We start from the raw sequence: 106644 nt of genomic DNA on the forward strand, positions 1-106644 counted from the left end.
CTCCCACCCCCAACGAGGAAGAGCTGTTTTCCGTTTAGCCCTAGAAGGTTGGCCGAAAAGGCCAAACCACATTTTTGTATAGCTTATTGTTTGAAATACGGTCAGTCAGCCGGGTAACCAGAATAATCCTTAAGCAATTTCTCTGGAAGACATCTAGCAAATCTTCATCTGCTTTTCTGAGCGCCCTTGCTTCAGAGCCATGTTTGACAACTGTCATCACTGTAGCTTGTAATATTCTAATCTTGGTTTGCAGACTTATCTTCCTATTCTTCCAAACGTTTTTTAACTGTGATAAAACACCCTGAGCCTTGGCTATTCTACTTTTGAAATCTTCACTGCTCCCACCATCTTTACTGATAATACTACCAAGGTAAGGGAAGCTACCCACCAGATCAATCTTTTCGTTACCCAACGTAACCTTTTCATCTTCACTTATTCCTAGCCTTAGCGACTTAGTCTTCTTAACATTAATTTTTAAACCTATTTTAGCACCCTGAACTCGCAAAACCTCTAAAAGTTCATTCATTTTGCTCAAACTTTCGTCCAGGATGCTTAAATCATCCGCATAATTTAGGTCCAGGAGACTTTTCCTCCCCATTTGATTCCGTGGTCTCCCATTGCCTTTCCTGTGCTCCTTAAGACAAAGTCCATCAAAATAATCCATATAAAGGGAGATATAACACAAAACTGCTTAATTCGTGATTTAATACAAAACCAGCTATTAACCTGACAGAGGATAATATAAAAACGACGGGACTAGTTTTGTTTTTTGAAATCGGATGATAGTGTATATGCTTGTATTGACAGAAGTGAATAGTTTGATTTGTGTATATTTCCATGTTAAAGTTGTTTTGAGAGTACATTTTATCAAGTTTTTAACGTTTCTGTGTGTATAATTTCTGCCGCTATTTAGGACTAGTAAATGATTACGATAAGTTTTTGGCCAAATTATAGTAGAAATGACGGTTAATTAAAGAACATTAATTTCTGCTTTTTATGAAACTAATGTATAGTAGTAAACGGTGCTCTGTACTTCCAATAGTTTGTCTTCATTTCAGTTCATCCTTCTCACTTCGAATTTGAGATCAAAACTTATGGATGGCTATTTAGATGCTATCAGCGTTTGCGGTCCTTTTTTTCTTTATTTTATGTCTCCTTTACTTATCGAACTTGTTAGCTTAAAAAAACTGTAGCACTAGATTTAATATTTTTCAAAGATTCAAAGTAGGTCTTGGGAATCCGTTTCCAAGATCACGAGATGACACATTAATCAGAGGAGCTAACGATGATAAATGTAGCCGGCGGGGTAATCCTGCCACCAGGAGCCTCATCAAAGGAACCAGAGAAATAAGATTTATTAGTGTTTGTCTGACATTTCTGATTAGGCTTGGCCCACGATAATAATCCAGAGGTACAAAAAATTCATAAGAAATTGAACCCATTTCAGTGGTTATTTTCAAAGCTAAAGTTCACCATCAAGGATGCCAACTATGGCACGGGTAGTAAAAATGCTCAAAAGTAAACGAAGTTTAATTTCAGGACGAAAGGTGAGTATCGTGGCTATTCGGTTCGGTAGAAAACCAGAAAAAAAGCAAAAAAAAAAAGGATCAGGCAAAATAAAATCTAAAATAGCAAGTAAAAAAGTGAAAAGGCGCTTTTTTTATGTAAAAAAAAAAGGATTTTAGATCACAATTTCAGTTTTTCGTTGAAATTCCGTTTTTCGGTATAAATTCTCTTTCTTGTTGAAGCGTTTGACAGCCTGTGAAAAACATAATGTCTTACCTTAAGGTGTCAAACACGTCTTTTTGGTGTATAGTCTATCATTATTGACCACTAACTTTTTTGGTAAATTTTCTGTGAAATGCTGGTGATTTTTGTAATATTTTGAATAGATGTTGGCAATTATTTCGCTTACTGTTAGCAGTTAGCAATGCTGACTTCACGCAATAGATTGAAATTCAAAACATGTGAGATACCGCTGTTACTTTTTTAGACCTAGATCTATATCATTCCTAAATGTGCTTTTGCACACTGAATTTGTTGTTGAATTACTTGTTTTCCATAAAATAAATTTGCATAGGCCTACATATATAATTTCATTGTGTGTATAATTTGGGCTGTATATTTAACCATCAGGTGGCTCAGCCAAAGTTGACCCAGCTCTAAATGGGTAGGAGAGAAATCTGGAGAAGGTAAGTAGGAAAGGTGTACAAAAGCATTGGATGCCCCCCCCCCCCTGGTAAATTTTTTGCAGTTCATATTATTGACTTATGAATAAAGAAAACATGCCACTTGATGGCTTTTTTATGCTCTTTCCAAATATAATAATCATTTCTGTCTGAAATGAATATTACAGTCAATATATACCAAATCATCTGAGTTAGAACTAAAGTGAATACACCATTTGATGTCTTTTTTATGCTGATTAAAAATATAATAATCAGTTCTATTGGAAATGCTACTGGGGGGGGGGGAATTTCAGCCCCCCCCTATATTTGCCAATTACGGGGTCGGGTCGGTATCTCCTATAGAGATGGGGGGGGGGCTGAAATTAATTTCCAATAGAAATGCTTATTATATTCATAATCAGCATAAAAAAAGGCATCAAATGGTGTATTCACTTTATTTGAAACCCAATAATATGATTTGGTATATATTGACTAATATTACCCCAACCCCTATACATACCAATTCAGGGTATATAATTGTACACTAGGGGGTAGGTGTAAAGTGACTTTCCCATTATGTGGACACCTCTAAAAAGTCAATTTTGGTTAATGCTGATTAAATAAAACAGAATAGGATGAATATATAATAGTTTATAAACAAATTTGGGCTATATATTTGCACATTAGGGGTGGGGGATGGGGGGTAAAGCATTGCATATATCAAATACAATTAATATGTATATTAAACCAGAGACAGATACCTGGTTATAATTTTTTTTTTTTAAAAACCTATTTACAACACCTCCAAAATTGTCCAATATGCTTTCCATACAAGCTTAAAGTCATGGTGTGTCCATTTTCACACTCTTTTGTCTTGGGCAATAACCCCTTATCCTTTGAAAATTCAACTACATTTTTTTCTGTCTTTGGAAAAATCCCAAATTGTAATTTTAACACTCATATTAGATCACCTGTTATACTCAATTCCACTGTAACAACTGTTTTAGTACCAGGTCAATATCTGTCTCACCCATTTCATTGTTAGCCTTAACCAAACTTGACTTTTAGAGGTGTCCACATAACAAGAAAGTACTGGGGTAAATTTTATTTCTGATGTAAATGAGAGGTAAGTTTAAACTTAACCCCTCCCCCTATTGTGCATATATGACCTAAATTGGAATATATAGGGGTGGAGGTAAAATTCATTTCTGACAAAAATGATGATTACATTTTGAAAGAGCATAAAAAAAGGCATTGAGTGGTATGTTTACTTTATTTGTAAGTCAATAATATGAACTGCAAAAAGTCAATAATATAGTCAATAATATGTACATGAATAGAGAATAAACAGTCTACACTAAAGGTGATGCCCAAGATAGTTGCAGACAAAGTAGAAGGGGACAAGGTCACAGGGCAGGTAAAATTGTATTTAAGTAGGTTAAACCTAAAACCTTTGATTTATTCTTGTCAATTTGAAGACTGTTAGCAGTACACTGTAATTTAAACTGATCAACAAAATTTGGGCCAAACTGGGCTACAGCTTGCAAATCCTTTACATGGTATTTAAGAAGCACTGACAAATCATGGAGAAATTTAAAGCAATTGTCAAAGCCAGAAAGGATGTAGTTGATAACAGCCAGGAAATGAAGAGCTGCTAATTTGGTACCTTGTGAGGCAACACATGTAATTTCCTTTGGCTTGGCTAAAAACAAGGCATATTTGAAAATAAGTTTGACCTGCAACTTACCAGGGTAGAAGAACAGTTTGGTTTTGGTTTTTTAAGTTCTTTATAAACAGCAAATTTGGTAAACTGTTTTATTTTGTCAGTTTCACATTTGACTAAGAGATTAACCAGTTTGGACTCCATAATTGAGGGGTTGGTGGTACAAATGCCAGCAAACAACTTATTCATGTGGGAAGCACTCATAAGAGACCTGTCAGGCTTGGGTATTTTTAGCTCACTGTTAACTGGCTTGCCAGTCATCTGTTTCACTGTGGAATGCCACTTCCAACTGCTACTTTGGAGAAGAGGTACTACCTTTTTCCAAACATAATTTTTTCACTTGAAACAATTGATGGCCATAATTTGGTTTCTAAGTTTTGCTGCTGAAGAATATTGACATGCTATGCTTGATGCCCGTGCTTGTAATTTCTTGCTTGCTTATATGATTATTGCCCTGCTTACAATTGCTTGATGGTTTATATATGGTTTTTGTTGTAGGTGCTTGCTTGGGTTTCCATTAAACCATTAATCTGAACCAAAGATATTGCATGGTGTCAGAAGTAAAACAGTAATCATGGATAGTACACCACATTTGTCTTTGGACAGGTTATCAGTAAACCTTAAATCAGCCTGGAAAAGGTTCAGACAACACTGTGTTCTCTGGACCACTGGAAGGCAAATCCCAGGCTGTCCAGTGCTCGTATTTATTGATATGGGCAGGTGATAAAGGAAGAGACATTTTCAGCACATGGACTCTAACCAATGCTGAGACAAACAGGGTTCAAACTTACCTTAATAAATTTGGAGCCCATGTTGAACCCATATCAAACCCCATAGTGACAAGATTTACTTTCCACAAGGAAGACCAGGGTAATGAAAATATCAAACAATATGTAACCGATCTCAAGTTAATTGCTAATGACTGTGGCTTTGGTACTAGTTGAGATGACCTAATAAGAGATTGCCTTGTCTTTGGAGTTAAGAGTGACAGGATTAGAGAGAAATTGCTAAGTGAAGGCAGGACATTAACTCTTGCCAGAACAATAGAGACTTGCCGCGCCATTGAATCTGTACTGGAAACCCAAGCGCAAATGACAGCTGCTAATAACGCTGCAGTGCCTGTGATGAAACAAGAGATAGATGCCCTGAAGAAACAGTACAGCAACAAGGAATGCTGTTTCTATGGTGCACCTTATACCAAGAACCACAACTGCCCAGCCAGGGGCAAAACATGTTCAAAATGCAACAAACTGAATCACTTCGCCAAAGTATGTAAAAGTAAAGTTGTGAAAGAAATAAGCCAACAAGAGGCAGACACAAATGCAAGTGAGTTCATGATCAACACTGTCAACTGCAGGTTACTGAAACATGCAGATGGGTCAGATGCTGTAATAAGAATTGTTGATCAGAAACTAGACATAGTCTCCAAGATAGACACAGGCACAGAAGCAAACATTCTTCCAGTCAGTGAATATAATAGCATGGTACCTAAACAAAAGACATTCTACAACCAACAAAAGACATTCTCACAAGCTACTCTGGAGAAAGATTACAGGTTTTTGGGCTTGTAGAGCTATGCATCTGCTACAAAGAATGCGAGAAACAGGTTCACCAGTTTCATGTGGTCAAAACTGATTGCAAGCCAATCCTTAGCAGAAAGACAAGTCAGAATATGAACTTGATCTTATTCATTCTGAATGTACATAATGAACCTGCACCCAGAGGGAAACCCAAAATGGCCAGAATATTTGATGAATATGGAAATGTTTTTGAAGGTGTAGGAAAACTCCCAGGAAAGTGTAAAATCCACTTGAAAGAAGGAGCTGTACTGACAGTATAACCACCAAAAAGAGTCCCATTTGCCCTGCAAGAAAAACTCAAGGAAGAACTTGATCACCTTGAAGTCAAGGGCATTGTTGAGAAGACGCCTACACCAACTCAATGGGTTAACTCAATCATAGTCATCCAAAAACCAAATGGATCTCTCAGGATTTGTTTAGATCCTGTTGATCTAAACAAATGGGTGCATCGTGCTTACTAACGAATACCATCATTTGATGATGTTGCAGCAAAATGTTCAGGAACTAATACATTTTTCAAATTGGATGTAAGACATGAATACTGGTCCATGGAGCTAGATGAGGAGTCATCTCTACTAACCCCCTTTAGCACTACATTTGGAAGATATTGCTGGAAGCGATATCCATTTGGAGCCAGGTCAGCACAGGACAAGTTCCAACAGAAGATGGAGGAAGTCTTTGAAGGACTCATAATAGATGATATTGTTGGAACTGCAGCAAATACAGAAGATCATGACACCAAGTTGAGGCTGGTATTACAACGAGCCAGAGAAAAGGGAGTAAGGTTCAACCGAGATAAATGTATTTTTAATGCTGTAAGCATTCCATACTTTGGTCACTTGCTGACCACTGAATGGATCAAAGCAGATCCAGGAAGACAAATACAATTGCAAACATGCCAGCACCAGAATCACACGAACAGCTACAGGTGCTCCTTGGTATGTACAACTATTTAGTAAGATACATCCCAAATCTCTCGAATTTAAACCACCCTCTGCATGAACTGTGTAAATCCAAGACTTACAACTGGATAACACAGCATGAGAATGCAAGGAAGCAAATCCAAGCCTCAATCTGCAAGAACCTCTCATACTTTGACTATAAGAGCAGAAATGTGGAAGTCATAGTAGATGCCTTTCAACATGGATTAGAAGCCCAACTAGTTGTTGACAGCAAAACAGTTGCCTTTGGATCCCTCTCCCTCAGCAGAGCAGAAAAACGGTATTCACAGATTGAGAAAGAAATGCTAGCTGTAACATATGCTTGCAAACACTTTTGCCAATATATATATCGTAGGACAGCCACCATAACCACTGACCACAAGCCTCTCAAGTCCATACTTAAGAAGCCAATATCCAAGGCTCCACCACGACTTCAAAGAATGATGATTGAGGTTCAGAACTACAACATACAAGTCATATATCGCCCTGGCTCTGAGATTCTGGTTGCAGATGCCCTTTCCAGATTACACTTGCCTGAAACAGATCCAGACACACAGCATGACCCTGAATTTGCAGTACTGAGTTTTCTCAAATCTGTCCCAATTCGGGACAACAAGATTAAAGGAGATATGAGATATACATTTATTAAAAAAGAAAACAAACACTATTCGCCTTTTGCCTGCCAAGAAAGGCAATAAGCTTGAAAGGGCAAGCGAGGTTATCACTCTCAGCTAATTAAAACAACATTCATACCTTGCTGCTCAACACACAAGAAACTTATCTGATGAAGGAATAAAGGAAAAAAGAGAGAAAGAGGAAAAGACAAGAAGTAGATAGAAAAAAAAGCAAAAAAAAAGCAAAGTAAATCAGGGAAATACCTTAAATAGAATGACAACCTGGAGTGGGCTTAACACTAAATTCACTCACGAGATAAAAGAAACTTCTTTGCCCGTGACTTGAATGCTGGAAGACTAGGTGCATTTTTCACACTCGGGCAATATATTCCAAACATGGGGACCATAATAGCGAATCACAAAAGATGTCCGAGTGGTGCTCCTAAACTAATGAGTTAAGTTATCAGCTTTTCTTGTATTATGATCATGACGGTCTCTATTAAAAGTAAAAAGATTTTCAAAAGCACGGGTGAGCAGCTGATTCAAATATTTATACGAGAGAATTGCGACTTGGTAGTCTCGAATTTGGGATACATCCATTAACTTATTCTTTTTAAAATGCTCATGAGCAGGAACCTCATCAGAATCATCAAATTCAGATAATAATTTTACAGCTCTATTCTGAAGTTTTTTGTACTCTTTTGAAACATGTTACAAAATTACTTGCCCATATAGAGCATCCGTAGCTAATATATGGGTAAAATATAGAAAAATAAATCATTTTCAGAATATTTTTTGGGACTAGATTTTTAATTCTTTGCATCACCCCAAGGCCTCTGCTTAATTTTTCAGCTATTGCGCTTGAATGGTTTTTCCACGACAAGTTTTCATCAATTAAAAACCCCAAATACTTTGTTGTTTAAAAATACTTTATCACATTTTCTTGAACCGTGATATGGTCATTTCCAGCACTAGACGAAAGTCTAGAAAATATCATGAAAAAGGTTTTAGAAAAGTTTAGGGTTAACATACTTTGCTGAGAAAAATTTAGAAATTCAGAAATTGCATTATGAATTTTATTATATAAAACATCAAGTGAAGGCGCTGCCAGAAAGAGCAAAGTATCATCTGCAAACAGGATGACACCAGCCTCTGACAGGTAGTGTTTCACTTGATCAATGAAAATAATGAAAAGTAGAGGTCCCAAGATTGACCCATTCTGAACTATCTGATACCGATTGTGTAGATACGATGAAAAACACTCCAGACTTGAACCCTTCACCCCAATCGAGTCAAGAGCTTGAATAAGCTCTGAGTGGTCCACCGTATTGAACGCTTTTTTCATATCCAAAAACACAGCTGCGGGTATGAGACCAGCTTCAAATGCATCACTAATCCAATCAAACCAATTTCAGAACTGCTATATCCGTAGATAGCCCTTTTCTGAACCCAAATTGATTTTCCATTACAATTTTATTCTTTTCAATATAATAGTTTAACTGGGCATATACCACTTTCTCATATAACTTAGAGAAAAATGGGAGAATAGATATAGGTCTTCGATTCAATGGGTCATCTTTTTTCCCTCCTTTATGAAGAGGAACCACTCTTGCAATCTTTAGTGCTTCCGGGAAGACTCCAAGATCTAGAGAAAGGTTGATGAGGTGCGTCAACACACGTAAGATAATCGTTTTTGCGGTCTTTATGAGTTTCAGGGAAAACTCGTCCATCCCACTAGAGCTTGACTTCATCGTAGCCAAGAATCGTGCCACTTCCCGTTCCGAATATCTTGCAAACTCAAAGGAATTCTGACTTGCAGGCTGTCTTTCAACAACAGATCCAAAACTCGCAGTTTTGCGTAGTTTAGCCCGCGCTTGATCGCAAAGTCTTTTTCCTTCATTTGCAAAATAACCACACAGAAATTCAGATGTCTTGAGAATCAGTAAGACGACCTCCTGTTGTCTCCATGACTCTCATCTCCTCTTTACTATGATATTTACCCAAAAGTTTATTTATTGTTTTCCATGTATTTTTCATATTCCCTTGATTTTCATGAAATTCATTTTGAAAATAAAGTTTCTGAGCATTCCGTTTTACTGAATTTAAAATCTTCCGAAACCTCTTGAATTTTATAAAACTATCATCTGAATGATCCTTTAAATAATTCACATAAAGTTTGTTTTTCTTCTTTATTGAAACTAGAATAGCTTTTGATATTCATGGTTTCCTAGGAAAATTTCTATTAGGGTTTATTCTTCGCAAGGGACATGTATCATTCATTATTTTCGTCACTATCTCACTGAATAGGTCATATGCAGTTTTTGGACACTTTTCCTTTATTACACGCGAGAAATTTGTTTCATCCATCATATTTGCAAAACTCTTTAGGTTTTTATTATTCATTTCACGGTAAAACGAAGCCCTTTCATTTCGTTTATTTTCCTTTGACTGATTCAGCTTTATTTTACTTATTAAAAGAAGGTGATCCGAGCCGTCGGACACAACCACATCTGCTTGGGATCTTTCAAGCAATCCACCATTAACGAAAAATTATCAATTAAAGATGCCGAGAGATGCGAAATCCGAGTTGGAATAGTCACAAGAGGAAAACTATCATGTGACACCATCATATTAACAAAATCTGAGCTTTTCGCTCTTTTTAGTAAATCTATATTAAAATCTCCCATCATAAATCTGTTTTTATTTTCATTATTAATTTTATCTAACAATGGTTCAAATTCATCAAGAAAAAAACTAATATCACATGACGGATTTTTGTAAATTAATCCCAAAATCAAGTTCCTTTCCCCTTCATGTTTTATTTCAGTAAGAAGTGTTTTTATCCTACCTTCAAGCCACAGAGAAAGGTTATCCCAACCCAATATTGGGTACCTTCATTAATCAAAATGCCTAGACCGCCCCGCTCCATGGATATCCGTTCTCTTCGCTCTTAAACATATCGCGGAAAAGAAAAATCCCAGGGCAGTGACTTGCTAGAAACAACTTCTTCACGAAGGCCTACAATACACGGTTTCTTATCTAGCGAACTTAAAATCTCACATAAAGAAGAATATGCCGTTCTTAGACCTTGACAATTCCAGAAAACGGTCGCTCTTTCTGCACTCGCAGGATTTGAATACTCACAAAGATTATTCGGATTCACATAATTACTTGGGCGACAATTCAACGAAAAATTATCTAGGCATTCATCATCCCCCGCAAGTCTGTCACGAGCTTGGCTTCCAAGAATAAACCGTTTTTTTTTCAAATTCATTCAAAGGGTCATAATATATATTCGCACTCATTGAAGAGGGTGACTACCTTTACGAACAAAAAAAAAAACACATACTGTCAGGCAGAAAGAAGAAGGAAAATGAAAGAGAGAAGAAAAGAAAAAAAATGCGAAAGGAACTGAAAATTCGGCTATAAAATACAAAAGGGAAAACAAGCATACAAGTAATTCAACAGCACAATTTACGCAACACAAAATTATATGGTCAGATTCGGCAAACGAACCACTTCAGCCATAGCTCGAATTTTACGGATCTCTCCCACTGAGTTTTTTTTCCAAAAATCGTCCCGTTATTCGACTAAGCATTTCTGTTTCCAAGCTTACTCTTAGCCAAGTCAAGAATCTGCTTCTTTTTTGATGTTAGGTACTCGGTGACAAAAATTCCCGACCGAGCAAGCTTTGACTTACATGCAAACACTTTTCTTGCAATTTCAGCAGACTTGAACGCAACCAACACAGGCAAAGGACGTTTTTTTGCATTTACAATGGTACCCGAATCAGTATAATTTGCTCGAAATATAAATACAGAAACTATTGCGGTCGAAGAAAAATCAGAAATTTGCATTCTATCTGTAATCACATTCAATACACACTCAGAGATGGGAAGACCCCCACTGTGGTCAACACCGTGAAATACGAGCTGATTCAGTCGTTTTTCCTGCTCGATATCATCAATACGGGTTTCAAGCTGTTCAACCCTATTTTCCAGGGCTAGGGTAGTGTGTTGGAGAGCCCGTAGTTTGTTTTAAATCTCATCAAACTTAGCCGAATACTGACCGAGTATAGAGTCGTGAATCTGAAAAACGATAGAGTCAATCATATCCGCACTATTTGACATTACAACTTTTTTACAAACTTCTTTTTAAATATCATTACAGATATTTGATTTAAGTGTGTCCAAGTCCGATAAAACAGAGTTTACTGAATTCACCGATGTATCTGGTAAACTCGAACCACTAATCTAAAGATGCTTATGAGGAAAATCAGCTAATTCCGCAACAGCGTTCGCAACTCCTAATTCATTTTTCCTCTTAGCCTCCTTTGAAATGCTAACAAAGTTCGAAAGCTGTGAGGCTGTTGTTGTCACGATTTCATGGCTTCCGTAACAAAATACAACGTAAGATATTTTATTGTTCTTGGCCTTAATTATGTCCAACATTTGGCAGGGCCATGGTGGATAACTTCAGAATTTTGCTAGAACAGCATCCTCTGTGAACTGAACCATTGAAATGTATTATCAAAAAGGCAAAGAACTACACTTAACTTTGAATAGGTAGGTCAACGTGAGCTTATGAATCACCTTATGATCGGTTCATCAGTCCAAATATCCAAAACATTCTATCCAATTTCATTCAATATCAAGTTCATTAATTATGTCCAACAAATCATATCCAATTTCATTCAATAGGTCACTGTGCTTTTGTAGGTAACAGGTTTTAGATAATGTAATACAAATCACACACAGGTCCTTTTGCTTTGAACAACGAATGATAACTGAGATTACGAAGTAAACAAATCATAGAGCAAACAAGGATAGACCCAAACCTACAAGTGTTGGTCAAGACCATCACTGAGGGATGGCCTGATCATTGCCATGAATGCAACACTGCAATACTCAAGTTTTGGAATCACAGAGATGAACTAACATACATGGATGGTGTGATTCCCGAAGGGCAACAGAATCATAATCCCAGAAATACTTCAGAATGACATTTTAAACTAACTACACACTTCCCATCTAGGAATGGTCAAAACCAAAGAACGAGCCAGGATGGTAGTGTTCTGGCCAAACATTACAAAAAATATTGAGAACATGATTGGCAGAGCAAATACTTGTGGTACTATGGCACAAAACTAAGCCAAAGAGAGTATGATAACATCCGAAATCCCCACCCATCCGTACAAACATGTCGGAATTGATATTTTCGAATTCATGGAATCTCAGTATTTAGTCACTGCTGACTATTACAGCAGGTTCATTGAAGTCGCTAAGTTAACAACTAGCACATCACAGCAAGTGATCACCAAACTGAAGGCCCACTTTGCCAGGCATGGAATCCCAAAAATACTGACGTCAAACAACGGGACTCAGTTTTTGTCAAAGGAATTCAGAGAATTTGTAGACAAATGGAGCATTGACCACAAAACGTCAGGCCCAAACTATCCACAGTCAAATGAATTTAGCGAAAAAGCAGTACAGACGGCAAAACGGATCATGTCCAAAGCTGTAGAACACCAGTCTGATCCATACTTGGCCATGCTGGAGTACCATAACATGCCAGTCAATGGGCTAGCCTCACCAGCACAGTTACTGATGAGCTGACAACTCAGTTCCATCTTACCAGTTCTTCCCAAACACTTAGATTCCAAGGTCATTCCACCTTCATCTTTCCAACAAGCCAGAGAAAGACAACAGAAACTACAAAGTGAATCATATAATAGACACTCAAAGGACCTAAAACCACTGCTCAAGGATCAGACTGTCTGGGTAAAGCTCGACCCCAATGCTAGGTGGCAGAAAGCACTGATACTGGAAAAGTATGAATACGCGCCACAATCCTACATTCTCCAAACAGAGAATGGAAAGATCTACAGACGAAACAGGCAACAGATCAGAGAGAGAAACCAAGGTATGCCCACTGAGCCGCATTTTGAAGCAACATCCCCGGAAGACAGCATGCCTGGAGACCAACCCCACGCATCTCCTCAAGCCCAAATAGGAATCGAACATCCACATAACGCCCCGTCGAGTCCCACAGAGTTCCCAACACCACCTCGTGCTGAAACAACACCCGCCGAAAGATTTAATACCCCAATAGCAGATGCTGCCATGGCAGAGTCTCCTCCACGATCCCCTCCGCACCTAACCCCACAACCAAGACAGCCGCTACGCGACACCACATGTTCTGGCCGAATCACAAAGCCACCCACCAGGCTCAACCTTTGAAGTTATCAAAAGAAGAAGGATGAAGAATATTGACATGCTATGCTTGACGCCCTGCTTATTAAGTGCACTGCCTGTGCTTGTAATTTCTTGCTTGCTTATATATGATTAGTGCAGTGCTTACAATTGCTTGAGTGTTTATATATGCTTTTTGTTGTAGGTGCTTGCTTGGGTTTCCATTAAACCATTAATCTGAACCAAAGATATTGCAGCTGCCATTGCTATTTGTCCAGAACTGTGCTGCTTGCATCTCATCTTGATCATTTGTTTGAGATGGCTTGTGATCTATGGCTTATCAATCTCACTTACCACTGCAACTTTAGTGGGAAAAAACTTGTGAAAATCTCTAACAGAAAAGAGTTAAACTGCTGAACTCTACTATTCAGGTTTACTACAAAACACAGGTTGTCAAAGCAGTAAGTCCCAATCCACTGACCAAATAGCAGGATTAAGTGCACAAATAGTCACTTTGGTTTTTTTTTGGGGGCTTCTTTTGGTTATTTTTGGCTTGCCAGATGATGTGATAATTATCTGAGCTCTGGAGAGGACCTAACAACCAAAAGGAGTAATAATTGTCACTCACGTTTGTAAAAATTAGGTCTAGAGTACTGCCACTCTGGTGTGTAGCAATGGTAACTACCTGCTTCAGATCAAGGACACTAGATACCCATTGTCTGTTTGTCTGGTTAAAATTGCCAGCTATTATGAAGGCATGGGCACAACAAAGTTTGTCAATGGTGGTCTGTAAGTAGTTGATAATCTCTTTCCCATTCTTTGCACTCTCTGGGTAATACACAGATGCAATTATCAAACAGGAGAACTTTTTTGATAGTTTGGATGGCTTGTACTCTACCCAGACAACTTTCTAATACAAATTGGCTGGTATATTTAACAGCTTAGAGGAAATGTCATTACGAATTTAAATACTAACACCACCACCTTTTCTACTCAAGCCTCTATCACAGCAAGTGTTGAAGTAGCTAGTGTAGCCTTTTATTCTACCCATTTTGTCAGTGATCTCCCAGCATTCAGTAACTGCAGCAATAGGAACACTCACTAGTCTCAGTAGTATCTTCAACTCGTCAACTTTGTTTGTTAACAATTGGGTATTACACAGAATAAAATTTGGAAGCTTTGCCTGAGCTGATAACTGTTCAGGACGTAATAGCAGGGGAAGCTCATATGAGGAACATGGTAAGATAGGCTACAGCTGTGATGGAGAAAGAGCAGGAGGAATTTCATACCTTTGCAAACATCTTATTTTCACAAGAGTCCTTGGTTCACACACAGCCATCCTCTGGTCAGAATGTCGTTCTTTAGAAATATGAATAGGTATCATCATCTGTCTGTTTTGCCACCTGCCTCTCTTTCAACACCGTCTACGCTTTTTTCAAAGCACCATAAACAATTGAGTCTTCTGGTGGCCAATAAGCTAAGTACTGACTCAATGTATGCTTAGGCTATGTCCTTGCTGGGAGTCTGACTCAGCACAAAAAAGAATCAAGTCCTTAATTGTTAAAAAAAAATCAGCTTAGTCCAAGTTGTGGTAAATGGTGACTTGGTGTGAAAGTGATCTAAGTCCTGCTTCAATGCAAAAGCAAGTAGGTCCTGGCTTGGTTTATGTACAATCAATCTAAGTAGAAACTGCAAAATTTCTACTATGAAGTGCAAAATGATAAGTCCTGACTCAGTGCAAAAACAAGCTATCTACAAGCTACAGACTGGCCCAATAGGCATCAGAAAAATATACATTTTGCACCATGTTTGATCTATAATAATACAAATATTTTATTTTTATGATAGAGAAGCAAGCTGGGCTAGTGACCCCTCAAACAACCCCCGTGATTTACTGCTAACCAGGGATACAGTTAAGGGGGAGGAGGGAGGACGCCCCCCCCCCCAAGTCCCAAGGTGTCTACACTTCTTGCAGACACCTTGGAATTTAGCTTATATTTTTATTAATTTAGCTCATGTCTGCATTTCTTGGCACACTGGATAATTTTGTTGGTAAATTCTTTATATTCACCCCCCCCCCCCAAATTTTGTTTTTTTTTTATCAAGACTCAAACTGCACCCCTGCTACTAACAGTGGCCATTTTGTACCTTGTTGGAACTGGAATAATGTAAGGAAATCTAATCTATATGTTTTGTGTACCAAATGAGCTAATTGGTGCCTTTGGCTAGGCACCATAAAGGCTACCAATTTGAGGCTTTCAATTCAGGCAAACCAATCAAAACTACTACACTTACCAACTTTAGTTTATCACCTCTACACTTGTCAGCTCTACTGCCTTCTAACACAGCCCTAAACTATACTTTAATAGCCTCTGTCCATCCTTTGGATTGTATCCTGAGTTTTACTGCATGGTTAGAGGCAAAAAGTTGGCCCCTGTCTCCTTCAACATCTCCCCCTCCAAAAATCAATAAAAATGTTTCTTGATTGTCTTTGCAATTATTGTACTTTTTATCCAAACACAGCAACATGCAGAGTTTTCAGTAAAGTGCAAATAACATGAGGTTTTAGAGAGTTTGAAGGGACATGATTTCCACTCTTGTTTGTGGCAATTACTGTTTGTTTATGTTTGGATTGATTGTCTATTTTAGTTCATGCTTGTGTCAGGGATAATTTACTCATTTTATAGTGAATCTATGTTTTTTTTTACATCATTTTAAGTTTGGCTTGATTATTCATTTCAATTTCTATTCATATTAAGTTTAAATTATTTATTCTTTATCAAATCTCTTTGTTTTAAGATTGTCTTATTATGTGACTTTATTTCTGTTTGTTTAGGTTTTATATTGCTCTCTACTTTTCTTTGAAAACTTTTTTTTTAAGTTTTTAATTAGTTATACAAATTACAGTATATAAAATAATCATTTGAAAAATTAAATATGTTCTTATTCAACTAAAGTTTTAGCTATAAAGTAAACATTCTTTAGCTATAGCTTCTTGTAATTATTGAGTATGAGGTGATTAAGAACTGATAAATTTGTGGCTTTTCAGTCAAACTGCCTTGACTGCTTTACTGGACTGTTATTTTTAAAGATTAAAAAGGAGGAGTAAGGAGTATCACAAGATGATGCTATGTAACATCATGTGACATATGTAACATCATGTGACTATGTAACATCATGTGACATGTGACATGTAACATCATAACATCATCATGTAACATAGCTGTGTAACATCATCATGTTGCTACAATGTCTTTTAATTTTCTAATTCAGTTGGATAACCAAAGAAGACACCAACAATTTCCATCTTTTTGATTAGAGACAGATATTTTATAAGCTATCTAAATTGTACAGTATAAAAAATGTAATATTACCATTTTTGAGTTTAACAAAAAAGAACAAAGTACAAAAAAAAAAAAAAAATCAGAAGCCACAATAGACAATTAACCAAATAGAAATAAATTCATGAGGAGGCATATTAAATTGATATAGTAAAAAGTATGGAAAAATAAGCTGATAGGATATTCAGTCAAAGGCAAGTTAAAAAGAACTACAAAAACAATAGTGTAAAATTGAAACTGGGACAAGACAAAATGAGCATAAAAGCAGGAACAAGGGATTAGAAATAGAGAAACATGACGTGATCATTGTTTAGATAGAATGAAATAGAGGAATAGAATTGAAGCACTGCCAGCTAGCCAATCTTTACTCTGCCCTGCTCAACACAAACTTTTTATGAGCCTGTCCTTGCAGTTTAACCATTCATTTTTAGGTAGTCTGCTGAGTCATGAAGGTAAGTAACAAGATACATAGATTTGTTTTTGTTGGGCAGAAATTGAGCAGAACATTGTAGATAAATTGTAAATAAACAAAGCTCAACTAAAAGTTTGAAGTTTGATAATATTCAACCAGATGCTGAAGTTTCCTTCATAAAAAAAACAACTAAGTTTTTTACAAAAATGGTATGATAGAGGCGTTGTGTTGGGTGGGTCTTGATCATTCTTATTGCTTGGTATTGTGTATACATTTTGTTACTATAGGCATTCCCTTACAAATTCAAAACAAGAAACATTGCTGGTTGTGATGCTAATGTTTTCTTATGTGCTCCCAAGTAAGTTTTTTTTAAGGGGAGCTGATCCTGCAGATATTTTTTTTCATGGTTGTGAGATTGGGTTAGTATTTGAAAATAATGGTCTTTACCAAAAGGCATGATATGAAAAGCCACCAAAGGGATCCTACAGACAAATTCTTGGGAGGGGGATCAATTATTTTATAATGAATACTGAACACCCAATGAAAAAAGTAACGGTGGCATGTGGATGCCCTAAGTCTTCAGTACGGTAGCACATTTTTTTTTTCAATTAGTAGTGAAGAAAAGTAACTAACAAATATGCTACTTGGTTAAATTAAAAACATTATACAATACATAATAAACAATAGACACACATCAAACAAACATAAAATTAAGTACTGGGGCTTGACTTCCTCTAAAACTGTCAGCAATGAGCAGCTGCAGACAACAGTAGGGCAAAGGTTGGCATTTTTTGTAAAAAAAAACCGCTTTTTCTACTCTGGAAGGCTTAATTTAAAGACTTGGTTTGAAAAGGGTTTCAGTATATAGGAAAAACATCTACGAATTTAATTGCTTGATTAGAAGTTTGAAGTTTTATCAGAAAAGAAACTCCGATCCGATACAAAACTCCGATTTTCTTAAATTGGAGTGTTTTCACCTACAAGATTGGCCAAACAAAAAGGTTACCTGTTTTCAACGTCAGTCAGAACCAAATTCAATGCATGTCGAAATACTTGTTGGCGGATCCTGGTACATTCGACATGTCAATTCTTTTTACTTTATTTCTTTGTTTCTCTTCAACTTTTTTTAATGTGTAAATGTCCACTATTCAGATAGTGGAAGCAAAAAACTGAAAAAAAAATGCCTCATGTATAGGGACAAAATTGGATAATCATACTGTAATTGTGTGACCTAGGTCTCTATAATATAATGTTTGATATAGTAATGTGATATAGGTCCCTCTATAAACGCTATCTGGAATGGCCCCCTCCCTCTCCGCTTTAATGGTCCAGCAAAGATTTCTCTGTTGTTCACAGTGAAAGTGTTGTCAACATTTGGCCATTTACTTTAAACAATTTTAGTTTTGACTATCCTTTGTCTTGAAAGTCCAGAATTCTTGAAATATGCATGTCCTGCTTAAGATTATTAGAAGTTTGTGACACCTAGGAGTTTAACATGTTTCATAAGCATTTTGGGTGGGATAGGGTCTAAGAAAACAGGAGTGGGATTTTAAGAATTTTAAGAAGTTTATTGTCATTATATTTGACTTAGTGGAATTTACTTTCATATGTAAATTCTTAGCCTTGCCCAAAAAATGGGTAGGATTTTGATAAGGTCATTTTTGATATTTCTATGACATACCTCAAGGATCAGCAGTTCATCTACATACTAACACCTTTGAGGGAATGTTACCAATTTCATTAATCAATACTACACATAAGAGTGGTCCTTAAAAGGCTCCTTGAGGAATTCCACACTAATTAGGGAGGGGTTCAGAGGGAATATTTAGTGTTTTACAGCTTGGGATCTATTTGAAAGAAAACATATATAAAATTTATTAAGAGAGGGCCTACTTCAAAGCTATTCAGTGATAAATGAATTAAGGGTTTGTGATCAACCAAGCCAAATGCTTAAAAATATGAACATAGTATGAGGCCAAGCGACAGTTCTTCAGATGATGGAAAAATCTAGCATCTAGCATCAAGTCAGTAAAACTAAAATTAAAGAAAAATACTTTTTTTTTTTTTTTTCATTTAAAATATTATTACAAATAATAATAATCAAAATCTCTCGTTGTTGAGAAAGTACCCGTAAATTCGGCAACTATGTTTTCGTCAGAGGACCCTTGAATTTCGACACCAATTGTTTCTCATTTCTTTTACATGTTCAGTCAAGTCTCGACAGAATCACCTATATTTTGATAGGGTCTGTTGCTGTCTGTCAAAAATTTCAACAAGGTCACTGCAAGATATTCTCAAAAGAAATGAATCTCATGATAGAAACCAATATATACATTTGAATTCGGCTGAAGGAACATTTATTCAGTCTGGTATTCATTTATTCACTACATTAGACAAGAATTTTGACACTTGGAATATGTTTTTGTCAATATGATATTAGCTGCCATTTAACTTAATTTTATCAAGAAAAAGCCAATGTGGCTACATTTTAGGGAAGATCAGATGTATCTTGATGCATTAGTGCTGATCCCACTTTCTTTTTTTTTTACAAAAAAATAACCAAGTAATGACAGTTCGAACATTACATAGCTAAAATATTGTCAGGAGCTCATTTTGTGTCGCCAACAGGAAACTGATTGATTTTAATATTCTTTTCTTAACGGGGTGTATCCGATATAGTGTTTACGTTTTGCATTGTCAAGATATAACAATGGCTTCAAGAGATGGTGTTCCAAGTCATGACTAAGCAGAATTATCCTGTTTTGAAGGAAAATTTTGTCAGTGGTTCCGAAATTGCACTGTCGAATCATCGCTGCCTTTACCCTAGTATAGCATAAACAAGCTTTCGGGTGGGCAAAATGGATTTGGTAGTGGGCTCACCAATTTATATTAATAAATAGCATTGATATCAGCAGGCCACATAAAGCAAAAGTGAAAATTATAGACAGGACAATAATTTAAATAGCACCCGTGCTTTTAAGTTGAAAGTATTTGAAAAATAAAGTTAGAATCATTAACTTACCCTTTTGGGAATTGTTTGACAAAGAATATCCGGAAAATCTGGACAATTCATGGCGTCATTGCGGTAGAAGCTTTAAATCAATTAAAAATTGTCAGGGATTCCAATTGGAAGGGAAAAATTGACACCCAGAATTTGAAATTATATTCCCCTTTGTATCTGTGTTTAAAAAAACAAAATCTATAAAAATTACGCAAAATTGTTCCTTGTGTAACATTTCTGGAGGAGGGCTACACTGAATGTCGTTTTTATGTCTAAAATTCTCTTCACAAGCAAAGCTCGGTCTCCTAGTGCTGCATGATAAAACTGATAACAATAGAAAAGAGTATGGGTTGGTACCACTTGTGTGTGCACACAAAATTTATAAATTGTGAGAAAAAAAATACACATTCGTTTAAATTCACGTTACTCTGTTCTCAGCAGACATTTTGTAAAGCACGCTGATGTAGAAATGAATGTCCCACAATTAGCGCTTGCGTTGCGTAAAATGCAACTAATTTTGGTTTTATTTCTTAGTACATTTATGTCAATTCTTTTTTTGAAGCTGGTTAAAAGAAATATTTAGAAAAGCGAAAATAGCAAGAAGTCAGCTTGGTAGTATACATATAGGTAGTTCTACACATTGGGATTAGTATGTGAATCAGAAACGTAGGGAATAGGACGTTACCATTGCTTATTAGGCATTTCAGTTACAAATAAGAGAATTTGGAACTATATTGGAGAATCAATTAAATACTGGAAATAAAATTTAAACAGTTACATCATTCCTGGAGTGGATCTCACTCTAACAAATTCCATGACCAAACCACAACCGATTTGACCTGTCTAGTATGAGTATTATTATAAAAAGCACTAAGTCGTATTTTCTCTTTCGTTCAGAAAATTATATTCACTGCATAATCTACCTTCTTATTCTTCAATAATTCCATTTCTATCCTATTTGCAGATGTAGAGGGTATATTTGTTTCCACAATTAAAAGTTTTAAAACAAGAAAATATAATCTTGAACTGATAAATTTGGGAAGTAAAAGTACCTTAAATATCAGGGAAACAAATTTGACCTGAGAAAATGACGCGAAACAGGAAGTATAGTACATTTTTGCAATTTTTCCATTAACTAAGCTCACCTATTTTCTTAATGATAAGGTTGAAAGTATATTTGAAAAAATGTTAATGTCGACTATATTGTGAAGTGTAATGGATCTCTTTTTTCTCGTGTTTTCCTTATATTAAAAACGAAAACAGATTGACAGAAAAAACAAACTATCTTCTCAAAGTAAAGAGCAAAGTTGACACTTAAAACAAGTGACAGTTTCAAAGGTACTTAATAAATTATAGTTTTATTTTCCAAATTATTGGGTGGGGCAACTGCCCCCTTGCCCCTCCTAAATGACGCCACCGATCTGTGTATTGACATTTTCTTCCTGAAATTAACAATTATATTTGTCGTTTCACTTTCATTTAGGCAATTACATGGACCTATAAAAGAATATCTTGCTTTGAATTTTCTTACAATTATTGGTTTATTTAACAAAATTTACATCCACTAAATGTGGATATAAATTCTATCATGTCTAGTTTTTATGTAATAATTACTTTGTTTTCCATAGATTAAAATTCTTGACTTCAAAGAAAAGGTTCATTGTTCAATTGTAGTTCAAGCTTTCCTGATGCAGTTTTTTTTTTTTTTGAATTGCAATATGTAATTACATATTCAAAATCTCATATTTTTTGTAGTAATTATACCAAGTCAATTATTTGTGAAGCTCTACCAATTCCACCAAGAAGACATTAACACAGTTTTTATGAAAAGTATAAGCAAAAATCTAATCCATTTTTTTTTTCAACTTGTATTTAATGAGCCAATGATAAATACATGTCTCAAGAAAGATCTTTTTCTGAAAACACTCAACAGCTCAGTCGGATTTTTACTAAATTTTAATAACTTTTCTGATTTTTGAATGAATGCTTTAGTACTTTATTGTTAAAATAAGTTCAAACTTTTTTAGCATTGAATTTAATAATATCAAAAGTTCTATGAAAATTTTCCCCTATTCTCATCCTCACTCCTTGTAATATTTTTGTAAGAACAGTTTTGTTGTTCCTCATAATGCATTATAATTTCAGACTTTCCTTTTCCCCCTCTTTCACTTTTCACTTTACCTGCACAAAGAGGAAAGGGCATGGGATTCCACTCCTTAAATTAGTCTGAAGGATTCCTTCCCTAAAAAAAAAAACAAACTAAAATTAGTGCTAGCAACAACTGATTATTGCACAAGCCGTCCGAAATCAATACAGTTCCGAACGGTAGAAATAGTGGCCTAAAAAAGGACATCTTTGTGATTTGACCCTCTCCGCCCCCCTCGAATCTGTCGGGGAACGTATTTCTTGCTAAGCGTGGAACTTGTTTGCTACCATTTTGATTGCTGTCACTCAGAATTCCCACAATTAACTAGACTGAATTTTAGGTTCCAAATGCAAGTGGAAATTTGAGAAAATAAATTCGAAATTCAAAATATGGCATCTCCTTTGCAAAGAGGCATAGCCTACAGTTCTATGGCAAAGAATGTGAAATCCAATCCATTTTCTAAGCTGGAGATTAAAGATGACAGTTTTTTGAACACTATTTCTGGAAGAGATATTTGTGCTAAGTGCTACAAGTCAAGAAAGTTCTACTGTTACTCTTGTTACATACCTACTGACTCAGTGAAAAACTTAATCCCATTTGTTGAGGTAAGTAGTAACAGTAAATCAAAGGCCGTATTGTGCTATAGACAACTAGTAATGCTATTTTAAGCAGTCTCCACACTACCAATGCAAAGTGTATGCACTGGAAACTTTCACGATATAACGATTTTAATGACACAGAAATGCATTTTTTTGAGTGAGTCATCAACCAGTATCCCCCCCCCCCTCAAAAAAAAAAACGCAAAATCATATGTGGTTTGCTTAAAAAATTGTATGTTCAGGGGTTTAATGGGATATTGGTGTAAGTGACAATGAAAAAATATCATGCATGGAACTGATGAAGTTATCTTACATCAGTTACCTCTCCTGAGAAAGAGGGAGCCTATAAAAAGCTTTGATTTAGAGCCTGGGTTACTGTGCATTTACCCCCTTTGTACTCGAATCTAGCTAAAATTAAGCCATTTTTATTTTTCGAAGTTATTGTATATATTGCTGCACTTGAAGTGCTTAAGTTTATTACCATCTTACCTGTTCGTTGCATGACGAATTGCATTGATAGGAGCCGTAAATCATCATTTACATGTAACCCTAATACTATTATCTTCTTGATTACCAGTCTGAATAAAGTAACTTAACTTTGTACTACGCTCTGTAGAAGAAAGTTATTTTTTATAAACCATCTCAAGGCAAGAATTTTCTGTTCAACCCTTCAGTGAAAATACTCCTTGAGGGGAATTCTATATATAATTTTTTATACAGTTGGAGTTATGTAGCTCAGTGTCTTTAGACACTACTTTTCTGTATCGTTTAACTTTCATACTGAATACTGAACAGTATGGAACAGTACTGAACAGTATGGTTTAGAAAACAAGGCCTTTTTTCACGAGCTGGAATGCAAAGATCATTAAATTTTCCTTATTCATTTCCATTATTCGCGACTAGCGGAAAGCAGCCAGAACGTTATTTTCAAAAAGACAAGAGCTGGGTAGACTTCAGAAGTGAATCCAAGGCTAGTGGCTTTTGATGCTTAATCCAAATTATTTATGACTTTAATAAAACTTCAAATTTTGATATTTTTTCTCCATCATGTTATTATCAATTATTTCAAGAAATTAGTTGTATTTTTAAAAACCTTACATGATAATGACCGAGACCCAGTATTAACACTGGCTTATACATAAAAAATGATTACGACAATGGAAGCCTGGTCAATTTTTATACAAATTGCTATTTCAGTTGCTATTTGCTACTAGCCACTTTAATCTTCACTAGCCTGTCTGGTAAGCCAGATTTTTTTTCCAATGGTTTTTCGCGACTGGCACTTTTTCGCCGCTTAGACATGGCTTGTCACGAGAAACCACTATACAAAGCCATTACCGTTACAGTCTATTCTAATCTGCTGTGAAAAACCTTTTTTGTACTAAGGAAAAAAGGTTGCCAGATATATGTTTACGGTGCGTTATCGGTTACTTGTGGCTCTCCGTACTATGCAAAGGACATTCCTTTCGGAAAAATACAAAACACCTTAGTAGGGTTTAGACATCAAATAGTGATATTTTAAGCAATCTACATATGTCTGTTCTTTGTGGGAAGAATACATCTTAAATATTGACCTCAAATGAGAGAAGAGTTAAAGATTGAGTATATTGCCAATCATACATTTTCTGCCTATTGGAGATCAGAATCGTCTCACGTTTCTAAATGTAATTTTTCGCACAGCTGGAGTCTAGCAATATAAAGTCTTTGTAATTAAAATTGGCTGATTATACCAGGAGCTTAGCAATAGCTAGAACATCCAATTTCTGTTGTGAATTTAGTCATAAAGACCCCAGGGTAGTCCCTGAAAAATAACTGAATTCAGAAAGAATAAAAAAGAAAATTCAAAAAACATTTTAAGTTTAACTTCAGTGAAGAAAAATATTTCTAACGCCATAAACTTTTCAAAAGTATGAGTAATGTATACATAAGGATTGACATTATTACTATATAAAACTAGTTCACAATTGATACTCAATATGAAACAGGAGGAATCAGGAGTGGAAATCTGACCCCTAGCCATCACAAATACAGGGTGTAAGGGGGAATTCAAAAAGTATCAATCTAGAATATAACCGTTGGTTGCATTAAACATTTCATTGACTTTGGCAATGTTAGATTTTTGTATTTGAATAACACATGTTCAATAATCCAACAATGAGAGCCTGTAAAAGATCCAAAGTTTGAAGTTGAGAAGTCCAAAACTCAAGCATTTACCTTTTTACAATAAAAATTTTCGAGTTTCCATCCTCATTCCTGATTCTGACAAAATAAATTGAAAAATTACTTTTTATCATTTTGCATCAAATTATATGTTCCCCTTTGCATCAAATTATATGTTGCATCAAATTATATGTTGCATCAATTATATGTTCAGTGTGTTTCAATCCCAATGAAAATCCTCAAACAGATTTTTCTTCTTTTGTTTTTATGCTCTTATTAGTTATATTTTCTTATACATCGTGATGGGTAAGCAAGCTATAAATGAACACAGTAGTGTGAATGTATTATATACCGCATATGAGATGCGGGTTCTATGTTTTATTAATCTGAATGAAAATTTCCTACTAACTATAATGTAATGTATTAAATATATATAAATGTTCTCAATTAAGCAATAATCATAGGGCTGGTACTGGTGATGACCTGTTAAAGAGCATTACTAGTCCTATCTTAAGCAAAATATTATTTGGAAAGAATGTTGCGGGAAAAGCATTGTAATTTTTACATTGCTTGCAAATTGTTTAGAGTTAGGCTCTAGACCTGCAAAAATTAATTTGTGCTAGGGAATTTAATTGTCTATAAGAAAGAGGAATCATTCAGATCACATTGTAATTGTGGTACCAACAGATTGGCACCAGTGGCACCATTGTATTGTAATTGTGGCATCAACAGATTGATTAAGTGATTGAATATGTAAATAATGATGGGTGAATTTGGCCGGATATACTTTTATCCCAGGCAGAAAGGGTAGAATAGCGATATCCCCAAGACTGGAAGGCTGAAATTCTTGGATTAAAATCACCGTTTTCAGTATTTCAAATCCCTTTCCCCTATAAAGAATGCCCCCCCCCCAAGAAAAAAACAAACAAACAAACTCCTTTACTTTCTTTGGTCCTAATTTTTCGGTCTTATTTTCAATTATAGATGGTGCTCTGCTAGAATCTAATTACTTAATTTGAAGACACAAAATCCAAAAGCGAATCAAGACAGAAAACTCTGGTACTTAAAACAGTCCGCTTGTCGTCTAGCGTCTTGTCAGAAAAAAAGCTGACATTGTCGTGGTTTTGCCTGAAGTTTTAGCTGGATGTTCATTTGGTAATAAGTAAAGCGCGTCTTTAAAAAATAATAATTTCCTGTTTACGACCAAGTCCTTTCTTTTGCCGTACTGTATATTCATTGTGTTTCCTTTACTGAATTTCTTACGTTTTTCGTCCTTTGTAACCCAACGTTTTCGTTTCATCCTTTACGTTTTCGTCCAAACGTTACGTTTTACGTTTACGTTTTCGTCCTTTCAAATGTGTTGAAAAATCAATTGACGAAATAAAATTTTCAATTTAAGCAGTATATATTTATTTTTAGTAAAGTGCAAATGACACCCTAGACTTTTGGGTTTTTTGTGGCAACATTACGCTTATTGGTGGTAAAGTCTGTTCTTTTTAGCTTTGATTTCTTCATTAAGCGTTATTTCTGCTCCTTCTTCACTTGATGTTTCATATGAGCTAATTTTAATTGTTTTTAGTTTTATATCTCTTATAATATAATTTATGCTAGTTTTTTAGTTTTAAATTTGCTTCGTATTTTATGTCTCATTTTTGCCTTGTAATTAACATAGTATTATTTTAATAATAGTAATATTTTTGCCAAAAAGCTCTATTTATATAGCATTTATTGCAAATCTGAAAACAGTTCTTTTCTGTACTATTCTAGTTTTCGAGAAAATCTCAATATAATTTTTTTTTTTCATCTTTTGGAAGTGAAGAATTCGGTGAGTATACAGAATTCCGTCAATATGCTTATTGAAGTCTATTTTCTTCAGGTCTTCGCTATTCCGTTTTCTGCTGCACATAGATAGTAGAATTAGTAATTTTTGTATTTGTGTACTATGGTTATGGTTGTGGATAACCGTTGTAATCTGTTCCCTGTAGCTACTAGGTTTTATCGCAGATAATACAACAGATGACAAAAAATCTGATGGTGTCATTGGACTAGTCGTGTTGAGACTAGGATAGGTTTATCCTTAACTCAAAATTAAATTTTATGTAGATATTAGGTTCTGAAAAAGGACAGCCGAAAAGGAATGGGATTAAAATGAAGGTAACATATTTTTTGTGCAACATGCTTGCCTATTTCTATACCCAATCAGTGGCGTCGTTTGGGGGGGGGGGGGGGGCAGTTGCCCCCCCCCAAAAATTTTTGAAAAAAATATTATATAGCGCATGCCCCCTTGACTCTTCGGATGTGGACCCCTCTTGCCCCTCCCTCCAATAAAAATGCTGGAGCTACGCCCCTGTGTGCAACAAGTAGCAATGAGCTTTATTTTACTTAAGAACTTGTAATTTTTTAAATCTAAAAATTAAATATATTAGAGCGTACTTAATATCTAATTGGCTAAATACTTAAGGTTTGGGCTATTGGAAATGTTCTGCTAATCGGTTTGGAGGTAAACACCCGTGTTACAATATTATAAGCATCTTGACTTGACACGTCCGTCTTTGAAGCTCGTCTTGGGGCCTCTTTCTTCCCAATGACGTGTGTGTGCCTTCTGTATGCCTCTCGGTCTTCTTCTAGGCGAAGAAGGCTGGAAAGGCGATTAGGCGAAATATTTTCCTTCCACCTCTTTGAAGGACGAGAACCGTGAATTTGGCTTTCGAATAAGAATTTGGCAACTTGAGCAAGAAATAAATGCAATGGTTCCAGGTTTCTTTAAAGAGAACTATAGAAAAAAGTTTGAATTATAAGACCCCAACTCAAACTTATTTTTATTTAATGAATAAAGGCTGTTTCGGAAGCGTGGTTTGTGTGAAGCAATGTATAAGGTAATTAGCAGTAAGTTCACTGCAAATGATTTCTGTCTCTTCATTCTCGGTGCGAACAAACAGCTCCCACATACTATTTCATTAGCGCGCACAAACAGCTCCTCTCATTTGATCTGCCATCAGCGGTTCAATTACCCTGGAACGCGTATTGTGGCAGAAACTTTCTCAAAATGCCTTTGAAACCAACTCGAGACTTCGAAACCTACTTGTAATTCCTAAAAACATCTAATTATAACATTGCACTACTAATTACCGATTTTCATATATGTATCGGAATAAATCAATTTAAAATTAGTTTCTTTAAAATTGAGTGTTCCAACGTTGAAGCCAAGTTTAGCGTTCAAGAGAAGTCTGGCTTGTCTACCCGTGAAAAGATCTAATGTCGCTTATGTTTTTACGTTCTCCGGAGCACTCGCACCTCGGTCCGGGTTTTTATAATGGGTGAGATAGGGGACGATCATACTATCTAATATTTATATACTGTGGTGTGAAGTGAGGAAAGGAAGAGAAACAGGATCATGTCGTTTCTCAGGTACCAAAAAGTAGTGGTTCAGATTTCCAGGTAAAAATTGGCTGTTGGTCGCTAGAAACGATCATGAAAAAACAGTGTGGCATTCCCAATGTATTGAAAGGCTACCCGAAATTAGGTCATAAAGTATATCATATTCAACATATGTTATATATAAATTTCGATATGTCTGTATGAACATACCGAAACATATGTCATTAATACAGGTGTATTTTGCACTTCAGTTATGATTTTAGTACTCTTTGAGGGTATAATTTTTTAAGTGTAACAGGCAGTCGGTCTTTTATTCAATTTGACAAAAAGATAAATGTTTTTTTTCGGTCAAGCGAACTGTTTTTACCCAGATTTTTCTTTTGACTCGTTTAATTCTTGGGATTTTCGAAAACATTCTTTCTAAAATGTGCGGCCCCTTCACTTGGAATTCACACGTCATTATTATGTTTTGCCAACTAATGCGTATGGTTTGAAGCTGAAAGTTTAAAATAAACTGAAGCTGAAAAAGTTTTCCCCGTGTATCTGAATTTACTTTAATTCTGATAAAAGGTGGAAAAACATTCAAAGCAAAAACGATTGATTGAGGTCGCTACATGAAATCAGGCTGGCATGTTGACTTGTAATTCATGGCGTCTTTGTAGAAAGAACGACGTAAAAAAAATTATTAATATTTATTGTGAGCACTTGAAGACTTTTGATAAGTCGACCTTAACCTTAAACCTTAAGCTTAAACTGGAAAATTACATTTATTCATTCGTAAGTAGAATCTATCAACTTTTTTTTACATTTATACAAAATTTTGATAGCCACCTAAGTTGAATCCTAAGTTGGATACAAAAAAGAAACAAACCAAAAATTAGCTTGCATGGAGACGTTTCTTTGTTTTGAGCGATTTGTAATTCGGCTGGTAGAGGGAAAGCGAATTCTGTCACAAACAGAAGTCTAAGATATGATCAACCACTATAGTCAAATTATTATATAAACACCTTTATATTTTTAGTTACCCTTTGATGTGGATGTGATAAAGCATCCGTGCGAAACAGATGGTAAAAGTACAGCTGTACATGCTGCTGTCATTGCTCCAAAGAACGTACGAATCCTCACTTACCCTGACGTTCCTGATTACCAAAAAGATGGATCTGTAAGATATTAGAAATTTTTTGTAAAGATGTAGTCTAGCGTACCGCCCATAAAACGTACGCGTTTTACCCTCAAGGGATAGGAGATTAACCAATAACCCTATCCTCATTCCATCCTTTGGGAGAATATTAGTGTACAAAAAGTGCGAAACATATCATATGCAGAATATATGTAACACTACTTAGAGAAAACGGGCGTTTCAAACCTTTCCTCTCTCCTCCGTCCTAATAATACTTTTTCAGGCTTTCCTCTCCTATATAGAAAAATACGTGCAGTCTTCCATCATAAGATCGTAAGCCCTGGAGATAACCTTAATTCCAGGCATATTAAGAAGGCTTGTATTTGAGCAAACAGCTGCACTGAATAAGAAAAACAGTTCAGTAACGTTTCAGTGACCGTATTGTCAATACGGTCAAAAACCAGATTTTTTTTGTCAAGGGCCTGTTTGCTTGTTTAAATAAAGCTCCTTAACTCGAAAGCCACTATATGACATTTATGATACATCGTCATATAGATATAACAGTTTTTGATAACCAAATCCATGGAGTAACGAACCTATCTGGTTTCTATCACTTTATCTACAGCATACTTCTATTTCTAATAAATTGAATGTTCTCAATATAATTTGTTGTACTATTCTGAATTTTGTTTGATTTAATAATCATGACATCACCTGCCCTTGGGTATTCCATGGATATTTTGTTGATTTTGGCTATTTTTCAACATTGACTAATAATGTAAATGCACGCCCTCATTCAAGCACGTGTTTGTTGTAGCATCAATAAAGCAAGTATTTCTTTCACTTTTCGTGTTCTTCTTCTTCTAATGAAATTATCCTACTCGTCTTATCAAATTCCTCATTTTCCTATTCTATTGTATACTGATTTGTTTAGCAAGACATTCATCCTGTATTATAGATTCTTTCACTTTTCGTGTTCTTCTTCTTCTAATGAAATTATCCTACTCGTCTTATCAAATTCCTCATTTTCCTATTCTATTGTATACTGATTTGTTTAGCAAGACATTCATCCTGTATTATACAACACATACCGTAGGCAATTCGTCGATCAGTATGTCAAACCGCGGTCAGGAACCGCCGTCTAGGTTAAACGATTCTCAATTCTGTACAATGGTTCTGTGCTCTGTGCTTTTTTTAATAAAATAACATACTACAGGAGCTCAATTCTTCAGTCTTCTTAACATTAATTTTTTACACCTATTCTAGCACCCTGAACTTGCAAAACCTCTAAAAGTTCATTCATTTTGATCACTTTTTCATCTAGGATGCTTAAATCATCAGCATAATCTAAATCCAGGAGAGTTTTTCCTCCCCTTTTGATTCCGTGGTCTCCCATTGCCTTTCCTGTGCTCCGTAAGACAAATTCCATGAAAATGATCCTTATAAAGGGGGATAGAACACAACCCTGCTTAATTTCTGATTTAATACGAAACCAGCAGCTAACCTCATTTCCCACCTTGACTGCAGCAGTCTATTCTCGTACATAACACTAATCACTTTGATATATTTGTCTGGTATACCGTGCAAGAATAAGACCTTCGCCAAAGCTCTTCTATTAACCGAATCAAACGCTTGTTCATAACCTATAAAACTGAAGATTATTTACCAATTATACACCAATTTTTTATAAGTTTGTTAAAGTTTCCACTTAGCTAATTCGAACATTAAGATATCATTTCAATTGTCCTTGGCGTTTCAATAAGCGACTGTTCGAGATTTGGAATGGTATCTACGTGAGAATTTAACGCATTTATAATTTTTTTTTTTAGCCTCACATTAACACCACTTTGAATAATATTATCTAAGTTCGTGGCAGAATACATTGTTCTAAAGTCACCACAATTTGGGGTACTATAAGAAATGCACATTGCGAGTTCATGCCTTAAGGCCGTATCCAGGGGGGGGGGTGGTTACCCGGTTTGAACCCCCCCCCCCCCCGAAATTTTTGACCGAGTCGAAAATTAGTCTAAAAAATACCTGTAAAGGCAAAACCTTACCAGAAAAAAAATATTCTCCCACACTAAATCCTATTGCATTTTGTGGGTTAACGGTTCTGACCAGCTTACGCAATTAGGTAACCGTAGGTAACTCCATGTTCACCTGACCTTGCATTGTAAATTAGGGTTAATAATATGCGCTCTGATCAGCTTACGCAATTAGGTAACCCCATGTTCACCTGACCTTGCATAGTAAATTAGGGTTAATAATATGCGCTCTGATCAGCTTACGCAATTAGGTAACCCCATGTTCACCTGATCTTGCATAGTAAATTAGGATTAATGGGCGCTCGAGGCATGGTATAAGAGAGTGCAAGATTGTCAGTTCAGTTCAATTTCGGACTTGGCTAAGAGAAGAGCGATTTTCAACATGAAGAGGAAGTGTGACATTACGTCGTTTTTCGCATGCAGTATGCACGCAGACGATCCAGACCTTCTCAACCACTATAGAACCTCGCTCTTTATTCCTTTCCTGGACCACTTCACTTCCGAGCTGAAACAACGATTTGTGCTTCACCAGACTCTGCTGTCAAATCTCAGCGTCCTTTCTCCTGCCAAAATTGTTTCTGTCAATCTGAAGGCATTAAACCTGGAGTCATTGGTTGAATTGTATGGCGATATTCTTCCCGAGTCAGACTGTCTGAAGCAAGAAATTGAGCTATGGCGCATCAAGTGGGAGAATGTTCCGGTATCAGAGAGGCCTACTTGTGCTGTGTCTTCGCTTCAGACATGTGACGAAATTTTTGCGATCAAAAAGGTCAGCTACCTTCAGGCAGGGTTGCCACCCCTAATGATTTATCAATATTTCTAGTGATTTTTTATGTTGACTAGTGATTTTTTTCTAGCCAGTTTTTTATAGTGATTTCTGTTCTAAAAATATCGATTCTTTGCTAAATCTAGTGATTTTTCAATATATAGCGCATATATTCATGATTCAATTTAATAAATCATACAAGAATCTAACTAAAAAAAGAAAAAAACACAAAATAGTGATTCAATATAATTCCTTATATGTTTCAGATTAGCATTTATGCAAATATACCGCCACTGAGAGTTCTGATTCACCACGTCCATATAAGATATAACCCAAGATCGGTATCATCAAGAGAACGGGCGACCTAGTTAAGATAGATTAAATTTATTTTAGTTTGATGATTGAAGTCGGTTGGGTGTAAGGGGGAGTATCTACTCTGGGAATGGTCTAATGATTGTAATTTCTATTTCTAATACCTAATCAAAACTCCAATAATTCTTCAAATTCTCTTTTTTGTTATTGAAACACCTAATAAACGCAGATAACGTCCTATCCTTTAAGTTTTTGGATATTTATGTGCTAATATATAAAACAGTTTATGGTAACGAACTGTAAGAATTAAGCTACAAGGCTCAATAGCAAACGAAATTCTAGAAACGGAATTTTGATATCGATCAATATATCATCGGCTTATTAAGTTGATTCCAAATATATAAGATTCATTCAGCTTAGTTTTACCCATGAAAGGCTAAGAAACTGTGAAAATTTGCCTGATTTTTGAAAGAGGGAGGAAACACCCAATAAATGCGAAAGAATTTTAATTAAAATCAAACCATTAGATTCGGCGTATCAGAGAACCGTACTGTAGAGGTTTCAAGCCCCTATCTGCAGAAGGGCCGAATTTTGTATTATTTGCCAGAAGAAAAATCGCGGATGCGTGTTAATTCCTCTTTTTTCCCCCAGGGATGATCGTATCGAACCAACGGTTTTAGAACATTGGGAGAGGGCTCATTTGAACAGAAATGAATATTTCCCGTGTCCCTTTTATTTGACCAAAAAGATCGAACGGCTACTAGCCCCTCTCTCATGTCCCTTTTTCCCAAAAAAAAATCGTTCGATCAAAAGTTTGAGATAGTCATTTTGTTTAGCATAGTTGAAAGTTTCCAAAACTATACCTTTAGATTTAACATGACCCACTTAGCCCCCGATGATAGGTCTTGGGACGAAAGTATGCTAAGGATAATTTACTAAGGGTAATAAGGATAGTGTACGATCAATTAAAACCAGTTTCATAGCCACAAAGAAAAATAATGCGTGACAGAATAAATTGGACTTGTATAACTTGGGCTATATATTTGAACATTAAGGGGGTGGGGGTATGGTTAGATTAGGTTTCTTTACCCCCAAACCTCCCTGATGTGCAACTATATAGTCCAAATTATATAATTATATAAACTAAATAATTTCTTAGACCACACTGCTTTTCCATTTAAAAAAAATAAAAAAAATTTTAAACAAGAAAAACGGGTTTTAATTTTCTATAAAGCAGTGAAATATAAAACAAATAATTATACACAAATACTCCGAATATTTCGGCCCCACGTCCGGGAGCCTTTCTCAACGGAAAAAAAAAATGAAAAAAAAAAAAAAAAAAAAAACGAAACAAAAAAAATTTTTTTTTTTTTTTTTTTTTTTGTTTCATTTTTTTTTTTTTTTTTTCGTTGAGAAAGGCTCCCGGACGTGGGGCCGAAATATTCGGAGTATTTGTGTATAATTATTTGTTTTATATTTCACTGCTTTATAGAAAATTAAAACCCGTTTTTCTTGTTTAAAATTTTTTTTTTTTTTTTTTTATATAAACTAAAGCATTATATTTTCATCATATTGTGACATATTTCATTACGATTAGCATTACTTTACTTCATGGATGTGTTCCGTATAATTAACAAATGCCTCTTTATTTTTAAGAAGCAAAAAGACTGATGCTTATCGAAATTTGTGAAGAGTGGGACACATTTTTTCCTTGGAATTACAAAAAGGCCATTTTCAAAATTGTCGCTGGAGTCCCAGTAATTATACTAGCTCAACTAGAGTAAAATGAAAAACAGTTTCTATATTTCTTGGGAAAAAACTGGGGTTTTGGATCGACAAGGAAAAAATTAAAAAGAAAAAGCAAATATTTCGATTAGATCACCAATAACCAATTGTCAGTGATCAGAGTGTAAGCCAAGGGTACCAATTTGGGAACAGGGAGGAAGCAATGATTTTGTTCCATTTTCTGCATAAAGATACATAAAGGTATTTCTCAAAATTTCAAGGGTATTTTTTGCTTGAGGAAAAGCAAAAAATCCAACTAAAGGTATTTTTCCACATCTAGGGGGTAATTTTACCCTCTTCCTGTAGGTGTTCCTGTATAGAACATAGTAAAGAGACAAAACAATTATTAATTACAGTTATAAAGAGTATTATAATTCTAATAACTTCTAATGATTTCTGGTCAATAATCTAGTGATTTATGTGCTGATTTAGTGATTTTATTCAAAAATCTAGTGATTTTTTCTCACCGGGTGGCAGCCCTGCCTTCAGGCAGCTGAAGCAGTGTTATATCTAGATTGATCAAAGAATAAAAAAACTTTTTTTTTTTACTTTTTTGTGAAAAAAACGGACAAGCGTTCGATCTTTAGCGCTTCAGCACGGCTCTTGCAAGAATTAAATAAAATAAAAACTAATTGTTTCAACTGAAGGTAAGGAGCAACAGTAAAACTCAAAAACCAACAGGAATTATTTTGTATTTGAGGGGGGTTGCCCCCCTCCTCGATACCTTGTTCTTCACGCTAAAGTTTTTAAGACTTTTAAGAAACCTTCTTATTCTAATCAAAGGGTTCCTGTGTTTCAGAAGTCTTGTATTAGTGTAAAGAGCAAGGTATCGAAGAGATACCTATCATATACGGAATAATTTCTGTTTGCTTTGAGTTTTAAAGTTGGTCATTACTTTCAGTTGAAAAACTTGTTTTTTTAATTTAATTTCCGATCGTTTTGAAATAATGCCGGTATATCTGGCTCACCCTCCATGAAAAATTTACTACCCTCACAGGAAACGTGTCCGTGGAAAGTTCCTCCCAAGTAAACCCCCTCTCTCCTGTGAATTTCCCTCCGGACAATTTCACCCTCGCTGAAAATTTTCTCCCCCCCTGTAAAATTTCTTGCGAACGATTCCGGCTGAAAAATTCTCCTTAGCATGCTTTCATTTGAAAAAGATTTCAATTTCTAATCGTTTTTCCAATCACTCCAGAAATCCGCACTTCAGTGGAAAATTTCCCCCGGAAATCCCCCCACCCCAGTGGGAAGTTGCTTCCTCGAAAAATTCCCCCGTGGGTAATTTCTCCTGCAGGAAATTTTCCCATGGACAATTCATCCCTTGAAAAATCCCCCCACTCAAAAATTCCACTAGAACTAAAAAGGGCACCAGAACTTTTAATTCCTCTTCGAATGCACCCCCTCCCGATCTTATAGGACCACTGGTATGATACAATCAGCTTGAAACCTCTATAGTCGCTTTCTCTGATACGCTGAATTTAATGGTGCGATTTTCATAAGATTCTTTGGGGGTGTTTCTCCCCTTTTTCAAAAATATGGCAATTTTTTGAGGCTCTTAGCTTTTGACGGGTAACGCTAGATTTAATGAATCGTATATATTTTGAATTAGTATAAAACCAATTCTTTTGATGTATCTATTAATATCAAAATACTGCTTTTAGAGTTTCGGTTACTATTGAGCTGAGTCGCTCCTTACATACAGTTCGTTACCAAGAACTGTTTGATTGCGAGCTCATGTTACTATAGACGGTTTACGGTGAAACATTTCTGCCGAAAAATAGGTTTACCTTTTTTTTTCTTAACTGACAAATAAGCAGAAAAAACATTCTTAAGCTATTAAAGAGTTTAATTTAGAAGTTGATGAAAATAAATAATCACAATGTAATCTCATATATAGCCTACATTTTAAGAAAAATCAACTAGAAGTCTCTTTCGTATTGTATTTTCTCTCCAGTAGGCTATATTAAAAAAAAAAGAAAAAAGAGCTTATTATAATTTAATGAGGTTTTGTAAAAATAATATATGTAGGATATAATTTGAACTCTGTAAATCAGTCGATTAGCAATGTCCTCCTTGTAAAATTAAATAACTGTATATTTAATTCTATAAAAATTCATTAAAGCAGATAAACGTTCTTAAGTTATTAAAGAATTTTTTCTAGAAGTTGATGGAAATAAATAATCAAAATCTAATCTTTTATATACGCTATAAAAAAAAGTCAACCAGAAGTTTAATTCGCATGGTATATTCTCTCCAGTATAATAAAAAAGTAAAAAAGAGCTTATTATAATTTAGTGGGATTTTCTTAAAAATAATGATCCTGGAATATAATTTTAACTCTATAAAGCAGTCGATTAACAATATCCTCCTTGTAAAATTATGTAATTGTAGATTTAACTCGGCAAAATTTTGTAACTCAGAAAAACATTCTTAAGCTATTAACGATTTTTATCTATAAGTTGATGAAAATAAATAACCAGAATCGAATCTTTATCTACATTATAAAAGAAGCTGACTAGATGTCTAATTCGCATGGTATTTTTCTCCAGTATAATAAAAAAGTAAAAAAGAGCTTATTATAATTTAGTGGGATTTTCTTAAAAATAATGATCCTGGAATATAATTTTAACTCTATAAAGCAGTCGATTAACAATATCCTCCTTGTAAAATTATGTAATTGTAGATTTAACTCGGCAAAATTTTGTAACTCAGAAAAACATTCTTAAGCTATTAACGATTTTTATCTATAAGTTGATGAAAATAAATAACCAGAATCGAATCTTTATCTACATTATAAAAGAAGCTGACTAGATGTCTAATTCGCATGGTATTTTTCTCCAGTATAATAAAAAAGTAAAAAAGAGCTTATTATAATTTAGTGAGATTTTCTTAAAAGTAATGATCCTGGAATATAATTTTAACTCTATAAAGCAGTCGATTAACAATATCCTCCTTGTAAAATTATGTAATTGTAGATTTAACTAGGCAAAAATTCTGTAAAGCAGAATAACATTCTTAAGCTATTAAAGATTTTTATATAGAAGTTGATGAAAATCAAACAGTTCGTGGCAACGAAGTGTAAGTAAGGAGCGACCCGGCTCAATGGTAACCGAAACTGTAGAAAACGGAATTTTGATACCAATAGATACATCAAAAGAATCAGATTTTAATGCTGATTTCAAATATATAAGTTTCATCAAGTTTAGTTTTACCTATCAAAAGTTACGTGCCTGAGAAAATTTGGCTGATTTTCGAAAAAAGGGGAAAAGGCCCCCTAAAAGTTATAGAACCTTAATGAAAATCATACCATCATATTCAGCGTGTCAGAGAACCCTACTGCGGAGGTTTCAAGCTCTTATCTACAAAAATGTGGAATTTTGCATTTTTGCCAGAAGAAAGATCACTGATTCGTGTTTATTTTTATTTTTTATTATTTTTTTTTTACCCCAGGGGTGATTGTATCGACCCAGGGGTCCGATAACATAGCGAAAGAGCATATTGAAATGGAAATCTAAGGTTCTAGCGTCCTTTTTGAGTGACCAAAAAAAAGGGAAAGCAGCTAAGCTCCCTCAAAGAATAATTTTTTTCCCAAAGTCACCCAATCAAAATTTTGAGATATCCATTTTATTCAGCATGGTCGAAAATATGATAACTATGTCTTTTAGGATGATTTAATCCCCCAAAGTCCCCGGAGGGAGGGCTGAAAGTTATTAACTTTACCCAATGTTCACATATAGTATTGGTTATTGGGAAGTATACAGACGTTTTCAAAGAGGATTTTTTCTGGTAGTGGGGGGGGGGGGGGGTCGAGGGTTATGTGAGAGGATCTTACCATGAAGGAAGTTTTCATGGGAGAAGGAACATTGCAATGAAGGGGGCGCCGGATTTCCCAGCATTATATTGGATTTCCGGATTCCCCAGCATTGTATTGGTTATTGGGAAGTATACAGACATTTTCAGGAAGGATTTTTTCTGGTGGGGGGGGCTGGAGGAGGGGGTTAATCGGGAGAATCTTTCCGTGGAGGATGTTTCTTTGGGGTAAGGGACAGTTCTATGAAGGGGGCGCCGGATTCCCAAGCATTATTTAAAAAATGATCAGAAATTAAATTAAAAAAAACAAGTTCTTTCAACTGAAAGTAAGAAGTAACATTAAAAATTAAAACGAAATAAAATTATTACGTATTTGAGGGGGTTCGCCCCCAATTCAATACCTTGCTCTTTACGCTACAGTTTTTTTTAGTGCTTTCACAAGAGCTATCAATTATAATTAAACAGCCTGTGTGATTCTGAGTTTTTTGAATTATAGAGTGTTTTAAATTTTAAATTTAAGAGTGTGGTATTGAGTAAGGGGAGAACCCCCCTCATATACGTAATAATATATACGTAATAAAAAAAACAATAAAGAAAAAACAAGCGATACGGCTCAATAGTAATCGAAACTTCTAAAAACGGAATTTTGATGTCAATAAATGTATCAAAAGAATGGGTTTATAATGCTGATTCTAAATATGTAAATTTTATTAAGTGTAGTATTACTCATCAAAGGCTACGAGAAAATTAACCTGATTTTTTAAAGAGGGAGGAAACATCCCCTACAAGTGAAAGAATTTTAATGAAAATCACACCGTCAGATTCAGCGTATCAAAAAACCCTATTACATAGGTTTCAAGCTAATATCTGCAAATATCTGCAACTTTGTATTTTTTGCCAGAAGAAAAATATACGAATATAGAAGTTCGTTACGTAAGTTAATTTGTAAATTACGTCAGAACCAAATTTAGAGACAGCCATTTTGCAAAAGAAAAGTAAAATTTTTATGCAAATTTTGTTTACTTATTTAATGACGGTGAGTCAAAATAAAAGCTGCATTAACTAAAAAACGATCAGAAATTAAATAAAAAAAACAAGTTTTTTAAACTGAAAGTAAGAAGCGACATTAAAACTTAAAACGAACAGAAATTATTCTGTATATGAAAGGGGCTGTCCCCTCCTCAACGCCTCGCTCTTTACGCTAAAGTTTTTTTTATTTTTTAACAAAAATAGAGTTGTGAGAAAGTAAAACTTTAGCGTAAAGAGTGAGGCGTTGAGGAGGGGACAGGCCCTTTCATATACGGAATAATTTCTGTTCGTTTTAAGTTTTAATATCGCTCCTTACTTTCAGTTTAAAAAACTTGTTTTTTTTATTTAATAAATAACCAGAATCGAATCTTTGTATACATTACAAAAAAATCAACTAGAAGTCTAATTCGCTTTGTATCTCCTCTCAAGTATAAAAAAAAAGTAAAAAAGAGCTTATTACAATTTAATGAGGTTCTTTAAAAAATAATAAACCTAGGATATAATTTAATCTTTATAAAGCAGTCGATTAGCAATGTCCTCCTTGTAAAATTAAACAACTGTGTATTTAATTCCACAAAATTTCGTTAGAGCAGATAAACATTCGTAAGGTATTAAAGAATTTAATCAGAAGTTGATGAAAATAAATAATTAGAATCTAATCTTTTATATACATTATAAAAAAATAAACTAGAAGTCCAATTCGCATTCTATTTTCTAAAAATAACGATTCTGGAATGTAATTTTAACTCTATAAAAATTCTTAAAAGCCGAAATACATTGTTAAGTTATTAAAGAATTTAATTTCTCTCCAGTATAATGACAAAAGTAGAAAAGAGCCTATAATAATTTAGTGATGGTTCGTAAAAATAATGAACCTGGAATATAATTTTGTCTCAATAAAGCTGGAAAACTTTTTGAAGCTATTAAAGAATTTAATCTAGAAGGTGATGCAAATAAGTAATCAAAATCTAATCTTTTATATACGTTATAAAAAAGTCAACTTGAAGTCTTCTACGTATTGTATTTTCTCTCCAGTATAATAAAAAAAAGAAAAAAGAGCTTATTATTATTTAATAAGGTTTTGTAAAAAATAATGAGCCTAAAATATAATTTTAACTCCAAGAGCCCTTCAAATTAATCGAAAAACGCTTCCTCTATAAATACTTTGACCTTTTTATATAAAGTCTGTCCAAGAAAACTAAGAAATGAGTTTATATTGTTTCCGAAAAGACTTCATTGTCCACAGAGTAAATGTGGATTTTCAGTTGGGTAAGCCATTGAAATATGCTTTATTTACAAGTACTTTCCTCATAAGTTGAAAGCAGTTCAGAATGGACAGGCGATTATTCGATTTAAAGAGGAAGACAATGAGTTATATTTCCTTTCAAAACGATATATTTCCAATTAATTTCCTTATCCACTGCCAGATACAGCAGTTACATAATTTTACAAGAAGGATATTGCTAATTGACTCCCTGTCATCTTTCTCACACTTAAACATAAGATATTTTTACCTAGTTAAGAAATAAATTTATAAATGGTAAAATTTACATACGGCAATAAGACGGTAAACTATAAAAACATTTTACAAGGGAGGATATTGCTAATTGACTCCCTGTCGTCTTTCTCACACTTAAAAATAAGATATTTTTGCGCAGTCAAGAACTAAATTTATAAATGGTAAAGTTTACATACGGCAGTAATACGGTAAACTATAAAAAATTATTTACAAGAGAGGATATTGCTAATGACTCCCTGTCGTTTTTCTCACATTTAAACATGGGCGGATCCAGGATTTGTTTAGGGAGGGGGCGCAAAATATGTTGACCCAAAAAAAATGTATGGGGGGGGGCGGCAAAATAGGGTGATCCAAGAAAATTGCGTTAGGAGCAAGTTTAATTAATTCACTAGTGCGCTAATTAAACAACTCATACTAATTCATACTACGCTAGGTGGGCGCGCCCCCCCGCCCCCCCTCTGGATCCGCCACTGCACTTAAACATAGGATATTTTTACGCAGTCAAGAAATAAATTTATAAATGGTAAAGTTTACATACGGCAGTAATACGGTAAACTATAAAAACATTATACAAGGAAGGATATTGCTAATTGACTCCCTGTCGTCTATTCTTGCAATTAAACATAGGATATTTTTACGCAGCAAAGAAATGAATTTATAAACGGTAAAGTTTACATACGGTAGCAATACGGTGAAGTATAAAAGTATTTAATTGTAAGAAAGAAGACACAGGGTGGATTTGTATGCAGCTGTATAGTTTACAATAGAGATGCTATGTAAACATCGTCAAATATGTATGTTGTTCCAGGGTTCGAAGCCTGGTTAGTCATTATAGAGTTTTGATTTCAACTCCCACCCGACAGTGATTTTTTCAACCAATCATAATTAGAAAAACATGGTTATCTGTAGTCAACGGAGTAGTACTGACTTTGGGAAGAGCGATGTCTCTCTCATGTCTAGTGGCACCATCGCTATAGAATATGGTCGCAGAAACTTGTGGGATTACCCTTAAATCAAAATTTTATGTTGCTCTTTTAAGGATCAGGCAACCAGGCACCTTTCCAAATCCCAATGTGCTTCTGCATCCCCATTTGACACAGGATGGAAATTTCATGGTAGCCATCTTACGCAGAATGGCCAGAAGGTAAAAAACATAGATGGTTCATTTTCGTGGAAAGGTGGACAACTTACACGTCTATGATGTCAGGGTTATGGAAGAATTTTTTTTGTCTGTTTGATTGAACGGCCCAAAATGAGGGCATTTGACCAGTGCCGCTTTTTCAATTTTACCCCAACTTGTATTTAGAGTTGCGTGAGCAGGGTTGCCATCCCTAGTGATTTATAATTATTTCTAGTAATATTTTATGGGTCCTAAACAAAAAAAACTGAATTTTCACATAGATCACTAGATTATTGAAGAAAATCACTTTTTGTCACTGGGTGGCAACCCTGTGTCTGAGCTTCCTGATAGCAAGTATGAAATTAACTATGCGCCATAAGCGTCGAAAATCAACACGCCAAGTGTATTTTTCATGAATAGTTGACGGCACCACGTTAAAGGTATCGTTATACCAGGACTGTTAATCCGTATGACTGGAAAGCCCTAAACAGGATCCCTGTGTCCTTGCCCCCTTCAACCCCCTGATCCCAACCCAAACCTTACATACAATACGATGGACATAGTACACACCTTCGACATGATAATTTGTAAATTATTTAGGGTATGGGCCTTAATCATAAATGCAAGTAAAATAATAAAATCACAGTACGACTGTTTTAAATAAAAAAAAAAAAAACTAATCATATTTTTCGCAACTGGTGTTTACATTAAAATATAGTTCAAGTGTATCTGAACTTGGCTATTGCAGTTCTGTAGCTAATAATAAAGTATAGACGTTCAAAATACTAATTATTTATAAAAATTACTATGCTGCTTTAAAGCAGTTGCTGAAGACGAGCTTTAGCCACTGTATTTTATAATGCTCAAGCTTCTAGTAAAATGGATAGTAGACATTGTCTTTTAAATAAGAATAATGCCTGGGCCACATTGTAGTCATACTTGTGGCACTAACAAGCTAAGCTTCTTGGGCAAAACAGCATGCTAATAGTGCTTGTAAAATAATTTTCTAGTATGAATAAAATGATTGATGATTGACAATTTTTGGTTAACCACAATACAACACATGACGACATTGACCAATCAAAGTGAAGATTCAAGGCATAAGTTTTTGAAATTAGAAAATATGGAAGCTGGGAAATTCAGTTTTTCTATCTGAGTATGATGAATCTGGCTAGAGATACAAAGATATATTAGTAGACTTGGTAACAAATTACTGTTGAGACAGGCTTTTACGACAAATTTCTTGCCATTTTAAATTTCCACTTCTGTTGAAAAAGTGTGACGTTAAAATCAAGGAAAAACACGTTAAATTCATAAATCTGGATTTTTCTACCAACAGGTGTGACCATATTGTGGCTCAGGCATTAGCAAAAGCTATCTAACCGATATAGAGACGTCAGGAATTGACACAGTTAAGCTGATGGTCGCCTAGGGATGCACTTGACCTAAAATGCGTGTATTTTTGCATGGACTATGCAGTGAATTTGGAGAGGTGATGTGTATTTTATTGGAAAATTATCATCGTCATATTGATGTAACGTTACAAGAAACTAGACAATGAATACAAGACAAAAGTCAGCAATCATAACTAAACACAAAAGAGGGCATGAAACATGGCTGCTATGTTTAAGCAACCTAAAGAACCTGCTATATTTTGTTGTTTCACCTCCTCCCCTAGTGAAATCCTCTAGTCCCTCTCCGAGGACTGTCCCTTTATGCACCTTTGATTAGTAATATAACACAATTTGACAGATTATACTTTTTTATTGTCCTTTTCATTCAGGACGTCTCTAGTGAAATAAAATACATAACATGTTCGTTTCATTATTTAGGAAGATGTTTTTTTTTTACTTCTGATAGATAACCTCGTATTATTTGCAATACGATTTCTTCAATTTTCTTCTCTACCACTAGTACCGGATTTCCGACCGCTGCTGTATCTACTTTTTTTCTTTTTATGATAAATTGAACTCTATTTCACTTCATTTTCTGTTTCCTGCAAACACGAGGGAACAATTCATTTATTTACCCCATTATATCGTTCACATTCAGCATGCCATCCTCATTATTAATTAGTTTTCATTTGTTTGCCTAGCTTTTAAATAAGGGATTAATTAATCTTCTTGACAATACGAGTCTACTCTCTAAATTTGATTGTCTTTCTCTTTATCTGTAGCTGATGATGTGGCTTATATATTATGCTTACTGATTTCTTTGTCTTGAATGATAAAGTCTATATTGAAAAGCCATGACAAAATTTCAAGTTTTAAGGCCATTCGATACCTTAAAAGTTATTTTGTGAATCTCAGCATTGGCTGACCGTCTCAAAGATAAAGGACTCATTGGCGAATTTTCCCAGCACTACAGGGAACTCACAAAGCAATTTTGATAAAAATTGATAGAATAGCTATTGATGAATAATTTTATCAACCTTTCGAAGAGCTAACGAGAGGCTAGTTTAAAAATATAAGATATAATCTATTACTAATTTTTCAGTAAAGCGCTGACAAGCTATGGCAAGACCGCTCAATCAATTATAAACAGTTTGTCCACACAAAATAAAAAAGCTCATAATGGACAACACAGAGCGACTCCTTAAGCTCTTCATCTTTTTGATGCAAGTTTTTTTGCAACAAGACTTTTCTTGTGCCGTGATTTAGCTATTGCTAATTTGAGCCAATCAAAATTTTTCCCAGAATTTTTCGTCCAATCAGAAAATCCTATGAAAAATCTGATTGGTTCAAATTAACACTAGCTAAATCTCTAACAAAATCTCATTGTGAATCGGACGTTACTGGTATTTTTCTGGCATGTTCCTTTTACATTTTGCAAAAAGTAAACTTCTAATAATTTGGGAACTTTAAAAGAAATTTGTGCCCGGATTTGAATAGCGACTCACAGTGGCCCTAAATGAGGGGTTTGAAGGGATGTTCATACATGGAAACTGGAGCGCCTGGGGCAACTTTTTGATAATCAGAAAGACCCAATGAAACTAAAATGTTAAACCTAGTAACTTTAATTATTCTCAATGGCCTTCTCTTTTTATCCGATATTTTATTTTTAACTTTTTCCTGGTTTATCATATATTCTATTATAACTTAGGAATAAAGATGGGTGGGTTACACTAAATGGCATTTTATTACTGGAAGATGGAAATTGTGCTCCTATTCTAATGTCTTATTTTAATGTCATCTATTTGCTTATTACATTTAACTTTCTCGTTTGGAAGCGATCCTAATAAATAGAAGACTTAATCAAATCTATTATACCATCCTGACTATTGATTTATTTTCATTTGTTTGTTTAACCTTTAAATAAGTGACTAATTAGTCTTGTTGTCAATATGGACCGCTCTTCAAACTCGATTATCTGCCTGTCATTGGCGCAGATATTTGAAATCAAGTTTACATAGTGAACTATCTTCCTCCTTTTCAAAGGCGAGGTTGGCGTTGCCATAGAGCTTCCAGATAAAAAGCCCTATCTCTGAATAGATAAGTTTATAAAACTAAGAATTGTTTAACTTCATATTTAACATTTTTTAAGAAAATGGGTTTGTATACCCATAGGTGGAAAAAATCAAATATTTGTATTTATCACAATATTTCTGTGACGGGAGGGGGGGGGGCGGGAGTTGATGACCGGGCACGTATGCGATATTTTTCTTCGGAGTGTGGAGTTGATAAATTTGTAGGAATATATAAAAGATGTAGGAAACAGACGTGAAATGTAGAAAACGGATAATCAGACAGTGACTAAGAGTATGCTATGAATTCCATAAGGTGGTGTAATGGAGTAGAAAATTTTGTAATGAGACTTACTGATGCAATGTACTGATGCAATCGTACTGATGCAATGTTAAAAAGAAACTAGACAATGTTAAGAAGATCAAATTTGATAGTGTTTTAACCATCCCTAAAGTAGAGATAGGGAAGGGAGAGTGAGTGAGGAAATTAATGCTTGCCCTAAAACATATTTTTTTGTAGTTCCCTCTCCACTGGTGAAATCTTCCCTCTGAGTTCGGGTATGTATAAACCTTTGATTGTAATGAAATCAAACAAGTCGTGTTTGTTCGTGTCCCGATAATTCTGGACATCATTATTAAAATTAACTATGTAACTTATTCGTTTAAATTATTTAGGAATATTATTGTTTTGCTTTGAATAGTGTTGTACCATTTATAAAATATACCAAACATATAAAACAGACGGGAATGTAGAAAACAGACTAATGACAGCAGATCCCTAATCACTGTCTGGTCATAATCAGACAGTGATTAGGAAATATCCTATGATTTAGACAGGTGATATAATGGAGTGGCACTGCTAATCTAACGGATACGAGAATTATAGGAAATGAACTAATAGTCAGATAGTTTTGGGGAATTTTTGGTAGAATTCTTTCCAAGAATTTTCTTAAAACCCGCCAGAATGTATTTTTCTCACCCCCAACGCCCTTCGGTTTTGTAAATTTTTATATAGGGAACTTTTTCGTCATTATCGGGTAAAAATTGGGTAACTTCTTCTGCTCTAGGTCTATAAATCTGGGTCATGATGTCTATTCTTATAAAACTAGTAGTATTTCAGTTTGGCCTCAGTGCTGCTCTGATGCCCAACGCCTGTATCATTTTTTGATCGTTGTACCCAACGCCAGTTAACAGTTCATGTTCCATTTTAGAAGTAATTATGGAAATTTTAGTTTCTGTGATGACTTAAACTTTTTAAATTATTTTTTGTCACATCTTAAACTATATGTTTAAATAGGGGAAATGTCTTTTCGTGACAGTCTTTTGACGAAAAAAAGATGTTTGGGACTAGGGTGTTTCTAAAATCGAGTTGAATTAGAAATAATTATGGATTTTTCGTTAAAAACAAAAAAAATATATCTAATTTTAGAGAGATTTCTGAAAAAGCGTAAATACAATTTAAAACCAGTATGACTAATTATTAGATGAATTTCTATCTTAAAACCAACTTCGTTAATTCGTTTAAAACCGCCGAAAAAATTGGAAGATACAAGAAGAATCGATTGTTTCATTAAATCAGATTTTCTGAATAATATATACATAAGCAAGCAAGCGCTGGTAACTCAAATATTTTTGGATAAGAGATAAAATATATTTTCTGAAAAAAATATTAGTCATTTCTGTCGAATCTTACGTCTGAACGCAAGCTTCAAAATTGGAAAAATGTAAATAGATAAACTAGAAAACATAAAAGCATACGTAAAGTTTTAAAGAAATTTAGATATGAAGGAAACACAACCTTTTCCTCGAAACTTTTCTTGTCAAGGGGCAGAAAGCTTTACTTTTCTGGGAGGGTATGTCATCTTGGGACTATTTGGCCAATGAAATACTAATTCAACTCTCAATTGCCGAGGCATGCGTCGGGTCTTCTTCCGTTTTCTTTTCAATTTTTTTGATAAATAACGGTAGAGTAGTTTACCTTTTCTGGCTACAGTTGTCAATACCCTTGAGCAGCCTCAAAGGAAAAACATCAGTTTTTTTTAAATGTAACAATGAAACACGGCAAGCTAATGAAAACAGGGCAAGCTAAAACAAGAGGAATAAAAGATTTATAATATTTAAGCAAACATAGCTTAAGATTTCAGTGCTTAATTGATAGTTTTAAAAAAATTGAAGTACCAAGGCCATTAAAATCAAAAGTTTTTCCCCCTTGACCTATCTATGGTCTATTCGTATCTGAGCACTGCGATATTCTAAGATTTGTTTTTTTGTTGTTTCGGAATTATAGATTTTAGGGCAGGGCCATTTTTTCATAAGTGCTGCCTCGTTAAACGTAGGAAATAAATAATCAAAACTAATTAATTAAATGTGACAATTCTTTTCGTCCGTAAAAGTACAAACATTGACTATCTATGGATCCCTAAAGACAGCCACACCTTCAAAGGAAAAATACACCTTCTTAAGATGTTTGGTGCTAAGTGTTTTTAGCTTATTTTTTACGATTTTTCACCAACGTTTCCGTTTTTTACGTTTGGCACCTGTTGCTATCAGAAACTGTACAACTGCATACTGAAGTCTTTTCCATTAAAAATCGACTTTCCGATTTTTCCTAATTTTCTAAGCTAGATATGGTTGTGTGAGCTTCCACCGAACCAGTTCAAATAATGAGATTTCAATTTACAGCCCGTGGTACTTTACGTGTAATATAATATTATTAAATATTATAAATGTTTTATTCCTAATATAATTAAATATTTGGAACGTAAGCTTCCCAATTTAAATCACTGGTGATTCTTAAACCACTGGTGATTCCTACAATCCTGCGCGTCCAAAGATCCTTCTTATTGGTTGACTGTGTTTGGGTTTACTGTTTATCCTTGGTGTTTGGATTGGTAGGTAACTTCAAAACCTCATTTATGTGCTGATATATTCAAGTTACCAACCTAATAACGCCGTTCTTTTTCACTCGCTTTTACTACATTATATCATTTTTGTATGCTTCCTCAGAATTATGCTCAGGATCTCAGATCTGTTACTTTTCATATTTCTTTTACAAAGCTAATGGATTGTCAAGATCAAAAGATTTCTATCTGTGGTAAACGCTATTTGCCGAATCATCAACCGTTATGTAGGTTGATGTAGGTTATGTAGGCTCACCCCAACCCTCCCAACATGTTTCCATATCCCTTAAATCTTGCCTTACGACGTCCTCCCACCCCATTTGGGGACAACCTACTTTTTGTTTGGCCCTAGTTCGTTGGCCGACAAGGACTATATCTTTCGCAATTTTTCATCCGTCATCTGTGGAACGTATCCTTGTCATCCCAAACTTTCACTCATTATAGCTTTAGAAAGTGGAATTGAACTAGGTTTTTTGCACAGTTTAGCCCACTGTTTGAGATATGGTCAGTCAGACGCTAGACATTGAAAACGAAATCTTTTTTTTTTGCATTGGTGAATTAGAAACTTACATAACTACAGGATTCTAAGAAACTTGGAAAACTATCTGAAATTCGATTTGTGATGAACAATGCCTCTGCATACAATTGTTTAGTTTTTGTAGTAAAGGATGCCATATTAAGTGGCTGAAAAATCAGCGAAAAATACAGCTAAATAGATATTACACTAAACAGCATAAGGTGTTGTCTTTGAAGATGTTGTTGTCTTTGACAATCAACAGATTGATTATGTTGGAATTTTTATAAATGAAAACCGTTGTCAGATTCAACTAATTACTTTTGCTTATATATCTTTTTCGGAATGGCAACACTGACAAAAATATGGTACTATCCTAAAGATGTGATAAAATCGTGTTTGTAAGGTATGAATTGACCTAAAATGCGTCTAGAGGGCAAAAAGTTTTATTTTGATGTTGTTGGTACATTAGTAAATCTAGTAATAACTCTAACTGGTCTTGGCCTAATTTCAAGTTCACAAATAATTTTATTTATGAAAACAGTCTGGTTAATTAGTTTGAAAGCTCTTCAAGGTCAATTGGTGTTAAATTTGCCCACCTGTCCAGTGTTCCGAACTTATTGAAGAATCTTCGAGAAAATATTTTTGGTGGTTGCTTAAATACCTTAAGGAATGTCTTTTTCACAATATTTAGAAGTAGTTTTCTTCTATTTTCCAGTAGAATTCAAAACTTAAACTCAAAACTTTTGAATCCTATTTGAAGATGGAAAGCACATGTCCCTTGGAAATATTGTGTGAAAGAAATTGTCGAAAATAAGGGTAAAAGAAGCTATGGATATTATGAAAAAGAAATTGCTTATGTTACAGTGCTCTAACAATCAGTTGAAATAGTGAATACTTTAAAGAATACATTATTAGCGTCAGTTTAATCGAAAGAGCGTGTAGTAAACGTCTAAACCGAAGTCTAAACTATTTCAAATAGTTTGTGACAATGACCTGTAAGTAAGGAGCGACCCGTACTGTCAGTAACCGAGGTGCTATCAAAACGTTTTGCTATCAAAAATTTTTGATAGCATTATATTCATAAAAAAAATTCACCTATTTAGGTGATCTGAAATACTGAGAATTATATTTAAACTTCATATTAACGGCTCTTAGCCTCTAAAAGTCAGTTGAGTTGTAGATAAAGGGAGGTAAATACTGCCAGGAATGAAAGTGACCTTAATAATAATTACTCTATCCAATTCAAAATAGGGTCAGGAAAGGGCTAATAAACGTTTTTATCGGAACACCTTGAAACTTGAACTGGTATTTCCCTGGGAAAAGAAAACCATAATGTACAAAAACAATTTTTTTCAAGGACATCCCCCCCTCTCTATAAAAATGATCAGATGTTTTTTAACATTAACCGTAAGTCCTTGGGTAATGGTCCTATCCATTACCATGTCCCTATCCCTAATGGGATAGAGAACCGTTCAAATTCTCTAGAACGGTTGTAATAACGTCCAATAAATGCTCTATTAAGAAGAAGCAGATTAGTTCAATAAGAAATAGGTGAAGGGGGGAAGGGCAAATACAGAAACAGATATAAAACAAATGGTTCATTCGAAAACGGGCTCAGGAAAGGGCTAATAAACGTTTTTTTCGGAACAGCTTGAAACTTGAACCAGTATATCCCTGGGAAAAGGAAACCATAATGTACAAAAACAATTTTTGTTTAGGGACATCCCACCCCTCTATAAAAAGGATTAAATGTTTTTTCAGTTGGTTTGAAACTTGTATCCTTAAGTCCATGGGTAATGGCGACCCCACTGAACAAAATAATAATCCAAAGAATGTTTTCTTATTACTGAACCCCCCCCCCCCCCCGAATAAAGGTATGTATATACGTATCTGATTGTGGAAAAATGTATTTTTTTAACTTTGATCAGCGGCGTCCTCGATTCACCTTTGCCGTTTTACTTAATTATCAAAGTTCATTGGTTAATTGAGCTATTTGGAGACAAGTTTACACATCGAAAAGCCCATCTTTCTGCAAAGGACAAACTAGGCGTTGTCATAGAAATACTAAAAGCTTTTAATAAGGGGGACGAAGTATATACGATCAGTATGGCTGATACTATTAATACTATCTGCTGTTAGAGTAATTTAAAAAAATAACAATAAAGTGACTTATGAAGTAGGTAATATATAACCAGGATTGTTTTCGTTTTTTGTTTCAGAAACCTTAATTTTCTTTAAAAATATGATGAAAGGTGTATTCAAAATGTATATATTGATTTTCTTCTCTATTTTTTCGTTCTTTGTTTTTTGTATCCGTCTGTTGGGAGCAAGGGTGTTCATTTAATCATGCCAGCAAAGGAGGAAATAAAAGAGTTATCCATGGGTCTTAGGCCTAAGGCCCTCCCCTTGCCCGAAAAATTGTAGCCTGAAAATAAACTGAATTGAAAAAGCCTGAAAAGGCTATGTTTTATTTTAGGGCTTTTTTTTCGTTGAGAGGTTAAGTTTCTCTTAACGGGAAAAAGAGATCGACATAACCCTATGAAACGATATATGAAAACCATGAAGAAAATTTCGATTTTTTCACTGAATATGTCTCGGAAAATGCCGCAGGATTTTTTTAGGATTTGCTCTCATTGAACAAATAGGGCTCTGATGTCAATTTATTGTCTTCGTGTGTTTTTGACTTTTTTTAACTGTTAGAATTCAATTTTGTTGCTGATTCTGTACTATATTTAAATGGTTTATAGCCTGAAGTACTAAGCAATGCAAATGCCCCCTCAAATTAGCCTTATCAGAGATGATACCCCATATTCCTGATCTCACTGATGAAACAAGTTCTTTACCAAAAACTAAAACCCAAAAAACGAGCCTTGTTTTCTTAAATGTTTTCGTATTAAATGGTATATTTTGTACAAAAATTGATCGTATCTTTTGAAATTTTAATTCACCTTCATTGAGCTGCTGTTTTTACTTGTCGGCACCATTTTGTCTATATTCGCTATATATATATATATATTTTTTTTTAATTATACTCGCATAAGCGTATCATATAATAATTTTAATTTGCATACACGGGTTGAAATGGTTTATAGCTTAGATAGTTTAAACTATATATAGCAGTTTCTTAGGCTGTGCTCCGAATTTTACCGTATGTTTTAGAGCAAGTTTTGTTTGGCCCATCTCCGAATAAATAAATAAGCCCAGACAGATAGTCTGAGTAAGAGGCAAAGCTGGCACAAGCTTTTTCAGAATTGCATAAAAATTGTGTCAATTCAAATGTTGATAGATAGTCTATCACCTTTCCATCCTAGGGCAGAACTAAGGTAGATAGTCATGGAATAAGGATAATTCAAATAGTCTATGAATTTCTAAGAGCCATTTGAAGGCAATGTCCACAGGACTTTGAAGACAATTGGGCAACTGAGATTGATCTTATTATATGAGCTTTGCCTACTGGAATTTGGAATGGTGACGATCGTTTAGCCTATCATGTTCAATTTATATTTGAAAAAAGGGGGGTTCGGGGTCCTCCTTTACCTCGCGTATTGCTTGTATATTTTCTATACAACAAGAAAATTCGGTACTCTTCCATTAGCTCACAGTATATATAATAGTAACTAATTATATAAACTGTGCATTAGCTGGACTCTTTTTGTATCTCAAACTCAAGCGCGTTTAAAAACCCGTTTTTCAACGGGATGATACATGCCCCATCTGTAGAGAAATACAATGTATACAGTATAGCGTGGTTTTAATTGCGTATACGATATTTAAAGTGTTGGTTTTTGGTTTTTTTGGGGGGGAAAGAGGTGCCTAGGTTAGGTTAGGTTACGTATTTAATGTATGCTATGCTTTGCCCCCACCTCCCCTAATGTGCAAATATATGGCCCAAATTTTGTTTCTAAACTATTATATAGTCATCCTATTTTATTTCATTAGCATTAACCAAACTAGCACTATATAAAAGAGTCCAGCTAATGGAAGAGTACCAAAAATTCTTCGAAATTTGCTCCCACTCGTTAAACCACCCATAAAATAAATGTATGTGTATGGGTATGCTTTCTATATCATGTAAGTTAGAAAAGAAGGTTAATTCGAACAATCAATTTTGATGCAAACAAAAACAGAACTTTCACCATATCGTTGTTCCTCATCCTATAAGGTCACACTCCCAGGGGGTGGATGCTTTTCCATGGTAACAGGGTTGTAATCCGTGAGAAAAACGCTTATTTATGAAAGAACATTTTATTTAATCATTAATGCTTAGAAATACTAAACAGTACTTAAAAACAAGGAATAAGGCTATATCAATCAATAACTAATGAAGTCATTAGACTTTTGTGGTAAAGCATATAGCAAGTATTACTATTTATGATAAGAGTGATGATAACGCGATTGACCTTATTTTTACCTAGTTTATGGTTTACTGGACCAAAAAAGCTGAAAAACTTCTCCCTATAAAAAGATAATTGAGTTTGAGTCACAAAAGACTCAGAATGGAATCGAATTCAGTATAGAGAAGGCAAAATAAAATAATGCTAAAATCTCCCATTTCTCCAATTATTTTTTGCAAGAATAATACAGACACGAAGAAGAAGTATGAAAGACCTTGTTAACCTTTTATAACATACCAACTGTAAAATATAAACCAGTTTAAATAAACACTCCAGCTCCAACAGCATGTTATTATTGCGCCCGAAAGTTTTCTACTTCGGAATGATTTAAATCGTTCCAAATCAGGCCAACTGTAAAACTTAAGGATCTTCTAATAATAAGTCATTGCAGCTTTTATACGAACTTATTTATATATTGTAGTTGCTGGGCTACCCATAGTTCATAAGGAACATCTCCTTCAACTTGAACTAAGTTTGCCTTTTCATAGAAGTTTCAGTCTGTAGAAACAGGGTCAACATATGTTTATTGAAATAGTTCAGTTTGATTGCTTAGGGACAGTATGAACTTGATTTTCAGCAAAACTTTTGTTTTACCTTAGTTATTTAGTATGTGGGATGTTATTTAGTGTGTTATTTTGTTATTTAGTATGTTTAGTATGTTATTTAGTATGTAGTATGTTATTTAGTATGTAGTATGTTATTTAGTATATTTAGATAGTTATTTAGTATGCGAAGATTGAAGCAGTACTATTGAATATTTGTTATTTTGTTGATTCTTTTTCAGGTTATGTGGAGAATAATGTGGAGAAAAAATATTGTATATCCCATGCCCCTTGACTATTCGGATATGGACCCCCCTTGCTTTTTTTCCCTTTTCTTTTTTGGACCTAAGTAGTGGTTATTATGTATTCAGAGGAAGAGAGGATAATAAATATATATTAAAAACAAAGAAAAAGAGAAATCTCATGACGAAGAAACAAACTAGACTACGGCCAGTAGACAGGGAAACACGCATGGACTCTAAAACCAAAGACTTCACTTTATACTTTATTTTGTTATTTAGTATTTTTAGTATGTTATTTAGTATGTAGTATGTTATAAATACTACATACTATAGATATACATATAGATAGATACTAACGTTCGCCGTTCACGTAACGTTTAACGTTCGCAAGTCTTTTTATTTTCCGATTCTATTTTTTCCAGAAGAACAAAACTTTTGTTTTCCCTTAGTTATTTAGTATGTGGGATGTTATTTAGTACATTTAATTTGTTATTTAGTATGTTTAGTATGTTATTTAATATGTAGTATGTTATTTAGTATGTAGTATGTTATTTAGTATATTTAGATAGTTATTTAGTATGTGAAGATTGAAGCAGTACAATTTGAATATTTGTTATTTTGTTGATTCTTTTTCAGGTTGCACTGATTTTTCCGGGGAAAAATGCAGTTCCTATTAAAGAATATGTAAAAACTCGGTAAGTCTGATCTATAATATACAATAAGGCCTCGGCAAATGCACACAGAATTTTTGAACTGAGTAAAAAAGCCAGGTGTAAGGGGAATGTATGGATAGTTTCAGGGACGGGTCCAGGATTTTTTTTCAGGGGGGGGGGGGGCAAAATACGTTGGTCCGATAAAAAATATTTCAGGGGGGGGCGCAAAATAGATTTATCCGATAAACTTGCGTTAGGAGCAAGTTTAGTTAACGCAAACTTGAGTTAATTAAGTAAATTATACTACTTTAGACTACGATAGGGGGTGACGCCCCCTCGACCCCCTGGATCCGCCACTGGATAGTTTTGTTGTTTAATAAAGCAACTGTTTTTCAGTGCAAGTACATTTGTTTATAAGCATTTGTGCTATTAATCTCCGTTTGGTCTGTATCTTTGACATATTGACAACAGCAATTAATCTTCTTATTAAATAATTTGAAAACAAATTAATGTTGTGTCCTTAAAACAAAATGTTCTCAATGTTTCTAGCACCCTGAATGTAAATTAAAAAAAAAGTAGGAAAATCCATGTTTGCATCGATGCCATAAACTTCCCATGTAGCCTACACAGGGAGGGGGGGGCAATAAAATTTTCTTGAATTTTTGGGCGCTTCTTATTCAAATTATTGAACCAAATGTATTTTTTATTACTTTCCCCCCGATTTTTTTTTATTACGGCCCACTCCCGCCTCGGGAAAAACAATCGTGCGTACGCACCTGTTCCCAAGCTCAATCTAGACTATTATTTCAAGCACGGAATTTTCAAACTGTTCATGGTTACGAACTGTAAGTAAGGAACGACTCGGTCCAATAGTATCCGAAATCCTAACTTTGATAACAATTGATACATCAATGGAATTGGCTTTTTGTGCCGATTCCAGATACATAAAATTCATTAAGTTTAATGTTACCTATTAAAAGATACAAGTCTGAGAAAATTTGTCTGATTTTCGAAAAAGGGGGACTCCGAAAAAGTCAAGTGATCTTAATGAAAATCACAAGGTCAGATTCAGCATATCTGAGAACCCACTGCAGAGGTTTCAAACACATATCTACAAAAATGTGGAATTTTTTGTATTTTGCCAGAAGAAAAATCACGGATGCGTGCTTTTTTTCAGGGTTGATCGCATCAAAGCAATGGTCCTAGGTGATCGGGAGAGGGCTCATTCGAACGGAAATCAAAATTTCCAGTACCCTTTGTAAGTGACGAAAAAGATTGGAGGGCCTCTAGCCCCTTTCCTACACCCTTTTGCTCCAAAGATATCAGATCAAAGTCAGGAAGGTTTTCAGATAACCATTTGATTCAGCGGTTCTAGGCGTTTAACCCCCAGCGATCCCCCCCGGAAATACCCCCCGCGGAAAATACCCCTCCCCCCGGGAAATATCCCCTTGGAAAATATCCCCCGCGCAGAAAAAAATCCCCGTAAAATACCCCCCTCCTCCCACGAAAAATACCCCCCCCCCCTGTAGTAAATGAGGCTTTCCAAATTTGAAAATTTTATTTGAGTTTTACTTTTTTATTTTCCTTAGGGAGAAATAATTTTAGTATTTATGTACTATACGCCACTCACTCAAGTTTACGCTGTGTAAAACTCGAGAACAAACCAGTTTCTTTGTTAGTTTCTTTCTGCTTAGCATGAGACAAGACAAAGACAAAGTGCCAGAATAGATGGCAAATATATAATTAAATATATAAATTTGGGCTATATATATATATGCACGTAAGGGGGGGGGGGTAAAGCATTTAGACAGTTTGAAGTCAGAAAACAATTCTTACTCAATTGTACCTAACACATTTTGAATGTAGGCCAGCTATACTTTACCCTCCCCCCCCCCCTAATGTGTAAATATATAGTCCAAATTTGTGTCTAAAGTAACGAAGTAACTAACGAAGAAACCGGTTTGTTCTCGAGTTTTACGCATCGTAAACTTAAGTGAGTGGTGTATAATGCACAAGTACCGGAATTTTTCATGGAGAGAGAGCCGGATTTCCCGGTATTATTTCAAAACGATCAGAAATTAAATTTTTAAAAACAAGTTTTTTTCAACTGAAAGTAAGGAGCAACATCAAAATTTAAAGCGAACTAATATTGCGTACATGAAAGGCGTTGCCCCTTCCACAATAATTTCAAATCGTTTTTCAATACAAAATAGAAATCTCCTTCTGTGGAATTTTTTCCTGAGACCCCCCCCCCCCCCCTACGTGGGAAGTTGATCCTATTAAAAGTTCTTCCATTTATAATTTATGCCTGGAAAACTACCCTATGAAAAATTTCTCTCGTGCAATTACCCTCCGCCATGAAAAATCCCCTAGAAAATGCCAGGAAAAACTCCACATGCAAAATTGAGACAGCAAAGAGAGGGTATGACAAATATAATAAGTTTCGCATAGAAATTGTGTCAAATTCCCCTAGCGCAGGATTTTCCAAGGAAACTTCATCCCCGGAAACTTCCCTCCCAACGGAAAATTCTCCCTAAATAACCGTGTATTGTCAGTTTGATATGCATATTCTGATATCTATTCCTTATAGTCTTAATACTTCTTTAATTGTTAAAGTCAAAAAAGTTAAAACGTTTAAAATGTATTTTGTTTTCAATAAAATGCAAATTGTGTTCAAGTCTTGAGAAGGTGTGGGGGTTGTCAGCCCTACTCATGTTAATTGTTGCTATTTTGAGCTTGAATAGGTTATTTATTGTAATTTCTGTTCTTTTTCGGTTTAATTCATTTACTTATGGTGATTTGCGGTAGTTTTACGCTTGGAAAATTATTTGAATTTATTTTTAATCATTTTCGGCTTAACGAGGTTGTTTACTATTGTTTGACAAACTTGTTTTGTGGAAAAAAAAATTTATATTGATTTCCATTCATTTTTTATTGACGTAGTCTTTTTCATATAAAAAATATTTTATATCTTTGTTTTTTTTTCTATTATACTCAATAGTTTTTACTTTGAAGATTATTTGACTTTACTTCTGCTCATTTTTGGTTTAGTGATGCTCTCTACTTTTCTTAAAAAAAATCCTGTTTCCCATTAACAAATACTATCTGCAAGTAATTAAATAAATAAAACCACACTTTTTTCAACTGAAAGTGAGGGGTTGCCTCCTTCTCAAGACCTCGTTCTTTACTTTAAAGGTTTTATCTTATAGAATTTAAAAACAAAGCTTATTCTTCTAATTAAACGGCCATCGTATTTTAGGAACAGTTCTTAAAGAATTTGGACAAAAATTCAAAATTTTAGCATAAAGAGCAAGGTCTTGTAGAAGGGACAACTCTTTTCATATTTCTTATGAAATAAGAAATTTCTTATAATATTCTTATAATTTCTGTTCGTTTTAAGTTTTGATATTGCTCCTTACTTTCAGTTGAAAAAACTTGTTTTTGTTTATTTAATTTCTGGTCGTTTTTAAATGCAGCTCTCTCTCGATGAAAAATTCCGATACTTGTGTGTTATACGCCACTCGCTCAAGATTACGATGTGTAAAACTCGAGAACAAACTGGTTTCTTCGTTACTTTAGAAACACATTTGGGCTATATATTTGCACATTAGGGTGGGGGGTAAAGTATGTACAATTATTCAGCATATTATGAAATAAAAATTGTTTTCGGACTTGAAACTGTCCAAATAATTTACACCCCCCCCCCTTATGTGCAAATATATATCCCAAATTATATATTTCCCATCTATTATTTCACTTGTCTTTGTGTTGTCTCGTGCTAACATGAAAAAAACTAACGAATAAATCGGTTTGTTCTCGAGTTTTACACACCGTAAACTTCAGTGAGTGGCGTGTAATACACAAGTACCAAAACTCCTTCCCCATACGGAAAAAAACTCAAATAAAATTTTCAAATTTGGAAAGCCTCATTTTCCACGGGGGGGGGGTATTTTCCGCGGGGGCTATTTTCTGGGAGGGGTTATTTTTCCGGGGGGGGGGGTAAACGCCGGTCACCGGATTCAGCATAGTTGAAACGTCCAATAACTCTACCTTTGGGGTTGACAAGACCCCACATTGCCCCCGGGAAAAAGGCCGTAAGTCACGCGATTTGCCCATTGTTCACACATAGTAGGCTATTTATTATTGAGAAATGCGCAAAAATAATTTCGAGGGGAATTTTCTCTGGGGGGGGATTTTCCATGGGGAGTAAAGTTTTTGGGTGAAATTTTACGCGGTAGGGGAAGCTAGGAGATTTCCTGGCATGATTTGAACAATGGTCAGAAATTAAATTAAGAAAACAAGTTTTTCCGGCTGAAAGTAATAAGCAACATTAAAACTTTGAAACAAACAGAAACTTTTCCCTATATGGGGAGGACTGCCCCTTCCTCAATCCTCGCTCTATACGCTAAAGTTTGACTTTTTGCCACATTTTTTAAAGAAAGACAGCTCAAACACCAGGGCTGTTGAAATTGAGTGAGAAATGTTTTTAATGAGATTTAAGACTTTAGCGTAAAGCGCGCGGGTTGAGGAAGGGGTAGCCCCCCCCCCCCTCATGTACGGAACAATTTCTGTTTGTTTTAAGTTTTAATGTTGCTCCTTACTTTCGGTCGAAAAAGTTTTTTTTTAATTTATTAATATAGATTGTGCATCTTAATATTGTTATAATTGCTAATGTAAAGTAAAATATCGAATGAAATACCTTAATGGACAAAAAAAAAGAGTTTTTCTTTGTTGCAGTTATCCTGTGCTGAAGAAGTGAAAATGCAGATTTTAGTAACGCAGATTTGTCTTGAATTCAAATGTGCCATCTATCCATGTGTAACCAAGTGAAACCATCCAGTTGTGCTTATTAAGTTTCTTCAATTTCATCAAGGAAATTCTTACCTCTTGAGCTTTTCGAAAAAATGACTGATCCATGAAAATACTCTCATATAGAATTTGAAATTCTGCTGAATGCATGCTGAATTCAAAATAAAGCCTAATTTTTTCTACTGCCCATGGTTTGTGCAGAAAATATTTTGAAGTAAAATTGTTTTGTGCAAGATCTTATGAAAGAACATGGCGCAAAACTATTGTATTTTTTAAATGTTTACACCAATTTGCATTAGGAAACAACAAGTAATTTTTGTTATAGTGCTTAAAACACGAATTAGTTGACATATACAAAGGGCAACCTGACTTACCAGTAACCTTAATTATGACACAACATCAGTCGGGATGGAAAGATTCCAACTTTGTTTTCTAATTTTGAAGAGAAGCTGCATTGGAAGCACAAAAAATTGTTATCAAGGGTCGTGTTGAATAATTGATCATATAGGGAGCGGATTGGTCTAGACACAGTATAAAGATATGGCAGTAAGTTTACCGTAGGTAATTTCTGGCTCTTCATTCTCGGTGCGAACATACAGCTCCTCCCACTTATTCTTGCATTAGCGCGTACAAACAGCTCCTCTCATTTGATCTGCCATCATGCGGTCCAATTACCCTGGAACACGTATTTTGTCAGAAACTTTCTCAAAATGCCTTTGAAACCAACTCGAGACTTCGAAACCTACTTTTAAATCCTAAAAACATAACATAATAACATCGCAATACTAGTTTAAAATTTTTTTATATTTATTTGCATACATTAATCTAAAATTAGTGTCTTAAAAATTTAGGGTTCCAACGTTGAAAACAAGTTTTGAGTTCAAGAGATATCTTACTTGTCTACCCGAAAGATCTAATGTCGCTTATGTTTCTACGTTCTCTGTAGCACTCGCACCTCGGTCCGGGTTTTTATAATAGGTGAGATAGGGAAAGATCATACTGCCTATAATTTATATACTGTGGGTCTAGATAATGGCATTATTTCAAGTCAAGTTTTTTGAGGGGGTTCCTTCGCGATTTTTTTTTGTATACCGCTTTGCTGTCGCTGGATGTGACCTTTGTGTAATTTTTATTCAGTCAGTTGACGTGAAATGGATTGAAATTCAGTGGTGCAGTACATACTTATAATAGCTTAAAAGTAATATGACTTTGGTAATTAGCTTTAGCCCTCAGTTACAGCTCGTTTTTCTGCTCCACAGTTAAATCATTAACACTTTTTGTCTGACTAATGAAATCCGGAACTAAACAATATTTTTAGTTGCGAATGATACTGTTAGTGGATCGATCTTTACGTTGTTAGAAGGGAAAGTACGTTTTTTTTAGAGAAGTACGTTTTTTAGAGTTGTTAGAAGGGCAAGTACGTTTTTTTAGAGAAATACATTTTTTTTAGAGTTGTTAGAAGGGCAGGTACGCTTATTTTTTTTAGAGAAGCACGTCTTTTAGAGTTGTTAGAAGGCCAAGTACGTTTTAAACGAAACTCAGAGAGGAGAGAAAGTAACAAAATGAAAAATAAAATCAATAAAGGGTGAAAAAACGAGGATTTTGTCAGCCAGCGAACCATGAAGATTACAAAATATAAGCAGATATTTCGACAAGGACCTCCGCCAAGTCGTCCTCAGTGCTAAACAAAAAAGAAAAAAAAACGAAAATCTAACCTTTCGAAGTTCACCGTACAAAGACAGAACAGACACTCAACAGAACTTGGGTGTCTGTTCTGTCTTTGTACGGTGAACTTCGAAAGGTTAGATTTTCGTTTTTTTTTCTTTTTTGTTTAGCACTGAGGACGACTTGGCGGAGGTCCTTGTCGAAATATTTGCTTATATTTTTTCATCTTCTTGGTTCGCTGGCTGACAAAATCCTAGTTTTTTCACCCTTCTTTGATTTTATTTTCCATTTTGTTACTTTCTCTCCTCTCTGAGTTTCGTTTGTCATGTATAGCCAGTGTGGTCTAAGATTGTATTTAAGTACGTTTTTAGAGAAGTACGTCTTTTTAGAGTTGTTAGAAGGGCAAGTACTTTTTTTTTTTAGAGAAGTACGTTTTTTAGAGTTGTTAGAAGGCCAAGTACGTTTTTTTTAGAGAAGTGCGTTTTTTTTAGAATTGTTAGAAGGGCAAGTAAGTTTTTTTTAGTGCTTTGGTCCCCCAGTCGAGCATATTTAAAATCCTCGCAAGGCTTCGCTTCAAACCGGGTACAACGTGCCTACCTTTCTGCTAGAGAATCAGCTGTAGGACGCTGCGGCGGGGTTACTACTGTTCCATTCTGGCTCTTCAATCATACACATTGAAAACCCTTCCGTTGTTCTGGTTGAAGATGGCACAGTGTTGCTAAAAAATCTGGGTGTGAGTAGTGCGACGGTGAGTGGGGGCTAGGAAGGGGTCAATGATCCGTTTTTGCCACCTGCTAGTTTCCGCAACGAATTGGATCTAAGCTCGTTTTAAAGCAGTTCGATTATGTTTCTAATGGGGCTAGATAATTAAGTTATTATTGAAGTTGACTATGCTTGTCGATTTTGCAACAGTGCGTCCGGTTTAGTATAGAGTTCTTTTTGCTTAAAGAAAAAAAAGAAAAGAAAAAAAGGTACTTTCCATTTATATGGGCCTTTCTAAAATGTCAAGTTTGGTTAATGTTGATGAATAAAATAAAATAGGTTGAATATATAATAGTTTAGAAATAAATTTGGGCTATATATTTGCACATTAGGGGGGTGGGGGTAAAGCATAGCAAATATAGAATACGTAACCTAACCTAGGTATCTCCCCCCCCCCTAACCCCTAAAAAACAACAGTTTAAATATTGTATACGCAATAAAAACCACGCTATCATTGTATGACTCTATAGCGGTTAACCCGTCAAAACGGGTTTTTCGTAACTGGTTTCCTTGTAAAGGCCCATATAATGGGAAAGTACCGAAAAATATTACGTGCTGAAACTACTTTGAGTTTTCTTAGAAGTGGAAAAAGTTGTCCTGAGATAGATGTAGATTGTGTTATTGTCAAAATCAATGGTATACAAACAAATCATCAAATTGTGCTCTGATAAAGCATAAGTAGTCTTCATCAATGAGACGTTGAACTGAATGGCTGCAATGAACTGAAAGCTAGTTCGTAGTTACAGGTGTTATATGCCTGACAAAACATTTGAAATGAAAATATAATTGTCTACAGTGAATGCAGCTAAGTTTCCTGTCATCCTCCAAGTATTATGATATAAAAATCAAACATTTTGTTAAATATCTAAGGCTGCTTCTATTGACAATTTATCGGTAGCTTAGTGAAGGAGGTCATTGGTTCGAGTCCTGACGGTAGCAGATTCTTCATCGTAAATTCGCTCTTTAATGATGAGGATTAGGATTCTGAGCAACTTTGAAATTTTCCGTTGGAGACCTCTTGAGGTTGAAAATCGCTCTAGGGAACGATTTGTTAGAAAAAAATTTCAATTTGTTTCTAAGGGCCAATTACGTTACACAACTTTATTTTTCAGCTTAATTCATAGTGAAGACAGATCTTTGCACAAAGTGGTTTTTATTGACAGTACCTGGAATCAAACTGGTGGAATTTTGTCACATCCGAATTTACAAGGTATGGTTAAAAATAATCTATATATATATATATATAAACGATCTAGATAGGTCAGAAGTCTGGGAAAATTCCTTGAAAACCTTAATTTTGGAAAACAAATTGTAATAATCAAATATCTCTGAATAGACTGCAGCATGAAAAGGCATTAAATTGCCTAAAGAACAAAAAACTGGTAATTGCAAAAATATTTGTATGTATTTTAATAAGTGATTACAGCAATTCAAAAACCTTAAAATATATAAAAAGAATTGAGAAACTTGGCAGATATCATTGGTAGAAATTGGACTTGCTTAATAATCAAATATCTTTGAAAAGACACAGTATGAAAAGACATTAAATTGCGTAAAGAGCAAAACGCTGGTAATGGTACAAATATTTGTGTATATTTTGACATGAAATTATAACAATTTCAAAACCTTAAAAAAGAAAACCAAAAGTTTCACGCTTAGTAGAAATCGTTGTTTTCGGGAAAAATTGTCATTCTGGTATATTCCGGCCTAAAAAAAACGATTTAGATAGGTCAGAAGTTTGAGAAAATTCGTTAAAAGCCTTAATTTCGGAAAATAAAATATTAATGTAAGTGACATTATTTTTATACATCAGTATTGCAATGACGTTGTCACACTTATCAGGAAAACTTGAAGATTTTCAGGTATGGAGAAGTACATCAAATTGCTCAAAGAGCAAAAAACTGGTGATTGCAAAAATATTTTTGTATATGTTCGCAAGGGATTACAACACTTTTTAAAACCTTAAAGTAGAAAACCAAAAGTTTGAAGCATTGTAGAAATCGTTGTTAGAAATCGGACTTGCTGTAATGATCAAATATTTTTGAATAGATTCAGTATGAAAATACATTAGATTGCCTAAAAAACAAAAAACTGGTAATTGCAAAAATATCTGTATATATTTTAACAAGGGATTACAACAATTTCAAAACCTTAAAAAAGAAGCTTAGTAGAAATCGTTGTTAGAAATCGGACTTGCAAAACTATTTGTATATATTTTAACAAGGGGTTACAGCAATTCAAAAACCTTAAACAATAAAACAAAAAGTTTGAAGCTTAGTAGAAATCTTGGTTAGTAATCGGGCTTGCTGTAATAATCACGATTCAAATATCTTTGCGGAAATTTAATTGAGTAAAGAGCAAAACAGTGGTAATTGCAAAAATGTTTGTATATATATTAAGAAGGGATTACAACAATTCAAAACCTTTAAAAAGAAACCCAAAAGTTTGAAGCTTAGTAGATATCATTGGTAGAAATCGAACTTGCTTTAATAATCAAATATCTTTGAATAGACTTCAGTATGAAAAAAAAACATTTAATTGAGAAAAGAGCCAAAAAACTGATAATTTCAAAAATATTTGTATATATTTTAACAAGGGATTACATCAATTCAAAAACCTTTAAAATAAAACCAAAAGTTTGAAGCTTAGAAGAAATCGTTGTTAGAAATCGACATGGTGTAATAAAATATCTTTGTAAAATCAAATATCTTTGAATAGACTGCAGTATGAAAAGAAATTTAATTGCATAAAGAACAAAAAAACTGTTAATTGTAAAAATGTTTGCGTGTATTTTAAGAAGGGATCACAGGAATTAATAAAACTTTTAAAATAAAAACCACAAGTTTGAAACTTAGTACAAATCATTGTTAGAAATTTGACTTCCTTTAATAATAAAATATCTTCAAAAACACACAGTATTGAAAGACGTTAGGTTGCGTTAATAACAAAAAACTGATAACTCCAGAAATATTTGTATATAATTTAATAAAAGATTACAACAATTCAAAAACTTTAAAAAAGAAAACCAAAAGTTTGAAGTTTAGTAGATATCGTCGTTAGAAATAGGACTTGCTTTAATAATCAAATATTTTTGAAAAGACCGCAGTATGAAAAGACAACAAATTGTCTGCGCTTAAAAGACAAGCAAGAACGAGAATCCATATATAGAAGCATGTTATATATAGAAGCCCCCGCTACATATATATATATATATATATATATATATATATATATATATATATATATATATATATATATATATATATATATATATATATATATATATATATATATATATATATATATATATATATATATATATATATATATATATATATATATATATATATATATATATATATATATATATATATATATATATATATATATATATATATATATATATATATATATATATATATATATATATTTGCCTCAAAACATTATTTATCCTTCAATTTATGTAACGTGGCAACGCTGCAGAATTTAAAGTTCCCAGCTGTAGCTAGTACCTTGTTAGAATTTTGTAAATAGAAAGATGTATTGAACTCAGAGCTTCTATTATAGAATATTAATGGATGTTGAATTTTTAGGTCTGCCGTTTGTTACCTTTGATCCTAGAGCCTCGTTATTTTGGAGATATCAGAAAGGTAAACCCCTGTGTCACCTGGCAACAATTGAAGCAATTTATTATCTGTTTGTTGATTATGGAACAGCGTTTGACGGCTATTATGATAGACAGTACGATAACATATTGTTCTTTTTTCGGCATATGTATAACAAAATTCATAGTATTTACGGTGCGGAAAACTTACGTGTCAACCAAGCTAAACAGCTATTTTATTGATTCTGGAATTAAAATTGTTTTTCTATTAGTAACTAATTTTATTTTTAGATCACTGCTCTAAACCAGGGGTGCAAGCGACTCTGGGATGCTTACCTAAAACATCTTTTTTGCGTGTTGACCAATCATCTGCGTATGCGCAGGTACCGATATCCTGATTCTTTACCTTCGGCGGGGAGTGCAGTAAATGTTTGGGGGCAAATCATCCGAAACTTCCTGTGTTTTTCCAGCAGACTCCTCCAGGTACCCGTTTGGAGCTGGATCGACTCTGGCTGGGCTTACAGTCACATCGCTGACCCCCGTTCCAAACCAAATAACCAGCGACACCAGGATTCTAAACCCTGTCCTTACGGCTGAAGGATTTCAAATGTTGCGCGTCTAGTCTTGTCTACCGAAAATTTAGAAAGTTTGTTTATTAAAGAAAAGGACTTACACCGTTGCAAAGATTCCTCTAATTGGTTTTAACTGCTGATTTAATATGCGGAGGTAGGGCCGTTTCCATGATCTTCCATGTTTTACACAAGGATTTTTTTCGTGGAGGGGACTACACAAAAAACGTCAAGAAATGTAAAAAAAATTGTTTATATCCATTTTTGTTACGTTTTTGCGGGTCAGACCAACATTTCGCGGGAGAGGGGAGTTCAAACCCCCTAACCCCCCTTGATACGGCCTTGTGTGGAGGTGTATTTCTTTTTCAGGAGGCAGGGGAGGCTAGCCAAGGGTGGGCGAAAAAATGCCTCGATGCCTTAAGCCTAAGATTTTTTTCCGGTGCTCTCATTCTTTGTTTTTTTCCGCTTTTCACTCTTTTTTAAAAATAAATTTGTCAATTATTGGCACCCTTGTCACATTCTCCACTCCCCCCCCCAAGATTTCCATCTAGATCCGCCCCTGAGACCATGGATGGAAAACACCCTATAATTCTGTATAAACTCTCTTGATCTGGATTTCAAAACTTATTTTCTGTTTATATTGTAGTAGTATTGTGCTGTTCTGTTCAGTGGCTCAGTGGGCTGATCAAGAGAATTATGCTTCTAAAACAATTCTAAATAGTGGAATTCCCACTGGTATATTTTTTTAATTGTCCCTGAAGCTGCTAAAAAATGTTGATTTTAATGTTATTGCTATTCCAATTTTATTGTATATGCAGTAGGCTAACTACAATTTACTCCGTGGATTCTCTACATGGGCGCAGGGGGGGCAGCTGCCCCCCCCCCTTAGACCTTCAAATTTACATTAGATACGGCTGAAAAAGCAGATAGTTGGAAAAGCAGTTGGTAAAAGGCCCTCAATCACACTATCGACTGCCCCCCCCCCCCTAGACAATATGCTGCCTACACCCATGATTCTCTAAGCCAACTATTTAAAGAAAAATACAATAGTGATGCCAATATGGCAATAAAACAAAAAACAAAAACAAGTGAATTACTTCTTTATCGTATGGGTACTTTCTTTGTAATTTTTTTTTTAGAATATGACAAATTCTTTTTAGCATAAAATTTCTTCTGCGTGTATTAAACAAAAATGAACTTTGTTAATCTCTTCTTACTCTTGAAGTTCGTTGTCAATTTGAACTTAAAATTATAATTTATGAAAAATGTGTAAAAATACAGGATTTTTTCGGGGGGGGGGGGGGGTACGGCCTTGATCAGAACTTATATTTTGGATAGAACAGTTTACTAAGCGAAAGTTTGCTCTAAATTTCATTCTAAAGCTTAATAGATGGAAAGAAGAATCGATACACTTACAGAACTTCTTCATAAATCTTATCAGGGGGAAATGCTTAGTTCAAATAGCCAATGATATTATTTTGGATGTCAGAAATGACTTTATTGCTCAATTTCTTATTTTAGAATTTCGTAATATCCCTTGTGGGTAGCGTTTCTTTTTTTCATCCTTGATGTATTCGGCGATGTGGACTTCGAAAACTTTTCTGTTGGAACTTAGTTTTCTCTAGAGTCAAAACGAAAACTTATTAATGGTGAGATTGCAGCATAGGCGATTTCATTTCCATTTTCATTAACGATCTGATTGCATGTGTGAATCTGACTTTTATTGGCAATCCTATGATAAGATACTCGTAATATACTTTTAAAAAAAAAAATTTTATAAAAAGGGGACTGTAGTATGACTGTAGTATGACTTGTAAAGCATGTTACGTGTAAAGATAAAAATATTATTTTGTGGGAGGAGATATGGACTTTATAAAAAAATTGAGAAAACTTGAAGTTGGTTCCTTGATTTGACGACCTTATTACCCACCGAAATTATCAAATCAAAATTTGCATGTTATGTATGTAAATCAAAATTTTTGTACGGAAAATTGTGCGTTAACCAAAATTTTGCCTGAATGGCAAAAAATTAACTAAAACCCGCAAAACTAATAGAAGAACCATTAAGTCAAGTATTAATGCTGAACGCACTAATTGCAGATGCATTGATTGTATATTACACATACTGAACGCACTCAAGCAAACAGTAAAATTTTGCCTGAATGTCAAAATTATTTTTTTTTTGTAAATAAATTCGTACAAGCCAAGAAGATTTTTAGAAATTTGACACTAAAATAACCAAGTAATATAGAATGATTGTTAATAAGAAAACTTACAAATTAAACAAATGAAAATATAGAAAAAAAGGGTATAATATTTTAAATAAGATAAACAGTCGAAAAAAAACTTTTCATAATAAGAAAGGTCTGAATGTTTTGACTTCATGTCTGGAAGCCTTTATCAACAGAAATAATTATATAACAAAACACTAAACTAATTAATACAGAACATATCAATAAAATGCACAAAAAAAAAGCACGGACGAAAATTTTTTTTTTTCGTCTGTGTTCTTTTTTTGTCTTTTATTTGTATGTTCTGTATAATTTAGTTTAGTTTTTTTTCGTTGATAAGGGCTTCCGGACGTGAAGAAATATTCATACCTTTCTTACTATTAATTTTTTTTTCTCGTTTATCTTATTTAAAATTTTACACCCATTTTCTCTATATTTTTACTTGTTTAATTTGTAAATGGAAAGGCAATGCGGTCTGAGAAACTATATAAGAAAATTTATATATTATGTTCTAAGTTTGCCAAGATATCAACTCTATTTGACTATCAATTTGGAGAATGCTCCATTATGAACATGAACCAGGATAGTGAGTATTTAAATTAGCTTCTATAATTTAAGATGGCCAGGGTATGTTCTGCGGATGAAGGATGGCAGATTGCCAAAGATTGTCGTTTTCGGCCAACCGTCTAGGTGTAAATGGAAAGCAGATTGTCCGCGGTTGGGGTGGGAGGATGTAAAGAAAGATTTAAGGGAAATGGGAACTTCCTGGGAGGGTGTCAATAAGGAGGCTTTGAACAGATTAGGATGGAGGAGGAGCTTGCGTAGCAGGAGCGTGCATAGCTGTGTTGGCCTCAGGCGGCTTGGTGCTGCGGTGAGCTGTTAGTAGCAGTAGTAATATTGAAGATCTAGACTACTGATAAAAAGGGAATGTAATTTTATGTGTACCCATTTGTTTTGTGTTATTATTTGTTTAATTTTAAATATTTGGTTTTCTTTAAAAGCATATTTAATTAACATTCGTTTCTCTTTTAAGTCAAAATTGAAATTTCCCCAAAACTGAAATTACGATTCCCTAAAATAAATAATTTGACCGGAACAACGCATAGACGGAAAACTAGAAAGAGAGACATCCAGGATTGCCACCCCTAGTGATTTATCACTATTTCTAGTGATTTTTTATATCGCCTAAAAAAAAAAATCGCTAAATTTGTACACAAATCCCAGATTATTGAATAAAATTACTAAATCAACCAAAAAATCATTAAAATGTAGTGATTTTTTGGTCACCCGGTGGCAGCCCTGGAGCCATCTACGAGAATAGTTATAATTCGTTAATTTTACATCCTACTAGTAAAAGAATCGACTTGGCTGGCTTCTAACAAAAAGATGGATTTTCCGGCCGCTTCTCTTCGCTCATTTGGGCCTTCGGCCCTTGCAATTATGGCCTAACGTCACCACCCATCGCTCGCTGCGTTTGGCAGTTTTACGGCCCGCGCTTACTTCTTGTCTTGAGGTCAGTTTTTGGTCGATTTTTTAGCAACGGTAATTTTTACCGTTTGATATCCATATTTTCGTATAATTACGGCAAAATCGGTAAAATTGCGATCAAATCGCTAAAATAGCCCATTGCACAGTCCAATCTTAAGGACTAAATTCATTTTGCCGACTGGCTGAAAACATTTGGGCAAGATGCCACAAAGCATTAAGACGCATGTACATACTGCGGTAGAAACAAAGCTTAAGCTGTAATTTCTTCAATGTTTGGCAACAATAAATGTTTGGTTATTCATAGGTTGTGCAGTTCATTATTATGTCTGATATCAGGCTGGCCTAAAATTTTGTATGAGGTGCATCATGGCTGAGGTCTAACAAGACGTGATGTCAATACATGATCTATGGGGGGGGGGGTCTAAGTGCGCAAAATACAGGGGGTAAATTTTTCGTTTTTCCAATTTTCTCAATGAGAATCCCAAAAAGTGTTTTTCGAAATCCAGAGAGGCAATTGCCCCCTCCCCACCAATTAATGCCACCACCACATGCATGCTTTACTAGCCTGCTTTGCCTATAGACCTGCCTGGCCCAGCGTTTGGGGTATTTGGTACATTTAAGCGCTTTTTCAAAGTGGCATTGCATTAAAATCCTCAAGTTAGCGCACTTTTCGAGACAGATTCTGTTAAAGATTTCCCCTTCTCTACATTTTGTCCAAGAATGGGTGTCTTTGGTACATTTTTCCGAGTATGACTATGCAATCTAATATCGGACCTCTGGGAACATTAGTCCGGCCAAATATGTATTCAGACTATAACAGTTTGTAGGTGATCAACTGACCATCCAGTTTTATCGTCTAGAGACCCATATCTTAAGATCTGAGATTCTATCAGGGTTACTTTTTTCAACATATTTGTTGCCTTTGGTTAATAATATGTTGGCGCATATGACTGTCTAGACCTCTGTGTCTAAGTGGGTGCCGGGCTAGACAACCAAAGGATAGCTAGAATACCTTGTGAATACCACTTAAATTAAGCATAGTTTCAAAATGATCAATTACTTTTCCTGAAGTACTGGAAACCAATAAAATAAGAGACGATCTGAAGGTCGTGTCTGAGAAAAAAATAAACAATGTCTAGTGTTACCAAGCAACATAATTAGCTAATTAATGGAACTTAAATGGAACCAAAAATTGTGTTTATTTTTTTATCTTCCTTTTATTTATTTTTTCTACATTGGAGTGGAAATAGAAAAAGAAAACGGTACTTTTAAAATACCAGTAGTCACTCGTCGAGAAAAGCAAAGCTGAGATAGCCATTACCCGGAACTTATACGAGACGCTGTATAAAGATAGGCATTACAAATAGTTTCTCACTAAAGGAACTATATTTAAACTTTAGTTTTTGGGGGTTTTAGGGGACTAAAAGGTACCTAGGTTAGGTTACGTATTTAATATATGCTATGCTTACCCCCCCCCCCCTAATGTGCAAATATTTAGCCCAAATTTGTTTCTGCACTATATATTTTCATCCTATTTTGTTTCATTTCATTAGCATTAACGAAATTTCACTTCTCGCGTGACTACTGGTATGTTGGGTACTTAAGTATTAAACGTACTCTTTTATATACTGCATATGGAATGTCAAACTGGAGATGCTACAGATACCGGGACAGATGCCCGACAGACTGATTATTTCGAGACCGCTATTAAGAATTGGAATGCAAAGAGTAGTTTCATTGCGTTTATGATATTTAAACTGTTGTTTTTGGGGGTTTAGGGGGGGGGAGGTACCTAGGTTAGGTTAGGCTACGTATTTAGTATATGGCATGCTTTATCCCCCACCCCCCTAATGTGCAAATATATCGCCCAAATTTGTTTCTAAACTATTATATATTCATCCTATTTTATTTTATTTCATTAGCATTAACCAAACTTGACTTCTCTAGCAGTATATAAAAGAGTACGATTAATACTTAAGTACCGTATGTTGAAAAGTACCAAGAAAACTTTTTACCAAAATGGCATTCTAGGTCTTTCTACACATATTTTCCTGAAACTAGCTTACACTCAGCATATAACACAGCTATTTTGATATCAGTAAATATACTTCAATGAAAAAAAAACTGCTTTTAAAAAATCAGTTTGGATCCAAATATTTTGAAATCGAGATTTTAATAAACTAGAACTGACAGTTTTTTTTTAGTTGTCCCAGGGTAACACTGTACCGTCAGTGGCACTTCTGGTTTTTAGTTCCTGTTAAAGTGCCAAAATTCCCTCTTATCTGTCGAATATTCTTTGAGTCATGCCATTATTTCATTTTATTGATTCCACGACCCATAACATTTTCGTTTCTTTTTCTAATCTGCAGCCTATTAATTATTTTTTATACTATCTAGTGGAAATTTCAGTATAAGACCCAATCTTGTTGAGACCCAATGTGTTTTCAATTAGGCAGAAGAGGATTAACATAGGAGGTTGTCGGTTACACATGAACATGCAACGAACTGTAAGCAAGGAATTATTTCCACGCCGGTAAATAAATAAAAAAGAATTAATTAAGGAAATAAAACTGATTGTCGGCCTTTTTAGTGGAGCAGAAAAAAGGGCATAGGGATGAACATATTTATTAGAACTTAGAATATTATAGAGTAGTTAATTTTTTTTTTTTAATTAGAACTTACGTGTTTGAGAAAACTGTGAAATGAAGGCGAGCACTTTCATACCTAAAAGTCCCAAAAAGGGCTATCGAGAAAAAGGACAGGAAAGCCATTAGACCTCAATATTGTAAATCTAATGAATTCTCGTTTGTTATATGTGGTTTTGGTCTATGAGCATTCCATAAAATTACAAAAAAAAGTATTAAATTTAAACATTATTATTAGAATATTGATATTAAATGTGTTATTATTAATACTGAAAGCAATAGTACTGGAATTAAAAATATTAATAACAAAATAATATTAGAGATATTGATATTAATTAGAATGTCTTATTAAAAAATTTAAATAAAGCGACGAATAATTTTTTATAAAAGCAAGGTATTTCCAGACCAGTAAATAAGTCAGGAGAATTAATGAGAGAAATATAACTGACTCTCGTTCATTTTTTTAGTGGAGTAGAAAAAAGGTCATAGGGATAAGAACGATAAAATAAAAGTTCAAAATAGGGATAAAATTCTTTTTAATAGACAGTGTATAGAAATTCACAAAAATACCAGATATTTCGGTCACATATACAGTGACCGTCATCAGTAGTAAAACAAAACTAAACAATTTCAAAATCCAGACTATTTTCATTTTTTAAAAGAAGAACATGGGGCCGGTATATGGATGACATAATTTCAATATGGGATTATGGGGAGGAGGAATTAAAAGGATTTTTGGAACATCTTAATTGTCTGGGGGGGGGTTTAAAGTTTACTGTTGAATTCTAAGAGAATGGGTAACTTCCTTTTCTTGATGTTCTTCTTTTAAAAAATGAAAATAGTCTGGATTTTAAAATTTACAGAAAACCGACCAATAACAATAGATTTTTGTCTTATAGTTCCGGTCACGCTCGCCAAGTAAAAATTGGTTTGATCATTTCTTTAACTGACCGGATCTTTAGTATTTGCTCTCCAAAATTTTTTTTAGGAGTTATACATTCTTCTCAAAAATAACCCACGGCGGGACTCGAACCCGCAATCCCCTGCTTAGGAGGCAGATGCCTTATCCATTAGGCCACGCGGGCTTAACACTGTATAATAATTATTGAAATATTCATTATTTTGATTGAGGATTTTCGTCAACATTAAAGTTCTTGCTGTGTACCAGGGCCAAGGGCAAGGCCGTATCCAGGATTTTTTTTTTCGGAGGGGGTTTTAATCAAAGATTTTTGGTAAATATCTACCAAGTCATATTATTGACTGGTAAAGTTCTACCAAATCATATTATTGAGTTAGGAATAAAGTGAATGCACCATTCGATGCCTTTTTTTATGCTGATCACGAATATAATAATCATTTCTATCGGAAATGAATTTGAGCCCCCCACCCCTTATATATGCCAATTCAGAGTTAGGTTAGGTTGTAGAAATATATACCCTGAATTGGCATATAAAAGAGGGGGGGGGGCTGAAACTCATTTCCGATAGAAATGATTACTATATTCGTAATCAGCATAAAAAAGGCATCGAGTGGTATATTCACTTTATGCGTGTCAATAATATGATTTGGTAGAACTTTACCTATTGACTTACGCATAAAGTGAATATACCACTTGATGCACTCTTTTATGCTGATTACGAATATAATAATCATTTCTATCGGAAATGAATTTCAGCCCCCCCCCCCCTATATAGGCCCAGTCAGGGTATAAATTTACACATTAGGGGGTGGGGTGGGGGTAAAGTTTAAACTTACCTCCCATTTACATCAGAAACAAAATTTGCGCCACCCCCCAGGGCCGTATCCAGGATTTTTGTTCAGGGGGGGTTTTACTAATTTTTGACTTTTGGGGGGGGTTACTAATTTTTGACTCAGTTTTCGACTAATTTTACTGATTTTTACCTAGGTTTTACTAATTTTCGACTTATTTTTGAGTCGGTCAAAAATTCCGGGGGGGGGGGGGGGTTCAAACCGGGTAACCCCCCCCCCCCTGGATACGGCCTTGCCACCCCCCCCCCCTAATGTAGAAATATATACCCTGAATTGGCATATATAGGGGGGCTGAAATTCATTTCCGATAGAAATGATTATTATATTCGTAATCAGCATAAAAAAAGGCATCGAGGGGTATATTCACTTTATGCGTAAGTCAATAATATGATTTGGTAGATATTTACCAGATTTTTTTTTGGGGGGGGGGTACAAAAAAAAACCTCAAAAACCGCATACAAAATTTGTTTATATCCATTTTTGCTATGTTTTTACGAGTCAAAAAAAAATTTTGGGAGGTGTTTCAACCCCCCTAACCCTCCCTCCGGGTACGGCCTTGACCAGGGCCGTATCCACGAATTTTTTCGAGGGGGCGGGGGGTCTACAAAAACAAACACTTTAAAAACGCATCAGGGTAAATTTTAGCCAGTTCATAATATTGACTTGCGAATAAAGTAAACATACCACTCGATGCCTTTTTCTATGCTCTTGACGAATATGATAATCATTTTGTCACAAATGAATTTTACCCCCAACCCTATATACATCAAATCAGGGTATATATTTGCACATTAAGAGGATGGGGGTAAAGTTTATTTCTGATGCAAATGAGAGATAAGTTTAAGCTTTACCCCCACCCCCTAATGTGCAACTATATACCCTGAATTGGTATATATAGGGGTGGGGGTGAAATTCATTTCCTACAGAAATGATTATTATATTCATAATATGCATAAAAAAGGCATCGAGTGCAAGGCCGTATCCAGGGGTGGGTTACCCGGTTTAAACCCCCCCCCCCCCCGAAATTTTTGACCGAGTCGAAAATAAGTCGAAAATCAGTAAAACCTTGGTAAAAATCAGTAAAATTAGTCGAAAACTGAGTCAAAAATTAGTAAACCCCCCTCCCCCCCCCCGAAAAAAAATCCTGGATCCGCCCTTGATCGAGTGATATTTTCACTTTATTCGTAAGTCAATAATATGAACTGATGAAAATTTACCCACATCAGAAATTTGTCCATAGGCTATTCATTTTTGTTATGTTTTTTACGAGTCGGAAAAACATTTCTGGGGGTGAGGGCCGTGGCGGATCCAGGGGGTACCCCCCCCCCCTCTAACGTAGCCGCAGATTTGGGGTTGGGACCGCTTGCTTTGTTTAGCGTTGAGATAAAAGTACATTTTTTTTTGTATTTGGTTTTTAATAGTTGAATTATTAATAAGTTTTTCATTATTAAGACTGTTCTTTTTTGCAAACAAGGTTGAAACAAAGTTTCAGTTACTTTGTGTGGTCTTTGTTAGATTTTACTGATGACGCATACTGCCTAAATTTAATTAAATTTAGTTTTATCAAGGGAATCTATTCATATTACCACAAAAGCCAACTGGGAGGCGAAAATCTTCATTTCGTAATAACAAAGAGGGGAAATTTAAAATCCTAACTTCTTTAGGCTATCGAAATAATATTTTTAGGATTCTGCTGTCACAATGAGGCTGAAAAAACTTAATATTTAAACTCCTTTTTAATGTCAAAGATTTGGGTACTTTACCATTATATGGGCATTTACGAGGAAACAAGTAACGAAAAACCCGTTTTTGACGGATTAAAATAAGAGACGGCTTTAGAGTAATGCGATCCATAGCGTGGTTTTCATTGCGTATACGATATTTAAACTGTTGTTTTTTTTGGGTTTAGGGGGGGGGGAGGTACCTAGGTTAGGTTAGGTTAAGTATTTAATATATGTAATGCTTTACCCCCACCCCCCTAATGTGCAGATATATAGCCCAAATTTGTTCACAAACTATTATATATTCATCCTATTTTATTTTGTTTCATAGCATTAACCAAACTTGACTTTTTAGAAATGCCCATACAATGGGAAGGTACCAAAATTTGTTTTTGAGTCTTTCTATGGCACAGGCGAAGAAATTAGTATCATTATTTTTTTCCCGGTTATAAAATTTGGGTTTGCTTTTTTTGCGAAGCGGGGTGGTTTTTACAACATTGTTGTTTTTTAGGGGATTTGTATATTAGAAAGTAAATGTATGAGAAGTGTAAAGATATTATTAATTTAAGTTTTGGATTTCGGTGGAGAAATCCACATTTTAATCTTTTGGATTTCGGTGGATGGTGACCACTTTACTGTCTATTTCCATATAATTAAAGCTTTGCGTTATATGACATATCATCTCCTCTGTTCATCCTAAAACATTAAAATAAAGGGCTAACTCTTTAGAAATATCTGAACCTTAATAAAGGTTCGTATAAGTGTACACTTAAAACTAAGTATATGAGTCGAAAGAAATACTCCTTCAGGGGTCTGAGTAATCATTTAAGATAAATAGAATTTCGAAAAATTGTTTATAAAAGAAGGCAAATAATTATGTTTTTTTTTTATCTAGCCGGTCTTGATGGGTCTCTGAATTCTCAGTTTGAATCAGCAGAATAGAATCATTTTTTTTTTAACATTTACTAACGAAATGTTGAAAATGATTGGAAATTCACACCACTTGAGTTAACCACGGACACGGAATGTAACTAGAATACTGCTTCAGAATTTCTCATTCTCAATAACATCCAGTCACAAAATGTATAAACTGCTATATATACCGCTCAGGATGTTTATACTTATTTTGATACATGCCATGCAATCATGTCTCAACGATTAGTTGTTTATAAATCATAATTTTTACAGGACAATTCTCTTACTTAATGCTAAAAGAATTTCTAATGAAAGAATTTCTTTCTAAAAGAATGTATTAATGCTAAAAGAATTTTAAATTTGTAATTATGGGCTCAACAGACATAACGAGATTTAAAAGTTTGAATTTGATATATGAAAATCTCAAGATTGAAACAAAATTAATTCGAAATATACCACAGCTTGAAACCCGGAGACCTTAGATCATCTACTACTACTACTACTAACAACTCACTGCAGCACCAAGCCGCCTGAGGCCAACACAGCTACGCACGCTCCTCCTCCATCCCAATCTATTCCAAGCCTCGCTTTTTACACCCTCCCACGAAGTTCCCATTTCCTTTAAATATTTCTTTATGACGTCAACCCCAGACGAGGACGACCTGCTTTCCGTTTAGCCCTAGACAGTTGGCTGAAAAGGACAATCTTCGGCAATATGTCATCCTTCATCTGCACAACGTGCCCTTGTCATCTCAACCTTTCTTTAGTTATAGCACTAGAAAGAGGGATTGAACCAAATTTTTCGTACAGCCTATTGTTTGAAATATCGTCAGTCAGCCGGGTACACAGAACAATCCTTAAGCAATTTCTCTGGAAAACATTCAGCAAATCTTCGTCCGCTTTTCGGAGCGTCCATGCTTCAGAGCCATATTTGACCACTGTCATCACTGTAGCTTCTAATATTCTAATCTTGGTGTGCAGACTTATCTTCCACAATTAAAAAATTTTTAATTGTGAAATAACACCCTGAGCCTTGGCTATTCTATTTTTAACATCTTCACTGATCCCACCATCTTTACTAATAATACTACCAAGGTAAGTGAAGCTGCCCACTTGATCAATCTTTTCATCCGATCTATACCTACCAAGTACAAAAAAAAAACATTATTATTTGCTTTTTAAAGAGTATTTCGACTCATACACTTAGTTTGAAGCGCATACCTAAATGCATCTTTATTAGACTTCATATTTTACTGACGATTTTGGTCTTAATTCGAATATTTTAGAATGAATAGAAGAGGAAATACTAACGAAGAGCTCTAAACTGACAGGACTCTAGACTGACGGTAGTCCCCGAAGCCGCGCCCATAACCAGCGATGCGCCACCCGAAAATCTTGTAGTGCACCGCCGCCGAAAAGAGTTCAGCATGGCCACGCCACCGCCGGAAATTTTTCAGAATTATTTTTTGAAATTATGAGCGACAAATATAATGCCAAATCTACTATCTAACGGTAGGTGCGAAACTTTAAGATCCTCTCAAATTTTTTTTGAATCTACTCGTCAACTATGGACTTTAGTATTATTCCCTCGTTTCTGCCCTCTTTGCTACAATGTAATATTTTCTCATTAAAATGAGCTTCGACTAGCCATGATACGAATACCTTATTTATAAACGTTTTACCATATGCAAAAATGCAGCTATTCTACAAAGGCCTGAAGGCAAGGTAGAAAAAATTTATAAGTAACCCCCCCCCCTCCCTCACCCAATTTTTTTTATACATATGTACATCGAAGCATGTACAAAGTGGAAGAACTAAACTTATAAACAAATTCTTTGTTTTCCTAACAGCCTTCTCGAAAAAATTCAAGTTTAAAATAAAAATAAATTCCTTAAAATATTTTGTGGTTTGGATAAGGTTCTTGATGTTGATAACAGTTGCCCATTGTGCAGGTTGCTGATGATCTGCCTCCCATGTTATCAAGATATGAACAACACAGGTCCCTAAAACGGGGTTTGCCCACAAGATGGAATGCAACATATAGTATGATGCTAAGTATTATTCAATACAGAAGGCCCTGGCAAGTGTTCTGTGTAAAATTGGGAAACCTGACAATGTTCTAGATGATGAGGAATATGAAGTGACGCGTGAACTTTGATCTCAATGACCAAATTTATTTACTACAGTCGAGGCTATTGAAAGAGAATCCTTTTCACCCTAAATGTTGCTCTGCTCTGGCGGGGCCTCTTAAAAGATCATCTTGAGGAGCAGCCTAATGATAGTAGCTGTATTTTACTTCTGAAAGAAAATGTGAAAAACAAGTTTGACTTTCGTTTCCCAAGGGATGGTCTCATGATGACAACCGCACTTTTAGACTTCGAAACGCTCAAGATAAATGAAATTGACGAGTGTCTAAGCCTTCTTGATGGTTCATTGACAAGAAGGGAATTCTTGTTCAGAATGGTTAAGCCTCTAGTGCTGGCGGCTGACATAAGTTACTTTATCACTTCTCCTAAGAACCGTATTTTTGTAAGAACCGTTTGTGTTCAATCAACACTCCAAGTCCTTCCACTTAAACTTGTGGTGAGCTTTTTAGTGCAGTAGAAATTATTTTGTACGAAGAGGAGAAGGCCCTCAAAAGCCTGAAGAGGAGGTTGTAATCTCTGGTGCTGTCACTGAATCAGCTACCCCAATCAGTTGTGTGAATATGGCTACTGGGTTTTGTCAGGAGAGCAGCAACTCTAGATCTCTTCATGATTATACCTGAAAAAGATTATACCTGAGAGGCTGCTCTATCAAATTATGTGTCAGAACGACAACGCAGAACAGAACAAAAATGATGATGTGATTCGGCGTCAAGTAGATTTATATCGGGGCTTGTCAGCCCATGCTAGGAGATCAAAAGATAATGCCCTAGTTGGTGCAATCAATACAACCATTGCCTTCTGGAAAAAATATTTTACTCAGCTGCCATGGATTGCAGCTTTGGCAAGAAAGGTTCTATCGTTGGCGGTAACAAATGCTGCAGCAAAAAGGGTTTTCAGGGGTGCAGGACTTATTATTGCTTCTAAGCTCTATACTCTTTACTGCTAAGTTCTATGTTGTCCCCACATTGTGTAAAAAAGCTTATTTTTATACATGATAACTACAAGCTTGTCAAAGCTTTAAAGGAAAGTGATAGTTTATTTCCAGCTAAATGTTTTGAATTTTTTATTCTGGCTCCTTAAACTGCCTGAGAATTGACAAAATAGGGAATTCAGAACTTAATTAATTCAACTCTGAAATTAAAAGCCACAATTAAAAATTTTATAATATATAATGCTTTTCTTTATAAGATGTTGCCTCTTTTTATAAGTAGTATTGATATAATATGAGGTAGAGGGGTAATAGGAAATTACTGTGTATAATTAAAGGTACGAGACAGGTAGGAAATTACTGTGTACAATTAAAGGTAGCGGGGTAATAGGAAATTACTGTGTACAATTAAAGGAAGCGCATAGTCCCCCCATATAGCTATAATGGTAAGTAGCGCACACTCCCCCCATATAGCTATAATATAAGGTAGCAGACAGTACTCCCATATATCTATAATATTTACAAGCGCAGTGTCCCCCCATATAGCTATAATGATAAGTAGCGGACAGTCCCACCATATATCTATAATGATAAGTAGCGGACAGTACTCACGCCAATACAAGCAGACAGTGTAATGACCGGAATTCAACCACAGTGAAAATTCGTGTTGATCTGTGTTCAAAGTGCTTGATGATTCCTTTGTATGAAAATGTGAAATTCTTTTTGTAATTTAATTTGTTAGGCCTGGTTGACTTATGTTTAAGCTTGAACTAATTTACATAAATTAATTTATTATTAATTAATTTACATAATTACATTAATTTACATAATTACATTAATTTACATAATTACATTAATTTTTTTTTTTTTTTAATAGTTTTTTTTGTTTTATTGATGACATTTTATTGTACTCTAATGATGATATTTTTCTTTTCCAATGATACGATTTTTTACATTCTAAGTATCTTCCCATTGTTTTATATGAAATTTGTGCGTGATGTAGGAATCGAACGTGAGACCCGTGATTCCCTAAGGTAAAAGAACGACACGTTAATTGACTGAACCAACAAGCCATTGAAAATATTATGATTTTAGAAATACATCCAATGTATTGTTTCTGGGACATTGCCCAACTGATGTTAAGTGTCACAATATCGTAACAGGTTTATTCCATTGAACTGGAACAAGCTCAAGCACATTCGATTTATCAATTGGATTTTTGATAGGTGTTAAGTGACATGTTTCGGGGTATTTTCATGACATCATCATGAGAATATGCATACCACGATGATTTGAGATGCATACTAGACAAACAATTTCTTATAATACTTGGGCCCCAAGTCCTACCCCTATCCCTCAACCCTATCCCTCCACTATCCCTCCGACCACTATCCCTCCACCCACCCTCCAACCCCCCCCCCCCCCAACATTTTTTTTTACTATTAGAAAAATAATGTTTGTAGTGACCATTTTTTTTTTACTTTTTTTAAACTTTTTTTTTCAACTTTTTTACATCACTAAATCATATCAGAGTAATAGAATGAAACTTTTGATTTAAGTTTTTAAAAATACTCTAGTGCACACTATTTTTTCGACCTTACTTATCTCTTTCACTATTTTTTTTTCATGTCAAACGAAACATTTTTTTTTCTTTTTAAGGACAATTATGAATAACGGGTTATAAAAGAATAAAACACACAAACACACACACACACAAAAACTTACACACACACAAACAAACTTACAAACACACAAAAACTTACACACACACAAAAACTTACACACACACAAAAACTTACACACACACAAAAAAACTTACAAACACACAAAAACTTACACACACACACACCCAAAAACTTACACACAAAAACTTACACACACAAAAAAAACTTACACGCACACAAAAACTTACACACACAAAAAAAAATTACACACACAAAAGAAACTTACACACACACACACACACAAAAACTTACACACACACAAAAACTAACACACACAAAAAAACTTACAAACACACACAAAAACTTACAAACACACAAAAACTTACAAACACACACAAAAATACTTACACACACACAAAAACTTACAAACAAACAAAAACTTACACAGACAAAAAAACTTACACACACAAAAAACTTACACACACACAAAAATTTACACACACACAAAAACTTACACACACACACACAAACTCGCACACACAAAAAAACTCACACACACACACACAAAAACTTACACACACACAAAAACTTACACACACACACACACAAACTTACACACACAAAAACATACACACACACAAAAACTTACACACACAAAAAAACTTACACAAACACACACAAAAAATTACATACACAAAAAAAATTAGACACACAAAAAAACTTACACAAACACAAAAACTTACACACACACAAATAGAATAACGACCACTCAAACACACACAAAACTTAAACACACATAAAAACTTACACAAACACACAAAGAAACAAACGCACAAAAAAAAACTTACACACACACAAAAAACTTACACAAACACAAAAAAAAACTTACACACACACAAAAACTTACACACACATAAAAACTTACACACACACAAAAACTTACACACACACACACAAAAACTTACACACACACAAAAACTTACACACACACAAAAACTTACACACACACAGAAACTACACACACACATGAAACTTACACACACACAAAAACTTACACACACACACAAAAACTTACACACACCAGACACACACACAAAAACTTACACACACACACACAAAACTTACACACACACACAAGAACTTACACACACACAAAAACTTACACACACACACACAAAACTTACACACACACAAAAACTTACACACACACAAGACTTACACACTTACACACACACAAAAACTTACACACACACAAAGACTACACACACACAAACTTACACACACACACACACACACAAACTTACACACACACACAAGAAACTTACACACACACAAAAACACACACACAAAAACTTACACACACACAACAACTTACACACACACAAAAACTTACCCAAATACAAAAACTTACAACCAAACACAAAAAATTACACACACACAAAAACTTACACACACACAAAAAACTTACAGACACAAAAAAAAAATTAAAGACAAACAAAGACTTACACACACACACAAAAACTAACACACACACACAAACTTACACACACAAAACTTACACACACACATAAAAACTTACACACACACAAAAACTTACACACACACACAAACACACACACACACAAAAAATAACACACACACAAAAACTAACACACACACAAAAACTTACACACACACAAAAACTTACACACACACAAAAAAAATAACACACAAACACAAACATACAAACACACACACACAAAAAATACACACACACAAAAAACTTAAACACAAAAAACAACTTACTCACACACAAAAACTTACACACACACAAAAACTTACACACACAAAAAAAAAACTTACACACACACAAAAACTTACACACACACAAAAACTTCACAACAAAAAAAAACAAGATAACACACAAACTATAAAACACCACCCAGCAAATAAAACACAACCCGAACAAACAAAAACACAAAAACTTACACACAAAAACAAACTTAAAAAGAAACAAAAACTAACACGAAAACAAAAACTAAAAAAAACAAATAAAATAAAACTCACACACAAAATAACACACACACAAAAAAACTTACACACACACAAAAAATCAAAAACACACAAACAAACAAACATACACACAAAAAACTTACACACACAAAAAAAGTTACAAAAACACAAAAAAATTTAAACACACACACAAATATTAAACACACACATAAAAACTTACACACACACAAAAACTTACACACACACACAAAAACTTACACACACACAAAAACTTACACACACACAAAAACTTACACACACACACAAAAACTTACACACACACAAAAAACTTACAAACACACAAAAACTCACACACACAAAAAAACTTACACACACACACACAAAAACAACAAAAAAAACACACACACTCTAAAAAAAAAACACACTCCCAAACAAAATCTCACTCACACAAAAACTTACACACACACACACAAAAACTTACACACACACACAAAACTTACACACACATAAAAACTTACACACACACACACACACACAAAAACTTACACACATACAAAAACTTACACTGACACAAAACATACACACACACAAATATTTACACACACACAAAAACTTACACACACACAAAATATAACATACACACACAAATAATTACACACACACACAAAAACTTACACAAACATAAAAACTAACACAAACACAAAAACTTAAAAACACAAAAAAACTAAAACACACACACAAAAATTAAAACACACACAAAAACTAAAAAACAGACAAAAACTTACAAACACACAAAAAAACTTACAAGCACAGAAAAACTTACACACACACAAATACTTACACACACAAATTCATTTTGGATTTCTTTCGTTGAAATGCGAGAGTTGGAATATTTCACTAGTGTTTTGTTGTGCTTTACCTTGTCACAGTTACATTTTCTTGATTTTTCAAAGTTCATTTTGAATTTCTTTCATTGAAATGCAAGAGTTGGAATATTTTCAACTACACAGATATTTCATAGCATCAAAAGGATCTTACAAGATTTCACAGAATCAAGAGAGACTACTATTGCCATCTACAAACCTATAGCTTTAGATGGTAGCACAGTCCCGCGCGCGTACGTAGACTAGCCTAACCTAACCTAACCTTTGGTTTTGGTGTTTCTGTGCAATAATGTGGAATTTTGTGGTTAAGTTACTTGAGTATTTCCATCAATATTTATTGTTTTTTTTGCACGTCTCTCACACAAGATTTGTGTGTGTGAGGGGCTGTGCCACCATCTAAGGCTATAGGATTTTAGATGACGATAATAGTCTCTCTTGATTCTGTGAAATGTTGTAAGATCCTTTTGATGCTATGAAATATCTGTGTAGTTGAATATATTCCAACTCTTGCATTTCAATAAAAGAAATTCAAAATGAACTTTGAAAAATCAAGAGAATGTAACTGTGACAAGGTAAAGCACAACAAAACACTACTGAAATATTCCAACTCTTGCATTTCAACGAAAGAAATTCAAAATGAAAACGTGTCTGTGTAAGTTTTTGTGTGTGCGTAAGGTTTTCTGTGTTTGTCAGTTTTTGTGTTTGCGTAAGTTTTTGTGTGTGTGTGTTAGTTTTTGTGTGTGTGTATTTTTGGTTTTTGTTTTGAGTTATTGTTTTTTTTTAATATTGTGTGTGTGTGTTAGTTTTTGTGTGTGTGTGTGTGTGTGTGTGTGTGTGTGTGTGTAAGTGTTTGTGTGTGTGTGTGTGTAAGTTTTTGTGTGTGTGTAAGTTTCTGTGTGTGTGTATAAGTTTTTGTGTGTGTGTCTAATTTTTTGTGTGTGTGTAATTTTTTGTGTGTGTGTAATTTTTTTTTTTGTGTTTAAGTTTTTTGTGTGTATGTAATTTTTTTTGTGTGTGTAAGTTTTTTTGTGTGTGTAAGTTTTGTGTGTGTTTTTGTGTGTGTGTAAGTTTTTGTATGTGTGTAAGTTTTTGTGTGTGTAAGTTTGCGTGTGTGTAAGTTTTGGTGTGTGTGTAAGTTTTTGTGTGTGTGTAAGTTGTTGTGTGTATGTAAGTTTTTATGTGTGTGTAAGTTTTTGTGTTTGTGTCAGTTCTTGTGTGTGTGTCTAAGTTTTTTGTGTGTGTAATTTTTTGTTTGTCCGTATGTTTTTTTGTATGTCTGTAAGTTTTTGTTTTTGTGCAAGTTTTTTTGTGTATGTTTAATTTTTTTTGTGTGTGTAAGTTTTTGTGTGTGTGTGTAAGTTTTTGTGTGTGTGTCAGTTTTTGTGTGTGTGTAAGTTTTTTAGTGTGTGTAAGTTTTTTTGTGATTGTGTAATTTTTTGTGTTTGTGTCTGTTTTTTTTTGTGTGTCTAAGTTTTTGTGTGTGTGTAATTTTGTGTGTAAGTTTTTGTGTGTGTGTAAGTTTTTGTATGTGTGTAAGTTTTTGTGTGTGCGTAAGTTTTTGTGTGTGTTTAATTTTTTGTTTATGTGTTAGTTTGTTTGTGTGTGTAAGTTTTTGTGTGTGTGTAAGTTTTTTTGTGTGTGTAAGTTTTTGTATGTGTGTTAGTTTTTATGTGTGTGTGTAATTTCTTTTATGTGTGTAAGTTTTTGTGTGTGTGTGTAAGTTTATGTGTGTGTGTTAGTTTTTGTGTGTGTGTAAGTTTTTGTGTTTGTGTAAGTCTTTGTGTGTGTGTAAGTTTTTGTGTGTGTGAAATTTTTTTTGTGTGTGTGTAAGTTTTTGTGTGTGTGTTAGTTTTTTTGTGTGTGTAAGTTTTTTTTTGTGTGTAAGTTTTTGTTTGTTTTTATGTTTTTGTGTGTTTTTATGTTTTTTTGTGTGTGTAATTTTTTTGTGTGTGTTTTTTTGTTTTTTTGGGTTTTTATGTTTGTTGGTGCGTTGATGTTTTTGTGTGTGTGTATTTTTTTGTGTGTGTGTATGTTTTTGTGTGTGTGTATGATTTTTTTTGTGGGTATGTTTTTTTGTGTGTGTAAGTTTTTTTGTGTGTAAGTTTTTGTGTGTGTGTAATTTTGTGTGTTTTTGTTATTTTTTTTTTGTGTTCTTGTTTCTGTGTGTGTTCATGTTTTTTTTGTGTGTGTAAGTTTTTTTTTTTGCTTTAGTTTTTTTGTGTGTGTAAGTTTTTGTGTGTGTGTATATTTTTTTTGTGTGTGTAAGTTTTTGTGTGTGTGTGTATGTTTTTGTATGCATTAAAGTTTTTGTGTGTGTGTGTAAGTTTTTTTGTGTGTGTGTGTGTAAGTTTTTGTGTGTGTGTAAGTATTTTTGTGTCTGTGTAAGTTTTTGTGTTTGTGTAAGTTTTTGTGTGTGTGTGTAAGTTTTTGTGTGTGTGTGTTAGTTTTTTTGTGTGTGTTTGTTTTTTTGTGTGTGTGTGTAAGTTTGTGTGTTTGTGGTATTTTTTGTTTTTGTGTGTTTAATTTTTTTTGTGTGTTTAATTTTTTGTGTGTGTGAGTATTTTTGTGTTTGTGTAAGTTTATTTTTGTGTGTGTTAGTTTTTGTGTGTGTGTAAGTTTTTTATGTGTTTGTAAGTTTTTGTGTGTGTGTAAGTTTTTTGTTTGTGTGTCTGTTTTTTTGTGTGTGTGTGTAAGTTTTTGTGTGTGTGTATGTTTGTATGTGTGTGTGTGTGTGTGTAAGTTTTTTTGTGTGTGTTAGTTTTTGTGTGTGTGTGTGTGCGTTAGTTTTTTTGTGTGTGTAAGTTTTTGTGTGTGTGTAGGTTTTTGTGTGTGTGTAAGTTTGTGTGTGTGTGTGTGTAAGTTTTTGTGTGCGTGTAAGATTTTGTGTGTGTGTGTGTGAGTTTTTTTGTGTGTGTAAGTTTTTGTGTGTGTGTAAGTGTTTTTGTGTGTGTGTAAGTTTTTTTGTACTTTTAAGTTTTTGTTTTTTTGTGTGATTTTGTGTGTGTGTGTGTATGTTTTTTTGTTTGTGTGTTTTTTTTTGTTTGTTTTTATTTTTTTTTTTGTGTTTTTGTTTTTTTGTGTGTGTGTAAGTACTTTTGTGTGTGTGTAAGTTTTTGTGTGTGTTTGTAAGTTTTTTTTTGTGTGTGTAATTTTTTGTGTTTGTGTAAGTTTTTGTGTTTGCGTAATTTTTTTTGTGTGTGTAAGTTTTTGTGTGTGTGTAAGTTTTTGTGTGTGTGTGTAATTTTTTTTTGTGTGTGTAGATTTTTTTTTGTGTGTGTAATTTTTTGTGTGTGTGTAAGTTTTTGTGTGTGTGTAAGTTTTTGTGTGTGTTCAATTTTTTTTTTTTTTTGTTTTTGTTTTTGTGTTTTTTTTAGTTTTTGTGTGTGTTTTTGTTTTTGTGTGTGTGTAAGTTTTTGTGTGTGTGTGAGTTTTTTTGCGTGTGTAATTTTTTGTGTGTGTTCAATTTTTTTGTGTTTGTGTGTAATTTTTTGTATGTGTGTTAGTTTTCGTGTGTGTGTAAGTTTATGTGTGTGTGTAAGTTTGTGTGTGTTTGTTAGTTTTTTTGTGTGTGTAAGTTTTTGTGTGTGGGTAAGTTTTTGTGTGTGTGTAAGTTTTTGTGTGTGTATGTTTTTGTGTGTGTGTAAGTTTTTGTGTGTGTGTGTAAGTTTTTATGTGTGTGTAATTTTTTGTGTTTTTGTAAGTTTTTTTTGTGTGTGTAATTTTTTTTTGTGTTTGTAATTTTTTTTGTGCTTGTAATTTTTTGTTTGTTTGTAAGTTTTTTTGTTTGTGTAAGTTTTTGTGTGTGTGTGTAAGTTTTTGTGTTCGTGTATGTTTTTTTGTTTGTGTGTATGTTTTTTCGTGTGTGTGTGTGTAAGTTTTTGTGTGTTTGTAAGTATTTTTGTGTGTGTGTAAGTTTTTGTGTGTGTGTAAGTTTTTGGGTGTGTGTGTAAGTATTTGTGTGTGTATGTAAGTATTTGTGTGTGTGTAAGTTTTTTTGTGTGTGTGTGTAAGTTTTTGTGTTCGTTTAATTTTTTGTGTGTGTTAGTTTTTTTGTGTGTGTGTAAGTTTTTTTGTGTTTGGGTCAGTTTTTGTGTGCGTGCAAGTTTTTATGTGTTTGTTAGTTTTTATGCGTTTGTAAGGTTTTTTGTGTGTGTCAGTATTTTTGTGTGTGTGTAAGTTTTTTTGTGTGTGTGTAAGTTTTTGTGTGTGTGTGTAATTTTTTGTGTGTGTGTAATTTTTTGTGTGTGTGTTTTTTTTTGTGTGTGTGTATGTTTTTTTGTGTGTGTTAGTTTTTGTGTGTGTGTGTGTGTAAGTTTTTGTGTGTGTGTAAGTTTTTGTGTGTGTGTATGTTTTTGTGTGTGTGTAAGTTTGTGTGTGTGTGTGTAAGTTTTTGTATGTGTGTAAGTTTTTTTGTGTGTGTGTGAGTTTTTTTGTGTGTGTGAGTTTTTGTGCGTGTGTAAGTGTTTGTTTGTGTGTGTAAGATTTTATGTGCGTGTAAGTTTTTGTGTGTGTTTAAGTTTTTGTTTGTATGTGTGTAAGTTTTTGTGTGTGTTTAATTTTTTTTGTGTGTGTGTTAGTTTGTTTGTTTGTGTGTGTAAGTTTTCTTGTGTGTTTGTAAGTGTTTGTGTGTGTTATTTTTTGTGTTTTTGTTTTATTTTTTTTTTGTGTGTGTAAGTTTTGTGTGTGTGTAAGTTTTTGTGTGTGCGTAATTTTTTTTTGTATTTGTAAGTTTTTGTGTGTGTGTAAGTTTTTGTGTGTGTGTTTGTTTTTTTGTTTGTTATTTTTTTTGTGTGTGTATTGTTTTTTGTGTTAGTATTGTTTTGTGTGTGTATGTTTTTGTGTGTGTGTGTAATTTTTTGTGTCAGTGTTAATTTTTTTGTGTGTGTATCAGTTTTTTTTTTTGTTTGTGTGTGTTTGTGTGTGTGTGTAAGCTTTTGTGTGTGTGTGTGTATGTTTGTGTGTTTTATTCTTTTATAACCCATTCTTCATAATTGGCCTTAAAAAAAGAAGAAAAACTAGTTTGTTTTTCATGAAAAAAAAATCTTGAAAGAGAACAATATGTTCTCATCAATAGTATGCACAAGAATATTTTTAAAAACTTGCATAAAAAGTTTAATTCTATTACTCTGATATGATTTAGAAATGTAAAAAAAAGTTGAAAAAAAGTTAAAAAAAAGTTAAAAAAAAAATTGGTCACTACAAACATTATTTTTCTAATAGTAAAAAAATGTTGGGGGGGGGGGTTGGAGGGAGGGTGGAGGGATAGGGGTGGGAGGGATAGTGAAGGGATAGGGTTGAGGGATAGGGGTAGGACTTGGGGCCCAAGTATCAGAAGAAATTGTTTGTCTAGTATGCATCTCAAATCATCGTGGTATGCATATTCTCATGATGATGTCATAAAAATGCCCCAAAACTTGTCACTTAACACCTATCTAAAATCCAATTGATAAATCGAATGTGCTTGAACTTGTTCCAGTTCAATGGAATGAACCTGTTACGATATTGTGACGCTTAACATCAGTTGGGCAATGTCCCAGAAACAATTCATGGGATGTATCTCTAAAATCATAATATGTTCAATGGCTTGTTGGTTCGGTCAATTAACGTGTCGTTCTTTTACCTTAGGGAATCACGGGTCTCACATTCGATTCCTACATCAAACACAAATTTCATATAAATCAATGGGAAGATACTTAGAATGTAAAAAATCGTATCATTGGAAAAGAAAAATATAAAATGTCATCAATAAAAAAAAAATATTAAAATTAAAAAAATAAAAAAATAATGTAATTATGTAAATTAATGTAATTATGTAAATTAATTTATGTAAATTAGTTCAAGGTTAAACATAAGTCAACCACGCCTAACAAATTAAATTACAAAAAGAATTTCACAATTTCATACAAAGGAATCATCACGCACTTTGAACACAGATCAACACGAATTTTCACGGTGGTTGAATTCCGGTCATTACACTGTCTGCTTGTATTGGCGTGAGTACTGTCCGCTACAATCCTATACACTAAAGTAAAACTTTTATCGTTTGATATGTTTATCTACCATGTTCAAGTACGTCCAGAGCCGCAGTATCTTAATTGCTGAGAGGGAAATGAGAATAAATGAGCTCTTTCATTCTCAAAGGAGTTCGTTCTAACTTTTTTTTTGAACTTTTATTATATCACTCTTAAGTGAAAGGATTCAATCTTGAAGAAATGAAAAATAATAGCTTCAGTAGCGCAGATAAAGAGGGGCTGAGGGGTAGGGTGGTCAAATAAGTGGAATGCTGGTTGCAAGACCAGGAAATTCAGACATGAAGTAAGATACAAACTTCAGATTCCATCGATGTTTCATAAATTAGCCATGGATTTATGATGCAAGTACATTTGTTTAATTCAAGCTTTAGAGCTTAAATTAAATTTTAAATTAGATTTTTTGTCAGATTAATTCAAATATAAGGCAGTTTAAGGTCTCGCTATGGATCATTTGGGGTAAAAGAATGTTTGTTTGAAGTTGAGAATGATACCTTGTCCTTATTTTGCCCGAGGTTCCATCATGGTAACGAAGCTAAAAAGGAATTCTGGACTGAATTGTGATAAAAAATGATACCAATTTAGTTTTCAAACCTTTATAAAAGTAGCCGAAGAAATTCTAAAAATAGAAGAAACGCCCAATAAAGTGACAGTGCGCCGCCGATAATTTTTCGGTGGCGCGCCGCCAAAAAGAATTCTGTGCCGTCGCCGGCATAATTGTGGCCGCCGCCGCTGAATTTTATTTCGGCGCGGCTTCTGGGTCTAACTGACTAGCCATCATAAACATTCGCAAAAATATTAAGGTAGACATCGACCGTGCACAGTGGCGGATCCAGGGGAGTGAGAGGGGTGCGCGTTCCCCCTGACGTAGTCTAAAGTAGTGTAATTTATTTAATCAACGTAATTTTGCGTTAATTTAACTTGCTCCTAACGCAAGTTTATCGGATGAACCTATTTCCCCCCCCCCTTAAAAAAATCCTGGATCCGCCCTTGCCCCTTCAATAAATAGATATGGCGGGAGAAGAAATAAAGAAATAAACTTTTTCTTATTAAATTGTGAATTCTGTAATTTAAATAAAATATATCAAAGTTTTAAAAGTAAAAAGATACGCTACGTTGTTATGGAAAGTGAAATTTTTTATTAGGAATTTTTTAAGATTTCGTCAAAGTTGACACTGTGTATTAAAACTCTATTTAAAAATAAATAGTGAGTAGTTAATCCTTGATTGCCTATATTTAAAATCCTTGTTTTAAATGTATTCTTATGTATTTCTATCTGTTTGATCTATTTTTCTTGTTACACCCCTAAACGAACTAGTATTAAATTTTTAATATTTCTTCATTACTATCATAATTACTAAGCGATGCCATAAAGTTAGGCGACATGCTAAATGGGTTGACCTATACAAATAGTCATGATGACTGAATGACCCCAAAAGGTGGTTCAAAACCCTTTTTTTTTATAATAAAAAGCTCAACTCACTTGCTATACTGGTCAGAATTGCAAATTCGAAAAATTATGTAGAAAATATTAAATATCATATTTTTTTTATAGACGATGAACAACTTTTTTTTTTTATTGCAGGGTGGTTGTTATAACTTACTATTCTTTGTATCAATATTTTTACATTATTTTAATTTTAACAGATTTGTTAGAACTTGAACCCTCATCAGATTTCAGATTAAATTTATGACAATTTCCACTACCTACCTAAGACGTATAATTGTCGAGGTTCCCTTTAAATTGCGTGTATTTCTTTGTTCGCAAGTTTATCGAAGCAACCTATTATGCACCCCCTGCTAACAAAAAACCTGAATCCGCCCCTGGGCGGGGGGGGGGGGATCCACCTAGCCCCCCTGGATACGGCCTTGCTCTATACATATATATTATTCGAATAGACCGAAGTCAGGTGAAATCAGATTTTCTAGTTTAATAAAACGGGTTAAAGAATTAGGGGTTGACCTCTCCAGAAGGAAACAAAATAGAATCGTGAAGAGTATTTTAAATAGTCTTAAAATACTTCACCTACTTGTATCATTCCTAAAAGCACATCACTTCACTTTACACCTTCTCTTCAGGGGCGTAAGTTGCTATTCGGCAGGGGGGCGACTGGCCCCCCAGACCGCGCCCCTCCCTCTGATCTGATTTCCCCCCCTCAGCTGAAATTTAGTTTCTTCCAAAATCTTGTAAAAACTAAGATAAAACCTGCAAGATTCAAGCACCAACAGAAACAGATCAGTTTTTTTGTACAAATTTACCTTTTTAGCACTACAAAGTACCTGTATAGTACTTTTATAGTACCTTTATGGTACCAAATCGCTTATTTTTTAGTATCCACTGTCAGTTTTACTTGATTTTGGAAAATTGAATCTAAATTTGCCCCCCCCCCCCGCCGGATTTTGATGATTTTACGCCACTGCTCCCCTCCCCCCTGATGGTCAATTATATAGCACAGGTTATATATTCTCTCCATGGCTTGTGCCGTTGATGTTGCTCATTTGCCGTTAAATTTATTTGAAGATGTAGAGAAAATTCCCTTCGTGTAAGCAATTCAGGAAATGTATTTAACCATGGGCGCCGTCAAGGGGGCAGGGGGGGCATGCCCCCCTGGAAATTTGGGACTATAAAGTAATTATGAGGAAACCAAAGGAAAAAGAGCAGAATAGGGGGAAAACCATTAAAAATGTGTGTGCCCATTGTTGGCAGCCTTTAAATAGATTTCGACCATTAATAAGGAACATAAGTTCTAATTTGTGACTGAGTGACCCCTTTCCACTTTTTCACAAACATTTTTCCTATATGATTTGGTTGGAGTAACAAAAAATATCAAATCCTTCTTAGTAATGAATGGTAAGTGAATAAAGATCTTTGTCAATAACGAAAGAGTAAGAGCCTAACTATTGATATCATTCAATCAAAGAATCAGCTTTTTATGGTGATCCTAATTATTTATTTGTTTATTATTAATTAGTTCGGTTATTAGTACACAAGAAATTTCGTATAATTATAGAAAACACAAGGAAAACAACTTAATAATGGGCAATTTCAGTGAAATATGCCGTCAACTTTTGCTTGCATTGCAAGAGAACCCGTGAGCTGACATATGACCTTAAGGTCCAAACTGGCGGTGCTGATCTCCGTTTCGTGGCCCTTCAGCCAGAAAGTGCAATGGGGGGCTGGGGGCCAGCCATCCTGCGCTTTCGCACACCTTTCCTGCTTACCTTCCCCAGATTTCTCCAGGTACCCATTTAGAGCTGGGTCGACTCTGGCTAAGCTATGATGCCATATTGTATACAAACGTATGCACACGAATACATACGACTCTTCATATATGAAGCCAGTATAATCAAATATGTTTTTCCTAAACATAATGCTGGGAATTTTTGTATTTTCCCCCTGAAAGGATATGTTTTTTTGGGTTTTATTATCATTTTTTTTTCAGGAGTGATTGTATTTATCTAGTTGTCACTTTGAAAATGCTTAATTTTTTAAATTTTGAAATATAAAGGTGTCAAATATATTGGTTTTTGATACCATATTCAAAATTAAATTAAAAATACTGAATTTAAAAAATTGTTTGATTTTATTAATCTTAGTTTTAATGTTTTAGTTTGAACAAACTATTTTGATAATGCGTTACTTTTTATAAACAACTGAGGCTAAAGGCATTAAATATTTTGCTGTTTGATAACCAAGTTCAAAACGGTCGATATTGTAAAAAAATAGCTGTCCAACACTTCGGCATTTCTCAATAGAACCGAATTCCGGAAGTTTATATCTTAGTTTTTGCGAGTGGGTTTTAATTTAGTGTATTTTTTGTAATTAATTACTATTTTCATTTTGTATACTTTTACTTTAATTGACATACTTTTTTCATTGCCTTTAGCAAAATGTTTGTCTCTAAGCTTCATTAAATAAAAAAAAACTATTTTAAATTGAATGTAAGGAGCAACATTAATACTTGAAACGAACAGTAATTATTATGTATATGAGGGGGGTTGCCCCTCCCCTCCTCAACACCTCGCTCATCAAGCTACCGTTTTTTGGCACTTTCAAAAAATTTATTTATTGTTCTAATTACACGACCCGTGTGTTTCAGGAGCTGTTTCTAAAGTACTGGGACAAAATTTTTACTTTTGCGTAAAGAATGAGGTGTCTTCATATACGTAATAATCCCTATTCGTTTTAAGTTTTAACGTTGCTCCTTACTTTCAGTTGAAAAAATTTGTTTGTTATTTCTGATTGTTTTTTAAACAACGCCGGGAAAACTGGCTCCACCCCCACGGAAAAATTCCCTTCCCCACAGAAATTTCCTCTGGGCAATTCAATCCTGGCGGCAATTTACCCTGGACAATTACCATTAACATCTCCATGCCTAAAAGTGAATCGGTACGGTAAAGAGAAAGCAAGACATAAATAAATTTCATATAGGAATTCTGGCAAATTCACCCAGTGTAAAAATCTCCCCGGAAAATCCCTCCCCCCTGGAAACTTCCCTCTCCAAGGAAAATTTTTCCTGTGCAAAATCGTCCCAGCAGTAAATCCGGCCTCCCCTCCCCACCCGAAATGTATGCATACTTCCCAACAACAAATAACACAATGGGTAAATTCTATAACTTAAAAATCTTTCCCCAGGAGCTGTAGGGGGTCATTTTATCTTTGAAGAAAAGTTATTGGGCCTTTCGACTATGCTGAAGAAAAAAGCTATCTCAAAATTTTGACCAGTCGATTTTTGGAAAAGAGTGGCGTGGTAGCTGCACTCCAAATTTTTTGTCACTTAAAAATAGCACTAGAACTTTTAATTTCCGTTAGAATAATCCCTTTTCTAGACGTTCTAGGCCCACTGGGTTGATATGGTCGCCCCTGGAAAAAACAAGCAAACAAATTTACACGTATCTGTGATCTTTCTTCTAGCAAAGTTACAAAATTCCACAATATTGCATATATGAGCTTGAAACCTCTACACTAGGGTTCTTTGATAGGCTGAATGTAATAATTTGGTTTTCATTAAAATTCTATGACTTCGAGGGGGCGTTTCCCCCTTTTTTCTAAAATAAGGCAAATTTTCAAAGGCTCATAACTTTTGACGGGTGAGACTAAACTTGATGAAACTTACATAATTGAAATCAGCATAAAAACTCAATTCTTTTGATGTATCTATTGGTATCAAAATTCCGTTTTTCAGAGTTTCTGTTGGATACGTTTGTTTAAATACGTTGAAGTAATCCATATAAGTAGAAAAAGAAAATAACACCATTTAAAATTGCTGAAAACTAAGTTTCTGGCAGTAATTGCCATCCCAAAGAAATTTCCTGGCGGGGCTTATGATGACCTGCCATGCTTTTTCCACCTCTGTGCTGGTAGATATTGGAATGTAAAATTTTAGCTGTATAGAGAAACAATTTAATTAGTTCCCATTCCCCGCCTTACCTCTTTCAACATTTATCTGAAGTATCATGGAGAGTAAGCAGTTTGTCCCTTAAAATGTTCTTTTCTAGGAATCTACCCGACCCCTACCTAAACAATGACTCCCCCCTCTACTTTATTATAGCTGATACGCAATTACAGATCACCAAACATAGCCTAATTTCATTAAAAATAAAGCGAATCAACTTGGTTGAATCCAGTATTGCCACCATGTGGCATTACTTCTTTTGCTACTTGGAGGCCTAAAATACAGTTATTGATACTTTTAAATCCATTAGCTTCTCAGAATTTTAAATTGATTGCAAATCTCTTCGGCATAAACTCGTAATTTGATGCCCTAAAATAGCAAGAAAACCAGACTTTTCCCTGGTCCAATCTGTATGGTCACTTAAAAAAGAGCTTTAAGTTTACGTTTGAATAAGCTTCCCCCCCCCCATTTATCTTGGACTTTCAGTTTGATACAATCATCCCTGGGAAGAAACAAAACAAATAAACATGCATCGAAGATGTTTCTTCTGAAAAAAAAGCGAAATTCCACATTTTAAAGATTGGAGCTTGAAACTTCTATAGTATGGTTCTCTGATATGATGTATCTAGTAAAGGGATTTTCAATAAGATCGCTTGCTTTTTTGGGGGTGTTTCCCCTTTTTTCAAGAATAATGCATATTTTCATTTTATTTAGTTGAATAGGACAATAGAAGGAAAGAGGGCCAATTTGACAGCTGGATAGTCAGTTTAAATTTTGTTTTTTCTTTCGCTATCAGGGTTGCCACCCTGACCTGGAAGAATTTACTAAATCAGAGAGGAAAAATTTACTAGATCGCATCTGTTTTTACTTAATGCTAAAAAGAAATTTTGGCGCGTACGGCTACGCTGCACGCTCACCATGAAACATAGATTTTTACTATAGGAAGATAATTAATACGATTTTCACAATTTTTTTTCCTCTTCTCTTCTTTTTTTCTCTTTTCTTTCGTTTTCATAGTATGATTGAAAATTCCATATATATATATATATATATATATATATATATATATATATATATATATATATATATATATATATATATATATATATATATATATATATATATATATATATATATATACATATATATATATATATATATATATATATATATATATATATATATATATATATATATATATATATATATATATATATATATATATATATATATATATATATATATGTATATATGTATATGTATATATATATATATATATATATATATATATATATATATATATATATATATATATATATATATATATATATATATATATATATATATATATATATATATATATATATATATATATATATATATATATATATATATATATATATATATATATATATATATATATATATATATATATATATATATATATATATATATATATATATATATAGTGTTACATATCTACTTACTTTTAATTTCTTTCAGCAGGCTCCTTTTTCCTCTATAAAAATTTTCAAACTGAGGAGATTCACCTAATCTCCTTGGGTGGTTGACTTTTGTTTTGATTCCAATAGATTCCAAATCATCACAAATCCAAGTGTTATTATAGCTTCATTTTTAGTTGGTAAGATTTGATACACAGAAAGCTGATTTTGTCGACCTTTAGACGCCGGAAGAGAAGTGTCTGCTTATGAAAATAGGTGACTGCTTGTCTATCTCTGAGACAGACAAGCAAAATTGTAAATTGTAAAACAGACAAGCAAAAATTGTAAATTGTCATATGTTTACGATAATTTTTTCCCTGAATTCATGGAAAATAAAAAAAAGTTTTGTTTACTATAAATCATGAGTTTTTACTAGTTTTTGTTAGATTTTGGGAAATTTACTAGATCCTCTAAATTTACTAGATTTTTTTTTTTTTTTACTAGATCTAGTAAAATCCTACTGACGGTGGCAACAACCCTGTTCGCTATTCTATTTTTTTAATGTTGGAATATATAAGGGATTTAAGTTCAAGGGGAAGAATTGACCAGTTACGAAAGAGTCACATTTTACATGACCGTTATAAAATCAAAACGTGGTATCCATGCAGGCAGGATGATTTTTGGGTAACTCTACTCCTTCTGTAAACTATTCTAAGGCGTAGGCAACTGCAAAAAGACAAATGTACATCTGTTATAATTTACTGTGGCAATTAATCTTTTTGTAATTTTGTTTTGAGTTTGATTTTCTTTTAAGATTACATGCATAATAATTAAATATATTATTGATTGAATACATTGATCCCTTTGCCAGGAACCCTTGTCGTTTAAAATTTACTGTATTTTGTTTAATTTGGCATGCAATTTAATTTTTGTTTTTATTTGAGAGTTTTTTCCTAAAAATGTTTAAAAATAAACTTATTCCAAGGGAAAAACATCCTGTAATATATTCCCTGTCACCCAACCACCAATGATATTTTGGCCCCCCTCCCCCCTGGAAAATTTTCTGCCTGTGCCCTTGTATTTAACCACTAGGCAGGGGTGGGGCAAAGTGAAGCGATGAACTTTTAGGAACTGGGCAATATAAGTAAGTATTTAAACAAATTTCAAAAGGCTTTTCAGAATTTAAAGTGTTTTCAAACAGTTCGTGCTAAACTCAATAGTGAGCGAAACTCTAAAAAATGGAATATTGATACCAATAGATACATCAAAAGAATCAAAATTTTATGCTAATTTCAAATATATAAGTTTAAATATATAAGTAAAATACATCAAGTTTAGTAGTACCCATCAAAAGTTACGCGCCTGAGAAAATTTGCCTAATTTTCGAAAAAAGGGGGAAGCACCCCCTAAAAGTCATAGAATTTAATGAAAATCGCACTATCAGATTCAGCGTATCAGAGAACCCTACTATAGAAGTTTCAAGCTCCTATCTGTAAAAATGTGGAATTTTGTATTTTTGCCAGAAGAAAGATCACGGATGCGTGTTTATTTGTTTGTTTATTATTTTTTTTTTCCAGGAGGGTGATCAAGTTTTTTTTATCTGAAAGTAAGGAGCGACATTAAAACTTGAAACGAACAGAAATTATTCCGTATTTGAAAGGGGCTGTTCCCTCCTCAACGCCTCGCTCTTTATGCTAAAGTTGACTCTGTTTCACAACTTTATTTTTAAAACAACTTTATTTTTAAAAAACTTTAACGTAAAGAGCGAGGCGGTGAGGAGGGTACAGCCCCTTTCATATACGGAATAATTTCTGTTCGTTTTAAGTTTTAATGTCGCTCCTTACTTTCTGTTCAAAAAACTTGTTTTTTTTTTATTTAATCTTTCTAAGAGGCTAAAACACTAAACCATTTGAAGGAAACTCTAAAATATTCTGAAAACAACTTTGAAGGATCATAAATACTTACGCTCTTATTCCTAAAGGCGCACTACTTCAGTTACCCTCCCCACTAATGGATACAAGCAGAGGAGTGCACGTTTGATTTACAGGGTTTAGCGTAAAAATAATCTGTGTGTCTCCCCCCTCCTTTACAAGGGCGGATCCAGGATTTTTTTGTTTTTTTTTGGGGGGGGGACAAAATAGGTTTATCCGATAAACTTGTGTTAGGAGTAAGTTTAATTAACGCAAAATTGCGTTAATTAAGTAAATTCAACTACTGTAGACTATGGTAGGGTGGGAGCGCACCCCCTCGCCCCCTGGATTCGCCACTGCTCCTTTACAGGTCATAGATCATCTGTGGGGATTAGTGCCAAATAGTCATTTTAAGATTTTTTCTTCTTTATGAAAATATCTTAACTGATTACTGTTTTAAAAAAAAAACATATAAACAAAAATAGACCAAAAAAAATCTTTTCTGCAGCTATTACATTTGGATTGCTCTATAGTGTAAAGAGTAGTCAAAAGAGGTCGTAGAATGATTTATGAAAATGTTAAATCGCACACACATTGCAGCATGATTTTATCAGTTATTAAATAAAAGCTTTTGACAATTTACCAGCAATTGTTTGATTATCATTTTGATCAATTACTTCCGAAGACGTTAGGCGTTGCATAAAACCACATGGTATAAAAGTTGGTATAAAAGTTGAGTGTTCTCATTTGAGGACAGTGTGCATAAGTTGATGTTTTTCACTAGAAAGAGACAAATCAACAAGGAACGATCGGTGGGACATCTAGCTGGCTCAAGAATATTTACGCTAAAGTTTTTTACTTTTTACGCTAAAGTTTTTTATTGTTAAAAAAAATAGAATTGTGAGAAAGTCAAACTTTAGCGTAAAGAGCGAGGCGTTGAGGAGGGCACAGTCCCTATCATATACGGAATAATTTCTGTTCGTTTTAAGTTTTAACGTCGTTCCTTACTTTCAGTTAAAAGACTTGTTTTTTTTATTTAATTTTTGTACGTTTTTGAATTAATGCAGGTTTTGATTTTGGCTCACCGTACATGATTAATTAAAACAAAATTTGCATATTAATTTTACTTTTTTTTGGTTAAATGGCTTTCTCGAAACTTGTTTAATTTTATTTACGAATGTTTTTATTAGTAATAAATATCCGTACGAATTAGCTTACGTAACGAACTTCTATATTCATTGATTTTTAATACGTATATTAGGGGGTTCACCCCTTAGTCAATACCTTGCTCTTTAAGCTAAAGTTCGAATTTTTTTTCCAATTCTTTAAAAATGACCCCTTAATCACAAAGGCTGTTTATTAGAATAAATAGCTCTTATGAAAGTACTAAAAAATCTTTGGCTTAAAGAGTGAGGTATTGACTAGGGGGTGAACCCATTCATATATGTAATATTTTCAGTTCGTTTTAAGTATTGATGTTGCTCCTTACTTTCAGTTGAAAGACTTGTTGTTTTTTTTATTTAATTTCTGACCTTTTTCTTTAATAATGCTGGGAAATCCGGCGCCCCCTTCATAGCAATGCCCCTTCCCCCATGAAAACTTCCTTCATGGAAAGATCCTCCCATTTAACCCCGACCCCCCCCCCCCGCCTACCCGAAAAAAATCCCCCCTGAAAACGTCTGTATGCTTCCCAATAACCAACACTATATGTTAACATTGGGTAAAGCTCATAACTTTCATCCATCCCCCGGGGACTTCGGGGGATTAAGTCATCCTAAAAGACATAGTTATCATATTTTCGATCATGCTGAACAAAATGGCTATCTCAAACTTTGATCGGGTGACTCTGGGAAAAAATGAGCGTGGGAGGGGGCCTAGTTGCCCTCCGTTTTTTGGTCACTTAAAAAGGTCACTAGAACTTTTACCGTTCCAATGAGCCTTCCCACTATATTCTAGGACAACTGGGTCGGTACGATCACCCCTGGGAAAAAAAAAAACAAAAAAAAACAACAAATAAACACGCATCCGTGATCTTTCTTCTGGCTAAAAATGCAAAATTCCACATTTTTGTAGATAGGTGCTTGAAACCTCTACGGTAGGGTTCTCTGACACGCTAAATATAATGGTGTGATTTTGATTAAGGTTCTATAACTTTTAGGGGGTCTTTCCCCCTTTTTTCTAAAATCAGCCAAAATTTCCCAGGCACGTAACTTTTGATGGGTAAGACTAAACTTGATGAAACTTATATATTTGAAATCATTATTAAAATTTGATTCTTTTGATGTATCTATTGGTATCAAAATTCTGTTTTTTAGAATTTCGGTTACTATTGAGCTGGGTCGCTCCTTACTTACAGTTTGTTACCACGAACTGTTTTATTTTTGTACTTTTTCCTATTAAGGGCTACACCAGCCTCATTAAGGAGGGGGGAGGGGATAGGAAGCCAATGTTAAACACCGATTATTTTATTCTGAAAGAGCGTTGAATAGGCAAGTTAATTTTACCTTAATCGGAAGTGTGGTCAAAATACACCATGATTTTATCCTCTTAGAGTTAAAGGTAACTATAGAGTTTTCAGGACATCTTCTAAAATTGTCCTTTTCTAAGAGTTTCGAGTGGGGGTTGCCGGTTCTCCCCCTTGTGGGTGTCCATATTTTAGGTTAAAACATCAGTAAATGGTTTATTCGCCACTAACCGATCTTGGAAACTTTACATATTGCAATCAAGTATTTGGTCATGAATTGACCCATAAGTTAACGTGGCGCTCAAATAATAGGAAGGTCGCCACTCAAAGTGCATCTCATCTTCCCTCCCTAATGGGGCTGACTATATTATCCACAGTATATAAATTATAGGCAGTATGATCTTTCCCTATCTCACCCATTATAAAAACCTTGACCGAGGTGCGAGTACTCCAGAGAACGTAGAAACATAAGCGACATTAGATCTTTTCACGGGTGGACAAGTCAGATTTCTCTTGAACGCGAAACTTGGTTTCAATGTTGGAACACTAAATTTTGAAGAAACTAATTTTAAATTAATTAATATCAATACATATATGAAAATCGGTAATTAGTAGTGCAATGTTATTATTAGATGTTTTTAGGAATTAAAAGTAGGTTTCGAAGTCTCAAGTTCGTTTCAAAGGCATTTTGAGAAAGTTTCTGCCAAAATACGTGTTCCAGTGTAATTGGACTGCTGATGGCAGATCAAATGAGAGGAGCTGTTTGTACGCGCTAATGCAAGAATAAGTGGGAGGAGCTGTTTGTTCGCACCGAGAATGAAGAGCCAGAAATCATCTGCGGTAAACTTACTGCTTTATACTGTGATATTATCTTATGAAAAGAAACATCAAGATATGCACGAAATATCACCTAGGCTGTGCACAAAAATCGGGGATTTATGTTGTTTTTATTTTAATTTGAAATTGGCTTTAGCTAATTTTGAATTTTTAATCAACCTTCGAGGAAAAATAGATCTAAAAATTATAGAAACCCACAAAATAACCGAAGCCCAGAACACAAACTGGACGGATGGGATGCAGTTAAAGCAGACGCAGCCTTGAAAATCAATAAAAAGAAAACTTCTGCGTTTATTGAAGGAAGGACTTGGTTGCTTTTGGCAACCAAAACCAAACCTTTGGTGTTTAGTTTAGAAGAGAAGACAAACTATACACAGGGCTAATATGTAGTACAGAACAGAAATCAGACCACAATATACATTTGATTCCCATTTAATTACATTTAAAAATTAACAACCCCTACCATTTTAACCATGCAATCAGCCCCTCCTCCTAATAGCAAGATATAGCCTTAGGCCATATCAAAAAATGATTTTTTTGTAAGGAGTTTTATTTTGAATTTTGAACCGACTGTTTAGGAGCAATAAGCAGAAAAAATAGAACAGACCCACAAAATAAGCACTTTTTTTGAGCCTAGGCTATATTTGGCCCTTACACGTATGTCTATTTACTTTGCATGTATATATGCCTGCTTATTCAAAGCTTAATAAGACACAAATGGCTAAACCAATAGCCAAAGTTAGCATATCTGTGAAAGTTTCACGCTTTCATTTCATCTGAAACCAGGCCTTCCATAGCAACTATAAAGAACTTGAAGAAGAAAGTAAGAAAAAATATTATTCACAAAAAATTGGAATATCATGAATTTTCCGGTTCGAGTTTGACGCTTATGGTATAGTTTCAATTTTTTACGCATCCCTCGCCATTTTTTTTTTTTTTTTTTTTTTTTTTTTACCAAAAAAGTGATATTTATCTGTTCCATTTTTAAAATGACCGTTAAGCTTGTGGACCACGATCACCACCGTTCTATAACATTCAGATCTTCTGCATAATCAAAACCTGGGGGAATTTTACCATATTTTTTATTGCCTATAATGCGTTCTTTAGGACCAATTCAATCAAAATGATATAAGTGCGGATTATAAAACACGTATCTGCTTAACTACTGACTCGACAACCAACCAACTGCTAGCATAATTTCTGTACAGTAATTTCTTTTTGCTACCTTCTAATTCAAATGTATGCTCCTAATTGATAAAACTCAAAAATGAATAATCCATCAGTGCTCAGTTATTAATCTTAGTGTGAAATATTAAGAATCTAATCAACATAAACCTTTCTTAAAAGCCCGCTATTTCTCTCTTAAAACTTTATCTGTAACATCTCTTAGTCTAATTAGTATCATTGCACCATTCAATTTGCTTCCAATCCAAATGAGGATAATGTCTCTATAATTGCTAGGTTCACTAGAACCACCTCTCTTATTTAAGTGTTTAATTAAAGTTTTTATAGAAATCCTTGCTCTTGTTTCCAACCAAGTTTGGTCGAGGTAAGATCACCGCTTCTGGTAGATGGTGGGTACTTTGAAAGGGGCACAGCTTTAAAAAAGAGACGCAGGATTTGGTTGTCTTGCGCGCAAATTATAATAAAAATCATGAAAATTTCGGGATTCCGGAAGAGGCAAGGGCTAAAGATTTTACCCTCCCCATCACAGTACATACCTGTCTAAAATCTATAGGGATTTCCAAGATCAATGGCTAGAGTGAAAGCTTTAAATAGGGTGAAGACAAAGGAAGAGTCTTCACCAGCGTTTCAACCTCACATGGCTGTTTTTGAAAAGTAGTATGTCTATTACACTCAAAGATTGCAGAAGTCTATTTTTCGTTGTTTTCTAAAAAAAAAGACAATGAACACGTAAGTTAGGTTTTTCACACCAAATACCGTAAGCTTAGCTCCGAATTTGATGTTGTTTTTGAAAAATAATGTAAAATTCATAGGTATGGAGCTATGCCCTTCGTGAAAAAAAGTTTTTAACGCGAGAAAATTCGTTCAGTGACATAATAGCACATTATGTCACTCCAACGCTTAATAAACTTAATGAAAAGATTTCTGGCACTCCCCCAATTGTGAAAAGGCTTACCTTTTGAGAAAATAGATTTGGGTAACTATGAAAATAAATTACTTTTAAAAGTTAACCTGAATTTTTAGAGGTGGGTCCTCCATCTGAATTTATCGTACACTCAAACACGTTTTGTAAACTTGAATTTACCGAAATCAATTTATAATTGTTAAAAATACACATTTATTTTTCCCTTGTGGTAATTAAATTAATGTTGTTAATAGAGTTGTTATATTAAGCATAATAGACCTGTGGAAAGGAAGATTGGGTAAATTCTCCCGAGATAATTTCAAAGCCTAGGGTCGGGACTGGGTTATCAGCATTATTTACATGTTATTACCCCTCAGAGCAGCAGAGAAAGTATTTGTAAGAAATCTTGTGGCTCGAAAACTGCGTTCTTTTAGCTGGCTTGAAATTTCACACAGGAACACAGACAAATCAATGAGGCTTAAAGAAAGCAGTTATTCAGCTTCCCTTTCTGACGCAATAACGTGTCAGGATAATGTCGTTGGAATAATATGGTTTGCTTACAAAATACGTTAAAGATGTAAGCCTGGGGTATCAAAGCCTTTTCTTTTTAACGGAGCAATAGGAAAGTAGTCTTTTTCTCTATTTTATTACACATTTGTCTATATAATTAATCTCTTCAAATTTCAGTTATACAGAAGTAATAACACATTTGACCTACTCGAAAATTCGTAGTGAGTTTAGCGTGAGAGTTGTTGAGAATTTTTATAAATTTTTATTTGCGTTACTAACCGCAATTTTGCTGCTAAGGGTACATAAATAGGTTTATAAACCTCTCTATTCATCAATTTGTATCTGGGTTAAATTTATCGTAGCCGAAGAATCACAGCAACAAGTTGGTCGGACTTAAATCATTGCCCAGCAGCATAACAAGGCCCCACGCTCAGCGGTCTGATTGGATTATCTGATAATCTACGGAAATTTTTTAGCATTTTGTTACGTAAGTTAAAGAGGACATTCAGACCACGCTCAACGGTCTGATGCGACTATCTGGTGATCTTTAGTTATCTTTTAACATTTTGTTATGTAAATGTTACGTGGACACTTGAAAATCAATTCAGTCCGTACTAAATAAAACTAAGTGTAAAAAGGACATTTTGGTTGTGTCTGTGGTGGCACAGTGCATTGATCTCTGCTTAGCAATACAGGACCCGGGGCAGGGGCGCCATTTTGGGGGGGCAGGGGTGGGCCATTGTCCACCCTAATTTTTCGGGGGGGCTCAAGCTTCCTCCCAAAAAGGCCTTGTTTTTTCTTTTACAAAATATACAGGAACAAAATTACAATTAGCAATTAGTCAAAATTTTGAAACTGCTACATTTATATGTAGATTAACTTAGATAATAGGGAGATTAATAGTGCAACTGGGTCGTGCACAGGGTTGCCAACTGGACATATTTTATGTCCAAAGGACATATTTCTATGTGCCTGGACATAATGACATAATAGGGCAAAAAATGGACACATTTTAGACATTTGGGACATAAAGTGGACACATTTTCCAAAATTACTACGTAAAACAAATGACTTACATAAAAAAATGTCGATACGGCCACTATACGTCCCACGAATACCAGAACGATCTAATTTCAGTTATCAGATCTAGGCTTCAGTCTACAATAGTGCAAGAAGTTAAGCGTGCCAAAAACATTGCTGTTCTTGTCGACGAGACAAAAGATAATTTGAAGAAAGAACAGCTCGCCATTCTTCTGACAGTTCTGAGGTACTTCGACGAGGGAAAAGTACGAGAAAGACCAATAGGATGCTACCATATAAGAAGCCTGGATGCTGAGAGTTTAGCCAGCTTCATTCACGACACAGTGGCGAAACTTGGTCTCGACTGGAACTATTGTGTTGCTCAGTGCTACGACGGAGCATGCGTGATGAGCGGGCCCTTCTCTGGTGTTCAAGTGTGACTGAGAGCGAAAGCGCCACAAGCAATATACATTCATTGCCATGCGCATAGACTAAATTTGGTCATTGCAAACTGCGTTGAAGGTGTTGGGACTGTTGGCTAATTTTTTTCGTGAGTCCAAAATCTGTACACGTTCATTTCCATCATCAACACCAGACATCAGCTTTTAATTGAGTCCCAAAAGGCTAATCAACTGCCAGTACTGGAATTAGAAAGGAGTGCTGCGACAAGATGGTCATACTG

The 106644-nt window shown here is 34.4% G+C and overlaps 1 protein-coding gene and 1 non-coding gene across 3 annotated transcripts; one reads left to right on the forward strand and one right to left on the reverse strand.

Annotated features, from left to right (window-relative positions):
• The first annotated feature begins 1826 nt into the window (after positions 1-1826).
• LOC148952486 (tRNA-uridine aminocarboxypropyltransferase 1) lies at positions 1827-66035 on the forward strand. 2 transcript variants are annotated; one of them, XM_089088982.1, is made up of 6 exons: positions 1827-1845; positions 22458-22722; positions 29276-29416; positions 54455-54513; positions 62820-62917; positions 65301-66035. In XM_089088982.1, the coding sequence occupies exons 2-6, from the start codon at positions 22507-22509 to the stop codon at positions 65552-65554; spliced, it is 768 nt and encodes a 255-aa protein (XP_088945108.1). In that variant the 5' UTR covers positions 1827-1845; positions 22458-22506; the 3' UTR covers positions 65555-66035. The 2 variants fall into 2 exon arrangements, with proteins under 2 accessions (XP_088945108.1, XP_088945107.1); XM_089088981.1 differs by lacking the exon at positions 1827-1845 and adding an exon at positions 1850-1967.
• A 7221-nt stretch (positions 66036-73256) lies between these two features.
• Positions 73257-73329, reverse strand: TRNAR-CCU (transfer RNA arginine (anticodon CCU)). The gene has a single exon. It is a non-coding gene; the product is annotated as a tRNA-Arg (tRNA).
• Between the last annotated feature and the right edge of the window lie 33315 nt (positions 73330-106644).

The sequence above is a fragment of the Artemia sp. Qi Xiang Cuo genome, chromosome 5 (genome assembly GCF_049724085.1).
Source record: "Artemia sp. Qi Xiang Cuo chromosome 5, ASM4972408v1, whole genome shotgun sequence".
Lineage (NCBI taxonomy): Eukaryota > Metazoa > Arthropoda > Branchiopoda > Anostraca > Artemiidae > Artemia > Artemia sp. Qi Xiang Cuo.

What these genes read in the sequence shown, in the direction of transcription:
- LOC148952486 (XM_089088982.1), top strand. Translation starts at nt 22,507, where the DNA reads ATGGCATCTCCTTTGCAAAGAGGCATAGCCTACAGTTCTATGGCAAAG. An exon ending in ATTACCAAAAAGATGGATCT is followed by an intron (nt 29,417 to 54,454) that starts GTAAGATATTAG and finishes ATTCTTTTTCAG; the next exon opens with GTTGCACTGATTTTTCCGGG. An exon ending in GTCACATCCGAATTTACAAG is followed by an intron (nt 62,918 to 65,300) that starts GTATGGTTAAAA and finishes TTGAATTTTTAG; the next exon opens with GTCTGCCGTTTGTTACCTTT.